This window comes from Nuphar pumila, chromosome 4 (genome assembly GCF_984573655.1).
Source record: "Nuphar pumila chromosome 4, dmNupPumi1.hap1.1, whole genome shotgun sequence".
Taxonomy (NCBI): domain Eukaryota; kingdom Viridiplantae; phylum Streptophyta; class Magnoliopsida; order Nymphaeales; family Nymphaeaceae; genus Nuphar; species Nuphar pumila.
In genome coordinates, this window is record NC_143252.1 from 46,134,556 (window position 1) to 46,278,734 (window position 144,179).

General features: G+C 36.3%; 2 protein-coding genes and 1 long non-coding RNA gene across 4 annotated transcripts; 1 reads left to right on the top strand and 2 right to left on the bottom strand.

Annotated features, from left to right (window-relative positions):
• Window positions 1-12,381: 12,381 nt before the first annotated feature.
• NUDX14 (nudix hydrolase homolog 14) lies at window positions 12,382-56,411 on the bottom strand. The gene is made up of 7 exons (XM_090004357.1): window positions 56,012-56,411; window positions 55,633-55,738; window positions 19,061-19,138; window positions 15,132-15,224; window positions 14,907-14,999; window positions 13,409-13,507; window positions 12,382-12,847 (listed from the first exon to the last, which is right to left on the bottom strand). Exons 1-7 carry the CDS (start codon window positions 56,281-56,283, stop codon window positions 12,590-12,592), a joined length of 999 nt encoding a protein of 332 aa, XP_089860483.1. The 5' UTR covers window positions 56,284-56,411; the 3' UTR covers window positions 12,382-12,589.
• Window positions 54,302-55,013, top strand: LOC149840162 (uncharacterized). The gene is made up of 2 exons (XM_090003910.1): window positions 54,302-54,667; window positions 54,747-55,013. The coding sequence occupies exons 1-2, from the start codon at window positions 54,302-54,304 to the stop codon at window positions 55,011-55,013; spliced, it is 633 nt and encodes a 210-aa protein (XP_089860036.1).
• Window positions 56,412-63,166: 6,755 nt separating the features above from the next.
• Window positions 63,167-75,650, bottom strand: LOC149840163 (uncharacterized). Of its 2 annotated transcripts, XR_016431530.1 has the most exons (8): window positions 74,708-75,650; window positions 74,482-74,579; window positions 74,258-74,334; window positions 73,827-73,895; window positions 65,281-65,444; window positions 64,479-64,578; window positions 63,671-63,823; window positions 63,167-63,556 (listed from the first exon to the last, which is right to left on the bottom strand). It is a non-coding gene; the product is annotated as an uncharacterized LOC149840163 (long non-coding RNA). The 2 variants fall into 2 exon arrangements; XR_016431529.1 differs by having other exon boundaries at window positions 63,671-64,578.
• Window positions 75,651-144,179: the final 68,529 nt, after the last annotated feature.

The window sequence follows — 144,179 nt, forward strand, 5'->3', positions numbered from 1 at the left end:
CCTATACTATTTTTTCAAGAAGTGATGTAATAAACATGTGATTTTCGATAAAATAAAATACTTTGGTGGTCAATGAGTTGCTTGGCCACATACATGTAATATGCCTGAAGTTTTCTAAAACTGACGACTCATTATCGTTTGATTTCGCTGCTAAAAGATTTTGTAAGTTTCGCTGCAAAGAAAAAAAATCATGAAAATTTTAACTTAGCTTTGTTTTGAGAATCCTTAGCGTTATAGAATTGGTATCAGAGCATGTGTCTGAGAAACCTGGTTCAAGATTCGTCCTGTTTGCGATCTCGCATTGTAAGTATAAATTTTATACTTTTTCTTATTTGGGTGCATCTTTGTATAGATGGCAACTCATGACTCGCGCAGATACTGTTATCGTTGCGAGATCAGGCACAATGAGTGGGTATACCCGTATGAAGTCCAAGACTGCCAATATTGTGGCGAAGATGGGTATTCTGTCAACGAATGCTAAAAGAGGTATACCGCCGATATGGGTTGGCAGGGATCACTTGGTCTTAGAGATGAGACCTCGCGTGTTAGTAGATCACATCATACAAGTGTTGGGAGTAGCCACACCCCATCGACTTTAGATGAATTACTACATCTGTTAGAGTTTGACTTGAGCTTCCTTAAGGGATTCAGTCGCTTGAAAGGCTATCAATAGACATCACATACGCCTAGCTTGCACAGCTTGGATGAAAGATACAACAACTCCTTCTATAATCCCATTATGATTTTGGATTCCTCGAGTCATAGTGCTATTGTATAAGAAAATGGAATGGCATCACAAATGTCGAGCCTGAATGGCCAAGGAGAATGATACAACCCTTACTATCCCATTATGATCTCGGACTCCCCGAGTCATGATGCCACTATATGGGAAAGTGGATCGGCATCACTGATCTATCCACAGGATTCACTTGAGAGTGCGGAAGTGCCGCCCAAGCCAGCTCTAGTTGTGCTTAAGCCAAGGCAATGTGGCAGTCGATGCTATTTTGGGTTGTTTACGTCGAAAAAGAAGTTCAGTTCTTAGGAAGTTGGTTGTGTTTTGGAGTCAATAGACTCATGTATATAGTTTCTCACTGCCAATGTCTGCCAGTGTGGCATGACGCTTGTACATAATGGCTATGTTTGTGTAATGAAATGTATATAAGTAAATAAAGTTTTACTTTAATATATACATCGAGAAACTAAAAATATGCTTGTGTGTGAATAGATAAATGACCCCTACGATAAGGAGTCTCATACACAAGGATTCCTGCTAGAGACGCTCAACAACCTTGTCACAGTCATCCATGAAATGAGGTCAGAACCAGTCACACCTCGAAACGAGAAACTGAGAGGAATAACTTATGAGAAGTTTCTCAAGCTTGACCCACCGATTTTCGTTGGCAGAGCTGATCCAGAGCTTGCAGAAAGCTGGATCGAGGAGACAGAACGTGACTTCTTGGTATTAGGAGTACCAGAAGAGAAAAAGGCAATTTTTGGCACGTATAGACTAAAGAACAATGCACGAAAGTGGTGGGATACCACTAAGTTGATCCAGTTCTCACAACTCGGAGTCGTTCCTTGGGAGGACTTTTGAAAAACTTTTATGGATAACTACTTTCCATTGCATTCCAGAAACAAGAAAAAGATAGAGTTTTTGGAGTTAGAGTAGAATGGTATGAATTTTACCGACTATACCACCAAATTTTAAAATCTTGAGCGATATTGTTCTCGGTTGTTCGAGACAGACCAGGAAAGAGCCGACAAGTATATAAATGGTCTACGAGAAGGGTTGCGATCTCGCGTAATAACAAACATACCCTCAACTTTTCAAGTTACAGTGGCGGCAACTTCGAGAATTCAAGAGGATTGGGTGCGATTTAAAGTGATCATAGCAAAGAAGCCCGTAGTTAATGGTGGGAACCGTAAGAGAATGTTTCCAAGTGGACAGGGTTCACGACAACCCTTTTAAAAGAAGTTTCAAGGTGAAAACAATACTCAACAAGTCATAAGGCCAAGGCAGAACACGACTCCAAATAGTCAGCAGTCCAACTCCAACTACCCGAAGTGTCGTGTGAACCACTCTGGGAGACCATGTTCTCATGACATTGGTGGTTGCCTTTATTGTGGAAAAATAAGCCACTTTATAAGGGACTGCACCAAGAAGACTGCAGATGAATAGAGAAGTAATGGTAGATCTGTCGGACCCTCTCGACAAGCACTGCAACGTCCACAGTTTTAACGACCACCACCTAGAGTAGAACAAAAGTCTGCTGCAGGTCGTGTATATGTTGTAACGACTGAACAAGTTAAAAATGGTGGCCTGATTGAAGGCACCATACCTGTTAATGGACATGTTGCTTATATCTTGTTTGATTGTGGTGCTACTCATACCTTTATCTCTGACGACTTCACCAAACAACTCCACATTTCGGTGCAGCCGGTTAATAAAATGATTGAAATGTACAACCTGTTGGGTTCACGCACCAAATATATCTAGTGTGTAAAGAACCTGGATATAGAAATAGTATGGCAACACTTGCCTACTGATGCCATCCTAATCGATATGGTATAGTACAATGTCATTCTGGTAATGAATTGGTTGGCCCAGAACAATGTCAGGATCTTATGCCGCGAAGGCATGGTGATTCTATCTCGACCGGGATTGCCTAAAATGGAGTACCAGTTATCCAAACTTGTCCCACAAAAAAGACTCATATAAGCACTTAAGGTACAAAAATACCTTAGGAAGGGTTGTGTGGCCTTCCTGTTGAGTCTCTCAGTGGAAAATTTCACTGACCATCCCGATGTGTTTCCTGAGGAATTGCCAGGACTTTCGCCACTTCGTGAGGTTGATTTTGGAATTCAATCCTTACCTGGAACAATACCGATATCCAAAGCCCTCTATCGAATGGCGCCAGCTGAACTCAGTGAGTTGAAATGTCAGTTGGAAGAACTGATGAAACAAGGGTTCATACGTCCGAGTGTATCACCGTGAGGAGCCCCAGTGCTATTTGTAAAGAAGAATGATGGATCCATTCGGTTATGCATTGATTATCAGATGCTTAACCATACAACTATTAAGAATAAATAGTCATTGCCTCGGATTGAAGATTTATTAGATCAACTCAGAATGACAAGAGTGTTCTCCAAGATCAACCTCAGGTTTGGGTATCATCAACTCAGAGTTAAAGAGGAGGATATACCTAAGACTGCCTTCAAAACGAGATATGACTATTATGATTTTGTAGTAATGCCCTTCAGACTCACTAATGCGCCTGCTGCCTTTATGGACCTAATGAACTAGATATTTAGACCATATTTAGACAACCTTGTCATCGTCTTTATCAATAACATTCTCATATATTCAGAGAACAAGGAACAACACATCGAACACTTGAGAATTATCTTGAAAACCCTTCAGGATAATCGACTCTATGCCAAGTTTTCAAAATGTGAATTCTGGCTAGACAAAGTGATGTTCCTTGGCCATGTAATATCAAAAGATAGGATCACAGTGGATCCTACGAAGGTGGAAGCTGTGATAGACTGGAAACAGCCAGAAAATATCACTGAGGTCTGTAGCTTCCTTGGACTTGTCGGATACTACTAGAAGTTCATACAAAACTTCTCTCGAATCGTTGTACCCATGACAAAATTGTTGAAAAAGGGAGTCAAGTTTGAATGAAACGACCAGTGTAAGGAGTGCTTTGAGGTTCTCAAACAGAAACTTACTACTGCTTATGTCCTTACCTTACCTTCTGGTCATGAAGGCTTCATGGCTTATACCGATGCCTCAAAAATGGGTCTGGGTTGCGTGTTAATGCAACACGGCAAAATGATCGCTTATGTACCACGACAATTAAGGATCCATGAGAAAAATTATCCAACCCATGATCTGGAGCTTGCCGCGGTGGTGTTCACACTTAAAATCTGGCGACACTACCTGTATGGAGAGAAATTTGAGATTATGTCGGACCATAAAAACTTAAAATACTTCTTTTCTAAAAAAGAACTCAATATGCGACGACGATGACTGTAATTCCTCAAAGATTATGAATTCACGCTTTCCTATCACCCTAGAAAGGCGAATGTTGTAGCGGATGCCCTTAGTCGAAAAACTGTTGGCACTCTTGCCAGGCTCGCTGGACAATGGAAGCTGATGGAGGATTTTGTCAACTGGAGGCCATTCTTGGTTGATCCAGGAAGGATACGATTGTCATGTTTGACAATCCATATCGAGATCCTTGATCAAATTGTAGTCGAACAGTTCAAGGACCCTCAGTACTTGGAATTAAAAGCTTGCGCTGAAAAGGATAATACTTTCTTTCATTTGAAAGAAGATGGAGCAATATGGATGAAAGAAAGGATATGGGTTTCAAATAACCCTGAGCTAAGAGATGAAGTACTCCAGAAAGCTCATAGTAGTAAGTACATTATCCACTCTGGAGGTACAAAAATATTTTGTGATTTGCAGAAAAAGTATTGGTGGAGGGGTATGAAAAGAGACGTGGCTACGTTTGTCTTAAAGTGTTTGATCTGCCAGGAAGTTAAGATCGAGTATCAACGACCTGACGAAAAAATACAATAGATCGAAATTCCAGAATGAAAATGGGAGGGCATTACGATGGATTTCATTGTAGGATTGCCTCGATTCAAGAGACAACACAACTCAATATGAGTGATTGTGGACAGACTCACAAAGTCTGCTCACTTCCTATCAATCAACACTCAATACTCAACTGAAAGATTGACAGAAATCTACATTCGGGAAATTGTTAGACTTCATGGAGTGCCGATATCGATCATATCTGATCGTGACCCAAAGTTTACCTCTCACTTTTGGGAGCAGCTACAAAGATCCCTGAGGACAAAACTAAAGTTCATTACAGCTTTTCACCCCCAAACTGATGGGCAATTTGAGCGGACCATACAGACTCTTGAGGATATACTGAGAGCCTGTATATTGGAATGGAAAGGTGATTGGGATTCCCATTTAGCGTTGGCTGAATTTGCTTACAATAATAGCCAACATGCTAGTATTGGGATAGCACAATATGAGGCCTTATACAGACGACCCTATCGATCACCAATCCATTGGGGAGAAGTGGGTGAGTGAACCTTGAACTTGCCCATTGTGTTGCAGCACTACACTGAGCAGATTCATATGATCAGAAAGAAGCTACTGATTGCTTAGAGTCGACAAAAGAACTACGCAGATCAACAGTGTAGGGAGCTCACTTTTTTGGTTGGAGATAAGGTTTTCATCAAGGTCTCCCCAGCCAAGAGTGTTCCATTTTGGAAAGAAGGGGAATCTCAACCCCAGATTCGTTGGTCCCTTCGAAGTTTTGAACCGGATCGGAGAGACCGCCTACCGAGTAGCATTGTCACCGCAATGTGCGTAAATACATGACGTATTTCACATATCAATGCTTAGGAAATACGTTCATGATCCTTTTCACATCATTCAACATGAAGATATTGATATTCGTGAAGATATGACGATGGGGAAAAGGCCAATAGAGATCATGGACTGACGGGAACAAGTGCTAAGAACGAAGGTCATTCCACTTGTTAAAGTGAGATGGCAACATCATGGAATCGATGATTGCACTTGGGAGCCCAAAATCTGATATGCAAGATAAGTATCCTAAACTCTTTGCCTTGTACTCTTAACTAAATTTCGAGGACAAAATTCCTTTAAGGGGGTAATGATGTAAGACCCGTAATTTTTCAGTAAAATCTTTCAATAAAATTCATGAGGCATTTACCGGTAAAAATAACATTTCCAGTCATAATGCGAAACAAATCAATTTCCATGAACCAGTTATACTTAGGATATTCGTCGTTTTGTGAATATATGCTCAAACACTCTGGAAGTCATAACTTCCTACCTGAACGAAATCAAGAGATTTCGATGAGACAACTTTCTTAGTTACGTCGATACGAAGAGAATGGCGTACTTAATTTTTTTTGAAAAAAATCATCAAAAACCCAAGATTTTTGCGGGACCCTCAGAAATGTTGGCGGGACCCACATAAATATTCCTCAAAAAATATCTTGTGGGACCCATAAAATATCCCATAGAAATATCTAGTGGGACCTATAGGATATTCCATAAAATATTCCAATTGGATAAGCTCAAATATGTCATTTGGATAAGCTCAAATATGTCATCTAGATAAGCTCAACATTGAATTTTAGGAAAAGGCAAGGACATTGAGGTAAAGGAGGTTGCTTAGGAGCTAAGCAACCTTACCTATAAAAGAAGGTGACCCCCCTTTAGAAAAATCATCCCCCCCGCCCTTTCTAGCTTTCTCTCTCTCTCCTCTCCTTCCTAAACCTCCCCTACCTAGCCTAGCCCACCTGACCTGGTCTGAGCATGCCTGATCTGGTCCTAGCCTGCCTGATTTGGTCCTATCTCACCTGACCTGGTCCAAACCCAGTTGACTTGACTTGAGCCTAGTTGGGTTTGAAGTCAAAGTCAAGGTCATTTTTGGTCCATAAACCTGGTTCGATTTTCTGAACCCAAACCTAGCCTACTTGGGCTAAGTTCAAACCTGCTGAACTCAGTTGTCTTGGACCAAACCCAGTTTGTTTCAAACCACTTAGGTTGAGCAGCTTGACCTGTTTTATCTCTTTCTCAACTAGGTCGACCTCATCTGACCTAATTCGACCGTTCGAAAGGATGATCAAAGCCTTCGAAGCAGACAAAGCATCTTGGAGTCGTTTCTTCCATAATTTGAAGTAAGTTCGTTTCGTTGATTTATCTCTCTCAAGTATTTGCTTGTTTGTATATAACATATACTTTCTTAAGTAGTATCTTACCTTAGTTCTTGGTTGAGCCCTCTAGGACACTTCGGTGTTCACACGCTCGCTTCGTAACTATCGTCAGATATATATGTTTGAATGCGCAGTATATGCGTTCTTAAAAATGGTATCTCGCCCTAGTTTCTGGTTGAGCCCTCTAGGACACTTCGGTGTTCACTCGCTCGCCTCATAACTATCGTTGGATATATCGTCTGAAAATGGGTCATCACGTCTTATATCGCCAAGGCTATATAATTTACCATTCGTCGTCGTGTCGTATGATGTCAAGGCTCTCTACTTTCTGCAATTTCTAATTATGCACTTCCAATTATGCTATCGCGTTAAATGACACTAAGGCTACTGCTTTCTATAAATATATATGTAGAATATTTCATTCGGTTACACACCCCGAACAATAAGTATATGCATTTCCTTTACGTCACTGCCATATAAAGCACATGCTTCTGCTTATATTACATATATGGTGCGTAAATGAGCATTCAAATGAAGATCAACTCTAAATTGCCGATGTGATTCTCTTACCGCTCCTCGATCAATATTTTGCTTGACGAATGAAGCCCCTAATGGAAAACTTTGTTTTTTTGTAAAACTGTTTTTTCATAAAGACTAAATCAATTGCGTACGGCCTGGCTATGGCCCATAGTTTCAATCAACCTTGATGGATGCGGGGTAAGCACGACAGTGTGCATCCATCCCCGAGTTAAGCATAGCAATTTTCTCGTTAAAGAAGGAAGATTTCGCTGAAATGGTTAAAAGAAATGCACGCTTTCTCCATCAAAGAGAGAAAGTGCTGCTGGAATTTTTGAAGAAGCTAGAAATAGCTCAGAAAGAACGTAGCAGGTTACTCTATCATACAAAGGAGTTGCTATCCAGTTTGTTGAATACTTTCTACAAAATAGAAAGGATCGTCACACCCCTGGCGTTGGAGCAGGGGAGGTGCTGATGAAATGGTTGGCAGAAGAGCTGCCAGAACCGGTTAAACGGCATAATGATGTTCGTTGTTAAAACAATGCCAGAATGACTCATCTCCCAAATATCTATAAGGGCACCTTACTCGTAAGGGCCGCAGAGCTAGAGTACAGGTTGCGCCTTGACAAGACTATGTGCTCATTACGTAATAATACGTCGAGCGACTGATCCGTTGAGATCGAGTCATATGCATGCTCATTGAGAACTGTTACACAACCGGACTCGTAAGGGCCGCAGAGCCAGAGTGTGTTATTTCCACTCAGAAGAGGTGAGATGTTCATGATGGCCACAGTGCCGAGAGCAGAGTTAAGCATGCATATGAATAAGACTTAAGGTCATATATACCCCACGGTTGATGATCGTGTTAGAGGTATTCCCCTCGGTTGATGACCGTGATTGGGGCATACTGAATGGGGTCGAGTATATATATCCTCAGTGTGGGTTACACTGACTTATCCTAATGACAAGAGCATGTCCGACAAGTAACAGTTAGACCGATGAATCCCTTCAGGAATTATGCTCACTATGCAATGACAGTGATGGTACAACCTTGAGTGACACGTATTGACTTTGGACCTGATAGAGTCCACAATAGCCTTAGTCACTCATGGGTTTTGAGGTCGTGGTTATCCTTAAGATCTAAGGATTGAACCCAACTTCTGCAAGTAGAGGATGTATCCGAATATGGGTCTAGTAGGGTTCTCTCGGTTGAAATACACTGCCCTACTATGGATAGGGTTGAGAGGCCTCTGAGGTGTCTACAATACATGAAATAATCAACCCCCAGAACGTTGAGTTAATGCTCAGACAATGCTTCACCCATGTACCAAGGGTGAAAGAGGTTAAATATCGAAACAATGCATTAGCTCTAGGTTCAGCGATGCTTGAATGTTTGAGTAGATGGACGTTGTGGAGTCAGTCTTGCATAACCTTTGTGAAGATGTCATGATCGGTATACGACTAGACCGAATGAGCAAAGACCTGTGTTGTATCTGTATGACTAAGCGAAGCTCTAGGAGCTGTCCTTAGATGCGTGAGATACGAATGTGCCAAGTATAAAGACTTGAGCACAACATTCGACCGGAAGAGGCTTGCACTAAGTTGTGCAGACTTGAGCAAGAGATCTAAATCAAAACCCTGAAGAGGCTTGCGATAAGTAATGAAGACTTGAACAAATGTTTAACTCATAGCCCAGAGGAGGCTCTTGCGATATACACTAAGTCATGAAGACTTGAGCGTCGCTATTGCGAACTGCGACCTTGAGTGGTCAACGCATTTACTTGATTTAAATGGATGCATGATTGCTTGCTTACCAGACCATCAGTAGTTCTGACCCCATTTTATGAGGATTTCAGGTGTTGAACCTGTGTTGTGATATGCGAAGCAAGACGACATGGAGTTCCAGGGGTTCTCTAGACAGAGTTATACTGCTTCTTTTTATTGAACCTATATTGCTTTTCCAAGCAGTGATGTAATAAACATGTGGTTTTCGATAAAATGAAAAACCTTGGTGGTCAATAAGTTACTTAGCCACATACCTGTAATGTGCCTGGAGTTTTATAAAACTGACAACTCATTATCGTCTGATTCTGCTGCTAAAAGATTTTTTAAGTTCTGCTGCAAAAAAAAAAAAGAAATTCATAAAAATTTTAACTTAACTTTGTTTTGGGAATCCGGGTTGTTATAGTTATAGAACATGTGATCATACACGTCATATGAAATTAGGGTTGATGGTCCTATGCAATATCGGTGGATGTACCCATTTGAAAGGTAATTTTTTTTTAGATTTTTCTCTCTAATGCTATTGAAAATTTATTGTATTACGAGATGTATATTGTTGACAGATGCATGTTTGACCTAAAAAAAAAAGGTTCAGAATAAAGCAAGAGTGGAGGGTTCAATTTGTGAGGTGTACACTTTAGAAGAGATTTCAAATTTCTCATCTATGTACTTTGAGCCTCACATTCTAACACGTTACACTTGCCCACCTCGTAATGATAATAGAGAACAAGTTATTGTGGTCGACAAACTATCAATATTTAAACCACTTGAGAATGCCTTTGGCAATTGTCAGTCAAGACTTTTGAAAGATCAAGAGAAAGACGCAACACAAATCTATATCCTTTTTAATTGCTCAGAGATCGACCCCTACATCGAGTAAGTGTATATAATATGTTACACTAAGTTCTCTACGTATATGGTTCGGTAATATAATTATTTGTTAAGTGCAGACGATTTGATCTGGAGTTGCAAAGAAAACTTTTTCATCTCACTGATTTAAAATTACAAAAAGAATGTGAAAATAAGTTTGTGGCATGGTTGAAAGAGTTGGTAAAGACGATGACATGCATTCTTTCTGTGTAAACAACAATATTTACTTAATTGGTCGTATTTACAGTCATTGTTTATGCTTGTAAATCCGCTATGGTGATGTTAATGACAAAGAAATTTGTGATTTACAAAATGGTCCAACCAAAGTTGTACAATGTTACAACGAATACATCGTAAATGGTTATCAATTTCATACAAAAGACTGCGGTGTAAACAAGTCAATGATGAATAGTAGTGTGTATGTCAAGAGTAGCAGTTACGGTAAAAATGAACTTGACTACTACGGTGTTATTGAAGAAATAATAAAGTTAACTTACTTAAGCTTAAATAATAGGATAACTTTATTAAAAGTGTCATTGGTTTGATCCCACAGCAACAAGAGTCGACAAAGCCTTAGGCATTGTAGAAGTGAATCATAAATCAAGGTTTGAAACATATGAACCATTCATATTAGCATCACAAGCTCAACAAGTTTACTATGCTTCATATCTGAATACAAGAAAGTCAAATAGAAATGAATAGTAGATGGTTTGCAAGGTGAAGTCTAAACTATACCCCGAGTATGATCAGTTACAGGAAGATGATTGTTGAAGATAGTGATTACTATCAATCAGATAATATGAATGACTCCTCTTATGGTCACGATGTCACACATGGTCTGCATGTCATATCTCCATTGTCCGATGATACACGTATGAAAGAATGTGATCCAAATGATATACCAAGTGGATGGACACCCAATGAAGAAGAAGACGAAAAGGAGGAGGAAAAAGAAGAAGAATATGAAAGTCAAACAAGTAATGAGTAATCATACTCGAGATAGTGAAATATATATTGTAATATATACACCACTTTCTCATATGCTCTTATTTTTGTAGTTCGGAGACCATGCTAGTCATGGTAGTAGTTAGCAGGATATTTGAATGTGTTTGTTGCAGGTACTTGTTTAACATTGATGTGCTATGAATGATTTGAATGTATTGTCATATTTGATGTGACTGTATCCATACTTGCATGAAGTTATTTTTTATTTGATTATGTATCCATGGAATTGCATATCATGTAACTGATCCAAATAACATTTTTATTTGTTAGAATATGGTTCGTGGAGGTAACAGTGGTCGAGCACCCAGTGAAAGCCGTGGAGCATCATTAGGTAGATGTCTTTGTGTTATATTTAAATATATGCATTCATTATGTTTTTGCTTATATATTGATATAAAAATTGTTACTTGTTAATCGTCTTTATAGAATCTCAGCTCAGTGATAGTCAGTCTCAGCCTTCGTCTTCACGTAATGCTTCGATAAGTATATCATTTAAATAATTATATACTTGATTAGTTTAAATGTGCATTATGTGAATTTTTAACTCATTGTTTTGTAAGTGATGTTTCGCCTACACATAACCTACCTACACCAGCTACTCATACACATCATAAGACAACGCTAGATGCAAGATCTTCTCAGTCTGACACACAATGACTCATTCAAATAGTATATATCGATAGTCGAGCATAAGTATTTTATTATCACTTGTCCAATACTTATCTTATAAATAGTATATATTGACAGTCGATTATTAATGTGTATCAATTCATGTACAGCGCGAGGTTCAAGCCACAAGAAGTAGTAGTAAATTGGTTCAAGTCCAAAATCTATTCTAACAATATTGCCCTAAAGTGAAGTCTCCATTGTATCATGCAGTCAAGTGTACAAACCAGGGCTTTTCTGGGGTTAATTTTGACAGCTTAACAGGTTGCACCATATAGCACAATTACATGCTTTCCACACATACCTCGTCGTCCTTTACAACATCCAGCCTAATGCTCATTTATGGCTTCCCATTCGATGGTAGTTTGTTTCATGAGAAAATAGCAAAATTTTAAGTGAGAACTGTGATTTTCTCATGCATGAAACAAACATGAAAAAGTAGTACTACAGGTCAATGAGAGCAATGAGAAGTCATTTCATTGACCACTGTTTCGGTGTGAAAAGCTTTCAGGCTATGATCATTAAAGTAGAACATCTTGGCCGCAAATCTGATCCAATACTGTATATAGATCCAACCCAAACTTGGATCCATTACCATGTGCTTTGGCTTGACCAATTCAGTATGTTTTAATGAAGGGCATATTTCTAGCCTCCAACTAGATCCGATCCAAATGCCAACAAAAATTAATTTCTTATATCATTTCTCATGAAACAAAAAAAAAAAAAGAATTTCCCATCACCTAAAACAAGCATGAAAAAGAATGACGTACGAATTTTTTTTCATATGAAGCTACTTTGCATGAGCATGAAACAAACATGCTCTTGCAGAGCAGATTGGACAGATAGGTATTTCACGCCATCCAATATAGCTTGCACAAGCATCATTCATGCATACGTGCACCATGCAGAGGCAGACATGAAGGTGCGGTTACGGGCGTGCACACACACACACACAAATTAAAAAAGGAAATTATAATGCAGATAGTTCAGGTGCAGTTTTAGGAGGGGGAAGGAGTCCCTCTCTCTTAGCCATCTCATACAGAGCAATGGAAGCTAGCACTTTCGCATCGGCAGTCATACGCCAGAGTTTATTATATGGCACAACATGCACCTTAATCAGTTCACCATGTTCACGAAGACCCATTTCTTTCCCTTGCAGTGCTTGAATAACCTCATTTTTCACATGACTTCTATACAGGAATAGACTGAGTTCCTCATCACAACCACCCTGTGAGTGAAAAAAGAGAATTGTTTAGGTCAACAGAAGAATTTAACCAACAAAAAAAACATTGCAAGTAGGAAAGTAAATCACTGCCCATAGAAAGTAGCTGTGATTTGTTTTCTCAGGATGAAGGATCCAAAAAACTCACACCAATTTTCTCACATGTGCAAATTACATGCCTTTTTGGGTCATTTTGCCTCAAAATGAATCATATATTTATAAAGCTCTGAACAGCTTTCTCACCTATGAAAAAAATGGCCTACTTTCTCAAGTGAAGTGATTTACAGGGTTTCAAATATGCCCATGGAATTCACGCCACTGGCACACATGCATGTAGGCGTGGGCATTGGGTCCGGTCAGGCCAGGGCTGCAAAAGGAGCCCAAGCCCAGACCATCTCGGGCCAGATGCCTGAAAGCCCATTAGGTACTCAGCCTGACGTCCACCCCTACACGCATGAACAATCATACGCCAAAACAGTTCAATATCTTAACAAGTTTCAAATGAAAATGATAAGATTCACCAACTTCACATGAACAACCCTCAATAAACAAAAACATGCAGCATACCGGTGAAGGAAACATTCTGCATCCTGTTGATGGGTCAAGAAAGGCAGTGAGATTAACCATGTCGTCCAGATTCAAATGTATACCTGTCTCCTCTTCAACCTACCAAACAGTAAAACAATCTGATAAATGTCACAAGCATAAGCAGTATAAGTGTTTGGTGCAGTTGCTGGCCAACAAAGAAAGATTTCTGCACCGCAAAACAGTTCACCTGCCTATACAAAAAGGTGTATACACGCTTAACAAATTGATTCCACAATTTGGATTACAAGGGAGTAACCTCACACCTTACATTATTTGAGCTGAAATTGAAGACAATCAAATACTCTGATTGAACTCCAGGACCAAGGCAAGTCCAATCCGATCAAATAAGGGAGGCTGATGGGATCAAAACACTCTTGAGAGGACCAAACTCCTAGACTTCTGTTTTTGTAACAATTTGATTCCACAGTTTGGCAAAGTTAACAGTGACCTTGCTGGATTGGTATTCCAGATAGACTTTTTTCAAATGTCAGAACAAATACTTTGGCAAGATCAGCATGAAGGTGTGATAAGCATGGTAAGTCTGATATTAGATGCAAACATGAAATTATTGCTTGGTGGCACTCCTTCATAAAGCAGAATATCATGGTAGCACATATTAAGGTAGCCTGACTTGGATCCTTAGCTATACCAGGAGGGACAGCTATGTGATTCATGGTACTACAAGTATCTAAGGAGAAACCAGCACCACCCTGCACATAATATCTTGCACAATCCCTAGAGATCATTGATGAGCATAATAAACAGGTGATGATGTTAGCAAAATCATGTTAGGTCCTCGTCAAAGTAATTTACCTATGCCAGAACATCTACATCTTCCAGTAGAAAGAAAAAAAGGCCGAACAGACTATACAACGTTGAATGTCCTTGATGTCATCATTTGGTTTGAATTTATTTATGCTATGAAAAAGCTTGAACAAATAGCAAACTATACTACATGGATGTGAGCACAGTAAGCAGCATGGCAAGGACTCTCTCTCATGCAAAACAGAAGAAAAAAGAAAAGTGACACCTGGATGTAGACAAATGATATTCTAAAGCAATTGCATATGTAATTAACAATTATTAAGTTTTATTCATGTGAAGCTATGGCATATTTAGTAAGTGCCGGACATAAAATGCATCCAACACAGGTATGAAATATAAAATAAAATGCCTTTGGCAAGCTGAAAAACATAGTCAGGTTTCTCGTTAATGATAATGAAATTAGGAAAGTGAAAAACCACTTGAGCAAGGATAAGATGAACGAATAAAAGATTGAGTATAAGCATACATTTCCAAAACAAAAGCTTCAACTAGCATGGGTATATGATTATGTGAATAGAATAGTCCAAATAAGTACACGGCAAACAGGCAAACAAGCAAACCAAACTTATTTATGCAAGAGACTGATGGTAGATTGACCGAGCAATTGTATGACAATTCATAAACTAGTGTCCCAAAAAAAAGAGAAAATCACCTCACGAACTGCTGTGCCAATAACATCACCTTTGTCATCATCCAGCATTCCAGCTGGCAGTTCTAGGATGAACCTCCCAACAGGAACTCTAACCTAACAAAACAAGAGAAACTGAGTACAATAAAAATGGCTAGATTCTCACTAACAGCTAAATAATGCCTGGGGTCAAGCATGAGAACAAAGCTGGAAAGATAACATTTCAACATCAAACAACAAACACATTACCTGCTCAGTGAGAACAACAAAAATCTCACCCTCAGTCTCCAAAAGGATCAATACTGCCACAGCTTGTCCTCGGGCAAAAACAATACCAGGAACCTATTCATAATTAAGAGCACATGATAACTTTTTCTTTTAAATTCTGTACAAATAAGCATATTACAAACTTGCTTCCGACACTATGAGATAGATGAGAGAATAACATGGAATACCAAGCACTCAAAAAAGAATGAAAAAGGATTCCTCCAAATCATAAACTAGATATGTGAGTTAGAATGAGAAGCATTACAAATAACAGATATACATGTCTAACTGGAGACATTTCTTTCAAAACAAATGGATTTTCTACGTAGACATGTCAGTAAATGTGGACCCTAGAAGCACACACCAAAAAAAAATACCAAGGGAGATGAACAAAATCACTAGTAACAACAACAAACAACAACAACTACGCCTTCATCCCGAAACAATTGGGGTCGGCGATATGAACCAAAAAAGAAAATCATTCTGGGTCTTCCACATGAATCCTTCCCCTCCAATCATTTTTATCCAATGCCATGTCCTCGGTGAGGTTCAAAGCATTCATATCCTTTCCTATCATCTCCATCCAAGTCTTCTTAGGCCTACCCCGACCTCTTTTAACTAATATATTTTTTCATTTCTCCATCCTTCTAACTGGAGCATCATTAGGCCTTCGCCGAATATGTCCAAACCACCGTAAACAATTCTCTCTCATCTTATTTTCAATGGGTGCAACGCCTACCTTCTTACGTATCTCCTCGTTCTGAATCTTATCTTTTATTGTATTTTCACACATCCATCTAAGCATACGCATCTCAGCTACACTCATTTTTTGAATATGATGTCTCTTGGCAGCCCAACATTCCGTACCATATAGTAAAGCGGGCCTAATAGTCGTCCTATAAAACTTTCCCTTCAACCGCAATGGCATTCTACGATCGCACAACACTCCAGTTGCACTTTTCCATTTCATCTACCCAACCTTTGTCCTATGATTTACATCTCCATCAATTTCTCCATACTTTTGAATGATAGATCCCAAATAATTGAAACAATCATCCACCGGTATTTCTTGCTCACCAAGCTTCACTACACTCCCATCACTACTTCGTTGCTTACTAAATCGACATTCCATATATTCTGTCTTACTCTTACTCAAATTAAAAGCTCTTGCTTCCAATGTCTGTCTCCATAATTCTAACTTAACATTAACCCCAGCTCTAGACTCATCAATCAAAACAATATCATCAGCAAACAACATATACCACGACACATTTTCTTGATTTGATCTTGTAAGCTCATCCATCACTATAGCAAATAGGAAAGGGCTCAATGCAGATCCTTGATGTAACCCAACCGTTATAGGAAAATTGGTTGTCACCCCTCCACGAGTGCGGACATTGGTTACTACTCCTTCATACATATCTTTAATTATACTAATGTACTTGAGAGAAACACCTTTCTTCATCATTGTCCACCAGAGAACGTCCCTAGGTACTATATCATATGCCTTCTCAAAATCAATAAAAACCATATGCAAATCTTTGTTCCTCTCTTTATAACTCTCAATAAGTTGTCTAAGAAGATGTATAGCTTTCATAGTTGATCTTCCAGGCATAAAACCAAATTGATTCTCCGATATCATGACAATCTTCCTCAACCTATATTCAATCACCCTCTCCCAAAGTTTCATAGTATGACTCATGAGTTTTATACCACGATAGTTTGTGCAATCTTGTATATCACCCTTATTCTTATATAGAGGCACCAAAGTACTCTTCCTCCACTCATTAGGCATCTTATTTGTCCGTCAATCTTGTTAAAAATATTTGTCAACCATTCTAAACCTTTCTCTCCCAAGCATTTCCAAGCCTCGATAGGTATACCATCTGGGCCAACTGCCCTTCTTGATTTCATTTTCTTCAAAGCCTCTGCAATTTCTTTCTTTTGAATCTTGCGCATGAAGTCACGATTTATCTCATGAAAAGGAATGGAGAAGTCTCCAAGATCTTGAGCATGACTATCATTAAATAGCTTATCAAAATAATCTTTCCATCTCTCCTTAATCTCCTCATCTTTGACTAAAACCCTTTGCGTTTCATCTTTGATACATCTAACCATACCCAAATCCTTCGATTTCCTATCTCTCATCTTTGCAAGCCTATAAATATCCTTCTCACTAGTGACGTAGCTAGGATTCATGTGAGGGGAGGGCAAACAGGTGTGTAGCAAAAAAAAAAAATTTGGTGTGATAGTTGGGGGTTCGGGGGCGCTGCCCCCTAAAATTTTTTTTTTGAGATAAAATAAAAAATGATTGTAATTATTAATAAAAATCTATTTCATATGGACAAATCAAACTATTTGCTGGAGTCAGGGCTGGGCTACAAAAATGGATAAAAATCTATTTCATATGGAAACAGGGCTGGGATTTAAAAAAAAAATTAACTGTTTCGGGAGGCTACAGCCCAGTCCTGCCCCCCCCCCCCCTAGCTACGCCTCTGCTTCTCGCCCTCTTTGGTATCCAACTTGTCATAAACCTCCTTATATACCTTATCCCTCACGTTTCAAACTACTTTTTTAGCTTCCTTCTTTGTTATCATATACTTCTCCAAATTCTCATTATCACGACTCTTACTTAGATTTCTATAACACTCTCTTTTAACCTTAATAGCTAATTTGACATCCTCGTTCCACCATGATGTATCCTTACCTAGCGGTGCACCGCCTTTAGACTCATCCAATATCTCCTTAGCCACCTTTTTCATGTCACCTGCTATCTTATTTCACATTGAGTCTGAATCCTCCTCTAGACACCAATCAGCTTCCTTAACTACCTGCTCTACAAACATTCTTTGTTTAGCTCCTTTCAGTGCCCACCACTTAATTCAAGGATCTATCCTATGTCTATCCCTTTTGCGGCATTGTCTAATTCTAAGATCTAAAATTAAGACTTTATATTGTGTAGCTACACTTTCTCTCGGTATAACCTTACAATCAATGCAACAACTCCTATCTCTCTTTCTAAGTAGGAAAAAATCTATCTGACTCGTATTAATCCCACTTTTAAATGTTATTAGGTGAGACTCCCTCTTCCTAAACCAAGTGTTTGATAAGATCATATCATAGGACAAACCAAAATCTAAAATCCTTTCTCTACTTTCGTTTCTTTCTCCTATACCATAGCCCTCATGGATACTCTCAAATCCATCCCTACTAATGCCTACATGTCCATTAAGGTCACCGTCGATGAAAAGCTTTTCACTATAAGATATCCCTTGTACTACTACATCTAAATCTTCCCAAAATTGATGCTTAATGGAATCATCTAAACCTACTTGAGGTGCATAAACACTAATAATATTAATAATATCCGTACCTAATACTAATTTAATAAACCTATCAGTAACAAGAATTAAAAAAAAAAATCTCTATAACTTTTCTCACATCCCGGTTCAATACTACTAACCTCGTCAAGCAATTTAGCATTTTGCATGTCTGAAACAAATGATGATGCAATTTTGTTTCACATGTAACATGGGTAAAAGAAAATGCCATATAGGTCCATGTTTAAGTAGACTAAATCATCTAGCTAGGAAGCTTGCACTGCACCTACATAATTCTACACCATTTCTGGGTTACTCCTGTTCAAGGAGTCTTAGATTCCAGCAATACATTCACCAACCATCATATGACACAAGGCCATCACATAGACTTGGAAGGTTCTAAACAAAATCAAATATGCAACTATATTGCAGGGAGCAAAGATGCTTCCATGCATTAAAATCAGTCAACTTGTCACTTTTAAAGACAAACTACTTATGATTCATCTGCAATGCTTCCGTTCCAATGAAACAGAAAAAAGCCAGAAAAGTGGGAAAGAGAAACAACTAATTGGATAATTGAAAGATCAATACCTTCTTTCCTGACTGTTTATCCAGTATTTCAGATTTGAACTTCAGAAAACCAACACCTCTTCCAAACATATCTACTCCCTGCCCAAGTAAGCAAACAGAGAAGTAAAACAACCACAAAAGAATAAAAAATGACCACCTATATGTGCTCCATTTCCCTTGTAATTTCAAGTATTTGTGCACTAGATTCATGTGAAAATGATTAAGATCAAGCAAATCAGTGCAAAACTGGAGCTTTTATCACTTTACAAATATTTAGGTAGAACTACTGTTCTCTATCCTGTGTGACAGCTCAAGATCTTCATTTCTTAGGCCAATATTCATTTCTGGACTATAAGCTAACCAACTATATCACCAAGATGTTCAAGTGCAGAACCGCATCATGGTACCTTGTTTATAAATCCTTCAACCAAAATAACACATTTGCAGTAAGGAACAAAGGATGACAGATCAGTTTGAGCAGCACATGCAAAGGTAACAAGTTACAGGCAATACGGTGTAGCAACAGTAAAATTGCCCTAGAAACTCCCTTATTCCTGGTTATTAATTAATTGTAAGGAAATGAGGATTTTCCACAAAAGCATAAATGCCTGTAACAGGTGTCTATTGAAGACACTTCAATCATAACCCACAAAAGGGCATAAATGAGAGAACTCAAAAGAAAAAATAATAAACTTTATTTCATTCACATGAAATGCTTAAAAAGCATATTACAAAGGAGAGGAGAGTCACCCATATTTATACACAAAGAGAGAGGGAGAGAGAGCAGCTTTAGAGAGCTCATAGAGAGTCGTTGGAGCTAGTCCAACGGCTCTAATTGTAGCCGTTGGACTAGCTCCAACGGCTATAACAACTAGTCAAGATCTAGTTGGATCTTGACTAGTTTTGAGTCTAGTTCAACTAGTCCAATGGCTATAACAACTAGTCAAGATCTAGTGGGATCTGTTAAATTGTAGTTCATAAGACAATGTATTTTCTATATATATTTTATATATATAAAAGAAGATACATATACATATAATGTACATGTATCCATCTACTTATATATATAAAATATATATTTCTTTCTTGTATTAGCTGTAGGGGTATTTTAATCATGTCTAAATTTTACGCATATTCATGTTTTTGAATATGATTGTAATTCCTCCTTTTTATTTTTTCTTATTTTTGTAATTTTTTCATTTCTTATTTTTGTTCTTTTATGTAATATTTATGTACTGACTGTGTACAGACTGTTACACAGATTAAAAAGATAGACGTTGGGTTGATTCCCAACGTCTCTAATAAGAGCTGTTGGGAATAGCCCAACGACTCTTTAAGTGTGCTTATAAATAAGGGCTATGTGAGCCCATTGAATGTAAGTATTACAGTAAGGAGTTATCTCCTTAAGCTTATAAACACTGTGCATTTATTGCACTTCTTTTGTGGTGTAAAGCTTATAAACATTGTGCATTTATTTTGTGTCTTGAGTATTTGAAGTATCAAGTTATTTGAAAACTTGATTGTTTGCAAGGATTCTTCACATGGTAGAGCAAGGTTGGAGAAAGAAAGATCGGGTGGATTCTCACTTTTTCGGGTGCTTCGAAAAGTGTGCCTTCAATTTTTTGGTGATTAGAGTGGATCCTCTTGTTCATCCAATATTTTAGAAGACCCTTCTATCAAGAAGGTCTAAAAAACCTTTATGGTATGTATTCTTTTTCATCATCTCTCATCTCTAATGGGTGAAAAAGACTCATTTTTCTCTCGCCTTCAAATTCAATGGGTCCAACTATCACGTTTGGGTCGGAAACATGGATACTCATATTAAAGGGAAAGGGCTTTGGGGCTATGTCCAAGGCTCGATTCCCGAACCGGAGCCAAAGATAACCTTGATGGAGAAAGGAGAAATAAAAAACCTTGAGGGCGAAGAAAGAGCCAAGGCTCTTGAAGACTACACCAAAAAAGCATGAAGAATGAGATATGAGGAATTTTAAAATCCTCTCATGGATTTTCTCATCCGTAGAAACAAGAATTAACGCCAATATTATCAAGTTTAAAAATGCTTCTCAAGTGTGGGAGTACCTTGAGATGATGTACATCTCTAGGGACTTGTCCCATAAATATTATCTCCAAAAGAGGGCACTACCTTTTCGTCAAGGAGAGATGACTATAAGGAAGTATTTTGCCGAACTCTCTTCTATTTGGGATAAGCTTGCTATGCTCGAACCCAAGTAGAGTGGAGAAACCATAGAGCTTCATCATAAACAATTGGAAGAAGATAGATTTTTTAATTTTTTGAATGGGCTTAGGCCTGAATTCGAACAAATCCGGTCTTCTCTTTTATTCGCCTTCACTTTCCCCTCTCTTGAAGATGTAATTATTAAACTAAGTGGGGAAGAGACTCGTATGGGTATAAGCAAGAACAACCCAAGTGTTCTAGCTACACCTTCCAATAACGAAGAAAATGAAGGAGTTAATGTCGTCTCAAGACCGGTGAACAACTTAAGGACCTACAAGCTTCCTCACTTCAAGAATCAAAACTCAAGTAGTCAAAGAGGGGAAAAGGATTATAGCAAGCTTTTATGCCATTTTTATAAGAAACCGGGGCATATCAAGATTATTTGTCCAAAGTGAAAAAAGTTACTTGCCATGGCTACTACATCCTAACCTCAAAAGGAAGAGTACTCGTCATCTTCAAATGAAGCTCTCTCATTGCAACAAATCGTGAATGCATTTCAACCTTTTCTAAAAGGGGCTATTTCCGGAGCCGCCATGTCAACCTCTTGGCTTTTAGATTCGGGTGCTTCTTTTCACATGACCCCAAGTTTTAGTTCTTTTTCCTAATACTCAAAAAATCCCTCTCCATCTTTTGTTTCAACCGCAGATGAAACATCTCTTGAAGTAAAAGGAATAAGAAATTTTGAAAAACAAGGGTTCTTTATTCCAAAAATTAGATTTATACCCAAATTAAACTTAAATTTGTTTTCCGTTTCTCAACTCTCGGATCATGGGTGTGATATAAAGTTTCCATCTAACAAATGTTGGATACAGGATTGGCGATCCGAAAGATTGATTGGGGAAGGCTCTAGGAAGGGCGATCTATATTATGTCGATTCCCTTCAAATTCCAAAGAACCCGTTTTGTAATGTTGTTCGACAAAAGGATATTAATGTGTGGCACAAGAGACTTGGACATCCAAATATTGCAAAAATTTCTCATTTACCTTTTGTTAAAAGTCTATGTAAAAGTGATTTCACTTGTAATGACTGTATTCTTGGGAAAATAAAAAAATTGCCTTTATCAAAACATCCCAAAAGATTTTTGGGCTGAAGCGGCTTTAGCATCTGTCTATCTGATAAATCGGCTACCTTCTAAAAACTTGAATAATATCTCGTCTTTTGAAAAATTGTATACAAAAGAACCCGACTATAGTCGGTTGAGAATTTTTGGTTGTAAATGCTTCGTTCTTACTGACAAGAACGACAAACTTTCACCAAAAGCCATTGTCTGCGCTTTTCTTGGATATTCCGAAACCCAAAAAGGGTTTCGTTGTTATGATATTAAAAATGACAAGCAATATGTTTCCATAAATGTGAGTTTTCTGGAAAATGTTAACGGTTTTGAAAGTGAACCCTTTGAAGAAAACATGGATTACTCTTTTTTATTTGAAATGTTAGCACATGATGATGATAATGATGACGATTTCATTCATAATGACGTCAATGATAAAGAAGATGGCTCTTCCCATCCACCTATCTCCCAACATAGAAATGAAGGAGCATTGAGAGATCCTATAACATATACCCATAGAGATAGAAACAGTTTTAGGAGTGCAATTGAAAAATTCAATGAACCTAGTGGGTCCAATTCAACAAATGATGAAAACCTACGAAGAACTGAGAGAAGTAGAAAGATGTCTTATAGGTTTATTTCATATGATTCGTTTACTCCTAAACATAGAGCCTGCCTTAGCGTCATTCATTCCTATATAGAACCCAGAAACTTCGAAGAAGCCAAAAAGAATGATGAATGACTGAAAGCAATGGAATGTGAGCTTTCAGCTCTCAACATGGCAAAGACTTAGGAGTTTCAAGATCTTCCTAAGGGTAAGAAAGCAATAGGGTGTAGATGGGTATTTAAGGTAAAAACTAAGAGCGATGGATCTCTTGAGAGATATAAGGCTCGATAGCAAAGGGATATAGTCAAGAATATAGGATTGACTATGAAGAAACTTTTGCCCCTGTGGCCCGAACGATCATTGTCCGATGTCTCATTATTGTTGCTTCAATCAACAAATGGAACATCTATCAAATGGATGTTAAAAACGCCTTCCTTGATGATGATCTGAATAAAGAGGTATATATGGATGCTCCACTAGGAATGGAGACTCCCAAAGGGAAAGTGCTTTACCTTCGAAAAACAGTTTATGGTTTAAAACAAGCCCCCAAGGCTTGGTACGATAGATTTAACTCCGTAATGTTATAAAATGATTTTTCTTCTTGTTTCACTGGCACTGCCTTATTTGTTAGAAAAATCAATGCAGGGATTGTCGTTCTGCTCTTATATATAGATGATATGCTTATAACCGAAAGTGATTCTAAAGGGGTTAAAAGCATAAAATCAATTTTGATGATAGGTTTGAAATGTCTGATTTGGGATTTCTAACTTATTTTTTGGGTATTGAAGTAGCATACTCTCATAGAGGGTATTTTTTATCTCAAACTAAGCTTGCCTCTGAGATTATTGACATGTCAGGTATTACGGATGATAAGGTTTGTGAAACTCCTGCTATAGTAGGAGCCAAAATGAAGATTGATGATGGTATTCCTCTCTCCGATCCCACCCCCTATAGACAACTTGTGGGATCTTCGATGTATCTGAGTATTACTAGACCAGATATCTCTCATGCAGTTCATACTACAAGTCAGTTCCAACATGCACCAACATCAGTTCACATAAGTGTCATCTTGCGGATTGTGAGATACATAAAGGGCACACTAAACAAGAGCGTATTCTTATCCTCTTCTTCTAAATTAAAATTAATTGCTTATACCGACTCTGACTGGGGAGGTGACCCAAATAATCGTTACTACACCACTGGTTTTTGTGTGTTTTTAGGAGACTCGCTGATTTCATGGAGTTATAACAAGCAACAAAAAGTGTCTCTATCCTCAACATAAGCTGAATATCGTGTCATGACGACTACTACCATGAAAATTGTATAGATTCATCAGCTATTAGAAGACATGGGGATCTCAATAGAAGAGCCCACCAAGCTATGTTGTGATAACAAGAGTGCAATATACGTTGTCAAAAATCATACTTTTCATGAGCGAACTAAACACATTGAGATAGATTGTTACTATGTTCGGGAAACGTATCTGAAAGGAGTTATAGATCTTCTATATGTAACTTCAGAATATCAGTTGGCAGATTTCTTCACCAAAGCTTTGTGTGCTCCGCGGTTCAATTTCCTCCTTGGCAAACTTTCGGTCATCTTGCCTTAAGTTTGAGGGGGGTGTTAAATTGTAATTCATAAGACAATGTATTTTCTATATATATTTTATATACATATATATATTTCATATATATGTACATGTATCCATCTACTTATGTATATAAAATATATATTTCTTTTTTGTATTAGTTGTAGGGGTATTTTAGTCATTTCTACATTTTACGCATATTCATGTTTTTTAATATGATTGTAATTCCTCCTTTTTATTTTTTCTTATTTTTGTAATTTTTTCATTTCTTATTTTTGTTCTTTTATGTAATATTTATGTACAGTGTTGTACACAGTTTAAAAAGATAGACGTTGGGTCCCAACGTCTCTAATAAGAGACGTTGGGAATAGCCCAACGACTCTTTAAGTGTGCTTATAAATAAGGGCTATGTAAGCCCATTGAATGTAAGTATTACACTAAGGAGTTGTCTCCTAAAGCTTGTAAACACTGCATTTATTGCACTTCTTTTATGGTGTAAAGCTTATAAACACTGTGCATTTATTTTGTGTCTTGAGTATTTGAAGTATCAAGTTGTTTGAAAACTTGATTGTTTGCAAGGATTCTTCACAGGATCTTGACTAGTTTTGAGTCTAGTTCAAATTGAACTAGACAAAAATAAAAATACAAAAAAGAAGAAAAAGAAAAAGGGAAAAAATAAATAACTAAATATAAAATATTATATATTAAAATAATATATTATTATATTATATATAATTACATTTATGTGTACACTTTTTAACACTCCCCTCAAACTTATGGTACAATGAGCAAAATTTTGTCTAACAAGAAATGATATCTAGGAGCAACGAAAGGTTTGGTGAAAAAATCCGCTAATTGGTATTCTAATGTAACATAAGGCAGATCAATGATTTCATGTAGATACTCCACTCTGACATAGTGACAATCCATTTCAATATGTTTGGTGCGTTCATAAAATGTTCGGTTGCTGGCAACATAGATCACACTCTTGTTTTCACAGCATATACGTGAAGCTTTTGTCACTTCAACTCCCATGTCAGTCAGTAGTCATCTGAGCCAAAATACTTCATTTGTTGTGGTGGTCATGGCTCGGTATTCAGCTTCGGTGGACGAAAGAAAAAACCTTCTGCTGCTTTTTGCACCGCCACGAAATCAAGGATTCACCTAAGAAAACACAAAAAATAGTGGTTGAGTGCTTGTTATTGGGATCACCTACCTAGTCAGCATCATTATAAACAATTAAATCTAATAAAGATGAAGCATACAAGAAGATGCCTCATGAAAGGGAAGACCTAATGTATCTAACAATACACAAAATTGCTTTCATGTGAACAGAAGTGAGAGCCTACTAAAACTGACTAACAGTGTTTATAACGTGTGCTATATTAGGTCTAGTAATGGAAATATAAGAAAGTCTTTAATAAGTTGTCTGTAAGGAGTGAAATCATCAAGAGGTTCTCCATCATAGATTCTATTTTGGTGTTGATAACTTCTGTAGTATCTACTCTCTTATCATCTGTAATTCCAGACCTGAAAACAATATTAAAAGCAAACTTAGATTGAGATGATAAATGACCTCGAAGAGAATAAAGCAACTTCAATTCCTAAAAAATATCTCAATAAACCTAAACCAATCATTTCAAAATGATTTTTAAGAAGCTTTTCAATGTTTTCAACTCTCTATTTGTCTCCTCCGACGATGATCATGCCATCCATATAAAGAAGAAGAAGAATCTTTGCATCAAAAATCTTAATAAACAAAGCACTGTCAATCAAACAAGTTTTGAATCCAATATCAAACATAACACGACTAAACCAGTCATAACAGGCTTTTGGCACCTGTTTAAGATCATAAAGAGTTTTTTCTAAACGAAGAGCCTTACCCTTAGGAATACTTATACTGGGTAGTGCTTCCATATAAACTTCATCAACTAGGTTTTCATTGAGAAAAGCATTTTTGACATCCATTTGAAATATGAGTCATTTTTTAATAGAGGCTAAGGCTATCAGTGTCCTGATTGTGGTCATTCGGACAACTTAAGTAAAAGTTTCTTCACATTCGATGACATACTCTTGGGAATACCCTTTGGCCACTAATCTGACTTTATATCTTTCAAGAGTTTCATAAATCTTGGTTTTAATCTTATAAACTCACCTACAACCTATAGGTTTCTTTTCTTGTGGGATATCTTGAATGGTCTAAGTGTTAACTCTTTTTAATGCTTTTAATTTTGCCTTCATGGCTTTTACCCATTCTATATAGTTTTTGGCTTGAGTATATGATGAAGATTCTATATACGAGTGTAGTAATGCAATAAATTCCTTATATATGGGTGAAAAGATTCGTAGGACACAAATTTATAGGGAGGTTTAGAGACTCTGGATGACCTTCTGGTTTGTGTTTCTGAATATTTTTTCAATGCACATGGAAGATTGGATTCTCTACGTCTTGAGTATTGTAAATTGATGTCCCTATGGGTTTGCTCTTCATTAATAACATTATGTTCAGAATCAACAATACCTTGACTATCGTCTAGGTCGTATTCATAATCACATCCATCAAATTTCAAAGTCAAATCTATCAAAAAAGAATATTCGGTTACTTTCTTAGTCTTTTCAAAATAATAAAAAAAACTTTCTTTTTTTTAAGAAGGATACATTTCTTGATATATATAATTTTTCATTTTTAAAATCAACACTTATAGTCTTTTTTATTATCTGTATAACCTAAGAAGGCACAAGGAATGACACGGGGGAAGAGTTTATCATTTTTGTTGGTGAAGCCAAAACATTTTCATCCAAAAACTGAAATTCCACTAGAGGGGGGGTGAATAGTGAAATAGTATATAGATCGATAAATTAAAAATATAATACAGTAAAGGCACAACACATAAACACAGAATTTATACTGGTTCGGTCAAAACCCTGACCTACATCCAGTACCCAAGCAAACCACTTGAGCTTTCCACTATAACATTCGAGTCACCGGATAAATAGTACAACACCCTCTTCCTCAGAGGTCTTCTTCTCTCAACAGAGAAGGGGCACACCCTCTTCCACAGAGGTCTTCTTCTCTCAACAGAGAAGGACAACACCCTCTTTCACAGAGGTCTACTTCTTTCAACAAAGAAGGAATACAGTGAATAACAGAAAGTTACAATACTTCCTATAGAACCTTCAGAATAATATGAATGCACGAATGAAGGATTCTCAGAATGTTTTGTTCTTTTCACTCAGAAGATACTCTTTGTCAAAGAGTTATTCTTGACTTTTTCTCTTTCTTTTTTCTTTCTTTTTCTAGGCTCTCTTTCAAATATCGAATAGGAATTTTTCTCGTTGTAAGCTCACATGTCCATTCCCTTGTCTGAATAGTTTATTTGAGTGTGTTTATATAGCTTTAAAAAAGTAGTCGTTACTTTTTGAAATCGTAGCCTTTTTGAGATGTGAAATGTTATGTCATTTCAAAAAACATCTTTAGAGAAATTCGAGAAAGTCTTTTTTCCATAAAAGTAAAATATAGGGTACAATAGTCGTTGTAATATTTTAGGTACTATATATTTTATGTAAAAAGTCTATTTCTTACAATAGTACATTGAACGTTGGATTGTAGGCTGTCATGTAGTTTTGTCTTTATCCTAATTAATGATTTATGGTACATAAGTACTTCTTTACTTTAAATGAGTGTAAGTACAATAAATGCTTTGAGATATTTATTTGTACATAGTCATATCAAGAGTTTTCTTTATGATGTGTTTTTCAATGTCTACAGAGAGAATGAAGACTTTAAACAAGTCGACATTCTTGAGAAGGATATTAACAAGGATTTCTTACAGGAGGTATTTAATGCTACTCAAAGAGAATGATGACTTCAAGTAAGTCGACATTCTATGGGTTTGTAAAAAGGTAACTAGAGTCTTTTCAACAAGTATTATATTTGTTTTTCTTTGTGTAGCCAATTTCATGTTTTGTCTTTTTCCTATATTTGAAATCATTTCTTTAAAGAAGGTAACTAGAGTCTTTTCAACAAGTATTATATTTGTTTTTCTTTGTGTAGCCGATTTCATGTTTTGTCTTTTTCCTATATTTGAAATCATTTCTTTAAAGAAGGTAACTAGAGTCTTTTCAACAAGTATTATATTTGTTTTTCTTTGTGTAGCCGATTTCATGTTTTGTCTTTTTCCTACTTTTAAAATCATTACTTTTCAAGTTGTCTTGTATATAATATAAGGTACAATTATTACATTTTGAAATCATGTCAAAATACCTTTTTCATAAAGGGTTGTAAGAAGGTACAATTATTTGTTTTCAAAAAGGAGCTTTTTGAAACTATCGTATACTTTTATGAAATAGCTTTTATGAATGAGTATGTAATATGCAATATGCATGCTTCTGAAGGTTTTGTTACATATGACTCTAAAGAAGAAAAAATCTTCAACTTGAGGTAGCCGATCTCTTTAGATGGTCTTTAGGAATGCATGGCTCATCAAGATTTTTCTTCAAGGAGTATGATTGCACCATAGTTGTACTTGAACAGGAGGTCTCCATCATTTTTGAGTGAGATATCCTTGCATCAAATACTCGTTAGATATATGGCAAAACATATCCAGTCATAATATAACATTTTTCAAGAAGACATATTATCATATTATATGAAATCAAATAAGTCAGTGTATCATATTATGTGACATCAAAACAGAGTTTCTCAATATTCACCCCCTTTTTTATGATGACAAAATATGCTCCCCCTGTCAAAAAGACATTATGTATAGAAATAATACTTATCATAAAAATATTGAAAAATGTTAAATACGAGTATTTTTCTCTAATAATGGAGACAGGTTTTCTCCCCCTTTGTCATGGACAAAAAGGAAGGGATCAGAGTAAGTAGAGTTATTATAGACCAAAAAAAATTATTACATTCCAAAAGAAATAAGTTATTACAGTCCAAAAACAAATGAGTTTACTCCGATGGTGGAGAGGATTGAAGTGAACGGGCGGCTTGATCCTACTGGAGGGTCTGTAGAGTCTGCTGCAACGAGGTTTGATTTCGAAGTATGCGATCCTGAGAACGCTGGACATCCATGATTGCAGAGAAGTAATCAAAGTTGGATGTTGGATCTTCTTCATCAGAGCCGGGAGGGTGCAGGGACCTTAGATTGAAGGAAGTAGCATTGAGGATCTGAGAGGGATAGAGGATAACTTCATTTTGAAGGGGTACTTTGAAGTATTTTAAAATGGGAGTTATAAAACACCCGAAAAGAAGAGGCTGGAATTTTTGATAGCGAATAAAAAGGGCGAAAAGAATGTTGGACCAGTTTATCTGAGTAGAACAAAAAATTGCGTAGAGGAGGAGAGAGATTTTTCTTGGCACTAATCCCGTGTGTGGAGGCTTGGGATAGATATTGTGGAGAAGAATCTGGGCAAGCAGTTGAGCATGAGGTTGGAGATTCCTCATGTGCCAGGGAAGGCGTGTGCAGTTGGTACAGAGAAGAATTTTTCGAAGTACCGAGCGGTCGAGTAGTACTATGTTGTCTAGGTTTATGCCGATGGAAGGAAGGTTTAGAATTCTGCCTAATGAGGAAGCATCAAAGAACATCATGCGTCCTTGGACCTTGGTGGTGATGGTAGTTTGCTCATGATCAGAGGAAAAATTTGTGTAGAAGAGTCAGACGAGTTCGGGATAGTAGGCAGCTTGGGATGAAGATCCTAGTAAGTGTTTAAGTTCGGGGAGAGATATTTTTAGGTCAAACAATACGAAGTCTTCGTAGTGAACCAATTTACCTTCATGAATTGGACGAGAGCAAAGTGAGTTGTAGTGGTGAAATAGATCTGGATACCTTAGATCGGCGGCAGTGATTACATTGTTTGAGGAGGAAGCCATGGCAAGAGCTTAGGAAGAACGAGCAAGAGAAAAAAACTTGGAAGGAGTAAGAGTTTGTAAGAGAATAGAGATATTCGTGGGGAATGAGATATGAATCAATCTAATAAATAGAAGGAGAAAAATAATGGTGATAAGAAATGAATGACATTGGAAGTGAAGGATTTTTAGATTTTAGCTGAAAGAGGAAATGCGTGAGTTGTAAAATAAGAAGCTTGTGAATGACAAATCAAATCAATTTTGGAATATAGTGTATTATATTAGTATATATGTTAAGAAGGACATAGTTTCGAAATAATTTTTCTATATATATAACAAATTTACTATGGGCGAGTTTATAGAATAGTCAGAAGTGTCATGAATTGAGTATAGAGTGTCATATTAAACTCAAGAGAGAGAATGATTCAAGAGTTTTAAAGATTTTCGTGAAGATCATGAAGAATAGATATAAAGTGAGGGAAATAATGGCCTAATAAAACAAACAACTTTTTCTACAAAAATTTACTTAATGTGAAAGCATTTCAAATGCGTGAAGGATGAGTTTGGAATAAGACAAACAGGAAAGTATGAGGAAATGCAATAATTTCTCATTTAAGAAGTGTATATTTTGGTATACGTGAAAGGAGTGTGAATAGATATAAAGAATGGTGATACGGATATATAGAGAAATGAGAGTGGTCATAAAGGACAACAATCACTTGATGTTAGATAGGAGATGTATGACATAAAGTGGAGTTATGATAGACAAGAAATTAAGTTTTGCTTAAGGACAAGGTTTTAATGAATCTCGATTGGAGAGAGATATAAAATATATGAGGGAGTCATGGTCACGGATGGAAAGTCACTTCGTATAATGTAAAGAGAGAGAGAGAGAAAAAAGAGAAAGGTTGTACAAATCGTACTTATGAGAATAACAATAAAAAAAGGGTGGAGTACAAGTTTTAGAAAAGAGGATTTTATAATACTTTTTCGTAAAAGGTGTAAAGCATGAAAAGATGATAATAGATTGTTCTTAAGCTATGATATAATAGATGATATAGTAAAAATTTACGTGAAATATAACAACTTAAAAGGTGGTAAGAAAGGATAATCATTTGAATTTTTCATAAAAGGCATTAAGATTTTAGTGAAGTGTCTCGATAGGAGGAAAGGAAGACATGAAAGGATATATCACTTGAATATAAGAAATGAAGAACAATGATTAAAGATATGAGGAATACAATATCATGTTGTAGTTCGGTTAGCTTATCGTAAGAGAAATTTTCACAAGAGGACAAAAATAATAAAGGTGTTATGAGATGAGTGATGTGAACAATGTCATGATAGCTTTTACTTTAATATAATTAGTTCTTATGGATATGAGTGAAAGGAAATAAGACAAGGAGTCATTATAGATGTGTACTTGAAAGATGACAAGTTGAAAGACATAAAGAATGTGTCATGATGAATGTGTTTTTATAAGAGTTTAGAGTATACGTGAACATAGTTTGACTAACACAAAAAAATCGATAAGAAGAAAACCTTTTAAAATAAGATTTTAACATAACTTATAAGAAGTATTAATCTTAATAAGTGTGATTAATTTATAAGTCACTTAGTTTGCATATTCCTAGTTCTCTTCTAATTCGTGTAAAGTCTTCATGTTTCAATGGTTTAGTGAATATGTCTGCTAACTGTTGATTAGTGGGTATGAATTCGAGTTTAATTATGTTATTTAAGATTTGTTCTCTTAAGAAGTGGTGTCTTATTTGAATGTTCTTAGTTCGTGAGTGTAAAATAGGATTCTTAGATAAGTTTATAGCACTAGTATTATCACAGAAAATAGTTGTATTTTCAAAATTTAGACCAAAATTTTTTAAGGTTTGTTTCATCTAGATGACTTGAGTACAGGCTAGGCTAGCAGCTATGTATTCAGCTTCAGTAGTTGATAAGGATACACAGTTTTGTTTCTTACTGAACCATGATACTAGTGAGTGCCCTAGCATATGACATGTTCCACTTGTGCTTTTTCTGTCAGATTTACTTTCAGTAAAGTCAGCATCGCTGTATGAGATTAGATCAAATGTAGAGGATTTTGAATAGAATAATCCAAAATCAACTGTGTCTTTTAAATATCTCATTATTCTTTTTACAGCTTTAAGATGTGATTCTTTTGAATTTGACTGAAATCTAGCACACAAGCAAACACTGAACATAATATATGGACGGCTAGTAGTTAAATACAGAAGTGATCTTATCATACCTCGGTATACCTTTGTATCAACAGACTTACCATCTTCATCTTTGTCCAAAACAGTGGTTGTGCTCATAGGAGTGGTTTTTGAAGCAGTTGAGTTCATGTTGAACCTCTTTAGAAGTTCATGAGCATACTTGGATTGATTGATGAAAACTCCATCCTTTGTTTGCTTAATATGCAGTCCAAGAAAGTAGTTGAGTTCTCCCATCATACTCATTTCGAATTCCTTCTGCATAGACTTAGAAAATTCTTCACAGAGAGTGTTGTTAGTAGATCCAAAGATGATATCGTCTACATATATTTGAACAATTAGGGTATGATTATTCACTATTTTCACAAATAATGTCGAGTCTGCTTTGCCTACAGAAAAACCAGTTTTTAATAAAAAGGTTTTGAGTCTGTCATACCAAGCACGAGGTGTTTGTTTTAATCCATATAAAGCACATTTTAGTTTGAAAACATGATCTGGATATTGTTCATTTTCAAATCCTGGAGGTTGTTTTACATAAACTTCTTCATTTATAAAACCATTTAAAAAGTCACTTTTAACATCCATTTGATAAAGTTTAAAATCCATATAACTTGCATATGCTAAAAACATCCTAATAGATTCAAGTCTAGCAACAGGAGCAAATGTTTCATCAAAATCAATACCTTCCTCCTGGTTGTATCCTTGAGCTACTAGTTTTGCCTTGTTTCTTATAACATTACCTGTTTCATCTAGCTTGTTTCTGAAGATCCATCTTGTCCCAATGATCTGATGATCCTTTGGTCTTGGTACAAGATCCCAAACTTCATTCCTTTGGAATTGATTCAGTTCTTCAGTCATGGCTAGCATTCAGAACTCATCGATGATGGCTTCATCAATCTTCTTTGGTTCAAGTTGAGAAATGAATGTCATATTTGCAATCCGTTCTAGCTGAGCTCTAGTCTGAACCCCCTTTGTCAGGTCTCCCAAAATCTGCTTTTGAGGATGATCTTTGATATCGACAAATATTCTTTGATGATCATCTTCATTAGACTTAGCTGTGTTATCTAAAAATAAATCTGTACTTTCAACATCATCATCGTTAGTTTGCTTATGAACAGATTGATCAATAGATTCACAGAAACTAACATGCATAGATTCTTCAATAGAATTAGAACTCTTATTGAAAACTCTGTATGCTTTACTATGACTTGAATATCCTAAAAATATGCTTTCAATAGATTTAGCATCAAATTTATCTAGGCTATCTTTTGTGTTTAGGATAAAGCATTTACATCCAAAGACTTTAAAATAGTCTATTCTTGGAGTCCTGTCATAGAATAATTCATAGGGAGTTTTATTTAATAAGGGTCTAATGAGAACTCTATTTGTTATATAGCATGCAGTATTAACAGCTTCTGCCCAAAAAGATTTAGCAAGATTATTGTGTTGGAGCATAGTTCTAGCAGATTCCTGAAGGGTTCTATTCTTTCTTTCTACTACACCATTTTGAGGTGCAGCTCTAGGAAATGCAAAGTTATGGGAAATACCATGCAAGTTACAAAATTTTACAAAAAGTTCATTTTCAAATTCTCCTCCATGGTCACTACGGATTTTAACAATAGAACAAGATTTTTCATTTTGTAATTTTTTACATAAAATTTCAAATTGACAAAACGTATCACTTTTGTTTTTCAAAAATATTACCCAAGTAAATCTTGAGTAGTCATCTACAATGACAAAAACGTATTTATTGTGATTAAGACTAGCTACTCTAGAAGGACCAAAGAGATCCAGGTGGAGAAGCTCTAAAGGTCTTTTGCTTGAAATGATATTTTTTTATTTGAAAGATGATTTAGACAGTTTTCCTAATTGACATGCATCACAAAAATAATCCTTTTTAAAAGATATTTTGGGTAACCCACGTACTAACTTATCTTTAGCTAATTTAAACATGTACTTGGAGTTGACATGACCCATTCTCATGTGCCATAAATGTTGAGTGTCATTATTAGCTATGAGGCAATGTTCAGTGATGTTTTCTAGGTATAGTTCATATATATTATTTCTTCTTATACCTTTTAAGATGATATTTTCGTTGGTGTCTGCTATAAGACAAGCATTATGATTAAAGCTAACATTATAACCTGTGTCACACATTTAACTAATACTTAGAAGGTTATGTTTTAAGCCTTTAACCAGGAGAACGTCTTTGATAAGAGGTTTATATATATTGCCAATATTACCAATACCAATTATCAAACCTTTGTTGTTATCTCCAAAGGTGACGGTTCCTCCTTTTTTATGAAGAACAACAAAGAGGTCTGAATGTCCAGTCATGTGTTTTGAACATCCACTGTTTAGTATCCATCTGTTCTTCTTGTTTGGAGCCTGCAAAACATTAAGTAAAACTTCTTTTTGGTACCCAATCGGGTCCCTTTTTGTTAGACTTTGGAACCCATATCCATTTAGATTTGGGTTTGTCTACAGCCTTAGAGGAGTTCAAGAAATTGAAATTATAATACTCCTTTTTGGGTTCAGAAGAACTTTTCACAAAAGTGGTCTTTTGATTCATACAAGAAGGCTTGTTGAAATGAGAGTAGCCAATACCATTCTTGTAAAAAGACACTTTTTGAGAGGATAGGAGTTTATCCAAGTTCTATTTTCCTTTAGTAAACTTGAAAACCGTTTTCATAAGGTTCTCAGTTTTACTTTTTAATTCTGAAATTTCTACTTGCAGATTTTTAGTCTTGGAACTAGTAGAAGAGATTTCAGAAGTAATAAGAAGATTTTTCTTTTGTAACTCAGAATTTTCAATACTGAGTTTTTCATTTTTCAGAGTGAGCTCTAGATTCTCAGATTTCAAATGTCTATTTTTGAGAATCGTTTTCCTTGATTCTTCAAAAAGTTCTTGAAAAGCATTTTGAAGTTCTTCAAAGGAGAAATCAAGGGATTCACTTACAGAGCTTTCTGCCATGAAGCACATGTTGGCGGTTTCTGCTTCATCATCATTTGACTCTTCACTTGTGGATGGTTCTGAATCATCCCATTGAGCATGCAGAGTCTTTTTCTTGAAGAACCTTTTCTTTGATTCCTCAATCTTAGATTTTCTTTTGAGAAGAGGACAGTCACGTCTCAAGTGACCTGACTTATTAAACTGGTAGCACATAGAATCTTCCTTTGGGTCTTTTCTTTCTTTGTGCTTATTTGGAAGTCGGTTCCTTCTCATAAAACGCTGGAATTTTCTGGTGAGTAGCGCAATCTCAGTTTCTTTTTCTAAGTCCTCATCCTCAGATAGGGCTGGGAAGGCTAGAGTTTTCTTTAAAGGTTGTTCCTCTTCCCTTCTTTCCTTCATGTGGATTTCATAGGCCATCAGATTGCCTATTAAATCGTCCAGGGTAAGTTTGGACAAATCTTGAGCTTCTTCAATAGCAATAGTCTTTTTCTCCCAATCAGTTATGAGAGATCTCAAGATTTTCTTCACCTTTTCTGTCTGAGAGTGGGTTACACCCAGAGATTTCAGATCGTTGGTGATGTTGGTGAATCTGGTGAACATCTCTGTGATGGGTTCATATTTGTTCATTTTGAACAACTCATATTTCCTGACAAGAGATGAGATTTTGGCTTCTTTTACTTTGTTGGTTCCTTCATGAATAACCTCCAAAGAATGCCAAATATCATATGCAGATTCACATATAGATATTCTATTGAATTCATTCTGATCAATGGCACAATATAAGGCATTCATAGCCTTTGCATTTAGGTTTGCCATTTTCTTTTCTTCATCAGACCATAAGTTATAGTCTGCGGAAGGAGATGTGTATGGATGCTCAACAATTTTCCATACAGCAAAATCTATGGATTTGAGAAATATAGTCATTCTGCACTTCCAGTATCCATAGTTGGAGCCGTTGAAGAAAGGAGGAAGAGATGCGTGTTGACCTTCAATATCACGAGCATTAGAGGTAGATGTCATATGTGCTGGAAGACTTGTTATGTCGAAACCAGCAAACCTGCTCTGATACCAAATGAAATTCCACTAGAGGGGGGGTGAATAGTGAAATAGTATATAGATCGATAAATTAAAAATATAATGCAGTAAAGGCACAACACATAAACACAGAATTTATACTGGTTCGGTCAAAACCCTGACCTACATCCAGTCCCCAAGCAAACCACTTGAGCTTTCCACTATAACATCCGAGTCACCGGATAAATAGTACAACACCATTTTCCTCAGAGGTCTTCTTCTCTCAACAGAGAAGGGGCACACCCTCTTCCACAGAGGTCTTCTCTCAACAGAGAAGGACAACACCCTCTTTCACAGAGGTCTACTTCTTTCAACAAAGAAGGAATACAGTGAATAACAGAAAGTTACAATACTTCCTATAGAACCTTCAGAATAATATGAATGCACGAATGAAGGATTCTCAGAATGTTCTGTTCTTTTCACTCAGAAGATACTCTTTGTCAAAGAGTTATTCTTGACTTTTTCTCTTTCTTTTCTCTTTCTTTTTCTAGGCTCTCTTTCAAATATCGAATAGGAATTTTTCTCGTTGTAAGCTCACATGTCCATTCCCTTGTCTGAATAGTTTATTTGAGTGTGTTTATATAGCTTTAAAAAAGTAGTTGTTACTTTTTGAAATCGTAGCCTTTTTGAGATGTGAAATGTTATGTCATTTCAAAAAACATCTTTAGAGAAATTCGAGAAAGTCTTCTTTCCATAAAAAGTAAAATATAGGGTACAATAGTCGTTGTAATATTTTAGGTACTATATATTTTATGTAAAAAGTCTATTTCTTACAATAGTACATTGAACGTTGGATTGTAGGCTGTCATGTAGTTGTCTTTATCCTAATTAATGATTTATGGTACATAAGTACTTCTTTACTTTAAATGAGTGTAAGTACAATAAATGCTTTGAGATATTTATTTGTACATAGTCATATCAAGAGTTTTCTTTATGATGTGTTTTTCAATGTCTACAGAGAGAATGAAGACTTTAAACAAGTCGACATTCTTGAGAAGGATATTAACAAGGATTTCTTACAGGAGGTATTTAATGCTACTCAAAGAGAATGATGACTTAAAGTAAGTCGACATTCTATGGGTTTGTAAAAAGGTAACTAGAGTCTTTTCAACAAGTATTATATTTGTTTTTCTTTGTGTAGCCGATTTCATGTTTTGTCTTTTTCCTATATTTGAAATCATTTCTTTAAAGAAGGTAACTAGAGTCTTTTCAACAAGTATTATATTTGTTTTTCTTTGTGTAGCCGATTTCATGTTTTGTCTTTTTCCTATATTTGAAATCATTTCTTTAAAGAAGGTAACTAGAGTCTTTTCAACAAGTATTATATTTGTTTTTCTTTGTGTAGCCGATTTCATGTTTTGTCTTTTTCCTACTTTTAAAATCATTACTTTTCAAGTTGTATATCATATAAGGTACAATTATTACATTTTGAAATCATGTCAAAATACCTTTTTCATAAAGGGTTGTAAGAAGGTACAATTATTTGTTTTCAAAAAGGAGCTTTTTGAAACTATCGTATACTTTTATGAAATAGCTTTTATGAATGAGTATGTAATATGCAATATGCATGCTTCTGAAGGTTCTGTTACATATGACTCTAAAGAAGAAAAAATCTTCAACTTGAGGTAGCTGATCTCTTTAGATGGCCTTTAGGAATGCATGGCTCATCAAGCTTTTTCTTCAAGGAGTATGATTGCACCATAGTTGTACTTGAACAGGAGGTCTCCATCCTTTTTGAGTGAGATATCCTTGCATCAAATACTCGTTAGATATATGGCAAAACATATCCAGTCATAATATAACATTTTTCAAGAAGACATATTATCATATTATATGAAATCAAATAAGTCAGTGTATCATATTATGTGACATCAAAACAGAGTTTCTCAACAAAAACTCTCAATCTGGAGTAATCAGGAGATAATTTGACAAGTTTTTCAATTAGAATTATATTTTTCAATGAAGAAGATGACATTCAGTTAATGAGATAGGTAGCAGTTATGGCTGCTTCAGCCCAAAACTCTTTTGGAATGTGCTTTGCTATCAATAAAGTCCTAGTGGTTTCCATAATGTGTCAGTATTTTTGTTCGGCCAAACCATTTTGTTGTGGTGTGTGTGGACAGATCTTCGATGTGTGATGCAATGTAAATTGAGATAATCTTTAAATTCTTTTAACAAAAATTTTCCCTATGAATCAGTGTGAAAAATGAAAATATTATTTTAAAATTTATTTTTAAACATTTTGTGAAATGTTTGAAAATGTAAAAAGACCTCTGATTTATGTTTAAGGAAGTAGATCCAAGTATGCCTACAGAAGTCATTAACAAAAATTACATAATATGTGTATCCGCCTTTTGATATGACTGGTGCGGGACCCCAAACGTCTGAATGTATTAACTCAAGTGGTCTAGATGAAACAAAAGTTCTATCATGAAATGGTAATCTCTTCATTTTACTAAGAATACAATCTTTACAAGCAAAATTTTCAGAATTACAAAATTTTTCTAAACTTGGAAAGTGTTGGATTTTGGATATATGAGGATGGTCTTTTGTGCCATAGATCCAAATCCAATTTTTTAACATTATAACAAAAGGCATTATTGGGTAATTCCAAAAAAACTATATAGTAGAGTCTTTCTTCTCTATTGCCTTCCTCAATCAGCTTCTTTGATTGGCGATCTTGTACCCAACAACCATGAGAAGAGAAGGAGATGTTACACACATAATCAAATATTTGAAAGACAGATAAAAGGTTTAGATTTAATTTGGGAATATATCTAACTTTTAGAATAAATTTTTTTTTGGAGTTTCGAAGATTTTTAAATTTTTTTATTCCTTTTATTTCAAGAGATATACCATCAGTTGCGAAAACATTTGACACACTTGAGTTATTGTTAAGACATTCAGACAAACTATTGATATTTGGGGTCATATGAAAAGAAGCACCAGAGTAAAGGAGCCAAGGAAAGTTACCGGGATCGAAGAAGGATGAGACAATTGCTCTGGTTGAGGAAGATGCTCCTTCAAGAAGAGGTTGAAGGTGTAATGAAATAGCAAAAAATACAAAAACAATGCCACTAAGGGCTTTACAAGATTACAATCACAAGAGTGCACAAGCACAAACCAATGTCATTAAAGGCTTACAAGATCACAACACAATGTGAACAAGCACAAGTCCACTAAAGCACAAAACAATAGCCATCAAGAGGCAACAACACAAGCACTAAGTGCATATAAAACATCACGAAACTAAATTTAAAAACATAAAATGTAAAAATTATTAATCTTTATTGAGTATAAATGCTTAAGAGAAGCATTGGTTACATGGATTGGTTCAACCCCTATATATACACAAAGAGAGAGCATGAGGCTCTATTGGGGAGCTCCCAACGGCCACAGCGCCTATGCTCTTCATAAAAAAGACAAAAAATGAAAAGATAAAAATAAAAAAATAAGAGAATTTTTTCCCTAATAAACAATACTATTACATGAGTAAAATGATGAAAATACCTCTAGAGGATATTTACCTATTATATATATATATATATATATATATACAACTTAACACTCCCCCTCAAACTTACGGTAAAATATACCGAAAGTTTGAAAATACAACAAAGATTTAATAGGAAGGATTCAAGTGGCTTCAATGAGAATCTCCATCTTTATGACATATTAGAGAGTTTTGCAAATACAAGTCTTTAAATGTCTTTTATTGGTGATCATCCTCAATCGCCTTCATTGGCTATCTCCATCTTCATAATGCATCAAAGATAATTTTTTCTATGTCCATCACATCTTTAAGAACCTGTAGAGAAAACAAAACACATGTCTCAACTACAAAAAGAAGGTATATATATTTAAGGAAAAAGAAGTTTCAAAACAAATATATATATATATATATATATATATATATATTTTGAAAAAATAACATTTAAGGAAAAAGTTTTTAAGCAAAGTGGTGATAATTTTCAAAAATATTAGACAACCATTAAGAAAGACAGGAGGAGCATACCTCAAAAGAGAAATCTTTATGAAATCAAATTTAGACATATATAAACTCAAAATCAACATATTTTTCAAGAAAAAATAAATATTGATGATAAGGGAATTTAATCACTAAAAAACATATCAATTCTCAAGAAGAAATAAACAATTTATGCATAAATAATACCCCTAAGTATTTCAATCATGCATATAATAAAAAAGAGGAGCTAATTAAATTCATGAATACAATTATGTGAACCACACTAATTAATATGAAATACACACATATATGCATCAATCATCATACAATTAAAGCATATTTAATGCACATGAAACGACAATAAAAAGATAACTATTTTTATCAATAAATTGCACATAACATGCATGAATTTAATATAAAGAGTCAAGTACATTCAATTATGAATCAGAGTGCCCATTAATATCAAGTGAACAATATACAAGTGTTTATTTAAGGAATACACACAAAACCCACAAAGGGGGACACAAAAAGACTCAAAATATAAAGAATAAGATTGTCATAAGTATGCAAAAATGCTTGGAGTTTTTATCTATAAACATCTTCCATAAAAACAAGTGGTAAAAGTTTAGAAATTTCAAAGAGAGATTTTAAAAATCTCACATAACAAAAAGAATGATATTTGTAAATCAACACCAATTTGCGAAAAATATGAAGAAATTTAAATTCTCACAAATATCAAAAAGTGATATTTTGCAAACTTCAAGAATAGTTTTACCACCACAAGCAATCACCTCAAAGCCTCCAAACCTCAAAAATCAAGTGTATCAGCGACTAAAACAAGAGCATAAACATAATGTCACTAAAGGGCCAAAGACACACGAAAGTGTGTATAAACATCTCTTGTCTACATATGACACTTAAAAACAAGTGTATCAGCGACTACAACAAGAGCATAATGCTAACAATGCGCTAAAATCACACACAAAGGTGTGAATAAACAACTCTTATTTACATGTAATGACACTAAAAAATCAAGTGTATCAGCAACTAGATCAAGAGTATAATGTCAATGATGCTTTAAAATCACACACGAATGTGTGAATAAACATCTCTTGTCTATATATAATGATACTCAAAAAACAAGTGCACCAGTGACTAGATCAAGAGTATAACGCCAACACTAGGCTAAAAACACACACGAAGGTGTGAATAAACATCTCTTGTCTACATATAATGACAAAAAAATCAAGTGTATCAGCGACTAAATCAAGAGTATAATCACAATGCAAACAATGAGCTAAAAACACACATGAAGGTGTGAACAAACATCTCTTGTCTACATATAATGATACTTAGATAAGAGGCATAATAGGAGAAAACACAAAAGGTAAGAGAGCTTGTAATGAAAACAAACAAATGTCATCAATTTGTACAATCTTTCAAAACACCATGGTTTCAAAAAATAGATTGCCATCATAGATAAACATAATTATGAGCATCCAACATAATAATCGCCATACAATAGAGTGATACAACACATTCAAATCCAGAGATCAAACAACTATCAGTTAGAGTCAAACCATAAGTTGACAATCTAAACTGACATAGAATGAGGTGCACACAACTCACATCAGCACCATTCCTGGATAAAAAAACAACAAGACTAAGAGAAATGATGCATCATATAAAATTTTGTGATGGACACAACAAATGCCATAATAAGGCAATAAATATTCATGGAAATCATTTTCCTGATTTCAAATATAAGAATTGATTTGAAAAAACAAAGTTTCAATTCAAATCCAATAATAGTAGATGTAAAACTTGGATTGAATATAGTGCAATCATATGCATATTAAATCATAAGCATCGTTAATATAAACAAGCTATATAGAGAGACAACTCAATCTAGATTACAAGTCTATCATGAAACAATCAATGCCTTTAAAGAGGACCAAAATACATATATAGAGATTTTCAAATAACCATATAAAAAGCCAAGTGCATACACAAGTACAATTAATCATGGATTCTCACAAAGAGATAAAAAGAACTCATGTATATTCAATAATCTAAATAACTTTAAGCCACATATCTCATACAAAAGACATGCATAGAAACAAATTTAAGCATATATCCAAGTGATAGATTTAAAGCACTAAGGGCACAATATAAAAATTTATATTTTATAAATAACAAGTATACAATGAATCAAGAGTCTTTAATCAAGAACACGCATGTCCACCAATGATCTAAGTGGACAAACAAGTGCATCAATAATAGACAAGTACTAAAGTGAACTATGAGAGAAACACATATAACTCCCATAAAAACACAATTTTCTTATGAGTCTCAACTTAGTATTTTATTAAAAACCAAGTATGCAACACAATATTTAAATCATATGCATAGCATGTAAAATAATGCCATGAGACTAATAACATAATCATAAGTTCCACAAAAAGGATCAACAATATAAGCACCTAATATCTTAGCTATTGCCCACAAAAACCCATAAAGAAATTTTATTAGTGAATGACTTCTCATAAGAAATTATGCTCAACACCTTATACATGAAAAAACAATCTTATTCATCATGTAAGGCAATTATAAGTGCATAAGGATCAAATATCAATAAAAATTATTTTATAAGCTAGATCATAATTTTTAACACTTCATATGCTACCTTTAATATACCAAGAGTAAAGAGAAATATTAAACACAAGTTCAACCAAAATTTCATAAAATTATACTTGTGAAATACACACAACATCATTATTTTGAAATATCTCAAATTATTTTAAAATATATAACAATTTATCAAAAAGAACAAAACAAAGTTTAACAATGCAAACATGATTTGACATTTATAATCATGACTTGTTCAAATAAAACATCTCAATGCCAAAAATACATGCTCATACATACATGATTATATACATATATATATATATATATATATATATATATATATCAAAGCAAGTTTTAAAAAATTTAAGATTTAAACATGATTTCAAAACATACATATATCTAATTTGCACAAAAAATAAACAAATAAGTCTTCTAAGATCTATGTAACAGGGATTCGGCTAGCAGGGTGCCGCACCCGCGTCGACGCGACTCGACGCAGATGCGGGTGTAGGTGCGGCACCGGGTGCGGTCAACCCGACCCTGGGTGCGTTGACCGCACCCAGGGTCATTTCGGTCCATTTTTTTGGATTTTAAAAAAAAAAAAATTTGCCCTATGAAATACTGTTGAAAAATACTGTTGGTCTTTTTCTCTCTTTCTATTTTTCTAGGGAAAGAAAATACTGTTGGAATAAAAAACATCACAATTTACAAGACTCTACTTCTTTGGGTAAAAATTCATATCGGCCAGGCGTTCAAACTAAAATCTACCACCCTTGTCTTACTCAACAAAGTTGGACTACAAAAGCCTCATTGCTCATGCATCTTAGATGAGACCACCATCTCGGCCACCCATCTTCAAAACCAACGGTTAAGATTGAATTGGACTCGACCTTTCATGGACAAAGACCACACCAAGCAGTCATCATTGATTTGATTCTTTACTTATTCGTAGAGGCACCGTGGCATTCTCTTGTTGGTGTTAGATATAAAAAGACTGACAACCCAGATTTATTTTCAAGTGTAATTGATGATGGCTATCTTTTAGCAGCCCAACCAACGCGCAAAATCTCTTGGAACGACCTGAAGTTCTACACCTCAACATCTTTTTGTGAAGAGCTAATAATAATGGCACGAAGAATTATTGGAGATTCTCTTGCAACTCTGAGTGAAAGTATTCATTGTCATCTGTCTCAAAGGTTTGCATGGGTCCGGATCGGTTGCAATCACATGGCACAAAATTTGTGCATTAAGCATTGATTGCCTTGGGCCCCACAACTGACAGGCCCTGTCCCTAAGATAGAGGATGATCAACTACTTCGTGCACAAATATTTGTGTCCAAACCAAGTCCGACGGATTGACACCCCTAACCACCAATGATGGTTCTGATATGCAAACTTGGGATTGAACTAGCTTAATGGACATGGGCCTAGCAAATTGTCCAACAACGTTTAAGTTGGGTACGGTGCAATGACGTAGAGGGCACATGTTTTTTTTTATCCTTTGCAGTTGGGCGTGGCTCGAAGACAGAGTGCATATATTGATTTGATGAATTTGAGGCTCAAGCTTGACTGGTACCAGACCTAGGACTGAACACTACTGAGCCTAGCCAACCTAGCGTAGAGATGGTTTTTTCCCTAGTCCTGAAAAATCCTTGGAGGCGTCCACACAAACGATGGATGCGCGGAAGCCCTTTCAGTGCGTCCTGGGGACGCAAAATGGGTGTCCACACCCCTTATATATATATATATATATATATATATATATATATATATATATATATATATATATATATTTTTACATTTTTGCCCCTGCCTCACCCCCGCACCCGCACCCATGTGACATAGTCTAAGATATTTAATAAAAAAACAAGTCCAACGATGATTAAAAAATAATAATTTAAGGATATTTTTTTAATAATAATAATCATATATATATATATAACGATAAAGAAAATAAGTGTTTTCTCATGCATAATGCATGAAATAGGTAACATAAGAAATACTTAAAAATATAAGATACATACCGGGTCTATATTTTCTTTGAATCCAAGCCACACAACGATCATGAAACACGAACTCGAACTAAAGAATCCCAAGACTCAAAAGAAGCAAAATGTCTGATACCATATAATGAAATAATGTAAAATAAAAAAACAATGTCACTAAGGGTTTTACAAGATTACAATCACAAGAGTGCACAAGCACAAACCAATGCCATTAAAGGCTTACAAGATTGCAACACAATGTGCACAAGCACAAGTCCACTATAGGACAAAGCAATAGCCATCAAGGGGAAACAACAGAAGCACCAAGTGCATATAAAACATCATGAAAGTAAATAGAAAAACACAAAATGTAAAAAATATTAATCTTTATTGAGCATAAATGCTTAAGAGAACCATTGGTTACAAGAGAGGGGTTCAACCCCTATATATACACAAAGAGAGAGCATGAGGCTCTATTGAGGAGCTCTCAATAGAGTCGTTGGGAGCTCCCAACAGTCACAAATGTGACTGTCGGGGAGCCCCCAACGACTCTATGGTCTTTTGACCATAGAGCTCATGCTCTTCACAAAAAAGACAAAAAATAAAAAGATAAAATAAATAAGACAAAAAAAAATTGTTCCTAATAAACAGTACTATTACATGAGTGAAATGACAAAAATACCCCTAAAGGATATTTACCTATTATATATATATATAACTTAACAAAAGGATTTTCATTAATTGTGCATTAGATACGGGTGCATCTTGATTGGCTTGATCTTTTGATTCTTGTGATGGACCAACGGATACAACTTTTTTTCTTCTCCTCTTCAATTTAGGACATTGAGCCCTATAGTGTCCCGGTTCATGACAATGGTGACAAATGTTTTTCCTTTTGTCATAATCATTGCCTTGTCTACCAAAATGAGGCGGCCTATAAGTGCACATATAATTTTCTGGTCTAGATACGGCTAGAAAAAAATCTTCTTCATTCTTTAAAGATTCTTTTTTAGCCTATTTTTCTCCATAGTTAGTTCTTCAATAGTGTCAACAATAGAGGAAACTTTTTCTCTTTGTAAAAGAGTCGATTTGGTTGTTTCATATTCCGGCCTCAAACCATTTATAAATTGGTAAAAATGTTTCATATCGAGTTGTGTTTGGTGAAGCTCAATATCTTCAAGATAATGCCACTTTGGCTCAAGAAGAGCCAACTCTTCAAAAAGTTCGAACAACTCATTATAATATTCTCAAATACTTTTGTCTTTTTGGGGTCAAAGTCTGAACCTTATCTTGCAAATTGTACACATATGCAATACTGCAATGTCTTTAAGGGAATACATATTTTTAAGATACTCCCAAACCTTATTGGCATGTTCGAATTTGGCAAGACTCAAGTATTTTTTGATGTTTACGCTATTAATTAGCCAAGATATGATTTTGGCATGCCCCATCCTCCATTCTTTTCACTTTTTCTCATAAGTGACTAATACCTTATTTTTCTCTCCTTCTATGAGAAGTATCTCTTTCTCATTTTCAATTTTTGTGAGAATTAGTTTTGGTTCCGAATCGAAACCATCTACTATTACCCACAACCCTTTTCCCTAAATGTGATGCTTCAAGATTGAAGCCCACATCACATAATTGGTATCATTTAATTTTACGGGCATGATGGTCACTTTATCATTGTCATCCATGCTTAAAGGGTGAAGAAGAAAGAGAGATGATGAGAGAGAAAAAAGAAAAAAGAAAAAAGAAAAAAAAATATGAGAAAAGAGGATATAACGAGTACAATCACGATCTTTGTGTAGTCAATGATCCTCCAAACGTTTCCTTTCTTCAACTATGATGACACAAAAGCACTTGAATCACGAACAAGGAGATAAATCAACTTTTGCTAGAGAGGCACGAAAAACAAGGTGGAAACTCTCCAAAATCTAGAAGCTTCCAAGCTCTAATATCATGTAAGGAAAGGAGGATCTTCTACAAAAACACAAATGCTTCTAATAGGTGTCTATTGAAGTCACTTCAATCATAACCCACAAAAGGGCATAAATGAGAGAACTCAAAAGAGAAAATAATAAACTTTATTTCATTTCACATAAAATGCTTAAAAAACATATTACAAAGGAAAGGAGAGTCACCCCTATTTATACACAAAGAGATAGGGAGAGAGAGAAAAGCTTTAGAGAGCTCATACAGAGTCGTTGAAGCTAGTCCAACGGCTCTAACAACTAGTCAAGATCTAGTTGGATCTTGACTAGTTTTGAGTCTAGTTCAAATTAAACTAGACAAAAATAAAAATACAAAAAAGAAGAAAAAGAAAAAACTAAATAAATAAATATTATATATTAAAATAATATATTATTATATTACATATAATTACATTTATGTGTACACTTTTTAACATTAACTTCCTCGTGTGGAATGCCTATTGGGAGCAAATTTTGACCAAATCTAACTCTTCAAGGTTAAAATAGTACGAATTGAACCCCTGGATCGCTTTTTTTATGTAAAAATACATTTTTTTAAGGGTTAAAAATTGGGTATATTGTAGCCCGTTGATTTTTCAATCTCCAGAAAATGCAACACACACGTGTAAAAAACATGATATAAGTGTCGATTTGTACTAAACCAAACATGTAGATCACATCCCAAAGGATCAAGCATGCCTTAAAAAAAGAGGGCATCTTTTTTTAGGCATTTTTTATGCAATGATGTTGCATGATGCAGCACCGCTGCTGCTGCTGACAGCAGCCCATCTCAACATTTTTCAAGATGAAGACCATGCCCATCTCGAGGAATGCCAAGATGATTGCTTGCAGCGCCGCTGCATATAATGTGAACACTAAAAAAATGAGGTCAGTTTTTACGCAGGGGCACTGCATGCTCAGCATGCAGCTCCGCTGCTGATGACCATCCATCTCAACATTTCTGGAAATGCACACCACACCCCCATCTGAAGAACTGCCAAGATGGGTGGCTGTCAAGCAGGTCACTGCATGCCCACCATGCAGCCACACAACATATAATGTGAAGTAAAAAAAAAGTATTGTTTTTCACTGCGAGGTTTGGAACCCATGATGACAGGGGCTTTGTTTTGTATTGAGTGGTTGGTAAAGACGCATGAACCGGTAAGCTATGTAACAGGGATTCGGCTAGCAGGGTGCCGCACCCGCGTCGACGCGACTCGACGCGGGTGCGGCACCAGGTGCAGTCAACCCGACCCTGGGTGCGTTGACCGCACCCAGGGTCATTTCGGTCCATTTTTTTTTGGATTTTTTTTTTTTTAAAATTGCCCTATGAAATGTGCTGCGGAATTTAAAAAAAAAACTTGGGGGGGTGGGGGGGGGGGGGCACTGCCCCCCGCCAGGGGCGGGCCCCCTGGACCCCCCGCCTGCAAGTGGGCGCCATTTGACATTCTACTGAAAAGGATTCACATTCATGCAAATCAAGGATCCACATACACATAGGCAAACACGTTTTACGTGGTTCAGTCTAGCACGACGTACATCCATGGGGAAATCCTCCGTCTCCACTTGACGTAGAGAGGGAAGGGGTGCTCTTTATTTATAGAAGCAAGAGAGAAGTTCATTATGGGATTAGACCTCTCATGAGTATAATCAAGACTAGGAAGAACTCTACAACTATTGATCTTCTTGGAGTCCTCACTGGGTTGACTTTCATGGTAGAGAAGAGTCCTCTTAGGCGTCCCTCCTGGGAGAGGCATCTTTTGATCAGGAGTCTCAGTGAGAGTTCTTTGACTTACTTTAAGTCCTTGTCTCACTTGGATTCTTTACATGGTACTCTGGAGTAGACGTTGGACCTGGATCAACTGGTGGTGGACCAGGATCAGTTGAACGTACGCCAAGGTCCACTGCCTTAACAAGCCCCCTCAAGCCAATCACCTTGAGATTGAGCTTGTCTCTGAACTGGTTGAACTTAGGTCCTGATAGTGGTTTGGTGAGGATATCAACCACCTGATCTTGAGAGGAGATAAACTTCACAATAATGTCATTATTAGAGACCTCACGGATGAAGTGATAGTCAATCTCAATATGCTTGATTCGAGCATGGAACACTGGATTAACAACAAGGTACGTGGCTGCCCAGATTATCACACCATAGGTTAAGGGCAGCTTCTGAAACTACGTTAAACTCTATCAGCAGTTGTTTGAGCCAAACAAGCTCTGAGACAACACATGTTACTGCCTTGTACCTGGCTTTTGTACTGGACCTGGCAACAGTACATTGTTTAGTGGAGCATAATGACAACAAATTTGGTCCCATAAACATTAAATAGACACTGTAGAATTGTGATCATCTGGGCAACCTGCCCAGTCAGCATCAGAGTACAGATAGACGAAGATACTCAGATTTCTTGGTTTGTAGACCCAAATTTAAGATTCCCGTGAGATATCTCAGAATTCGCTTTACATGGGCCCAACGACCTTCAGTAGGTTCATGCATAAACTGAGAGATCTTGTTGACAGAGTAAGCTATATTTGGCCTAATGAAAATGACATACTGCAAGACCCCGACGAGACTTTTGTACTGAGTGGCATCTTCCAACAAAGTCCCCTCGTGCCTGGAGAGATCCACATTAGGCATGATTAGAGTAACCACATGTTTACACTCTATCATGCTTGTTCTGAGCAAAAGAACCAAAATATATTTTCTCTGATATAACACTATTCCTGAGGACTCGTGAACCACTTCAATTCCAAGGAAATAATGTAGAGGACCCAAGTCCTTGATAGATAATTCACTGCCAAAATCGTGAATGCCGTGCGTGACATTCTCAGAAAAAATTTCGATGATAATGATATCATCAACGTATATGAGAACAAACATATAAAATTCTTATTATGGCAGATAAACAATGACGGATCGACCTTAGACTCAACGAACCCCAACTTTTCCAGGTATACACATAGTCTCTCGAACCACGTTTGAGGAACCTGTTTCAAGCCACAAATGGCATGATTCAACTTGCATACAAAATTAAGGTGATTCTTGTCTTCAAACCCAGGGGGTTGGCTCATATAAACTTCTTCTTTTAAAATACTATGAAAAAAGGTATTGTTAACATCTAACTGATAAATAGGCCAACCCAAACTAACAGCAACAAACAACACCATCCTGACATAAGTGGGTTTGTTACCAGGGCTGAAGGTTTCAAAGTAGTCGACCCCTTCATGCTAAGTGTATCCATTTGCCACTAAATGTGCCTTATACCGAGCTATGGTCCCATCTGAATGCTTCTTAATCTTGTAGATCCACTTACACCTAACAAGATTAGAAGCTTTATCATTAAGGACAAGGGTCCAAGTCTTATTTTGATAAAGAGCCTTAATTTTTTCTTCCATAGCACTACACTACTTAGGTTTAGTCACAACTTGACGAAAGGACGGTTCTTGTTCTTGACTTATTTCACTTAAGAGTGCAATGGGGTATTTGGAGCCAAAGAATAGTTTGAGTTTTAATGTACCATCCTGGGACTGAGTAACCATGTGATGGGTCCTGGGAGGCGTTAGGCTTGAGGAATCATGATGAACAACAAGTTCCATCCCTGAGGATGAGGGACCGAACACATCATGTCTACTTGAATGGCTGGGTTGGGAAGGCGAAGGGATTGCAATGACAGCTTCATATTCAAGACAAGGTTAATCTGATGGTTCAGGGAAGGATGCATGGGACGGTTCAGTAAGTAACACGGTTTCAACAGGACTAGGTAGGAGTATTGAGGTTATGGAGTGACTCTCTTGAGGAGTTTTAATTGAGGTAGAACTCCTAATAGGACTGAGTTTCTGACTTTAGATCTACTTGGACACTTCTTGCAGTGTAAGAAGCTTTCTTTCACGCATAGGGAAATTTGTCCTCATCGAAGACATGTCTTGAAATAAACATTTTCCTAGAAACATGATCATAACATAAGTATCCTTTGTAATTAGAACCATATCCTATAAAAACGCAGGGTTTGGACTTTGGATCAAGTTGGGACTTGGAATATGGAACCAAATATGGATAATATGTGCATCCAAATATTTTTAGATGTTTATACCCAAGCACACATTTTAAGAGAAGTTCATATGGTGACTTTTGGCCTAGATTTGGTGTAGGAAGCCGGTTAATGAGATATACAACAGTTCTAAAGGCATTTACCCAAAATTTATGATCCAAAGAGACATGATATAATAAAGTCAACCATGTTTCAACATGTCTGTGTTTTTTTTCTACCACATCATTTTGTTCAGGAGTGTGAGGACAAGACAACCAGCGTTGAATGCCACAGTCATTTAAAAAACACGTAAAGCTCTCATTGACAAATTCTTCTCCACCATCACTGTGGAATATCTTAATTTGACTATCAATTTGTTTTTTCACAATATTTTTGAAATTTATTAAGTAGGAAAGAGCATCAGACATCTTAACTAATGGAAATAGCCATGAAAATTTAGAGAAGTCGTCAACAAGCAACAAATAAAATCGACAACCTTCATGGGATCGCGTCGACATGGGCCCCCAGAGGTCCGCATGAACCAGCTCCAAAAGAGCTTGAACAGAAAAATCTACGCTAGCAAAAGACAGTTTATGAATTGTACTAATCGCGGAAGAGAAACAGAACTCAAGGTCATTCTTGTGCGAAGAAAAAATAGATTTATTGTTCACTAAAGTGTCCAAAACTTTAAACCCAGGGTGACCCAACCTGCATTGCCACACTTCATCAGAACATTTAAATTTATTTGAGCTAACTTTAGCAAAACTAACTTCAAGAGACCGATTTTCCTGTCCATGTTGTCTTCTTGGCCATAGGTAAAGTTCTCCCTTACTTTGTCCTCTTAGGAGAGTAGTCCTGTTTCGTAATTCCTTAACACAAAAACCATTAGCATTAAACTAAAATAAACAATGATTATCTCGAGAAAACTTAGCTATAGACATTAGGTTTTGCTTAATAGAAGGCACGTGAAAGAAATTTGTTAGGTTAAAAAACTTATTTTCATATTGTAGAGATATATTACATGAATTAGAAATAGGCAATTGTGAGTCACTTCCTACCATGGAGCCATCAGCCCCATGATATTCACTCTTACTTGTCATGTTCTGGTGCTCTGATGTATATGTGGTGCCCGTATCGGAGTACCATGCAAAGTCCTGTATATTATTAAGTGTCATGGTAGCAAACACTTTTGGGATGTCATAACAAGTACGACCCGTGTGGTTTTTGCGACAGCAAAATTGACAAATTACTTGGCCAACTTTATGATCATGTTGAAATGTCCTTGGCTGCCCTTGATTATCTCTGTTTTCAATGTTTTAAAAATTTTGGAAGAAGGGATTAAAATGTCCCACCCCTCTTCCTCTACCATGGCCTTGACCATGCCCTCTTTGAGAAAAGAAGACGGTTGTTGATGATTCAGCTAGCTGGGGAGACTTTAGATTCAACATTTGAAGTCACTTTTCTTGATTTAGCAATAGATCAAAAATCTCAGAGAATTTAGGCAGTTTACTGAGAGCGGAAGTAGTAACGATTGTTACAAAGCTTTCATAGACTCGAAAGAGACCATTTAGAGTTAATTGAACCAAGTCTCCATCAGAGACGGATTCGTTAACTGCGCACAAGGAATACACAAGAAACTTAACATGGTTTAAATATTCTAACATGGTCTTTTCCTCCTTTCACATTCTGGAGATCACACTTCAATTGAAGAATACAGATGCTGGAATGAGAAACATAGGATTGTTCTAACACAATTGTTCTAACACAATCCAAACTTCCCTGGCAAACAGGACACAAATAATTTGTCTCAGCACGACTTCTGTTACAGTGGTCTTGATCCAACTCAATGCGAGTTGATCAGCATCTTTTCATGAAATAAATTATGGATTGGGTTTTAACTACTCACCTTCTCTGATGAACGAACTTGGGGCAGAAGGGGAGCCATCTATATATTTGATAAGGTCCTGACCATGGTTGCCAGTTGAGGAAGCGGGAGCGGGAAGCGATACGGGAAGCGGGAGCGGGAAGCAAGGCACTTTCAAAATTTTAGGAAGCGGGGAAGCGGGGGACCACTTAGGACCGATTCGGGAAGTGTCTCGGAAGCGACCTAGGAAGCGTCTCGAAAGCGAGGGGGAAGCGAAAAAAATAAAAATAAAAAACACAAAAAAATTGAAAAAAAACAGGGGAAGTGAGGGGGAAGCGTGATGGGAAGCGTGCTTCCCATTAAAGGGAAGTGTGTCCCCCATTAAAGGGAAACACGTCCCCCATTAAAGGGAAACGCGCTTCCCAAAAAAGGGGGACGCTTCCCCCCACGCTTCGGAAGCGCGACGTTTCGCGCTTCCCCTTTTAGCTAGGCGCTTCCGGTAACCTTGGTCCTGACTATACGTCACAAACTCAATTTGAGAGCACCTCAACAAGTAATTATCTTTGTTCAACTTGATAGATGCTAGTGAGGAAAACATATTTCATTGCACTGCTGGATTGGAAATCAGGGAGGACGAGCTTGACGCCATTCCAGCCGACTAATGAGAGAGCACACTATGAACACAAACTCGTAAGAACTAACAAGGCTCTGATACCATGAAAAGGATTCACACTCACGCTAACCAAGGATTCAGACACGTATAGGCAAACACGTTTTACGTGGTTTGGTCTGTTCGGTCTAGCACGACCTACGTCCATGGGAAAATCCTCTCTCTCTCTCTATACTTGATACAGAGAGGGACAAGGTGCTCTTTATTTATAGAAGCAAGAGAGAAGTTCCTTAAGGGATTGGACCACTCATGAGCATAATCAAGACCAGGAAGGACTTTACAACTATTGATCTTCTTGGAGTCCTTACTGGGTTGGCTCCCATGGTAGATTGGAGTCATGTTAGGCATCCCACCTGAAAGAGGCATCTTCTTATCAGAAGTCTCAGTGAGAGTCCTTGACTTACTTGGAGTTAGGGGTGGCAATCGGGTCGGGTCGGGTCGGCGGGTTGGTGGGTCAGCATACCTCAACACGAACACGACTCGTTTATTAAACGGGTCGGATGTGGCAAACACGAATACGAGCCATTTATTAAACGGGTAACCCGACACGACATGGTTAACCTGTTTAATAAACGGGTCTCGACTGGAGATTTTGAAACCGAGCTCTGCATGAGCCTCGCAACCGCCCTCGACGTCGGTCCCTCCGTCCGCCTCTCGTACCGCCCCAACGACCCCTCCAACGCGTTCTGCCTCGTCGTCAAGACTGGCATCGGCCCCTTCGGCTCCCCCGCTACCTCCCCGCTCTCCATTAGCGCCGAGTTCGACCTTCTCAGCGACGGCCGCGATCCCAAGTTCTTCGTCCGGTTCAGCCCCCAGGCCGGCGATTTCTCCATCAAGAAGATGACCAGATCGCCGCCGATCGGATTCTCCGATGATCCCGGCGGCTTCTTTGACCGGAAGATGGGCGAGGGTTTGGAGGTAAACGGCATCTTGGAGGAGAACGGCGGTGGAGGATCGGCCGATCGTCTCTGGCTAGGGTTCTGCGAGAACGGAAGAGTGGTCGCGGCCGAGCAGCGCGACGGTGGCATCGGGATCGTTTGACGGCGTGATCAACGGCCTATTCTCTCGTGTCGAGATCCGCGCGAGGAGCGCCTTTCCGGTGAGGAAGCACGCCGTTGTCAACTTCAGGTGGGGGATTAGGGTTCTGGCGGGGCTGTCATCGACTGGCATCTCGCTCAGGAAGCTGTCGGTCTTGGTGATGGGACCCAATTACCATAATAGGATTCGTGTTTGTGTATTTGGCGGGACTCGGGTTGCGGGATGACAGGTTGACCCACCTGCCTAACTCGTTTATTAAATGGGTCAAACGGGTTGGTGGGTTGGCATACCCCTAACACGAACACGACCCGTTTAATAAACGGGTTAGGTGGGTCGACCCGTTTACGACACGAACCCGTTTAAGCCAACCCCCAACCCGGCTAAGAAGCGGGTTGGCGGGTCAGGTCAGATTTTGCCACACCTACTTAGAGTCCTCATCTCCCTGGGACTCCGGAGTAAACGTTGGACCTGGATCAACTGGTGGTGGACCTGGATCAGCTCGATGCAGGTCAGGGTCCACTGCCTTAACATCTACATCTGAAAACCCATCTGCGAAGTCAGAGCGCTCATGAATCCAACCAATCCCTCCCTGGAAGCACCTAACCCTAAAAGGAACTTATCACCCTCCCCAAACTCTGCATCAGTGCATTTGTCTATTCTCATAATGCCCCCCCCCCCCCTAGAATCCAAATGAGCACCAAAAACGCAACACAAACACCGCATTTAAGTTTGACACATACACCTTAGATAGGAGGATAAAAAACAGGTGGACCTAATAGCATATGTGCTCTACCATCACCAAGTTAGTGCCACAAAAAGAAAAGGAAAACAAGAGAGAGAGAGACCTGAATCAGTACTTCCCTCAAGCTGAAGCCACCACTCGCTAAGATGCCCTTCTCTCCCTGAAGATTTCTCAACCACTGCTTGAACACAAAAGAATCAACAGCTTTCCTGCAAAAACACACGCACATATAGAGACACCAAAAAAAAACCTCCGGTCTTCAAGATATAACCCAACTTCCTAATTCCACAAAATTCTCCGGATGCAATAACTTATCCAGAAAACCGAAGACAAGTCGGGAACTTGCGTTTCCTGGATCACAACGAAAATTTCCCAACGCAACCCACTTTTGCAGATAAGCGTCTTGCATCCAAACACACCCCCAAAACGGAGCACGCAAGAAAAGATTTGCCCAAATAAGCGCACCAAAAACGACCATTTACTCGAATTCAGAGAGGGAGAGCGCAGGCGCTGCTACGACGCGTACGGCTTCCCCCAACACGTCTATGGTGAGAGCTCGGGGCCCTCCCCTTCTCACTTCTTCTTCTTCGGCCATCGTAGCGTCGCTTCTCGGCGGGAGGCAGAAGGCTCGTCGCCTCGTGATCGTTGGCAACGCGAGGGATCGGCTCCCGCGCCGTGAGCCGCGAAGCCAAGCGGACGAGCGCAGCTGCGCCGGCGCCGATGGAAGCAAGGAAAGAGACCGCGCCCAACTCATTTCGCCGTCGTCGGCCCGTTTTGCATTGCTTCCCACGCCCACTGCCCTAACCGAAGGAAAATACGGGTCGAGTCTGGTTTCAGATCCGATTGACTCAATAATGGGATCTGGACTTAGGGATGTCAATGGATCGGATTTTTATCTCATATCCGACCGAATTCGACCCCGTTTAGTCTGATTGGGCAAGCTGAGACTATATCCGATTACAATCGGACGCAGACTATATCCGTCTACAAATATATATGTGATACATTTTGCATCAAATAATGCAATCTATAATGATGATGTCGCAATGTTTATATTGCAAGAAATAGTTCTAGAGAACTCTATTTGCTTCTATCTTTGAAACAATGTATCAATTCGGTAAATGTGTGTAAAGACCCCAAATGTTGGCCAATCATAATCTTGTAGTTTTATCCAAAGGATTTTTTCCCTAAACATCGATCTTTCAGGTCTAAAATAGTTAGATCTATTTCAAGTGCATATTTGACATAAAAAAATGATATTATGAAGCTAAGAAAGAATTAAAGTAGATATCATAAGCTTTAGAACGAGCAAAAAATAACCTCAAATGGACACCCATATCAAAAGTTATGCTTAAAACAAATTTCTTTAGTCCAAATGGATCTGCCTTAGATCTGGATCCAGAATCGTTCCCCTGGACAAAGTGTCCTCCCTATAATTGGATCTGGATCCGATTCCCTCAATTATCATCCCAATATTGGATCTGAATATATCCGGATCTAATTCCCTCAAGTGCCACCCTAATATTAGATCCAGTTTGGATCTGGATGTAGTTTTTTTATACTGTTTTATACCAACAATGGATTCAGGTTTGGATCCCAGATCTATATTTTCTCAATTGTTGTTTAGGATGGAAAAGATTCAGATCTAGTTGGAATCTTTGATTGAGTCTGAACTAGACTGTCGTCCACAGGGGTGGATTCAGATCAAAATGTCTGAATGACATTTTAAATTGTCGTCCAGATAAAAAGATCTGATCCAAAGCTCCGAAGAACAGTTTAGACTGTGGTCTGGACCCAAACTTGCTATTTTGGACTCGTTTAGTGCAAGAAAAAAGTGTTTTGGCCAAACTAAGCTTTCTAGGACCCAGAATTTCAAGGTTGAAGCTTTCTAAAACTTACACTTAGCCTCCAGAACTTTTCAAAATGCCTTTTCTTAACCCTTAAGTAATTATATTAGCCAAATAGAGTGTGCCACCTCAGAATTCTAGACAATCAGATTCAAGTTGTTGCACGACAATTGGATCCGGATACTTTGGCCTAGAAACACCTAAAACTAGGTCTAAAATTCTAGTAGAAACCTATAAATAGGAGTCCAATTTCCTAGATCTAGCATCAACAGTCCAGAAGTCCTATCACCCAAACCCTGTTTGTGTGAGCCAACCTAGTGCACCCATATTGAGATCTTGCTAAAGTCCATACCCTAACTAAATCTGTAGGTTAGTGAAACTCTCTTGAACTATTGTCATGCTCGTCATCATCCTAAAAGGAGATATCTAAGCCTGAGGTAAGATTTGATTTCTTTGCACTTTTCTTGTTATCATTTTTCTATTTGATTTAAAAAGTACAGATTTTTCCAACTTTTTGGTTATTTGCTTGTTTTTTATGTGTTTTCTGTCTTTACACCATTAAACTCATTTTTTTAGGATTGCATTTAATGTACTTATCATTGCATGCCAAAATAAGAATTTGAGGAGTCAGAGTTCTTGACAGGGTTAATCTTTGATCAGCAAAGGAGGAAAGATGATCAACCTGTAACTAAGAGTTCCACAATTTCTCAAATTGGATTCAGTTTAAGATCCAAGTCTGCACCAAAATTCAGATCCATAAGGAGAAAGTTCAAACTTAGCTCAATAGGTTTCCAAAAATATACTTATCTGGCCATTTTAGGCCAGTCACCTACCAAAAAATGGTCGGCCATGGTTTGTTTTTTTGTATTTTTTTTTGTTTTGGACATGGCCGACCATTTTCAGACCAGCCACCAGCTGGGAAATGGCTTGGTCAGTGTCGTCAGGGAAGGGCAACACCAGCCAGGTCATTTTATGACTGGTGGCTGGCTGGAAAATGGCTGTCTTCTGTTTTTTTTTTTTTTTGTTGGGGGGGGGGGGGGGGGGGGGGTTGGTGACCTAAAACTAGGTTTTTGGTTACCCAAACAACCCATTATGTTCGGGAACATCAGTAACTCAAGAGATCATATAAAAAGTAACTCAAGAGATCATCCCAGCAATTTCTGGAAAAAGATCAGTGTTTATCTTAAAATTTTAAAAACCGAGACAGTTAATATAAATTTTTCATACTTTAGATGCTTATATGTAAGTTGTAATAATCGTCATTAGGCTCCTAGGTACAAGTTACCTTATGATTATGAGGCCATTCTTGTTTTTTTAATGATGAAAAAATGGATCATTGCGAATGTTAAGCATGCAACTCGATCATCTTACAGAGCTTTCAACTGGAGATGTGATCTGCAGCCCTCGTCAAGTTTGTAACTTTTTCGATGCACATATATAATTTCTTATAATTCATGAAGGAAAGATGCTAAGGTGCTTCGGGAGTACCTACTCCCACGTACTAGAAATCATGGTTGTAGGTTGTATCTTCTCAACTAAACCTTATAGATGTACTCAACATAGTTTATTTGATAGGAATCATGTTTTGGATCATGTTTTTTGACATAAAATTTGAATTTTCTAAGTCATAAAATTTTGATACATTGTGAGCAGTTGATTTTTAAAGGTCTTAAAAAACATACATATATGCTATAATCACAAGATCCAAAACTTGTTTTCTACTAAATAATGCTTATAAATTATAGGTTCTGATCAACTAAAAAGCTTAAGAAATGTGACAATTTAAAGCTTCTATTAGGTGGGAGTAGGTACTCCGGGAGCACCGTATCATTATTATTCATTAAGATGGCATTTTATATAATCTGTTTAATTAGACAGATGATGTACACAGCTTTTAGAAGGCAAATAAACATGAACTTAATGCAATTAAATGGGACTAGATAATCGGCCCACCCATATGGCTGGTACCTATAAGATAACCTAAATAGTAAAAAAAGGTTTATATCATATACATTATCAAGATTGAAAGTAAAAATAATAGAATAATAAACATAACGATAAATGTAAAACATTATAAAAAAATGGGTTTTGTTCCTTCATTCTTGTAGGTGAGTGGTTTTTAAAACAATATTTTTTTTCTGGTTTTAAGCCCCCTCCTTGGTATTGCTGAATTTAAGAAATTATGCAGGGGCATCTTGTATTGCTAAATAGAGCACCTACTTTGCATAGATCTATTTTAGTGGAGGGGCGACCTATTTGTTTAGGTCCATTGGTTTGTAAGGGAATCAATGCTTTATGTTATAAGATTAGACCACAAATTACAAATGTCTGAAAAATCTCTATTGCTATTTCTCAAGGTAATCCACATCAATGCAATGAAAGCCAAGGGCCCACCACAATGACAGAACGACCCAAATAATCGACCCGTTACCAAATAGAGTTCTCACAAAATCTTTCCTCTTTGCCTTCAATTACATCTGAAAACGACTTGTAATTTTGTGCAATCTAATTAAGGGGCTTATCTTATACGTACCTGGTTGTTATTCATGAAAGTAGACAATAAGCAAATAGAAGAGCAAGACCATGTAAACTTAACCTTACTACACCTGTCCTATATCATCATTTTGGTTAACTGTGGTGCAAATTAAAGTGTAAGATATTCATTGGATAGTCAAACATTTGCTTAAGTTTATTTATTTACAGGTTTTCAATTTAACATATAGTAAGTTGTATAAAAAGAGCATTTACTTCAGCTTTTTTTAGTTGTATATTTTAATTAAAATATGATATAATGTGTTTCAAACACAAACATTTTAATATTTTATTCATCTTATTTGTCATATAAATGCTAATAAAAGTATGATTTATTTAGGCCCAGGAATTACATGTAATCCCTTGTAAGAGACCATTCAGGTGATGTCTTTCCAGATGAAACCTGCAAACCACAGCCAAGATGCAGTCGTGTGAACACTCCACAGCCATGTTGGCTAGACTTCTTGCAATGTAATTGCATTGCTTAGGCGTTTTCATGCTTCTGAATTGACTAAATCCATAGAATCCCCCATCCAATGTCAAAACATTCATCAATGCCAAATCGTAAATATTCACTGATTACCTGCTGGTCTATTAGAATATTTTCATGCTTGAAGAGGTATTGTTTGAGGTTGGAAAGGAATTTCCCATACTCTCGTGGCAAATCGGTAATAGTGCGCACTATCAGATTCTGGACTGGACCCTGGCTCAATGGACTAATCATTTCGGACTTAAATAGAGGTGGGCAATGGCCCGGGCCAGTCAATGGTCTGGCCCATCAGCCAAAAGCCCAGTTCGAGCTGGCCCATTGAGAAAACCCCGGCCTACCCTAATCAAGCCTCGCCTATTATCTTATATTATATAAAATATATATTTCATGTTATATATATATATATATATATATATATATATATATATATATATATATATATGGGCCTAGCTGAGGCTATTATGGTAACTTTAGTTGAAAAAATTACAATGTGTCATGTAACACATTTTTGTTTTACCAAAACTTTACAAAAATGCCAAACAAAATTTCAATGACATCGTCAATTTCATATGACAAGAATGCCAATTAAGAAAAAGTTATAAAGCATCGATTGTTTTATAATATTTAGAATATGAACATTTTAGTCATCTTGTTTGACTAAATAATTGTGAAATCCTTTTGGTTGAAAAAGTTTTATTTTTATTTTTTTAAAGGCAAGCTGGGTTAGACCCTACCCGTTATACAAGTATACCATTAGGTTTTTAACCTGCACCCTCCCGACACAAGGTGACGTGCACTAGCTACTCCAACCAGTTGGTGGTTTTTTTGCAGAAGAGATACACCCTCAACCACACAAATGAATTGGCAATAGCTAAATTACTTCACGAAAGAGGACAGGATTTCACTCAGTTGCTTACAGCAAGGTTTTAAAACCCAGTGACTCGTCACTCGGCTTGTCCTTGAGTGACTCATGATTTGGCTAAGTCAACTTGGTGACTCGGCCGGTCATGTTAACTTTATATTTTATATAAAATATATAAATATATGTATATACTATCTATATTTTATAGTATTTTACCAATATATTATATATAATAAATATTATATGATATTTTTTATAATATATTTAATGTATATTTTTATTAATGCATGTATAATCATATTTTTATATATAATATACATAATATTTATATTATATTTCATATAATATATATATATATATATATATATATATATATATATATATATATATATTTCATAATACTTGAAGAGGTACTGTTTGAGGTAGGAAAGGAATTTCTCATGCAATCTCATGGCAAATCGCTGATAGAGCGCTCTTTCATATTCTGGACTGGACCCTGGCTCAATGGACCACTCATTTTGCACTTAAATAGAGGTGGGCAACCACCCAGACCGCTAATAGACCGGGCCAGTCAACGGGCCGTCCCATCAGCCAAAAGCCCAGTTTGGGTTGGCCCATTGGGAAAACCCCGGCCTATGGCTTGCCCATTAAGCCCGTGAGCCTAATCAAGATTGACCTATTTTCTAATATTATATAAAATATACATTTTATATTATATATATACATGTGTGTGTGTGTGTCAAGCTGAAGGACTATGGTAACACTAAAAAAATTTTGTGGATTAGACGGACGTTATCCGTCGTTAATCCGCCGCTAAAATTATTAGCGATGGATAGCGTTCGTCGTAATTTTCTAGCCGCTAATTAGCAACATAAAAAATCCATCGCTAAATTGCAAGGGATTAGCGAATGCCATAATTCATGGCTAAATAACGATTGATTTTGTTTTTGCGACAGATATAAATCCGTCGCTAATCCATCACCAAAATTTACCATTATTTTGTGCTTGAATTTTAGCAACGGATACATATCGGTCGCTAATCCCTCACAAAATTTTAAAACATGAACTCTAGGCTTGAATTTCAGTTGCGATGAAATTCTGAATTTTTCAGAATCAACCCTCTCAAACTCACAACACAATGTATATTACACTTCTGAAAGTTGTTTCCCGTAAAATTGTTATTTCAATAGCTACTCCCCGAAAATTCAAGTTAGCATAACAATAAACAAGCTAGTTACAAAACTGAACTTGAATTAGCATATCAGAGTGAACTACAATAGCATAATCAAACTAGATCTGCTGAAGAGTGGCAGCAATAGGCAGGTCTCCTGCCAATACCATAAGTCAGGAAGTTGAACACCCAATGCATCTCAACACCAGAAAGCATTACAGAACTTGTGGGTGTCCACTGTCTATATAGCCAAAGAATGAGAAATATACATACATATATATAAAACCAGAAAGAGAATTCGTATACTGCTCAGCTAATCTGTGGCATGACTATATACATTCTGAGGGCTCGCTAATCTTCTGTCATGGAAATGGCCACAAAAACCAGTGCAATATCCACAAACTTTTACATACTTGATTGCTTCACCATGTAGGTTACTATGTTTAGTAAACCTTCTTTGATTCCTAGGTACAGAATTTGATGCTGTGACAAGGCTACCATTCACGCTTGTTTTTTACCTCTTTCGACTCTTCCCCTTTGGCTGGCGAGTGTCCATGTTTTTCCCAAAATCTTCATCATAATTCAATGGAATATCCATCTCTATGCTAGGAAAACCGCAAGCAAAAAACAACAGAAGAAAACAATAAACAAGAACGATCGAACTAAACACAGCAAAGACAGAGATTTACGTGGAAAAACCTCTCCTCAAATCTGAGAGAGTAAAAAATCACGACGGCCCAAAGAAAAACTTTATTGCTCTTCTTCGACAGTTACAAGAGAGAAAGAAAAGAAAGAATTTATACAAGGCAAGGGTGACAACCCTAAACCTAAACGAATCAGGTCTGATCCATAAGAAACTGGGTCTCAAACATAAGCCCAAAAAAAAATTCTTCTGGGGGGCCGCTGCCCCCAGAGACCTCGCCAAGGGCGGCCCCCCTGGACCCCCAGCCACTGACCACGTCCACGCCAGGAGAAGCCCCTGAACCCCCCGAACACCCCTTTCTGCAAGAGAAAAAACTCTAAATCAGGCTCCACAACTCATCACTCTGAGGCTTGGACATTCCTGGAAACTTTCTGAGAATTGTGCTGCCTTGAAGGTGTTCGCTTGTCAGAATTTGTTTTCCTCTGCAAAGTTTATCGCAGAGATAGAAAGGATCGAAAAATTAAGAGTTCTTACATACAAAAAAAATCAAAGATCCAGAAACAAGTATAAGAACATAGCAGATAGATTCACTACACCTTATTGCTAGGTGTCTTTCCATTCTCCAGGTCCGGTGCTTGGTCATCACCTGCATCACCACTGAGGTTTATGAAATCTTCTAACGAGGCATCTCCTTCAGCATCGAGACAAATGTCCTTTGTTACCCATTTTTTCTTCTGCCTTTCCCTTGCCTGCAAAGAGAAGATAAAATACATTGAGACACCACCCTTCCCACATAGGATTTCCCCTTTCCATCCTTGCTCGCGTAAGGAAACCATGGTGTTCTTAGATTCAAATAATGGGATTGCAGCACTTCCATATCTGGTTACTGGCCCAAATCAAGAATTAGTCATTGTGTCATGGGACATAAATTTACATTAACCTGGTTTGGTATTGACCGATGTTCTGTGGGCCACTCAGCATGACCAACTTAACTCACAAGACAATGATAAGCATAGTTACCAAAGTAGAGTGCGGAACCAGCAACTATCAACCCTTTCTCAAAAATAGCGAAAGCTAAAGCAACAAGCTTACTGACAGATTTGTCAATTAGATGGCTCAAACATGGTTACTCTCCTTTCTATATAATTTTTTCTTCAAGCCAAATCATTGGAGGCAACTCTTTTCTATATACTTGACAACATTCATGTGCATCTTATAAAACCAAGTTTAAAAGATGTATGCTCCTAGCTCCACTCAGACTTGGAAACCTTTTTTAACTTTACTAAAGAAAACCTTAAGAAGTAACTTGTTGAGGTATCTCTTTTAATTTTTGCTCTAACGGGGCATCATCAATAAGTAAGGAGACAACGTCCTCAGGTGCCAAAAGTTCTCCCTGAACATGACCTCCAGTCATAACAAGCTGTTGTACAGTATTTTTCTGACTTGCTCTTTGCAAAATTTTCTCTTCAACTGTCTCTTTGCAGATCAATCGGTAGACAGTTACCTACATGCCACACATACAGGTAGCGTTTAGCAAAAAAACTATCTTTTATCCTTCCTTCAACACACATAATTAAAAAGTGCATCCAAAGAGATAAACTTCAGCCAGTGTAGATTCATGTAGAGTACATAATTACCGAAAAAAATACAGAAGTAAGCACATATAATTCAAATAAACATTAATCACTGACAACTAGCCAAACCTAAGCATCCGTATTGTGAATCATGCCTAATAATACAAGCAGCCAAATCTTCAGCCACTTTGATCAATATCAGCCAAAAAACAGTAGCCTCAAATGCATGAGATAATAAAACACATAAGGAAGCAATCATCTATAACCCAAGATCTATACATAATGAAAGTAAAAGATGGCCATCTTTGACTCAAAATGAGATCAAACTTCTGTATAAAGATCGTGGTTTTTGAACTGTGTACTGATACTAAATGATATTAAATTTGTTCCATAGTAATAGAAGAAAAAGTAAGAAACTGAGGAGATGAATCATTAACTGATGAAAATGGAGAGGACGGGGGAACAAGCCCACAATTCAGTTTCTACCCATGCCTCTTTTAAGACCAAGGTGGTTTTATGTGTCAGTGGAGCATAAGAAAAGATAAAAGATAAGCACCATATGAAAGCAGAATCAATTTATTCCCAGCAATACAAAAAAATTAGTTAAAAAGCTATATATTAGGTAAACTGACCTCCTTTGTCTGATCTAGCCGATGTGCTCTATCCATTGCCTGTAGATCCAAGGTTGGGTTCCAATCATTTTCATAAACTATGATTGTATCTTCAGCAGTCAAATTAATTCCAAGACCTCCAGCTCTAGTACTCAATAGAAACACAAATATATCGCTCCTACACACTGAGAAAAAGATACTTTCATGTTCAATAGATCAAGAAAAACACGAGAAAGAAAATTCAATAGGTATAAATGAAATAACTCCACAATAAACAAGGACATATTTTTTCTACAAGCATTTTGGGCATCCCAAACATTTAAATACCAATGGGAAGATGGGTTCCAAATCTGAATCGTATCATGGTCATTTTCAACCATCAAAAGTCATCGTCATATCTTAGCATCAAAATAGCTAGGAAGTTGCAGCAAAAGATGTTAGATTGAAAATTTTACAGCTACAATAAACAGAAACAACCCCATCACCTCGTGCTTCCGCCCCTCTGAATCGATTGCAAAGATCTTCACGATCCGATCGGCCACCTTCCGCGATGGCGACGGTGAAGGCAACAACGAGGAGGATTTGGAGAGGAGAAAGGAGGGGGGAGGAGGGAAGAGAGAGAGAGAGATCGTGCCCTAAATGGCCCTTTTTATATCGCAAATTAGCGACGGATTCACGATGGGAATTTTTTGTTGCACAATCTGTCGCTACTTAGAGACGGAAAATTTCTGTCGCGATATCCATCGCTAATTTGCGATAGATTAGTGAAAGATTTTTTTTGTCACTAATTTGTGCCTAATTTGCGACAGATTTTGAGACTGAAAATTTCAGTCGCTAAGTAGCGACGGAATTTTTCTGTCGCTAATTCCGTAACTAATTTCAATTTTACGGGCGACTAGTTTTCTCTAGCTAATCCGTCACAAATTTGTGATGGATTATTTTTGTCACAAATTTCTGTCGCTAATTAGTGTTTTCTTGTCGTGTAACTTTCGTTGAAAAAATTACAATGTGTCATGTAATATATTTTTGTTTTACAAAAATGCCCAAACAAAATTTTAAGGGCATCGTCAATTTCACGTGACAAGAATGTTAATTAAGAAAAAATTATAAAAGCATTGGTGCTTTTTTGCACTGATTGCCCTTGTTTCTGCTTTTATAATATTTAGGACATGAACATTTTAGTCATCTTGTTGGATTAAATAATTGTGAACTCTCTCATTCAAATGATAACGTGAAATCCTTCTGGTTGGAAAAGTTTTTTTTTTTTAAGGCCAACTGGGGTTAGACCCTACCAGTTATACAACTATACCCGAAGCAGGTTATATGTCCCCCCCCCCCCCTTAAGAGGGTCGTTAGCTACATCTTGTGTTTGGGGGTCTCAATAAGCACCACATATGTAAGCATGTGTGGCTCGTATCTCCATGTTTGCCAGCATCACTTAGTATTGAAGTTTGATGCGATTGCAAAGACTTAAGTACCTTTTCCTCCATTGGTGCAAAAAAAATGACGATTCTAGAAAAGGAATGGTTGCAAAGACTTAAGTACCCCAAAGATGATTATTTAAGACCCAGTCCCTGCGCTGCAGGATTATCCGAGAAAGAAATCCCCCCTGGAGAAGGTCATGAACATCAACCCTCTCACTCTCTCTCTCTTTTCTCTTTCTGCTTTTGTGCACATCTAGCAGACGATCTTACATTGCTCCATCAAGCACCGACTGACCTGCACACTGACTGTAACATCATTCAACTTGATGAGTTGTGGAGCTTGATTCAGAGTTTTTGCCCTTACAGGAGGGGGGTCTGGGGGCTCCCCCCGACGTGGGTAGCATTGTTCAACTTGATAAGTTGTGGAGCCTGATTCAGAGTTTTTGCCCTTACAGGAGAGGGTCCGGGGGCTCCTCCCGGCGCGGGTCCTGCTGCGCGGTCAGCGCCACATGGACCATTTTTTTTTTGGCCTTGTATAAATTTTTTCTTTTATTTCCCTCTTGTAACTATCGAAAAAGAGCAATAAAGTGTTTTGTTTAATCGTGGTGCTCATGTTTCCTTCGGTTGTTTCTTGCTCGAGGTTTTCGTAACACCCTTTCCCACGATTTTCTGTTTTTTTATGCAATTTTCATAAATCGCTACTCAGTTTGCCATTTTTTCGCTGTGCGATTTTCATAAATCGCTACTCGGTTTAGCGATTTGCCATTTTTTTCGCTACGTGATTTTCATAAATCACTACTCGATTTAGCGATTTGCCATTTTTTTCGCTACGTGATTTTTATAAATCGCTACTCGATATAGCGATTTGCCATTTATTTATTTTTCTACGCGATTTTCATAAATCGCTACTCGATTTTGCGATTTGCCATTTTTTTGCGCAATGCGATTTTCATAAATCGTGATGCCGAACATCGTCCCCTTGAGCACGATCTTCATCGTGATCGGGCTGTAGTCGCCAGTCATCCTGATGGCAGTCTTGAGGTTCATGATGGGGAAGTCGGAGTTGTACTCCGTTGTAGGTGTACTGGAGGAAGATTTCATTGTAGGTGTCCCTCGAAGGCAGAGGAGGAGCCGCCGCAGTTGGTTGCCCGCTGGACGAGAGTAGCATTCCGGCCACTGCTAGTAGAAAAAGGATGACGATCACCATCGGATTGCCGGCTCTTTGCCTCCCTTGATTTCTTCTCTAGAGAGAGAGAGAGAGCTTTACAGTGTTTTACGGAGAAGGAAGAAGAAGAAGATGAAAATGAAAAGTTCAAACAGACATTTTTGATGGCTCAGGTTCATTTCGCCGAATCATCATCGGATCGTCGACTCAGATTCGTTTCGCTGTTTAGACTTTAAAGAGTCAACATCATCCTCGACTTTCTGGATGGACATGTTTGTCCTTTTATTGAACCATTTGTTTTTTTTTTAATAAAGGACATTTTTGTCATTTTCTCAAACCATCATCCTCGACTTTCTGGATGGACATGTTTGTCCTTTTATTGAACCATTTGTTTTTTTTTTAATAAAGGACATTTTTGTCATTAACTCCGCCTGTGTAGTTATACACTGCCGGTCCCAAGCCCGGATAAAGGAGGAGGGTTGCGGTAGGCCTGTGACAGCCAGCATAAAAACTTTGTCATATCCTATGAAAATGAACCAATATGAGAATTTCGTTGGGGCGTTCCCTACTGAGCGACGCGCTGTACTCTCTAGGCCCGGAGGCAGTGATAAATGTGCAAGGGTTGCTAGGTCGTCGCCCAGAAGCGACGCGTCACACCGGCGCCCGGGTGTGGTGTCAAATAGGCAAGGGTTCCCTCACTTTGTTGGACGGGTGGGGGTAAAGAAGTTAGTCCAAGACCATAAAATTAGGTTAGCCACTTGGAACATAGGGTCTTTAACTGGTAAGTTGGTAGAGTTAGTAGATGTTATGTGTAGGAGAAAGATTGATATTTTATGTCTTCAAGAGACCAAATGGGTAGGTGAGAAAGCTAAAGTGATAGAACCTTGGGGATATAAGATTTGGTATACAGGAATAAATAGGAATAGGAATGGAGTAGGGATTGTTATGAGTCGTCAGTTTATAGATAATGTAGTTGAGGTCCGTAGGAAGGGTGATAGAATTTTACTTATTAAATTAGTATTAGGTACGGATATTATTAATATTATTAGTGTTTATGCACCTCAAGTAGGTTTAGATGATTCCATTAAGCATCAATTTTGGGAAGATTTAGATGGAGTAGTACAAGAGACATCTTATGGAGAAAAGCTTTTCATCGGCGGTGACCTTAATGGACATGTAGGCATTAGTAGGGATGGATTTGAGAATATTCATGGAGGCTATGGTATAGGAGAAAGAAATGAAAGTGGAGAAAGGATTTTAGATTTTTGTTTGTCCTATGATATGATCTTATCAAACACCTGGTTTAGGAAGAGGGAGTCTCACCTAGTAACATTTAAAAGTGGGGTTAATACGAGTCAGATAGATTTTTTCCTACTTAGAAAGAGAGATAGGGGTTGTTGCATCGATTGTAAGGTTATACCAGGAGAAAGTGTAGCTACACAACATAGAGTCTTAATTTTAGATCTTAGAATTAGACAATGCCGCAAAAGGGATAGACATAGGATAGATCCTAGAATTAAGTGGTGGGCACTGAAAGGAGCTAAACAAGGAATGTTTGTAGAGCAGGTAGTTAAGGAAGTTGATTGGTGTCTCGAGGAGGATTCAGAATCAATGTGGAATAAGATAGCGGGTGGTATGAGAAAGGTAGCTAAGGAGGTATTGGGTGAGTCTAAAGGCGGTGCACCACTAGGTAAGGATACATCATGGTGGAATGAGGATGTCAAATTAGCTATTAAGGTTAAAAGAGAGTGTTATAGAAATCTAAGTAAGAGTCGTGATAATGAGAATTTGGAGAAGTATATGATAGCAAAGAAGGAAGCTAAAAAAGTTGTTCGAAACGCGAGGGCTAAGGTATATAAGGAGGTTTATGACAAGTTGGATACCAAAGAAGGCGAGAAGGATATTTATAGGCTTGCAAAGATGAGAGATAGGAAATCGAAGGATTTGGGTATGGTTAGATGTATCAAAGATGAAACGCAAAGGGTTTTAGTCAAAGATGAGGAGATTAAGGAGAGATGGAAAGATTATTTTGATAAGCTATTTAATGATAGTCATGCTCAAGATCTTGGAGACTTCTCCATTCCTTTTCATGAGATAAATCGTGACTTCATGCGCAAGATTCAAAAGAAAGAAATTGCAGAGGCTTTGAAGAAAATGAAATCAAGAAGGGCAGTTGGCCCAGATGGTATACCTATCGAGGCTTGGAAATGCTTGGGAGAGAAAGGTTTAGAATGGTTGACAAATCTTTTTAACTTGATTTGGCGAACAAATAAGATGCCTAATGAGTGGAGGAAGAGTACTTTGGTGCCTTTATATAAGAATAAGGGTGATATACAAGATTGCACAAACTATCGTGGTATAAAACTCATGAGTCATACTATGAAACTTTGGGAGAGGGTGATTGAGTCTAGGTTGAGGAAGGTTGTCATGATATCGGAGAATCAATTTGGTTTTATGCCTGGAAGATCAACTATGGAAGCTATACATCTTCTTAGACAACTTATTGAAAGATATAGAGAGAGGAACAAAGATTTGCATATGGTTTTTATTGATTTAGAGAAGGCATATGATAGAGTACCTAGGGACGTTCTCTGGTGGACAATGATGAAGAAAGGTGTTTCTCTCAAGTACATTAGTATAATTAAAGATATGTATGAAGGAGTAGTAACCAATGTCCGCACTTGTGGAGGGGTGTCAACCAATTTTCCGATAACGGTTGGGTTACATCAAGGATCTGCTTTAAGCCCTTTCCTATTTGCGATAGTGATGGATGAGCTTACGAGATCAATTCAAGAAAATGTACCGTGGTGTATGTTGTTTGCTGATGATATTGTTTTGATTGATGAGTCTAGAGCTGGGGTTAATGCTAAGTTAGAATTATGGAGACAGACATTGGAAGCTAGAGGTTTTAAGTTGAGTAAGAGTAAGACTGAATATATGGAATGTCGGTTTAGTAAGCAACGAAGTAGTGATGGGAGTGTAGTGAAGCTTGGTGAACAAGATATACCGGTGAATGATTATTTCAAATATTTGGGATCCATCATTCAAAAGTATGGAGAAATTGATGGAGATGTAAATCATAGGATAAAGGTTGGGTGGATGAAATGGAAAAGTGCAACTGGAGTGCTGTGCGATCGTAGAATGCCATTGCGGTTGAAGGGAAAGTTTTATAGGACAACTATTAGGCCCGCTTTACTATATAGTACGGAATGTTGGGCTGCCAAGAGACATCATATTCAAAAAATGAGTGTAGCTGAGATGCGTATGCTGAGATGGATGTGTGGAAATACAATAAAAGATAAGATTCAGAACGAGGAGATACGTAAGAAGGTAGGCGTTGCACCCATTGAAAATAAGATGAGAGAGAATCGTTTACGGTGGTTTGGACATATTCGACGAAGGCCTAATGATGCTCCAGTTAGAAGGATGGAGAAATGGGAAAATATATTAGTTAAAAGAGGTCGGGGTAGGCCTAGGAAGACATGGATGGAGGTGATAAGAAAGGACATGAATGCTTTGAACCTCACCGAGGACATGGCGTTGGATAGAAATGATTGGAGGAAAAGGATTCATGTGGAAGACCCAAAATGAATTTCTTTTTTGGTTCATATCGCTGACCCCAATTGTTTTGGGATGAAGGCGTAGTTGTTGTTGTTGTTGATCGTTTTATGGCAAGAATAGCAAGAAAGGGTACTTAAGTCTTTGCAACCGCACCAGACTCCGATGCTAAGTGATGTCAACATACACAGGAATATGAGCCCCATGTCACTACAAGAAAAACGTGGATTAACGATGGACGATATCCCTCACTAATCCCTCGCTAATCCGTCGCTAAATAATTTAGCGACGAAATGGCGACGGGTTAGCGACAGATATTGTCTGTCGCATAATCCTGGTCGCCAATTAGCGACATAACTTATCCGTCGCTACTTTCGTCGCTAATTTACGACAAGTTAGCGACAAATCATGTTCGTCGCGAGTTCGTCGCGAAATAAGCACCGATTTGGGTTTACGACGAATTATATTTCGTCGCTATTTTAGCGACGGAATATAATTCGTCACAAACCACAAAAAATCGTTTAGCGACGGATAATATCCGTCGCTCGTCCATCACAATTTTTTTTTAAAAAGAAAAACCCCGAGGCGTATGCCTCATACGCCTTAAGGCGCATGCCTCGAGGCGAGGCGCGCCTCAAGCCGAGGCATACATGCCTTGAATTTTTTAATCAAATGAGGGTCAAAGTCCTCATTTGACCAAAAATTAGAGGTTTTTTTATGCAGTTTTAACTAAGCTGTTAGTAAAAAATCGGGTATGATTCATAAAAAAACGGGTCTCAAACATAAGCCCAAGAAAAAATTTGGTTCGGGGGGTGGGGGGGGGGGCTTCCCCCCAAGCCCCGTCAGGGGCGGCCACCCCTGGACCCCCGCCCACTGACCACGCTGGGGGAATCCCCGGACCCTCCTCTTGTAAGGAGAAAAACTCTGAATAAAGCTCCATAACTCATCACGTGTCCCCTAATGGGCACAACTTTGATAGAGTCTTATTATTGTTATATATATATATATATATATATATATATATATATATATATATTCAGTTGGTTAACTGGTGTGACACGTCAGTTTTGTGGTGTCTAAGTAAGGTGCTTCTCCATGAGCATAGGGTCTAATATACTAAGTTTAGTGTTTTATTTTTCACTATTTTTTTCACCTATAGATGTTCAATGAAAAATTCTATTTGAATTCTGAATGGAGAAAACTAACTACTATTTCATTGTTGTAAATTTCAATGAAAATTTCTGAATTGTGTTTACAGATCACATACCCACGGAAAGGTGAGTTAATGCCATACAGACCAAACAAATTTAGTTAATGGAAATTAATAAATTCATAAAATATTTTGGGTCATTTTTTGAAAGGTTTTTATATATTCAAGAGGTAGAAGCTAAGGATTTTTTTTTCACCATAAATATAGTTCAATACAGTTGGCAGAGTTTCCCCAGAAGATTGATAGCAATGATGTCATTAAAGATCCTCCACAATAATGTACATTTTCATCTTCAAACAGAACTCATTATAAAAAAACTGTTATTCCAAAGATTTTGGTTCATGCCTTAAATTGATTGGACCCATTACAGATATTTTTAATTTCCTAAAGATTCATCAATTATCTTAAAGAACTCAGTGTAGTTGACCATTGCAGAATTAGGAGCACTCTCTTTGACAAGATCAACACCTCTTTGACAAGAAAAACTCTTTTCTTATATAGGACCCACCCAGACAGATCGTCTGATATAAGCCTCAGCAAGTGTTAGATTAGAATGAACAATAGAAACCATGCAAAATACAGAATGTTATAATATTCAGCATAAAATGAACATAATATCAAGAAAAAATAGCATCATCATACTTAACTCTAAGCAAAAAAAATTGCACCCACTTCAAAGCTCCACACATGCATGTGCTAGCAATATCATATACATCAGTTCACAATACTAGTTCTAGACTGACTCAGATCTAGCTATTACTCGTCAAATATTTAAGATGAATTCAGAGAAAAAAAAGATAAAAATGTTAGAACATATAACACACAAAAACACAACCAAAGAAATTTTTTTAGGAAGAAGAGAGCCACCAATTTGTATATTGCCCCTTCAAGTTAAAAGAAAAGGTGAATAGCAATGAGTGCCTGCCTTGAGAAAAGAGAAGTCCTTCCTTCATAAGCAAGCATATAGAGCAGTTGTATTTTCCTCCTGACTTTCCAAAAGACATCTACAAGCTAGTGGCAGAACATGCAAAGAAACAGAGAGTCCGCATAAAACAATTTTGTGATTTTAAGTACAGACATCAATTGTAAAGAACATCAAAAGGTAACCAAATTCCACAGCCTTAAAACCAAATTCATCAAGTGATAATACAACCAATAAAGGAGAATTTTCCCAGAGTAACATAACGCATAAACTGTTTTGATTACTCACCTCAATAGGGGTCATCAACTCTAAAGGTTTCTCCCAACTAGACTGCTTCATCTTTTTATGTAACAATACCTACGCGCCATGAGACAAATATGAGATCCCAAAGAATGAATAGTAAACAACCTTCTAAAACTCATACAGGAAGCAAACCGTTGGATATGGGTCCAGTAATGCTTGAACCACACTAACAGATTTTTTCTTTAAATCAAATTTTTATGGTAATTCAAAACTCATATTGGAATCAAGGATCTGGATTTGATTCTAGTTTTGATGACAATGGATAAATTTGTTCACATATATGTGCTTCTCGGATGCAAATCCAACAACATTGGCCATTTATGTCCCAACATATGACCCAGATTTTATATCCACCAGCAGCTGATGGCTGAACCAGAAACAAGCAACTGCAAGTAGCATAATGTAAGCAAAAATACCTCTTTCCATCAGCATAAGTGTGCTCCTGCCAATCTGAGGAAGACTGAATATTAGAATTAGCTTGAGTAGTTGTTGCCTGAATTCCAAATGAGAGAATTAGAATCACATAGGTCAGCAAAACAAAAGCAGCAATTAGAGAAGTTTGCAATTGAAAAAAACCGAGAGAAATTTTCTAAAGAACAAAGGCATTAACTAAAGAGAAAATGTTGCATCCATATGTTACCGTAATAATGGAAGATGCTACAGCCTGCTGGCTAGCTTGCAGTGATGGTGAAACAAGCGGCCCACTCTGGACCCCTGATGGCAATCATGGTTGTCCTCCTGATATAGGTGGTGTATATATTTAAAAAGGAGCATTTTGAAGACTAAAAAAGAAAACAACAAAAGGCAAACCAAATTGATTCCAAAGCCAAGCAATAGGAAAGAAGGAAAAAAGAGAAGGAATGCACCTGAAAAGGTCCAAAAGCATGTTGTAGCCCTCAGCTGCCCTCGATTCCTGCTGGAAGGAAGCATGTGAATTTGAACTCCTTCAATCGTAAAAAATCTCAATCGAGATCCTAGACACCAATTTTTACCGCATGCGTAGACCTTCCAAGAATCCAATCAACCTCACCAAGACACAATCAGATCAAATTCACTAAGAGGGAAAAGTCATCGCCAGTAAAAACTCAAAAACAGAGAAAGAACACCAGGCATGCAGCATTTACAAAAGACGGATCTTACTTCTGAGACGACAGCAAAAGAAAAAAATGGAAAAAGAGGAGGTAAATTAAAAAAACATAAAATCCCGAAATGAGATGATCTGTTTTTTTTCCTCTCTTGCTTGGTCATGTAAATTAAAAAAAAAATGAAGAAATTTCAATCAACTTAGGAAATCCTCGACTAAAAAGAGTTTTTCCATAATTCAAGAAACTTCGACCTCCATAACAAAATCCACGATCAAATTCAACAATCAACAAACTTAAGCATTAATGATGTTAAAGACGCAAGGGATTTCTATCAAAAATCCAGAGTGAGACTAAATGAAACGGCGCCTAAATAGGGAAGAGCAGGAGAAATAGGAAGAGGAGGAGGAGGTCACGGCGGTGACAGTCGCGCTGGTCTTCGGCAGGTGCCCAAATGGACACTTCACGGTAGTGGCTCACCCGGCTTCCGGCATCGGCAGTGGAGGGTTTCAAAAGAGAGGGGGGGCAGACGAAAGGGGAAACACAGGAGAAAGAAAGGAAGAGGGGAAAAGAAGAAGGGAAGGGAAAGGAGAGAGGAAGGAAGGGAAGACAACAGTCGGCCGGCGGGGGTCGGCGACGACGTGGCTCCGACCGGTCTGCGGACGAGGAAGAGAAAGGAGAAGAAGAGAAGGCTCAGAGGGCGGCTGCGTACAGTGAAAGGGGGAAAAGTGCTAAGGGGTGAAAAAAATTTAGCTGTAGCCACGAATTAGCGACGAAAAACTTTTATCTTATAGCTAATTAGCGACGGAATTTGCGATGGACAAATTCTTTCATAAATATGTGGCTAAGTTGCGATGGAGTTTTAAACATAATTTTTTTGTTGCGAATTCGTCGTTAATTAGTGATAGATTTATGACAAAATTATTTCAGTCGTTAATTCTATAAATATTTTGCATTTTAACGACAAATTGTTTTCTCTTGCTAATCTATCGCAAATTTACAACGAAAAAAATTCATCACAAATTTTCGTCGCTAATTAGCATTTTTCTTGTAGTGTGTGCTTACATACGTGGCACTCGTTCGAACCCCCGAACACAGGCGTTCACTGAATCATAGGAAGAGAAGATAGTTGGAAAAGTCTTGTTGCAGAAGAGATACATCCTCAACGACACAAATGAATTGGCAATAGTGGAATTACTTCATGAAAGAGGACAAAGTTTTCTTGTGGAAGAGATACATCCTCAACCACACAAATGAATTGGCAATAGCTGAATTACTTCATGAAAAAATGACACTATTCAACTCCGTTGTTTACAGCATGCCCGGTGACTCATCACCGGGCTTGTCCTTAAGTGACTCGTGATTCAGCCAGATTAAGTAAAAGCATTAAAAGCTTTCAATTTTCCAAAACTAGATTTGTAAAATTTATATATTTATATATATATATATATATATATATATAGAGAGAGAGAGAGAGAGAGCTCGGTGGATGAGGATTAAAAGCTACATTAATTTGAAAATTCAAAACATTTAACAAAGCATTAAAAGCTTACAATTTTCCAAAGCATTGAACATGGTTTTGGTAAGTTGCATTTGGTGTTGGTACTCGGTTGATGAGAATTTATTAGCATTCAAAAGAGAGAGAGAAAATTAAATTATAATATTTAATATTGAAATAATGATAATGAATAGACATTTTACGAAAATAACACTATTTTAATGCATCTAATTAACTCTCATGCAATTATCTATATTTTGTGAAAAATTTATGTTTAGAATATAAAATATCATGATTACAATGTGATATTTATGTTTTATTAAGTACACTATAATAGTTTGCAAATAAGACACTAAATTTCAATTTCAAATAGTGAAAATGCCATGTTTTAATATTTTAAAAATATTATAGATATATATTGAAGTTATGTTTATTACTATATACATATATTAAACCACACCTAATATGTTATTTTTTATTTTTATATCATAAATTATATACTTATTATTTATTTTTAATAAATTAAAAAAAAATTTATTGACTCAACCGATACCGAGTCTATAGAATGCCAGCCATGGTCATAACACTCTCTTCTCCCTTCTTCCTAATGGAAAAATCAAGTGAGAGGGGTACAACCACCTATGCAAGGTTTTACACGCATTCAGATCACCTATCTTTCATAAATTTGAAGATTACAAGATCTGATCGGTCCAATCACTTTAAGAAAAGTCATTTGACATCTTCACCTTCCATTGCTTCATTCTACAATGACCTTTTAATCTTGTGTATATTGTGGAAATCACTTTTCTAAAAGACTTTAATTTTACCATGCTTTCTCATAAGCTAAAAAATGAAAAAAAAAGAAAGAAAAAGGAACAAAGAAGTCGGTCTAATGCACCTTGAGTCTTACACCCAAATGCATGCTTGATCGCATCTAATATATGCAGTGTTTTCCAATGCTCAGATGGTAGGAATTACTTTTAGAGGCACAACTTTCTGTCGCCTAAGAACAAACATGTCCTTCGTATCAAGTTCCTCTAGTGCTATCCCATCTGGAAGCTTCAAAGAAAAAAAGTGGATGAGAGAAGATGAACCATGCACTGGCCATAGAAAGGCCAATGCAGATCCTCCTGCCCACTCCAAAAGTAATGAACTTTAAATCCTGGCCCTTGAAATTTATTTCTGACCCAACGAACCTCCTCTTCGACGAAAATGACATCGGGTCTTCTCAGACTTTCTCATCCCTCCCAATAGCCCAATGGTATTTTCAAAATACTGCTATTTGAAAAATATAGCTTTCGTTATCATGATATTATCGTGTTAGTGATATTTATATGTTTTAATATATGTAATATTTTTCTTATATATATTTTTATATATTAGAATCACTAGAATATGAGAACTAGAAATATGATAACTAATATGTAAATCGTGATTTTCATGATTTTTTTTAACTATTTTCTCTTGAATCTAAGAGTGTGGATGTGATCTAAATACTTGGTTTTATAAGAACCCACTATTGAATCATCCCATTTTGATGCATAAAAAAAGATTTTTTAGGGCTTTAAAATCAACAGTTCATAAACTTCAAAAATATTTAAGCATTCAAAAATCACATTTTTCATCAAAAACACACAATCCAATGGTTCCTAGCAAATTCACCATGCCCAGTACATCCACATGGTTGGATTTGCAAAAAAAGTGTTGGAAATCCCTGTATTTTTAGTTCTCATATTCTAGTGACTCTTTACTTATATATCCTTAAAATTTAGTCATCCTGATAGTTTCCTAAGAAAACAAAATTAATTTATTGTGAGCTATTTTTTTGCCTGAAAAAACGGTATCGTAAAAGCAGAGGCACAAAGTCAGGGATGTTAAAAATTTTGTGTGGTCCTACCTATGTAATTAATCACCCGTTATAAATTGTCTAAGGTGAAGACCCATATAAAGTGATCTTATATGATTGCACCATATAACATCTTATAAAATATGATTATAATAATGTGTAGATACATCATTTGCCCTCATATGTCAATTTTTTATTTTATGATGAGCTGAATTGGAAAGAAAACTATAGGATGGTTACAATTAGGTTATGATCCTCAAAACTATATATAGTAGTTGTTCTCTTTTGCCTCTCCATCAAGAAAGAAAATTGTTCCTCTCTCATTAGGTTTATAGAAGAAGAAAATGCCACCTATAGAGGTTTTGAAAGATTGTTTATTTATGATCTTTTCGATGATTAAACATGGACAAATTTAAGGATTAAGAAATATGAATCCAACAAGGGATTCATACCATCATCAAGGCTTTGATAATGTCCCTTGTTAACCCTCAACCAGGCTCTGCACTGTGTTGCAGCAGAACATCCAAGAAATCGTTGTTGGTCTGAGCAGACCCACTTGCAGAGTAAGACTCCAGTCGCTTCAGGATCATCTCATCCAAGAGGTCATGCAGCTGCTGGCCTTGAGTAGTGATCATGGCTCATCGTATGCCGTGAGGATCGACCCACCTCAGCACTGAGAAGTAGTCGGTGAGGTTCGACTTTCCAGCCATTTCCATGATCTTCCACACCATATCTTTGAACTCTTGCATGGATTCCAACTTGAGATCGGCCACGTCTTGCGAGAAAATCATGTTCGATACAAGATTCAGCAAAGTAACAAAGGTGCATCGTCCAATATAGATCGTGCACCCGTCCGTCCGCAAAGGCTGCTCGAACATGTCAAATTAGGTCTCCCACCTTCTCTCATAGGCCTTTCATCGCATCGAGTCACTTGGAAGAGAAGATATCTGTGTTGGAGATGCGCCTTAGCTCTCGCCATCTCGAGCTGAGTCGGTTCCACACCATCAAGTGCTCGTTGTGCCAGAACGCAGTCACTGAATCTGACACGGTTCGGCCGGCAAACACTTGGTCGTGCTTCTGCAGGACCTTTTCGGCCATTTTGGCCGAGGAGACCACCACGGTGGTTCGCATGCTCAGCCATAGTGTCATCATGGGCCTGTATGTTTTAGAGAGCTCGTACAACAATTCATTGGGCTTATTCCCAAGCTTGAAGAGGGAGACCCACAAGACCTGGTGGGAGTTTGCTACTCTTTCTCCATAATAGGAGAAACCTGTATACACACAACAACAAAGTACAAGCCCATAGCATGAGATCAATAGGTTCCTCCATGGACTCTCTATCTCTCTTAATTTGGCTCTTGGGCGTTTTTTGATGAAGCAAACTAGGTTTATACTCTTTAGTGGAAAGCAGATCAGGTCATGCTGAACATGAGCGTTTTTTTTTTGTTTCATGCCGACAATCGTCGCCCGTCTGTTTGCATTTTGAATGAATGCCACATGGTTTTGTTGACTTTTGAGCTTTTTAAAATGCAAATAGGATGTCAGCATGAGCAAAAACGCTCATGTTCAGCATGACCTGATCTGCTTCCTCTTTAGTGGTGGACGCAAGAAGGTAGATCTGGTGATTCGTCAAAGCACACAAAAATTTGTGTTTTAAAATTATCCACGTTCACAGCCTTTAATCTTTGGTGTAATGATGACATCAGCTTTTCTTGTGGGCCCCACTGGCGAGGTATCTACTTGCTGATTGATACAGAAATATTCGGTTAAGCGTCATGAAGTGCTTCAGATGAGGTCATTTCGAAAATGAGGATGCATGTCATCTGAGCATCTTTGCCGTTGGTTTTGCCCCTATCATCCAAATGGGGCCTAAATGATAAACAACTTAGTTGAATCACTTTAAATCGCCCCTCTCTTTCTCTCTTACTGTTTCATGCTTTGAAATGATTACACATAAAATAATGTGCATTTAAAAGCATCTGTACATTTTTTTGATGTTGACGACTCAACTTTCGTTGACATCTTCCATAGTAATTAGGACACGTGTCCCATAGTTGGAACTGAAGTATCCGTTGAGATCGATACTGGAGACACAAAATCCATTGAATCTTTCATTAGTTCCTTAAATGAGAAGGACCTTCAGCTGTTTTTTCTTTTTTCTTTTTAAGGGAAAATATAACGGGGGATGTTAAGGCCATTCTTAGTTCACGTCTTTGAAAATCTGAAATGAAAATAAAATTTTATACAAAGTAAAGATAGCAGTAACATGGTCGCTAACTGTCTTTGGGATGAGTCATCCTCCTAATCAAGATGCCTGTAGAGCTTTTCAAAGAACGTGAAACAAGTTCACACTTACAATCCCCAAAACTGTTACTCATATCTCAATTAAAACGAGGGATGACTACAGGTACATCAAATAAGTTGATGAAGGAAGTGGAGTTCCACTTGTCTGGTAGGAGCAGTTAGTGCACGATCACTTTGTGATGGGACATTGTGGTATATATAGTTGTATAATTGGTAGGGGTCGGACTAACCCCAGCTGGCCTTTAAAAAAAATTAATAATAATAAGTTTATGAAAAAAGACTCCTCCACTGGTGAGAGGCTTTCAAGTGAGGCCCGTGCGATTCTAAGTGAGATGCATGTTGGAGACGGACTATGTAGTACTCTCAATTTTTTGATGATTTATAAATGAATTAAATATGAATTTTGTTGCAATTATGACTTGAAATTGATGCTTGATTTATCTTGATTTAAGACAAATTTTAACTGAGTAATTTTGATTAATTTTAAGGTGCAAATTGAAGTTGAATTAGTTCTTAAGTCACTACAAGAATTATGTGGATTAGCGACGGATGCTATCTGATGCTAATCCATCGCAATTTCGTCGCTGAACTGATTAGCGATGACGTAGCGATGGATAGCGTTCATCGCAATTTTTTGGTCGCTAATTAGCGACATAACTGATCTATCACTACTTTAGTCACTAATTTGTGATGGATTAGCGAATGTCATGATCCATTATTAATCCATCGCTAAATAAAGACTGATTTGGTTTTGCAACAGATACATATCTGTCGCTAATCCATCGCTAAAATTTAATGACGAATATGTATCCGTCTCTAATATCCATCACCAATTTAATGCCGAATTAACGATGGATTACATTCCGTCGTAAAACATCGGCTGATTCAGTTTTTGAGACATAAATATTCTTCCCTAATCCGTCGCTAAATTAACGACGGATATTAGCGACAGATAATATCCATTGCAAAATTTTAAAGTAACATGGCTGAATGACACATAAACTAGTAATAAAGTGAATGACATTAACAAAATTCAGAGATTGTCAAAAAACTTTCATAGTGATTCAATCATGAATATATGGGTTCTAAGGCAGTCAAAAAAATTTCATAGTGATTCAATCATGCATATATGTGTTTTAAAGTTGTAAAAAAAAATTATAGTGATTCAATCATGCATATATGTGTTCTAAGGCCGTCAAAAAAAGTTTATACTGATTCAATCATTTATATATTTGTTTTAATGGTGACAACAAAAATTCATAGTGATTCAATCATGCACATATGTGTTCTAAGGCTGTCAATAAAAGTAAAGTTCATAGTGATTTGATCATGCATATATGTGTTTTAAGGTTGTCAAAAAAATTACATAGTGATTAAATCATGCATATATGTGTTCCAAGGTTATAAAAAAAATCATAGTGATTCAATCATGCATATATGTGTTCTAAGGGTATCATAACAATTTTATAGTGATTCAATATTGCATATATGTTTTTAAAAGGTGTCAAAAAAATTTATAGTGATTCAATCATGTATATATGTGTTCTAAGGTTGTCATAAAAATTTTATAGTGATTTAATCATACATATATGTGTTCTAAGGTTGTCAAATAAAATCCATAGTGATTCAATTATGCATATATGTGTTCTAAGGCTGTCATAAAAATTGTATAGTGATTCAATCATGCATATATATGTTCTAAAGGTGTCAAAAAACTTTCATAGTGATGAAATCATGCTTATATGTGTTCTAAGGTTGTAAAAAAACTTTCATAGTGATTCAATCATGCATATATGTGTTATAAGGCAGTCAAAAAATTTTATAGTGATAAAATCATGCTTATATGTGTTCTAAACTTGTAAAAAAACTTTCATAGTGATTCAATCATGCATATATGTGTTATAAGGCAGTCAAAAAAATTCATAGTGATTCAATCATGCATATATGTGTTATAAGGCAGTAAAAAAATTTCATAGTGATGAAATCATGCTTATATGTGTTCTAAGGTTGTCAAAAAACTTTCATAGTGATTCAATCATGCATATATATGTTATAATGCAATCAAAAATTTTTATAGTGATGAAATCATGCTTATATGTGTTCTAAGGCTGTCAAAAAAATTTTATAGTGATGAAATCATGCATATATGTGTTCTAAGATTGTCAAAAAACTTTCATAGTGATTCAATATTGCATATATGTGTTCTAAGGTTGTCAAAAAACTTTCATAGTGATTCAATCATGCATATATATGTTATAAGGCAGTCAAAATTTTTTATAGTGATGAAATCACGCTTATATGTGTTCTAAGGTTGTCAAAAAAAATCATAATGATGAAATCATACATATATTTGTTCTGAGGGTGTCATAAATTTTTTATAGTGATTCAATCATGATATATGTGTTGTAAGGTTGTCAAAAAAATTTATAGTGATTCAATCATGTATATATGTGTTCTAAGGCTGTCATAAAAATTGTATAGTGATTCAATCATACATATATGTGTTTTAAAGGTGTCAAAAAAATTCATAGTGATTCAATCATGCGTATATGTATTCAATCATGCATATACTAGCTTGAAATCTAACGACATGAAACAAATGACATGAAACTTTATATCTAATGGGCACCGAAGCTTATGTTGAATGTAGACAAAGTTTTTCTGTCTCGAAAAAAGTTGCACAACTCATTATGGACAAGGTTGGGAATGACTTTATGTAAAAAGTCATGCATTATGTCCTGAAGAAGCTGACGAATACCATCCCAAGAAATAGCAGGGTCAATTGGATGGTGGGAGTTGATGCTGGCGGGAGAATTTTGAGAGCCCTGGTTGCAGGAGGCAACAACTGGTGTGATGTTCATGTTACTCTCAAACCCGAACACACAACCCTTTTTGGGTTCACCGGTTGCAGTCACCCATGTTGCAGGATCAAGAGGCGGATGCTGAGTAGAGTCATCTCTATATCGCTCTACCATCTGTTGCTCGTATAACTCCTACAAAGTAACAATATGAATTAATAATTAAGAATTACAATATTTATAATAATGTAATTCATGCTAACTTGTATATTACAATGTTTATTAATACAATAAATGCATACTGTTGTCGCTCTCGCCTTCTCTGATACGAACTCTCTCGTGCTCTTACATTTATGTGTTTCAACAAACACATCCTTGTAAGGCACAATGCATCATTTTCGGCTTCCTACAAGGTTAAATGATAAAAAAATCAATTAAAAAGTATGCAAAAATACTTATAAATTTGATAATATATATTAATGAGTTACCATTTTCTTTTGGTGGCTCCCAAAAGTCCTAGATCCACCTGTGTGTAGATGGCCATCAGGCATCTTCGCTCGGTTTTATGCAGCCTTTGCTGAGCGATTTTAAAATTCATGGCTCGCCCACTTGTCGCACATTGCATCCCAATAATTTATCCTGATAGTAGAAGGGGCATGACCCTTCAACTGCAGTGAATCATCTATCCCACCAGCTGCTTTTATTGCTGTAGTCTACATATTGTGCAGCATGTCGACAAATCGACTGACAACCACCTTCTGCCACACTAGCCTCACGTCCTGCTCCTCCTTCGCAGTCGTGAAGCGATTCGAAGCCTATAAATAATTTTAGAAAGTTAGTATACATGACTATAAAAAAAATTAAATATGAAACATATTAGCTATGATAAACGATTGTATACCATGAATGAGGACCATAATCTGTCTAACACCTCATTGGGGTACTCTTTCTATTGAGTGATTGATCCTAAAAGATGCTGAACTAGTGACTTCCTAATTTCTCATAATACTTGTTATGGCTCGAACCTCGCACTACACAAGAATTGATACACATTAACAATTGATTATTGATATATAATATTTATAAGATAAGTATTGGATAAGTGACAATGAAATACTTACGGTCGACTATCGATATACACTATTTGAATGAGTCGTAATGTGTCAAACTGAGAAGACCCTACATCTAGCGTTGTCTCGTGATGTATATGAGTAGCTGGTGTAGGTGAGTCACGTGCAGACAAAATATCATTTACAGAACAGTGAGTTAGAAATTCACACAATGCACATTTAAACTAATCAAGTATACAATTATTTAAATGATATACCTATCGAAGCATTACGTGAAGATGAATGCCACCACAACAAAGCAGTGAATTAGCGACGACCACATTTTGTCGCTAAACCGTCGCTAACCGGCTTAGCGACGGATTAGTGACGACGAGGCGACGGAAAGCTTGCGTCACGAATTTTTCGACGCTAACTGGCGACAGAATACATCCGTCGCCAGTTTCGTCGCTAATTGCGACGGAATAATGAACGATGTATTCCGTCTCCAATCCATTGGTACTAAACAACGACCTCGGTTGGTGACGGATTTACATCCGTCGCTAGATTTATATGCATAGCAACGGAAAAATTTGTCGCAAACACGAAAAAAAATAAAAAAAATTATTTGAAAATTAAATATCGAGAATGGTACAATTTATATTTCCTGTACAATTTATATTTTCTGTAAATAAAAAACAAAGTACACATAAAATTTCATATAAAAGGAATCTACAATAATTAATCGTTCCACCTTAAAATTAACAAGTTTAATTATTTACAATTCAACAATTACAATTTCGAAACAAAAAAAAAATAGAACTTCTTCAACACAGTTCTCTAATCATCGCCAAGATTTTGTGCGTCTTCTTGTTCATTACCTTGATCTGTCCCTTCAGCTCCACTGCGTTGATTATCGCTAGCAGCCTACACAAGAAAAGAAGAGTCAGTATTGATAAAAAAAATATTATGAAATAAATTATACACTATATGTGATTCTATCATGTGCTCATATGTGTTCTAAGGCAGTAAAAAAACTTTATATGTGATTCTATTATGCTCATATGTGCTCTAAGGCAGGCAAAAAACTCTATATGTGATTCTATCATGAATGATATGTGTTTTAAGGCAGTAAAAAAACTTTATATGTGATTATATTATGCTCATATGTGTTCTAAGGCAGCTAGAAAAACTCTATATGTGATTCTATAATGCTCATATGTGCTCCAAGGCAGGCAAAAAACTATATATGTGATTCGATCATGCTCATATGTGTGCTAAGACAGTCAAAAAATTGAATATGTGATTATAGCATGCTCATATGTGTTCTAAGGCAGTCAAAAAAACTCTATATGTGATTCTATTATGCTCATATGTGCTCTAAGGCAGGCAAAGCAAAAAACTTTATATGTGATTCTATAATGAATGATATATGTTCTAAGGCAGTAAAAAAACTTTATATGTGATTTTGGCATGCTCATATGTGTTTTAAAGTAGTCAAAAAACTGAATATGTGATTATAACATGCTCATATGTGTTCTAAGGCAGTCAAAAAACTGAATATGTGATTATAGCATGCTCATATGTGTTCTAAGGCAGTCAAAAAAACTTTATATGTGATTCTATCATGCTCATATGTGCTCTAAGGCAGACAAAAAACTTTATATGTGATTATAGCATGCTCATATGTGCTCTAAGGCAGGCAAAAAACTCTATATATGATTCTATCATGCTCATATGTGCTCTAAGACAGGCAAAAAGTTATATATGTGATTCGATTATGCTCATATGTGTTCTAAGGCAGTCAAAAAACTGAATATGTGATTATACCTAAGAGGGACCTGCAATCGAAGATCCTCTGTTCAGCAAAAAACTGTTGAACTCATCTCGAAGAACATCAGCGACAGTTTCATGGAAGTAGTCACGCAGTATGTTCTTAACGATCTGGCGTACATCTTCACCGGAAAGAATAGCCTGCTGCTTGGAGCTTATGTCGGCGGAAGAAGTCTGTGAGCCGTAACTGGAAGAAGCAATAACAGGTGAAGTGTTCATATTACTCCTAAACCCGAACACGCGACCTTTTTTGGGTTCACCTGCTGCAGTCACCCATGCTGCAGGATCAAATAATGGATGTTGAGTAGTGTCATCACCATATCGCTCTACCATCTGTTGCTCATATGCCTCCTACAAAATAATGTTTAAAGTATGCATTAATAATTAATGATAACATTATGATAACTTGCATATTGCAATGATTATTAATAGAATAAATACATATCATTGTCGTTCTCGCCTTCTCTGATACAAAGTCTCCCGTGGTCTTCCATTTATGTGTTTCAACAAACACATTCTTATATGGTACAATGTCTCCTTTTTCTGCTTCCTGTGAAGTTAAATGATAAAAGATTTAGTTAACAAGTTTGCAACAATACTTATAAAATTAATATTATATATTAATGAGTTACCATTTTCTTCAGGTGACTCCCAAATGTCTTAGATCCACCTGTGTGTAGATGGGCTTCGGGCATTTTCGCTCGATTTTGTGCAGCCTTCGCAGATCGATTTCAAAATGCATCTCCCGCCCACTTATCGCACATTCCATCCCAATAATCTCTCCTGATAGTAATAGGGCCATGGCCCTTCCACTGTAGTGGATCATTTATTCTGCCAGATGTTTCTTTTGCTACAGTCTTAATATTGTGCAGCATGTCTGCAAATCGATTGTCAGCCACCTTCTGCTACACCTTCCATGCATCATTTTCTTTCACCGTAGTTGCGAAGCGATTCAAAGCCTACAAATATTTTCAGAAAGTTAGTAGACATGACTAAAAAAAATTAAATATGAAACACAATAACTATGAGAAACAACTGTATACCGTGAATGAGGACCACAATCTGTCTAACACCTCATTTGGATACTCTTTTCATTGGGCAACCGGTCCTGGTAGATGTTGAAGAAGTGAATTCCTAATCTCGCGTACTACTTCTTGTGGCTCAAACCTTGTGTTGCACATGAATTGGTACACAATAAATATCAATATAAAATATTTATAAGACATGCAATAATTGAAAACAAAATACTTACTGTCGATTATCGATATACACTATTCGAATGAGTCTTCTTGTGCCAGAGTAAGAAGACCCTGCTTCCTGTGTTGGCTCCTGACTTGTGTGATCTACTGGTGTAGGTGGGTCGTGTACAGGCGAAACATTATATGTAAAAAAATACGTTAGAAATTCTCATAATGCACATTTGAACTAATCAAATATTCAATTAGTTAAATGATATACCTATCACAGGAGCCCGTGAAGATGAAGGCTGGGCCTGACTACTACTGGATGAGCGACCACTGTAACCTCCACGAACCATATTCTAACAAATAACATATGTCATACAATACATTCAAATAATTCGCATCAAGTATTACAATACATTCAAGTCATTTGCATCAAGTATTACAATAATTCAAATCATTCGTATCAAGTATTGCAATACATTCAAATGATTCGCAACAAGTATTACAATACATTCAAATCATTCATATCAGGTACTGCAATGCATTCAAATCATTCACATCAAGCATTGCAATGCATTCAAATCATTCACATCAAGTATTACAATGCATTTAAATAATTCAAATCATTCACATCAAGTATTGCAATGTATTAAAATAATTCAAATCATTCACATTAAGTATTGCAATGCATTCAAATCATTCGTATCAAGTATTACAATACATTCAAATAATTCAAATCATTCATATCAAGTATTGCAATACAACTCATTCATTCGCATCAAGTATTATAATGCATTCAAATAATTCAAATCATTCACATCAAGTATTGCAATGCATTCAAATCATTCGTATCAAGTATTATAATACATTTAAATAATTCAAATCATTTACATCAAGTATTGCAATGCATTCGAATCATTCGTATCAAGTATTACAATACATTCAAATAATTCAAATCATTCACATCAAGTATTGTAATAGAACTCATTCATTCGCATCAAGTATTACAATACATTCAAATAATTCAAATCATTCACATCAAGTATTACAATGCATTCAAATCATTTGTATCAAGTATTACAATACAATCAAATAATTCAAAGCATTCACATCAAGTATTGTAATGCATTAAAATAAATTTGCATCAAGTATTACAAAGTATTACAATAATTCAAATCATTCACATCATTCATTGCAATGCATTTAAATCATTCGTATCAAGTATTATAATATATTTAAATAATTCAAATAATTCAAATCATTCACATCAAGTATTGTAATACAACTCATTCATTCGCATCAAGTATTACAATACATTCAAATAATTCAAATCATTCACATCAAGTATTGCAATGCATTTAAATAGAGGTTTGTATTACAAGATTTTGCTCACTAGCTTAAGAATTTTTCCTCGTCACTTGTTTGACTTTCTTCTTCTTCTTCTTCTTCATTGTTTACCCATCCACTTGGTATATCATTTGGATCACATTCTTCTATAAATGTTTCATCGGCCAATGGAGATATGACATGCATATCATGTGCAACATCGTGACCATAAGCGAAGTCATAGATATCATCTGATTGATAGTAATCGTTGTCTTTAGCTAACTTATCTTCCTGTAACTGATCATACTCAGAGTATAGTTTGGACTTCACCTTGCAAACTACCCACCATTTATTTCTATTTGACTTTTTTATACTCGGATATGAAGTATAATAAACTTGTTGAGCTTGCGAGGCTAATATGAAAAAACTTTTTGTCACTTACTTACCACAGGTGGCTGAGCACAAGCTGGTTCCGTTGAAAAATCTGCACAAAAAAACACTGTTTTAAAATGAAGTCATCACAAAAAAAATAAGGTTGTTCCGGCAGGGGGTCGACTCTCCTGCTGTTCCAGCAGGGGAGTCGAACCCTTACAGAACATAGGGGGTTAACCGCCCCCTGTTCCGGCAGGGGGTCGACCCCCTGCCAGAAAGGCAGTGGGTTAACCCCATGTCGGAACAGGCAGGGGGTCAACCCCCTGTCGAAACAGCAGAGGGTCGACCCCCTGCCAAAAACGCTGGGGGTCGACCCCCTGCCGGAACAGCAGGGGGTCAACCCCCTGTCGAAAAAAGCAGGGAGTCGACCCCCTGCCAGAAAACGCGTGGGGGCCGAGCCCCTCGTTTACCTGTCTCCGGGCGGTGACGAATGGCAGGGCCTGCGGACGGTGGGACCGACGAACGATGGGAGCGGGCGAACGGCGGGAGCGGGAGCAGTGAAAGAAGAAAAGGAAAAGCTGTCTGGGATTAGGGTTATTCGAAAATTCGCGACGGCTTAGCGACGGATTAATTCTGTCGCTAAGTCAATGTAAATCAAATTTACGAAACTAGTGACAAAATATATTTCGTCGCCCATTCCGTCGCTAAGTAGCGATGGAAAATCTTTTGTCGCAAAGGCCGTCGCCAAATGTTGCGTCCGTTACGAAAAAATACTATGTCACAAAATTCGTCGTTAAGTAGCGACGGATTGTGCGACGGGATATCTTCCGTCGCTATTTTCATAAATTTCATTCATTATAGTGACAGATGGTTTTCGCTTGTTAATTCGTCGCTAACTAGCGACGTAATACTTCCGTCGCTAAAGTCTGTCGCTAACAACGTATTTTCTTGTAGTGGGCCACTGTCACTGAGCTGGGATCCTATAAAGATGATTAACAAGTAATAATTTGTATATCAACATATAAGCAAAAACATAATGAATGTGTAACACCCCAATAATTTGGATGGAAAATTTTGGATTTTTTTTTTGAAATGGTGAAAGTGATAAGTCCAAGTTTCGGGCGAATTACAGGGTAAAACAGAGAAGTACTAAAAAACATTTCATTAATTAACTAAAACATTAATGCCATTAATTACATCTCATAATTAAAACATAAATCTAACTAATCAGAGTCTAAACATGAATACTGAAAACTGAGATCTCATGGCTACTTCCGTTGCGACACCCACGATTGTTCCATTCATTCGCTTTCTGAAAATTTTTAATGCAGAAGGGTCAAACTCTCCTGTCTGCGTAAGAAGCATTATATTTATATGTTGTGCTCGGTGCCCTATGTACAAATATGTGCAACATTTGCCGTTATTAAACTCATAAAATTTTATGCAACATAACTTGCTAAGAAAAAATTTTCTATTAAGACAGACATGCTTTCTACTTTACTATGAAACAAAGAAAAAGTACCAGATACATGTTCATTCTTATAGGCATTACTTGTTTCTACCATTTCTAAGATCCAATACAAGAATTACAATATTTACTCAAAGACTATTACGAGAACAAAGTAAAACTTTTATGTTTATCTTTCACTTACCCTGTGGGTACGCGCAGGCATTCGACATCGTTTCAGACCGAGACCATACGGAGGTTTATTATTTAATAACCCATATGACTAGCCGTACGGATATCCAAAGGGGACGGTTCATGACTAAAAAAGTACTTCCCAATGGCTAGAACTAGAATTAGGATGCACCCTGAAAACTTCTGCAGAGGACTTGGATATACCACCTAGGACGCATTGGTAGTCCTGGCCTCCTAACTCCATGGATTGGGGACCGGGTGAGACGCCTATCTCTCACAAAATACAACTGTCCCACAGAGCTTATACCATCTACCCTCTCCAAGGTAGACCATGGGTTCGATAACATACACTGTCTTTCAGATGTACCCAGAGCCCAGAGAATTTGGTAACATGTACCATCTTTCAAGTATACCTAGAGTTTCACAAATTTTGATATATGCGCATACATTAATCTTTCATTTATTGATTTCTTCATGCGAGACATCGCATTATAAGGGATTTCCAAAATCCCAAACCCACACTCGAGTTAAATCACAGTGTATGAATCTTACCATCAGGGTGCCTAATATGTATAATCAAGACTTTTCCAGAATTTGGCTCAATCCTGAGCCGAGCACTTTCAGCATTTTAAAATTTCATTTCTGAGCTAGGGCGTACCCTTCCATACCCCACTGTTTATGCACCCACATGGCATTTCTCACGTGTGATTTTTCATAAGTGCTCTTACAACATTTTACCGTGTTTCAACCAGAATGATCACCCCTAAAGGGTGTGCAACCATATTTTGAGAAATATTCAAATTTAGAAGAACTTGATTGTCATCTATCTATCTCTCTCTCTCTCTCTCTCTATATATATATATATATAATTTTCCATATATACCTATGTATTTGTAGATGGGGCAGTGGCTGACTGTTATTGGTCCTATTGGGCATCTATCACTAAGTGAACACCCTTCGCCGTGACACCTGTTAATATATATCACCAGATTCACAAAGGTATGCCTGATTAGGAAAAACCGGTTGTCTGCCATAACCCATTGCCTACAGCTCACCCGCGTCACTTGTAGTGTTAGTAGCACCAACAACACCTGCAGTGTCGTCAGTACCTGCAGGGCTAACAACATTTGAAGGGGGCGATGCACCATACCATGCAAACCGAGTCTTGGGCGTGATCCATCTATGTTAGATAACACCGGGTCAACCTAGGTCCGACTGGGGCAGATCAACGAAATGGTCGAGTTTGTCCCAGGTTACAAATGTACCAGAAAATGTGGTTGGGGTCAAGCCGACCTCCACCTGTTATCCATTTCCGTCAAACATATCAATGGGTGCTCACAATTTTTGCAGACCCGTGACATGCCTATTCATATCTAATAAACTGAAATGCATCTACTGATCTAATAACTGACATGCACAAGTGAATCATTGGCATACACTTATGCTCTTTAAGAAAAGGATGAACTTTGCTTAACATAACAACATTTAATCAAAACATTAGGTAAACATAAAGGCGCAACTACAACATGAAAACTTCAACAAAGAAATAAGTTAGACTTTTTTTTTTTCTTTTTGACATATGTTGTGATATGTGTGCTGGTCATGAAACCAGATTTACCGTGAAGCTACATTCTACAAAAAGAAAATATTAGGAATGCTAGCATATGCAGTCTTAACATTCGATAATCATAAAAATTTTGTTAAGGAGACTCACAAATGCAGAATCATCATCAAAACACCTGGCTAATAAAATTATTATTCAAAATACCAACATATGTAAAATCTATTACACGTGTCTGTCATTAATCAGGCCTTTACAAAAGAAAATGGCAGATTTATATATATTCCCTTTTTTTTCAAGTCATTACTTGATTCAGAAATTTGATATACATGAACACACCGATTCATGTTTGGACTAAATAAATATGCAGATCCAGAATACCTTGATCTGCATATTTTATATTCTCCATTATCCACCGCTAGACAAATTTTTTTTTACAACTTTTTTATATGATTCTTCTTTGGAGTAAGTGTGGTTAGGCAGTACTATATCATCTGATATAAGATTTGATTGCAAGTACCAACCCGTTGTTCTGGGTGTTGCAAAACAACCAATCTCGCCTCCACCATAAACATTTTTAATGGTGGTACGCAGCCTGACACTGGACCACGTGCTCACTTACAGAAGTACCATGGGATCTCTGCGTCAACCATGGTGAAGGTTATTGGCTGAACCTCTATGTATCGTCATATAGGCGAATAGATGGTTCATCCCTTACATGAGTGTGTTTTATGACACTAAGCACCAACAATATAGATGGTGCCGTTAATGAGAAAAAATTGAAGGTGCTGCAGTGTATTTGTGCTACAAGGCACCTAGCACACGCACATGAACATAATACCCCTTACCTTATTCAGAGAATCGAGCTCGTGAAATGGCGTTACTTCCTTCCTGGTTGGAGCTCCACATAAGGTGAGGAAGAGAACTCCCACATCAACAATGGTGGGCTTAGAGAGAGAGAGAGAGAGAGAGAGAGAGAGCAAAATTGTGGATTCACAATTTGCTAAGAGAGCTCCTCCCTATTTTAGCTCCCTCAAATTAGGTTAGTTTCAATTTTTTTTTGAAACACATGAAACAGTCCCCATCACCCATAATTTTTTTCTCTCACTTCCCATGTTGCCCCTCCCCCATTTTAAAAATTTGTTCTTCTAACTATTTTTTTCTCATTTTTATGGTACTTTTCCTCCACTTGTGGTGGGATTCCCCTCAAAATGTGGAAAAGTGAGAGGAGTAGCAAGTCTCCTCTCACGTTTCTTTCTTGGAGAAGGGCTAAAATGTAGGGGTTCTTTGGCCCCATATTTTTATTTAAAAAAAAGGTAAAAACGCTAATAATTCATGCAAAAAGCCAAGTGCACAGGTTTTTTTGAAATGAGGTCCATTCCCACAAGGGCAACAAACCCCCACCACTGTGCTATGATACATTTCGTTGTAAATAATGCAAAATTTATTATACTTAAACCTATCTGGGCCTATTTCTGCTTTTTATGTAAAAAGGAAAAACGTTTTCCTTTATACTACACATGTGCACATGATGTGTTTTGAACCTGTATCAAACCCTAGGAGGTAACGAGCCTCCCCACTACACCACACTCTCTTTCGTTGTTTGTTTTGGCAGGATTAATTTATATAAATTTACGCTTGATGTTTCCCTATTTGGCGGATTTTCTCATTTCCACGTGGGCTTTCCCGATTCTTATTATTTTTGCATTAACTTCTATTTAATATACTTCGAATCTCACACTAGAGTCTTGGAGTGCTAGAATTTCTTGAGATACCTTTGCGAATCGGGTCGGATCTCCCTAGAGTCCGGATCAAAGTCCAAATCCGAGCTTTCTTTATTAGATTCGTGCGAATCACCCTGGATTTAGTGGAATTGCATTGAATTTGACAGTCATATTATTTTATAATATTTTATATTTTTATTTCACTAAAAATTCATTAAAAATTCCTGGGTTTTACATCATTCCCTCCTAAAAATAGATTTTTTCCCTCAAAATTCATGATACATATCACTCAAATAACTGAGGGTACTTGTTTTTCATCGCTGCCTCTGGTTCCCATGTGCATTCTTCTAAGCCATGATGTCTCCATCTCACCTTGACTAACAGGACGATCTTGTTCCACATTACCCACTCCCAACGATCCATGATCTTGATCAGTCTCTCTTCTATTGTCAGGCCCACTTGCACACTTATGTCCTCGAACTAAATCACATGCGAAGGATCCTGTATATATTTACTCAACATCGATACATGGAATACATTATGAATCCTGGCAAGTTGAGAGGGTAGCTCTACTCGGTATGTTGTCTCACCGATCTACTCTAATATTAGGAAAGGTTCAACGTATCTAGGACTTAGATTTCCCTTTTTGCCAAACCTAAAGACACTCTTGGTCAGCGATACCTTGACAAACACTGCATCTCCCACTTCGAAACTGAGTTCTCTGCATCGCTGGTCCGTATAACTTTTATGTTGGCTCTGTGCAGCTCAAAGCCGATCTCTAATCCTCTATATTTGCTCCGTGTAATGTTGAAGTACTATTGGCGACTCGATCGCTCTTTCGCCAACTTCATCCCAGTGTATCGATGATCTGCAAGGCCGCCCATACAATGCTTTGAAAGGCGCCATACTGATGCTTGCATGGTAGCTATTATTGTAGACGAATTCTGCTAGTACCATGTGAGCATCTCATTCTTCTTTTCAATCCAACATACAGGCACGTAACATGTCTACTAGTGTTTGTATGATTCTTTCTGATTGACCGTCGGTCTGAGGGTGAATATATTTAAATATAACACAAAGACATCTACCTAATGATGTCCCACAACCTCTATTTGGTCCTCAACCACTAGGTGCTCGACCACTGTGACCTCCACAAACCATATTCTAACAAATAAAAATGTTATTTGGATCAGTTACACAACTCTTGATCTTAGAATGGACATGACACATGCATGAAATGTAAAAATTTAAAGGTCCTACATGAATCAGTTTTATAACTATGCATGAACTATGCATGTACATGCTAAGTATACACGGAATGTAATATGATATGCAATTCCATGAACATGGATACATAATTAAATAGAAAATAACTTTATGCAAGCATGAATACAGTCACATCAAACATAGTAATACATTCAAATCATTCATATCACAATAATGTCAAATATATACCTGTAACAAAGACACTCTAATATCTCGCTAACTACAACCATAACTAGCATGGTATCTGAACTATAAAAATAAGAGCATATGAGAAAGTGATGTAGTATGTATTATAAGATGTATTTCACTAGCTCGAGTATGCTTCCTCATCACTTGTTTGACTTTCATATTCTTCTTCTTCATCCTCCTCCTCTTCGTCTTCTTCTTCATTGGGCGCCCATATACTTGGTATATCATTTGGATCATATTCTTCCATACGTGTGCCATCGGACAATGAAGATATGACATGCAGACCATGTATGACATTGTGACCATAAGAGAAGTCATACATATCATCTGATTGATAGTAATCACCCTCTTCAACAATTTTGTCTTCCTGTAACTAATCATACTCAGGGTATAGTTTAGACTTCACCATGAAAATCGCCCACCATTTATTTCTATCTGACTTCCTTGTATTCAGATATGAAGTATAGTAAACTTGTTGAGCTTGCGATGCTAATATGAATGGTTCATATGTTCCAAACCTTGATTTATGATTCACCTCCATAATGCCTGAGTCTTTGTCGACTCTTGTTGCTATGGGATCAAACCAATGACACTTGAATAAAGTTACCCTATTATTTATGCCTAAGTAAGTCAACTCCATTATTTTTTCTATAACACCGTGGTAGTCAAATTTATTTTTACCGTAACTGCTACCCTTGACACACATGCCACTATTCATCATTGAATTGTTTACACCGTAGTCTTTTGTATGGAATCAATAACCATTTACGATGTACCCGTTGTAACATTGCACAACTTTGGTAAGACCATTTTGTAAATCACATATTCATTAGTCATTAACATCACAATGACGTACCTACAAGCAGAAATAATGACTGTAAACACGATTAATTAAGTAACATATTGTTGTTTACACGAAAATAATGCATGTCATCGTCCTTACCAACTCTTTCAACCATGCCCCAAACTTATTTTAATGTTCTTTTTGTACTTCTGAATCAGTGAGATATGGAAGTTCTCTTCACAACTCCAGATCAAATCGTCTACACTTAACAAATAATTATATTACCGAACCATGTACGCAGAGAACTTATTGGAACATATTATGTATACTTACTCGATGTAGGGGTCGATCTCTGAGCAATTAAAAAAGATATAGATTTGTGTTGTGTCTTGCTCTCGATCTTCCAAGAGTCATGACCGGCTACTGCCAAAGGCATTCCCAAATTGTTTAAATATCGATAGTTTGTCAAGCACAATAACTTGTTCCCCATCATCATTACGAGATGGGCAAGTGTAACATGTTGGAATATGAGGCTCAAAGTACATAAATGAGAAATTTGAAATATCTTCTAAAGTATATGCCTCACAAATTGAACCCTCCACTCTTGCTTTATTCTGAACTTTTTTTTAGGTCAAACATGCATCTGTCAACAATATATATCTCGCAATACAATAAATTCCCAATAGCATCAGTGAGAAAAATATAAATAAAAATATAACTTTCAAATGGGTACATCCACCGATATTGCACAGGACCACCAACTCTAAGTTCGCATGGCAAGTATATTATCAAATGTTCCATAACATCAAAAAATGTTGGCAAAAATATCTTCTCTCACTGACAAATAATAGTGACAACAGAATCCTTAAATTTTTTTACCTCAGTTACTACAACTTTCGATACACATAATGTTCTAAAAAATCTACTCAACTTGAATAATACCACCCATATAGGTTTGTCTAACATATCATGAAATGCTAGGAGAATCAACTGTTGCAAGATGACATGACAATCATGGATCTTCAACCCATATAATTATCCCTCGTCTATCTTCATAGCCCAATCAATGTTAGAGACGTATCCATCTGAAAATCTCAACTGTCTCAACCACTAACATACCTACTTTACTTGATCTGGTCTAAATACGTACTTTGCCTTTGGTTTCAGTACTTTGCCATTGTACTCTTGAAGTTCCAATTCTGGTCTTTTATATATTACTTTTAAATCCATACGAGCCTTTGAATTATTCTTCATTTTACCTTTGACATTCATTACTGTATTGAATATATTATCAAACACATTTTTCTCTACATGCATCACATCTAAATTATATTGTATCAATAAGGTCGGCCAATATGGTAGCTTCCAAAATATATATTTCATTGTTCAATTATGATCCTTCTCAAATCTAAGGAAGGACGTCGTACTACAGACATCTGTCAGTCCATATGGAAAGAATCACAATCGTCTTAAGATATCTGTGCCAGACAACCATGTAGGTGGACCTTCTATTTCAGTTGTGCTTGCTTGAAACACATTCTTTTGTCGCCGAAATGGATGGTTGTTGGGTAGAAATCGACGGTGACAATTAAACCAATACAACTTCATTCCATGTGTCAATCTAAAAGATTTTGTATCCTCCATGTAGTACAGATATGCCAACCTCCCATGTGTGCTCCAACCAGATAACATATCATATAGAGGGAAGTCACTAATTGTTCATAGAACAACAACCTTCATATTGAAGTTTTGTTTTTTGTGGGCATCGTACGTAAGAGCACCATTATCTCACCGTATTTTTAGTTCATCAATCAATGACCTTAAATATACATCAAGATTTTGGCCCAGAGACATTCGGACCAGGGATCAATAGAGACAAGAAAAGATTTTGACACTTCATACATAAGCTAGGAGGAAGGTTGTATGGGGTGACAAATACAGGCCAACACGAGTATGGGGTTGATCGACCTCCAAATGGATTACATCCATCTGTACATAAACCGAGCCTAACATTTCTTATTTCTATTGCAAAGATCTGTTGATTATGATCAAAGTGCTTCCAAGCTTCTGCGTCAACATGATGCGTGATTCTGTCTTCATCATGTCGAACTTTATTTGCATGTCATCTCATGTGTTTAGTTGTCCTCGAAGACATATACAATCGTTACAATCTAGGGGTGAGAGAAAAGTAGCAGAGTGACTTGTATGACACTTCTTATGACCTCGTACTAGCATTGCCCCTTGTCTTTAGCTTAAACCGAGGATGTCGACATGACAGACATGATTTACTATTTTCTTGATCTTTGAAATACATGTAGTAATTTGAACAATCATCTATCTTTTGATACCCCATACCTAGAGCGTTGACCATATCCTTCGCACGATAGAAATTTTGTAGCAATTTCTCATCTTTGGACAACATACTCTTCACAATAGAGCACATATATTCAAAACATGATTGACTCAAATTATATTCTGACTTCAAATTCAGTAGCTGAAAAACTGCAGACAAGATAGTGTGACTGTAAACACCCCAAATTTTCACCCTCATTTGCAAACACCTACCTCCTGCCGCTAAGACCCACTCTCTGTAGACTTCAGGAAACCAACTGGTCGATATTTGAGCCAGGGCTATTCATAGCCCAGATTTTATAAAAATTTCAAGTACTCCATCTTATAATCAAGATTCAATCCTCATTTTGGCTCAATTTCAATTATCAGTTCTCATCCTCAGATAAGAATCTCCAAATTCTTTATCTCTGCCAGGGGTCCAGGATTCCAAGTCCCTCATCTAGGGTTTACATTTCATGTGTCATTGCATGTCACCGCATGCATTTGGCATATCATTTCATGGCATTGCATGTCATTGTATCTCATTATCGAGATCCAACACTCCTGTGTTTCAAAATCTTTCAATCCAGATTTGATTTTAAAATATTTATTTCAAAACCAGTTTAAAAAACCTGCATTTTAAATCAACATTTGCTATTTGGCCAAACCCTTAGGGCTTTGCATTTCTTATTTCAAAAACATTTTCTTCAGAAAAATAATCTGGATTTGTTTTAAAACCATTTTTTAACTGATTTTAATCCTCAGATGAGACCCATCTAGGTGGTGCCGATTCTGGATTCCTTCATTTATCAAATTTCTCAAAAATTTCAGTCTTAGTTAGATCAGGACTCTATCTTTTCAAAAATCCATTTTGATTTTAAACCAAATGTAGTCATATCTCTTGCCCATTCTCTTCATTTTGGCCAAAATCTTAGAGTCCAAGTCGAATTAGGACTCCTTCTCAGAGTCCTAATCGAATAAGGACTCTATCTCAATTTCATCCTTTATTCTTGTTCTTTACCTGTTTTTGAAAACTTTCTCATCTGACTTTCAAAATAGCCAAAATCTTAGAGTTCCAGTCAGATCAGGACTTTATATTTTACTGCTATTTCTACCTATTTTTGAGAAAATCTTTCAAAATCCTTCATTTGACCCAAAATTTTAGAGTTTTAGTCAGATTAGGACTCTATCACGGAGTTTCAGTCAAACTAGGACTCTGCTTTTTATCTGTATTTTCACTTGTTTTTAACAAAATTTTGTTAAAAACCTTTATTCTGATCAAAATTTAGAGTTTCAGTCGGATTAGGACTCTTCTTCAGAGTTTTGGTCGGATTAGGACACTATATTTCGTTGATGTTTTATTCATTTTTAACCAAATCTTTCAAAATTTCTCTAAAAAAAAGCCAAAAACTCAGAGTTTTAGTTGAACCAGGACTTTGTTCAAGGAGTCCTAGTTGAATCAAGACTCTGACCTTGACTTCAATTTTGAGAGAATCTTTCAAAAATCTCTCCGCTTATCTCTTCAGAAACCAAAATGGTTATAATTTTATCACAAAGTTTCAAAATTTTGGGACTCTATCCCAGAGTTCTGATCGAATCAGGACTCTATTCTGATTTTACTTTCTTACTTCATTTTCACTTGTTTTTAAAAGTTCTTTTTAAAATCTCATCATTTGCTTTCTAGAAAACAAAAAATTCTCAGAGTTCTAGTCAAATTTTGACTCTTATTTAAAGTCTTAGTCATATCAGGACTCTGAATCTGACTTCAATTTCTACCTTATTTTCACATGTTTTCTAAAATCCTCTCATTTGTTTTCTCAGAAAATCCGAAACTTTAAAAGTTTTAGTCGAACCAAGACTCTAAACCTGATTTCAGTTTTCACCTTGTTTTCATTTGTCTTTATAAAAAGCTTCTAAAACCTTCTTGTTTATCCAAACTTCTGAGAGTCCTAGTCAAATTAGGACTCTGTCCTTAGAGTTCTAGTTGGATTAGGACTCTAATTTTGATTTCAGTTTTCGTCTTGTTTTCACTTATTTTCACGAAAAGCTCTCAAAATCTTCTTGTTTGTTTTCAGAAAAACCTAAATTTTAAGAGTTTTAGTCGAATTAGGACTCTGTCTTAGAGTCATGATCAAATCAGGACTCTATTCTAATTTCTGTTTTAACTCCCATTTTTACTTATTTTCAAAACCTTTTCGCTTATTTTTTTGAAAAAACTCCCAATTTTGTAGAGTTTTAGTCAACTTAGAACTCTATTTCAAGAGTTTCAGTTGAACTAGGACTCTAACTCTAACTCCGTTTTTAACTCATTTCATCAAATTCTAAGAAAACCTTTTAAAATTCCTTTATTTATCTTTCAAAAATGCCAGATTTTCAGAGTTTTGGTTGAGTTAGGACTCTAACCCTGATTGCATTTTCCAACTTATTTTCACCAATTTTGAGAAAATCCTTCAAAAACATCGTCGTTTGGCTTTCAAAACCCTAAATCTCAGAGTCCTAGTTGGTTCAGGACTCTAGTCCAGAATTTCAATTTGCTTAGGACTCTATTTTCAAAACCTTTGAATTTTATTCGTTGATTTTAACTCCATTTTAAAACCATTCAACTTTTTCAAAATTCTGATGTGGGGCCCACTCAGTTGGCACCATATCTGGAGGAGTTCTGATCCAGTCAAGACTTTGTGTTGTTTCAAAAACTTTCAATTCTCACCCTAATTTCAAACCTTTTTTGAAATCTCTCATTTTCAAGTTTTAAAATCATTTTTTGAAAAATCAAATGGGGCCCACTCTGGGTGGTGCCACATTTGAGAGTCAGGGTCAGTCCATGTCCTAGTTAGATTAGGTGTCACAAGAGTCAAAATAGATTTTAAAATTTCCCTTTTCACTTTGGTTTTAATCTTGATTTTTAAAGGTTTTAAATTCAAGTTTTAAAAACCAAATGTGGGCGCACTCTGGGTGGCGCCACATTTGGATTCCTTAGGGTTTAATTGGGGGTTATATTAGAGTCCATTTAGGTTAGGAGTCTCCCAAAAAATCATCCTCCCATGTGTCTATCCAAGCCATTTTAGATAAGTTTTAAAACTAACCTAAAAATCTTTCCAAATTAGTCTTCCTAAAAATCTATCAATAGGGGCCAAAAGGGGGCTCTCTCTCTCTTTTTTCTCTCAATTTTCGTGGCCTCTCTCTCCTCCTAGCATCCTCTCCTTCCTCCATTGAAGCTGCAGCAAACCAAGGTGAGATTTTATATTTTTCATATTTTTTTTATTTATTTTTTATGTTTTTCACCATGAGATCCACCATTATCGCCCCTTGTTTATGGATTTCAAGTATAGTTTACCTTCAAGAACCCTAAAATGAAATCAAGAACATGATCTAATACTATTCCATGGTTTATTTCATATTTTTGATCCATTAAAATAGTTTAGAATATTATTTTTTATGTCTTTGCAAAATAAAAGATGAGATTCGCCCGTTAAATGGGTCTAATCCCTCTTTTGAAGTCTAAACCAAGTTCTAACCATGCTTTCCCTAATTTTTTTAATTTATTTCACTGTATTAATATTTATTTTAATCATTCAAGCATCAAACTCAATTTCATTATGTTATTTGCATATTTGTTTTATTAATTTTCATGTTTAAATTAGAGTTTTTAGTGTTTTATTGAATGTCTATGTGTTTCAATCCCAAAGCCGTAAAAACTGTGTTATTTCATGCTCAAATATTTGTTAAAAAAATTAATTTTTTTAGGGTTGGTTCATGGATTCGTCAGTGACTCTTTGTAAAAAAATCAGATGGTTTTAGTTCGGGAACTCTATCAAAAAAATAAAAAGTCAAACCGTGATTTCTACCCCAGGAAATCGCCATTGAGATTCATGCACAACTTGCAGGTGCGATATTTCTGTCATCTAAGATCCGATTCGTGATCTGTAAATTGCAGTAGTTTTATATTAATGTTTAATATTTACTGTATTTTTTCCATATATTTATGCATCTGTTTATTATTTTTCCTCTGTCATAAGGTAGAATTGGTTTCTCAGAACTTGTTATATCTCGTTTAAACGCAAAGTCGACTTGTGTCCATCGTATCTCCCTAACCGGAGATCCGATTGATGATCTGTAAAATGAGAAAATCTTTATCTATATGTCTACTATTCACTGCTAAAATTTCAGAATTGTTGAATGTGGTTAGCTATTTCTCCCTGTACCCAAAACTAGAAGTACTTGTTTTAACATGTTTTATATTTGTTCAATTCAAGCGTATATTGTCGGAATGATATCTCCCTAACCAAAGATGATTTTGACGATCTGAGATAAAATCTCTATTTTTCTGTCTAGTATCTCTCTGTAAATTTTATGGATTTCTATGGTGATTTGATTCCTGATTCCTGATTCGGGTTTGACACTGTGACAGGTATGTGCCCGGGGGCAAAATCATAAATTTTAGAGTTTTTATGCAATTTTTATTTTGAGATAATGTCAAAAATAAATTTTTTGATTTCAGTTTAATTTTGAAGTTATCATAAGTGCATGTATCAATTTTTATTAATTTTGGAATTCGTTTGATGCTTGGATTGATCAAATTGCAAAACAAGATGCCTGCAGAGTCCCGTTTCAAGCGAAACACTGACATCATCAGAATTTTTTTGTGATATTTCTAATTTTTTTCTTAGAAGTTCATGTTTTTAATCATATAAGAGTGCTTCACACTCAATTTTGTGGTTATTTGATTTTATTTAAGCCTTAAATCCAAGATTTTACTAAAATATTTTCTAAAAACCCTGATTTCAAGACCATAGTCTTGTTTTTAGGTGTATTTTTGTCAATTTCTCCCAAATTCTAAATTTCAAAGTTATTTATTTTTATTATTTCTTCAATTTTATATTATGCTTTATTATGTTTATATTAGAGAAAACATGGAAAAAGGCTTATATCTAGATAAATCTAGTAATTTTCAGATATTATTGGATAAATCCAGAAAAGCCAACATATCTTCACTAACAAGTTTTCTAGTTTTAAAGGGATATTCAAGGTTGTATTTTCTTTTATTTAAATTCAATTAGTGATGTAAATTATAAATAAATTTGGAATAAGAATTTAAATTCCTGCTTAGATTAGGGTTTGCATTGCATATAGTTTAATTTTTTAATAATGTTAATTGTGTGATGAATGATGATTCATGCATGTTCAAACTCATCATGGTCTACACGAATGACATGTGCACTAGCTTGTAGGGAGTTGGTAAACTCGATTGAGTTCATATTTATGGCCATAGTCAGAATACAAAGAAAATCCAAATTTATCTTCTCTTAAGCCACAATCAGCCTGCACTCATAGGCTATTTTCAAAAACCATTGCATATTTCAATCTTTTATAAATATTTTTATCATTTTAGAATCAAGTGGGTTATATTCGATCCATATCTGTAGCCATAGTCAAGGATATGTAGAGAATTTGATTCATGGAAATTCTATAAGGCACAAAAATTCCTTTTCAAGTAAATTTCTCAAGATTTTTCAAAAAAGTACTTTCTCAAAATCATATTCATGCATCATCTAGGTTTATAAAGCACCATGAACATATTCCATAGGGACACATGCCCTTTCTTTAGATTTATTTCTCAACTCTAATCCAGAAAAATTGACTTTCTCGAAGTCATTCTAGTTTTCCCTCAAAATTGATTTTCTAAAAAACCCTTTGGTTTTTCAAGGATTTCTCAAGTATTTTCCAAGCTCAATTCATGATTTTCTAAGTTATATTCTCAATCTCAAAGTTCTAATTCAGAGAAATCAAATTTTTCCAAAAGTTATTTGAAATTCCTCAGAAATCGATTTTCCTAAAACACTTGGATTTCTTCAGAAATCAGTCTTCTTTTTCTTTAGAAATATTCTCTCAACAAGGCTCACAATTTTCAAAGTGTTGTCTTTTCCAAGTATTTCAAATCTCTGAAGCATATATCATGTTTTCAAATATGTATTTTTTGAAATTCATAGCACATGCCTGATTCTTTGTGCATTTAGGAATAGAACATTGGTTTAGATAGTTGAGCAAAGCAAAGCACTAGATTGATCCTTGGTTCAATTATCCCTAGTAAAGGTGCCAAGAATGGTTGAACATCGTACCGACATGCGAGTCCCATTCTTTGGAATAATCCTTCATTTTAAAACGGAGGTGAGTTATTTTCAAAATCTTTTTCAAAGGCCAGTTTGACTTGTAAAACTAAAATTTTGCAATGATAACAAGTTTGACGACCGTGATGGGACCTGTCTTCGCCTGATCAATCTAATGCTCTGCTTTGTTCAAATTATCAAAATCGTGTTCTACTAATGTCAGCTTTTATTTCATGATATCATGTGAACCTAGGAGCCTAGAATCAAACCCAGTTGACATGAAAGCATGTAGACTTAGGCATGGTTTGGTAGGACTGATTGATGAGACATTATTCATGCTCACTTAGACTTAGGTCAAATACAATCCTCCTCAATCAAAGGTTTGATTGAAAACAATGTTTGCTTCTTATAAAATTTTCAAAATTCTACTTCTTTAGGTCATTAGAGCGTTTTGTTTTCTAGCATGTTGATCATATTTCAAAAACAACCCCACCTACTTTTACTTGGCCACCACGTTACTGGGCTTTCTTTCAGAACCATAGTTCGGGACAAAGCCTCACAACTGAGCCACCTACTTGGGTTAAACCCCCTGCAATGTACCGAGGGCCACAGTCCAAAGTATATCGACAGACGCTCAAGGATGTTGGAAAACATGAGTCTAGAACCAGAGAAATTGATTTTATGCCACGTACATTGGGCTTCGGCTCAAGTATATCGATATAGCATGATTGGACACATCTGATCTAAGCCTAGAGTTAGGATTAGGGTCCTACAACCATTTTTAAACTAATGCATTTAGAGTCAGCTTCTTAGGTAATGCTGTATGTGCATAATTGTTTATGCAGGATGTGATTGAATGCCTTCTATTTTATTTCTCATTTTCCTTTTATTTGTCTTTTACATCATTTTCCAAATCTCATCTATTTTTTCAACAGTTCTATCAAAACCCTGGACGATTTAAAAAAAACTCCTATTTTTCCTCAAAAAGTCTAAGCGATTTCCCTTTTCCTACCTTTCCTCTGGATCTTGAATTTTCAGCCTTATTTTGATCCTGCCTGCAATTTTTTAAAATCATATATTTTTCTCCCATTTTCCATGGATTTCCAATCTTTTTGTCTATTTGCAAAGTTCTTCACCTTATTTTCCTCGTATATTCCTTGACTATTGCGGTGAAAATTGTATATCCATCTTCCTTTTTGCCTTCATTCCATTCTAAATCCTTTTATAAATTATTTTCGTCAGAAGACATCTTTTTCCTTCAAAAATGTCTTTTTCTTCATGGTGAACGACCTTGCCTAGGTAACAAGGCATATCTCGGTTGTTTATTTTCTCTCATGGAATAACAACGCAATTATCACGATCCCAGTGATGACCCAATTTCTGGTAAAGGGATATCCTTCAAATTGTCAACCTAACTTTAATCTTCATCCATTATTTTCCTTCTCTTCTCAAAGTCATTGCCTTCAAGAAATTTTCTGTCACTCTGATCATCCCTGTGTCATATAGAGAATTTTAAATGTACTCATTATTTCAAAAAATGATGAGTAAGATGATGGCAGAGCAAACATGGGCCAATTCCGAAAAGATTTCTAGCAAGAAGAAGACTATGGGCCGTGCTCTGAAAAAGCATGCAAAAATTTCAAAGAAACGAGTTCAACATGAGGATACTTCAGAAGAAACCGAGTCAGGAGGTGACACCGATGAAGAATGTGAGGCTCAACAAGCTTTTCAGAAGTTGACTCAGGGGCAGAGGTCAGTCAATAAGCTACAAGGCCAGTTTGTGGATGATCTTGTTAAGTCACAACTGAAGGAAATGGTGAAAATAGTCAAAGATCTGGAGGCTCGTGATAAAGGTAAGAAGGTTTTCACGAGTGAAGATTTCTACGATGGTTTGGAAGGAGATGACAGCCTAGAGGATCTCCCCCATAAATTTGTCAAATTTGATGGGATTGGCGATCCCAAGGCTCACTTGGCTATGTTCTTTGCGGAATGCAATTGATTCAAGAGAGATAATCGTGCTCTGTTTAGATGTTTTCCTTGCAGCCTGGAGGAAACAACAACCAAGTGGTATTCGGAACATATCAATCTCATAGAGTTGAAGGAATTTGATAAGGTGGTCAATCTATTCATCAAGCAGTTTCTATTCAACACAGAAGCAATTCCAACTCTGAATCACCTTTGCAACTTGAAGCAGAAGGACAATGAAAAAGCCAGAGACTTTATCCACAGATGGAGATCCACTTGCAATCAAATGAAGGATCCGATATCAGAAGGTCATGCATTGTCGGTCATCTTGAATAATTTCTCCCAACCATTGAGAGGCCTGATCTCTACTTTCCCAACACGATCTTTCATCGAATTGATAGAACGAGCTGAATGACTCAAAATGAGAATAGAGAATGGAGTATATAAGAGCCTCACACTCTCAAAGAGAAGCTCAGATACCAAGAAGAAATCATGCTTCACCTTCTCCGTGAATACCACTGGCAACAATAATAGTAAAAGCAAAAGGGGTGGTAGAAAAAACCACATCGGCGGATCAGGGGACCTAAATCCCGACAGAGATGACCACATAGGTCAAAATGACAGAATCAGTAAGCAGAATGACAATTCTCCCTCGAATGTCTAACTAGAATTAAAGTCTCAAGGAATACCAAAGCATAACGATTGGGGATATGACCGCGAATTTACTCCCTTTGAACAACCGCTTGAGCAAGTTCTTGAATATATGATAACCAAGGGGATGGTTAAACTACCCATGATGGCAGATCCTTCTGTGACCATGGAAAGATTTAAAGACCAGTTCTGAAAATTTCATCGAACAATGGGTCATGACACCGAACACTGCTTTGTCTTCAAAAACATTGTTCAAGATTGCATTGACAAGAATCTCCTTGTTCAAGATGAAGAATATACCAGTCAGTCGTCCTGACCTAGCTTTTCCTTAATCATTCAAGAAGCTGACAACACCAGTGCTTTCCCATTTCTCATCTTGCTTTTGTTATTTTAAAGGGATGATGTAATCCCGTTTATCTTTCCTTGATTTGTCATTTTTCCTTCAATGCATCAATAAAATTGTTAATTTTCCTCACAAGTTTGATGCCACCTTTTGTTCTCCTTCTCTGCAAAATATCCTTTCATGAGGAATGACCCTCTTCAGAGTCTCTCCTAAATCAATCAAAAGTCAGTTGCTTTGTCATCTTCAGAGAGCGTTCTTCAAATGTCAATCATTTATCCTTTTGTTCAAAATCATCTTCCCCCATTACACTGAGCATCTTTTTTTAAATAAAAAATTTTTGTTTTCAAAACATCCTATATGCAGGCAGGATCAAACAAATCTCTCATTTTGCACACATGTGCACCCATTTGCATTAATTGGCATCAATTTGCACTCATTCATATTCATTTGCATTCATCTGCATTGATCTGCATCAGTTTGCAACAATTTGCATCAATTCACTCCCCATTCAGAACAAGGGGATAATCCTGAAACCAGGCCACATACAGTTAACTATAATGGTCTATTGAAATTCAAAATTTTCATCAAATTTTTATCAATCTTTCATCAATTTTTATTCATTTTATCAATTCTTCTCAATTTTTATTCACTCCCCATTCAGGATAAGGGATAATCCGTAGACCATTCATAGAAATAACACAGTTCTCTATAATGGTTCAATCTTATGCTTAATGCCAAATTTCTACAAACAGACCTCCGGGTCGACCAATCTTATCAAACACTTTGGGTTATAATCTTACCGATATCAGTTATTTTTCAGCCTTCAGGTCACAACTTTATCAATATCAATCATTTTTCAAACCATCAAATTAACCTTTTAATCAAAATCCTGCTTTCGAGCTGGTCGGTCAATCAAATCCTGCTTTCGAGCTGGTCGGTCAAATCAAATCCTGCTTTCGAGCTGGTCGTTCAATCAAATCCTGCTTTCGAGCTGGTCGGTCAATCAAATCCTACTTTTGAGCTGGTCAGTCAATAAAATCCTGCTTTTGAGCTGGTCATTCAAATCAAATTCTGCTTTTGAGCTAGTCAGTCATTAAAATCTTGCTTTCGAGCTGGTCGGTCAATCAAATCTTGCTTTTGAGCTAGTCGATCAAACAAATCCTACTTTCAAGCTGGTTGATCAGTAAAATCCTGCTTTCGAGCTGGTCGGTCAAACAAATTCTGCTTTCGAGCTGGTCGGTCAATCAAATCCTTCTTTCGAGCTGGTCGATCAATCAAATCCTGCTTTTGAGCTGATCGGTCAATCAAATCCTGCTTTTGAGTTAGTTAATCAATAAAGTCCTATTTTTGAGTTGGTCGATCAATCAAAATCTAGCGTTCATACTGGTAATGTTTCAAAATTCAGTGTTCGTACTGCTAAGTTTTCAAAATCCAGTGTTTGTGCTGGTAATTTTTCAAAATCCAATGTTCATGCTGGTACTTTTTTAAAATCCAGTGCTTGTGGTGGTACTTTTCCAAAATCCAGTGCTCGTGCTGGTACTTTTCTAAAATTCAGTTTTACTGGTTAAAACTCTTAAACCTGATTTTTTTTTCTTCCTAATCAATGTTTCCAAGCCCAATTTACATTGATCTAATTTACTTTTATTCGGATTCTAGAATTGGTCTAGAAGATCCGAGTTTCGACTCAAATTTTCTTTCAAATCCAATTCAAATGCCAGAATTGGTCTAGAAGATCCAAATTCTGATTTGAATTTTCTTCCAAATCCAATTCATCTAATTTGTTTTTCTTTAGATTCTAGAATTTGTCTAGAAGATCTGAGTTTCAATTCGATTTTTTTTTCAAATCCAATTCATCTAGCTTTCCTTCAAAGATTCAAACTTCTACCCAAACTTTCCTGCAAATTTAGTAATTGGTCTAGAAGATCCGAGTTCTGATTCAAATTTTCTTTCAAAATCCAATTCATCTAGTTTTCCCTTAAAGATTTGAATTTCGATTTGAATCTTTTTGCCGAACTCAGTTTTACACCGGCCCGGTTAAATCCAATTTTCAAACTGGTCCTTTTATAAAATCTAACTTCACCTTGGTTTTTTTACCAAATCTCGTATTTGTATTGACCATTCTTTCAAAATCAATCTTTATGCTAATTTCACATCAAGATCAATGCCAATTTTGTCAATCAGACCTTTGGGTCAATCAATTTTTGTCAATCTGACCTTTGGGTCAATCAATTATTGTCTAATCGACCTTTGGGTCAACAATTTTGTTAATCAGACCTTTGGGTCACTCGAGTCTATCAATCATACTTTCGGGTCACCTATTTTGTTAGTCAGACCTTTGGTCATAAATATTATCAAGCAAACTTTTGGGTTATCAAATTCTATCAAAGTCAATCATATTTTTCCAACCTTCGGGTCACATCCGACAATTATGGTCTTTCAAGATTCGACCTTGGTGTTGAATTCATCCGCCAATTAGCTCAAAATCAATTATCGATCATCTCTCTTGCAAGGAACCCTTTTTTCAGGGAGAGTTTGAGGGAGCTCATTCTTTTTGCATTTCTTTATTGTTCGTTCGTTGAACCTCTTTTAGGAAAAGTTTGAAGGAATTCGTGCTTCATGAACAGTTTGCAAAACAATCTTTATTGTTACACAAGGAACCCTTTTTTCAGGAAAAGTTTCGATGGAAGCTCGTCCTCCTTGTAACCCTAAATGTCTTTTGTTAGGTCATCCCGTCATCGAGGACCCTTTTTCCAGGGAGAGTATGATGGACTCGCTCCTTTATGATATCCTTCCCGATCTTTGTTTTCGGCCACCTTTCCATAAGAGAAGCCTAGAGATAGGAAGTTTTGACGAAAACTTTATTTCTCTTCGAAAGTTTATTTTGCAAACACCTCATCTTCAGGGAAGAGAGAAGTATATTTTTATTACCATTCAGGTAAGGGTCAATCCCGAGTCTCTCTTTTGGGGAAAGGAGAGAAAAATCTAGCCTCGAATGTGTCATTTAGACCTCAAGCGATTTCTTTCACCAAGGATTTTAAGAATATTTTGTCAATTTGTTATCAAAATAGTTGTTGATCTCAAAATTTTTATTGCATGAAATTTTACCTCATATTACCTTCAGTATTCCCTCCAAAAGGACAAAGCTTTTGCAAAGAAAGATTCAAAATTCAAAGTTTTTCTGTGGGTCAACCAAAAAGACGAAGAAAAATTCTTGATATGACCGACAAAAGAAAAATTCAATGATGTTGAAAAGCCGTAAGTGAATCGATATTGATCATAGCTATGACACATTTTTAAAGATCATTCTTCTGATAATAAGACAGTGAAAATATCCTGGGCGATATAAAAAAATTCACTCAATCTCAATTTCAATATCTCTCCAATCAATCAAACTATAATCAACTATCCGCAAAAAGGATCTCTCAATCATCGTCAAGTTGAAGACTGATGGATGAGTTAGATCTCCGGGGCCAAAGAAGAATCAAATTATCTCCAAGTTGAAGAAGTGTGTGACATGTCTTTCCAGGAAAAGTTCAAAACATCCCCAAGTTGAAGGCTGAAGTGATGAACCTCCCGACAATCCCTGAAAGATATTTGATCACTGTTATCATAAAGAGATTTTCAATCCAATGAGACAATTCTATCAATATAATTATTGGGACTAAAGAAGATGCCGATCATCTCCAAGTTGAAGGAGTTTGTGACGTGTCCTCCCAGGGAAAATCAGAACATAGCCGAGTTGAAGGCAGATGTGATGAAATTCTTGCCAAATCCCAAGAAAACTCATTTTCTAGATCTCAAAAGAGTGCAAAAGATCATCATGGATAAACCCTAGATATCAAACAGCCAAAATTGCCAAGAATCTTCTTTATTTTATGTAAAATTCTTTTAGCAATATCCTTCCATTAATTGCTTTCATGATAGTGAGAACAAATTTCTTTCTTTTTATATCGAGGAAATGGATAACTTTCTTGAAGAAACTCAACAACAATAAATTTGATTTTGATTCTGGTTTCTACGGGGTTAGCTCAGTTGGAGGTAATACTCTAGGTAGAAGAGGGAATATCTTTCAAACAAATGCGCTTACATTTCAATTATTTTGAATCAACTACAATTTTTATCCCATAGATAATATTTTAAGTTATCTCGACAAGAAGTGAGAGCTTGATGTCAATTCTGATATATCCTAGCATTGTTTTTATCCCCTTTAGGACTTGATAATAGGAGTTTTAAAGATCCTTCCCTTCTTACTTTGATCTGAGCGTCTGAGCTCTCAGATTTGCATACTTCCTTGTGTTCTCCACTGTCCCACCATAGACAGTTCCCGTTCAGGGTAAGGGTTAAACCTAAATTGTTTCTGCAAAAGGTCATCTGTTTTAAAAGTCATCCAGTCTCAACAATGAGACCTCCAAGATCAATCCCTTTTCAAGCTTTAGGGAACCCCCTTTCTTCCTTTTGCAAACCCCTCTTAGATTTATTGTACAAAATTTGAAGGTCCCATCATGGTTTCTTCTTTCGAGAATTCCGTCATCCCTTTTAGGTTAAGGGTTAAGCCTGAACCTCATTTTTCCATGAAGTATTGTCCCTTTCAGGATAAGGGTTAAGCCTGAACCTCATTTTTTCATGAGGTGTCGTCTCTTTCAGGTTAAGGGTTAAGCCTGAACCTCATTTTTTCATGAGGTATCGTCCCACTCAGGTTAAGGGTCAAGCCTGAACCTCATTCTTCCATGAGACATTTTTTGTCCCCTTCAAAATAAGGGTCAAGCCTGAATCTCATTCTTTCATGAGGTGTCTTTCGTCCCATCCAGGTTAAGGGCTAAGCCTGAGCCTCATCTCGATGAGGTGAATTTTCTTCTTCAATTCTCTGTGTCATATCTACCATCATTACCAGAGTCGATTCTTTCATACCCAGTCAGATTCTTCTAACTGGGGCATTTTTATAGTCGAAATTTGGTGTGTTTTTCTTTGCCACTAAGCTCAACTTTCAACCGACTTAGTAGCAAAGAGGGGCATCTATAAACACCCCAAAATTTCACCCTCATTTACAAACACCCACCTCCTGTTGCTGGGACCCACTCTCTATAGACTTCACGGAACCAACTGATCGATATTTGAGCCAGGGCTATTCATAGGCCAAATTTTATAAAAATTTCAAGTACTCCATCTTACAATCAAGATTCAATCCTCATTTTGGCTCAATTTCAATTATCAGTTCTCATCCTCAGATAAGAATCTCCAAATTCTTTATCTCTGCCAGGGGTGTGAGATTCCAAGTCCCTCATCTAGGGTTTACATTTCATGTGTCATTGCATGTCACTACATGCATTTGGCATATAATTTCATGACATTGCATCTTATTATCGAGATCCAGCACTCCTGTGTTTCAAAATCTTTCAATCCAGATTTGATTTTAAAATATTTATTTCAAAATCAGTTTCAAAAACCTGGGTTTTAAATCAACATTTGCTATTTGGCCAAACCCCTAGGGCTTTGCATTTCTTATTTCAAAAATATTTTCTTTAGAAAATAATTTGGATTTATTTTAAAACCAATTTTTAACTGATTTCAATCCTCAGATGAGATCCATCTAGGTGGTGTCGATTCTGGATTCTTTCATTTATCAAATTTCTCAAAAATTTTAGAGCCCTAGTTGGATCAAGATTCTATCTTTTCATCTTTTTAAAAACCTTTTCAAAACTCTATTCTGATTTTAAACCAGATATAGTCATATCTCTTGCCCATTCTCTTCATTTTGGCAAAAATCTTAGAGTCCAAGTCGAATTAGGACTCTTTCTCAGAGTCCTAATCGAATCAGAACTTTATCCTGATTTCATCCTTTACTCATGTTCTTTACCTGTTTTTGAAAACCTTCTCATTTGACTTTCAAAATAGCCAAAATTTCAGAGTCTCAATTGGATTTGGACTCTTTTTCAGAGTCCCAGTCGGATCAAGACTCTATATTTTACTGCTATTTCTACCTGTTTTTGAGAAAATCTTTCAAAATCCTTTATTTTGACCCAAAATTTTAGAGTTTTAGTCAGATTAGGACTCTATCACGGAGTTTCAATCAGACTAGGACTCTTTTTTTTATTTCTATTTTTACTTGTTTTTAACAAAATTTTGTCAAAAACCTTCATTCTGATCAAAATTCAGAGTTTCAATCGGATTAGGACTCTTCTTCAGAGTTTCGGTCGGATTAGGACTCTATCTTTCGTTGATGTTTTACTTGTTTTTAAACAAATCTTTCAAAATCTCTCTAAAAAAAATCCAAAAACTAAGAGTTTTAGTTGAACCAGGACTCTGTTCAAGGAGTCCCAGTTGGATCACGACTCTGACCCTGACTTCAATTTCGAGAGAATCTTTCAAAAATCTCTCCGTTTATCTCTTCAGAAACCAAAATGGTTACAATTTTATCATAGAGTTTCAAAATTCTGGGACTCTATTCTAGAGTTCTGATCGAATCAGGACTCTATCCTGAGTTCATTTTCATGTTTCATTTTCACTTGTTTTCAAAAGTTCTTTTTAAAATCTCATCATTTGCTTTTTAGAAAACCAGAAATTCCCAGAGTTCTAGTCAAATTAGGACTCTTCTTCAGAATCCTAGTCATATCGAGTCTCTGAATCAGACTTTAATTTCTACCTTGTTTTAACCTATTTTCCAAAATCCTCTCATTTATTTTCTCAGAAAACTCAAAACTTTAAGAGTTTTAGTCGAACTAGAACTCTGTCCCAGAGTCCTAGTTGGATCAGGACTCTAAATCCGATTTCAGTTTTCATCTATCTTTGTAAAAAGCTTCTAAAACCTTCTTGTTTATCCAAACTTCTAAGAGATTTAGTCAAATTAGGACTCTGTCCCCAGAGTTTCAGTTGGACCAGGACTCTAATTTTGATTTCAATTTTCGCCTTGTTTTCACTTGTTTTCGCGAAAAGCTCTCAAAATATTTTTGTTTGTTTTCAGAAAAACCTAATTTTTAAGAGTTTTGGTCGAATTAAGTCTCTGTCTCAGAGTCCTGATTAGACCAGGACTCTTTTAATTTCTGTTTTAACTCCTATTTTTACTTGTTTTCAAAACATTTTCGCTTGTTTTTTGACCCCCCCCCCCCCCCAATTTTGTAGAGTTTTAGTCAACTGAGTGTTGAGAAATTCGGTTTTGATGTCACATAATATGATACACTGTCTCATTTGATATGATATGATAATATGTTCTCTTGAAATAATGTTATATTATGACTGAATATGTTTTGCCATAAATCTAACGAGTATTTGATGCAAGGATATCTCACCCAATAAGGATGGAGACTTCCTGTTCAAGTACAACTATGGTGCAATCATACTCCTTGAAGAAAAAGCTTAATGAGCCATGCTTTCCTAAAGTTCAAATGAAGAGATCGGCTACCTCAAGATGAAGACTTTTTTCTTCTTTAGAGTCATATGTAACAGAACCTTCAGGAACTTGCATATTGCATATTACATACTCATTCATAATCACTATATCATAAAAGTATACGATAGTTTCAAAAAGCTCCTTTTTGAAAACTAATAATTGTACCTTCTTACAACCTTTCATGAAAAAGATATTTTGTCATATAATAATTGTACCTTATACTATATACAAGACAACATGAAAAAAAGGAATGTAGGAAAAAGACAAAAACATAACATCGACTACATGGAGAAAACTAATATAATATGTTTTTAAAAAAGACTTTAGTTATCTTCTTTAATGAAATGTTTCTTAATACAAGAAGAAGACAAAAACATAAAATCGACTACATAAGAAAAACAAATAAAATATTTTTTTTTGAAAAGACTATTAGTTACCTTCTTTAATGAAATGTTTCTTAATACAAGAAGAAGACAAAAACATAAATCGGCTACACATAAGAAAAACAAATTAAATATGTTTTTGAAAGAACTCTAGTTACCTTTTTCCTAACCATAGAATGTCGACTTACTTGAAGTCATCATTCTCTCTACAAAGCATTAAATGCCTTCTGTAAAAAATCCTTGTTAATATCCTTCTCAAAGAATGTCGACCTTCTTTTGGTCCTTATTCTCTCTGGAGACTTTGAAAAACACAACATAAAGAAAACACTTGACATGACTATGTACAAATAAATATCTCAAAGCACTCATAGTACTTACACTCATTTAAAGTAAAGAAGTACTAATGTACCTCAAATCATTAATTAGAATAAAGACAAAACTACAACCCAACGTTCAATGTACTATTGTAAGAAATAGACTTTTTACATAAAATATGTATTACCTAAAATATTACAACGACTAGTGTACCCTCTATTTCACCTTTATGGAAAAAGGCATTCTCGATCTTCTCTAAAAGATATTTTTGAAATGACATAACATTTCACATTTCAAAAAGTTACAATTCCAAAATGTAACGACTACTTTTTAAAGGCTATATAAACACACTCAAATAAACTACTCAAGAAAAACAGAATGAAATAGACGTGTGAGCTTACAAAGAGAAAGATTTCTATTCGTGATTTGAAAAGAGAGCCTTGAAAAAGAAAGAGAAAAAGAAAAAGAAAGAAAAGAGAAAAAGTCAAGTCCAGCTCTTTGACAAAGAGTATCCTCTGAGTGACAAACAGATCATTCTGAGAATCCTTCATTTGTGCATTCATATCATTCTGAAGGTTCTATAGGAAGTATTGTAACTCTGTTATTCACTATATTCCTTCTTTGTTTAAAGAAGTAGACCTCTGTGAAAGAGGGTGTTGCCCTTCTCTGTTGAGAGAAGAAGACCTCTTGGGAAGAGGGTGTGCCCCTTCTCTGTTGAGAGAAGAAGACCTCTTGGGAAGAGGGTGTTGTACTATTTATCCGGTGACTCGGATGTTATAGTGGAAATCTCAAGTGGTTTGCTTGGGGACTGGATGTAGGTCTGGATACTGACCGAACCAGTATAACTTCTGTGTTTTATGTGTTGTGCCTTATTGCTTAATTATTTTTATTTTATCGATCATTATCATATTTCACTATTCACCCCCCCTCTAGTGGAATTTCACTTAGGACTCTATTTCAAGAGTTTTAGTTGAACTAGGACTCTAAACCTAACCCTGTTTTCAACTCATTTCATAAAATTCTGAGAAAACTTTTTAAAATTTCTTTATTTATCTTTAAAAAATGCCAGATTTTCAGAGTTTCAGTTGAGTTAGGACTCTACCCCTGACTGCATTTTCCAACTTATTTTCACCAGTTCTGAGAAAATCCTTCAAAAACTTCCTCTTTTGGCTTTCAAAACCCTAAATCTCAGAGTCCTAGTTGGTTCAGGACTGTAGTCCAGAATTTTAGTTCGCTTAGAACTCTGTTTTCAAAACCTCTGAATTTCATCCATTGCTTTTAACTCCATTTTAAAACCATTCAACTTTTTCAAAATTCTGATGTGGGGCCCACTCAGTTGGCACCATATCTGAAGGAGTTCTGATCCAGTCAAGACTCTGTGTTGTTTCAAAAACTTTCAATTCTCACCCTAATTTCAAACCTCTTTTGAAATCTCTCATTTTCAAGTTTTAAAATCGTTTTTTTGAAAAATCAAATGGGGCCCACTCTGGATAGCGCCACATTTGAGAGAGTCAAGGTTAGTCCATGTCCGAGTTAGATTAGGAGTCACAAGAGTCAAAATAGATTTTAAAATTTCCCTTTTCACTTTGGTTTTAATCTTGATTTTTAAAGGTTTTAAATTCAAGTTTTAAAAATCAAATGTGGGCCCACTCTAGGTGGCGCCACATTTGGACTCTCTAGGGTTTAATTAGGGGTTAGATTAGAGTCCATTTAGGTTAGAAGTCTCCTAAAAAAATGTCCTCCCATGTGTCTATCCAAGCCATTTTAGGTAAGTTTTAAAACTAACCTAAAAATCTTTCCAAATTAGTCTTCCTAAAAATCTATAAATAGGGGCCAAAAGAGGGCTTTCTCTCTCTCTTTTCTCTCTCAATTTTCGTGGCCTCTCTCTCCTTCCAGCATCCTCTCCATCCTTCATTGAAGCTGCAGCAAACCAAGGCGAGATTTTATATTTTTCATGTTTTCTTTATTTATTTTTTATGCTTTTTACCATGAAATCCACCATTAGTGCTCCTTATTTATGGATTTTAAGTATGGTTTGAAAGTGTTAAAGAATAGACGCAACGACCACTAGAGGGGGGGTGAATAGTGCTTTTAAATAGCGTCTTTGGAATTTTGATGGATTTTGAGATTCACAAAGAGCACACGAATTTATCCTGGTTCGGTCTTTCCCGACCTACATCCAGTCCCCATGCAAAACCCGCTTGAGATTTCCACTATCAACCTTATGTAACTACAAGATCATACACAGACCAAATCCGGTCCCACTTTCAGTAACACACCTACTGAAAGCAAACAACTCTTTTAAACCAAGGAGTCATTTTCTTTTACAAAAAAATGAAATGAGTAACAACTTATAAACAACCTACGAGCCCTTCTTATAAATGCAAATGAAATGCAATTGGATTTTGAGGTTGTTAAAATACACAACTCACAAATTCACTGTCTCTCAAAGGAATTTGAGTAAAAAACTGAAGTGAAAAATATCAAGTGAGTGAGAAAATGAATATGAGTGAAAAGCAAAGTGTAATTTAATGTAATTTGATTGGATTGTATATTGCTTTTGAGAGTGGAATGCACTCATATTTATAGTTGAAAGATTCCATACGTGAGGGTATGAAAGGGTGTCAAAATAGTCTATTTTGAACGATGAAAATGTTTGAAAAATGAAAAGACACGCCTTTTAAAAGTTTCAGAAAAAATGACAAAATTAGTTGACTGAAACAGTAGTTAGTCGACTGATAATTAACTATTAGTAGACTGACAGTTATCATTGGTCGACTAATGTGTTTATCAAGCCGTTTGAAAATCTGAAGTTTTGAAACTTAGTCGACTAGAGAAAAAATTAGTCGATTGATAATATCATCAGTAGACTGAAAAATCTTTAAGTCAACTGCTGCTAAATTTTTCTTAAAATACATGTTCTGTCCGGTCGACTTATAATATCATTAGTCGACTGCTGCTAAATTTTCCAGAAAACAGGTATTCTGTCCGGTCGACTAATTGGACAAAAATGACATTTTGCTTAAAAAATTTGGCGCGAAAGGATTAGTCGGTTGGTGAGTCTATTGGTCGACTAATAAACATAAAAAATTAAATAAAGAGTTTTCTAAAAAAGATTTTCATGAAGGGTTCTTTTAGAAAAGTCTTTCTAAAGACTTTTTAGGTGAAATACAACTGAAATATGCACTCTAAGTAAGGCTCTTACAAGAATCTAAGACTTTTCATGAATTTTACATTTGCACACTAGTCTTCAAAGATTCTTCATCGAATTCTTCAAATTTTGCCATCTTTCTTCATTGCCTTAGCTGAAATGCAGTTGATTCACTTGTTCATCATCAAAACCTTGTACTTGAAGTATCATGTACGACTTCATTGTCGTAACAATCTCCCCCTTTTTGATGATGACAAACTAGTCAAAGATGGAACATTTAGATGCATAGATGGAGATTTTACTCCCCCTATCGATATGCTGCAAAACATTAGAAGTTAGTACAATCAAATCACATTTATCACATATTGATTGTTTTGCATTTCCATCATTACTTCATGCATTTCTAAAACTTTTTCATGAATGCAATTTTCAATGCTTTCACATGTTGCAATTTTCAATTCTTTCATATGATGCAATTTTCAATGCTTTCACATGATGCAATTTTCATGTCATGATACAATATGCAATTTCCATGTGGCATGTTATTTTTCTCCAATAATTTCCATCCATGTGTTTTTTTCTCATAATTAATTTCTCATGCAAGTTCTATCTTTTTCTCCCCCTTTGTCATAATAAAAAAGAGTAAGTGCAGATATAGCAAAAAAAATGCAAATTCAAGTTCAAAATATTACAACCCAAAAAGTTTCAAAGTTCATTAATGATAGTAAACAAAGTTCAAGAGAAGTGTTGTTTGATCATATCCTTAAGTTTAGCAATATCTTTCTGAATTGAAGAAAGTTGTCGAGTCACATCTTCACGAAAAGTGTGTTGGTGCAGCTCCAAAGCTTTCATTCTCTGCAAAATTTCATCATTGTCTTTATTAGTAGAGAATTTCTTTTGTTTTGCTTGAGATGAAGGTGTCACAGAAGATGGTGAAGGTTCAGAGGGTGATGGTTCAGATGGTTCAGTTTGATCAAAGTTTAAAGGAGGCAAATATTTGATTTTCATTCGTTTAAAAATAGTTTGATCAAAGAACTCCCTTTGTTCAATATATTTTTCATTGGTTAGAGGTACTTTGAAATATCTGAAAATACGAGTAAGAAGACATCCATACGGAAGAAAAGGTTTTTGTTTCCACAAAGTAGTAAAATACACATTGGCCCAATTTACCGAAATATTTTCAAATAAGACGTAAAGAGCCATAGAGAGATATGTGGAATAGTAATCAAAAGATCCAGTTTTAGGTAGAACATTGTGGGCAAGAATTCGTCCAGCAATGCGAGCGCGAGTTTGAAGATTGGTATTTTTGAAAGGAGGACAATGAGGTGCACCGGGAAGAAGAATTTGTTCAAAAATTCTTTCATCATTAAGTTCAATAGTATTGAAAAGAGTTTCTGAAGGTGGAATATCTAGGATTTGTCCAAGCAGTTTAGAATCAAACTCAATTTCGACATCACGAACAAAAGAGGAAAAAAATCTAGTTTCATGATCAATTTGTAAATTTGTGTAAAACAAATGGATCAAAAAAGGATAATGAAGAGAGTCTGAACCAACATAAAAAAGGTGTGAAATGCCTCTAAATATTTCTCTAATTTTGTAACGAGAAAATAAGTGAAACATGACATTTTGGCCTGGTAAAATAGGAAGTGCAGAAACCGATCCAAAAGTATCATATAAAAGAGGATTTCTGAGTAGTCTGAGAGAAAATCCATGATGTGCTTGTGGTGTAGATGGAGGGGTACCTTGTGCGGAGGCTATTTTCTGATGAGGCATGGTTGATAAGAATGAAACAAATTTACCTGTCAAAGAGAATCACTGTTGTAGGGAGTGGTTGATCAATAAAGTCGTTGAGAGGAACAAATAGAAACGTTGTTGATGTTGGCTTTCAAATTCTTTAAAAATGATGTCCGAAGGGAGGAAAATATCATCCAACGTCGTGGAGGATAACCAATGCAACTGAAACACTTTGGCGAAGCAGACAATGTGACTTCTACAATCAAGGTCTCTGTTAGTGGCCAAAACAATCGACAGTAACAACCCACCAAAAAGGGATGTCGAGTTTTCATGGATTTTAGACAAAAAAGAAGAGGCGATAAAGGGTTCGGCGAACAGAAGGTGATGGGATGGATGACGACAACTGAGAAGAGGCTGTCGCAAGCGTCATTGGCTGAAGAGGCACCCTGTCATGGCAAGAGGATTCTGGCGAGGAGGAGTTCGTCCAGCACTCCGAGGGGTTTTCGGAAGAGAGAGAGAGAGAGAGAGAGAGAGAGAGAGAGAGAGAGAGAGTTTCATTTATGAAAAGGGGAAAACATACAAGCATAAAAATGAAACAGTGTGTTAAAAAAAAAACACGGGTAAAAAAACGATTGTCAAAAAAAAAATCCAAGGGGTATCAGGTCCCTTCAGTTGAAATTTAAAAATATCAGTCGACTAGAATTTTATCGGTCGACTAATAAGGTGCATTTTTGAGATTTTTTCAAAAACAGTATTTTAAAAACAAATTTTATAAATCTAAAAATGAGCAAATGCCTAGTTCTCTCCTAATTCTCATAAAATCTTCATTTTTAAGTGGTTTAGTGAAGATATTGGCATGTTGTTCATTAGAGGATATAAAATTTAACGAAATGTCTCCTTTTAACACATGATTTCATAAGAAATGATGTCTAACTTCAATATGCTTAGTTCTTGAGTGCTGAACAAGATTTTTTGAAAGATTTATAGCACTAGTGTTATCATAATAAATAGTTGTTGTGAAGTAATTCAAACCAAAATCTTTTAAGGTCTGTTTCATCCATTGTACTTGTGAACACGCTAAACTAGCCGCTATATATTCTGCTTCAGTTGCTGAGAGTGACACTGAATTTTGCTTTTTACTAAACCAAGAGACTAAGGATTTTTCTAGGAAATGACAAGTTCCGCTAGTACTCTTGCGATCAGATTTACTTCCTGCAAAATCTGCATCACTATATGAAACTAAATCAAAAGAAAATGATTTTGGGTCAATCAAACCAAAATCTGAAGTATCTTTTAAGTAACAAAGAATTTGTTTTACTGCAGTTAAATGAGATTCCTTTGGATTAGCTTAAAATCTAGCACACGTACAAACACTAAACATTATATCAGGTCGACTAGCAACTAAGTATAATAGAGATCCGATCATACCTCTGTAGAGCTTAGTATCTACATTTTTACCATTTTCATCTTTATCAAGAGAAGTAGTTGTGCTCATAGAATTTCTTCTTGATTTCGACGAGTCCATCCCAAATCTCTTGAGAAGTTCTTTTGTATACTTAGCCTGGTTGATGGAGATTCCTTCTTCGGTTTGCTTTATTTGAAGTTCAAGGAAGTAGTTTAATTCACACATCAAGCTCATTTCAAAGAAAATTCTTTACAAAGAAAATCATTAGTAGAACCAAATATTATGTCATCAACATAAATTTACACAATAAGAATATCTGAATTAAGATTTTTAATAAATAAAGTGGAGTCTACCCGACCAATGAAATAACCAGATTGTTCTAGAAAATTTCGTAGTCTTTCATACTACGCTCTTGGTGCTTGTTTAAGTCCGTACAAAACTCTTTTTAATTTATAGACTTTTTCTAGATATTTCTCATTTTCAAAGCCTGGAGGTTGCTCTACATAAACTTCTTCATTGATGTGTCAATTGAAGAATGCACTCTTAACATTAATTTGATATAACTTAAAATTCATGTAACTAGCAAAAGCAAGCATCATCGAATTGACTCCAATCGAGCCACTGGTGCATAGGTTTCATCAAAATCTATGCCTTCTTCTTGATTATAGCCTTGTGCTACTAGTCTTGCTTTGTTTTGAATGACTTCGCCATTTTCGTCCAGCTTATTTCGAAAGACCCATCTTGTTCCAATTACTAGATGATCCTTTGGTCTATCAACTAGATCCCATACATCATTCCTAGTAAATTGGTTAAGTTCTTCAGACATGGCCAAAAGCCAAAATTCATCATCACAAGCCTCATTGATATTCTTTGGTTCTATTTTAGATATGAAAGCAACATTTGCAATATATTGCAATTGCCTTCTAGTTTGGACACCACTCTTTATTTCTCCAATAACTTGTTCATGTGGATGATTGGGAACTTCTTTCCAAACCGATTGAAGAGGAACATTTTCTTGAAAAGTACTCTCTATCAAAGGTTCTTCTTGAAGTATGACTTCTTCTTCTTTGCTTAGAGGTATAACCTGCTCACAATTCTCATCAAATGCAACATGTAAAGATTCTTCAATGCAAGATGTTCTTTTATTAAAAACACGATAAGCTTTACTTCTAGAAGAATATCCAAGAAATATTGATTCATCTGATTTTGAATCAAACTTATCAAGATTATCTTTGGTATTTAACAAGAAGCATTTACTACCAAAAATTTTGAAATATGAGATCTTTGGTATACAATCATAATACAATTCAAAACATGTTTTATGTAAGATTGGTCGAATAAGAACACGGTTTAAAACATGCTATATTTATTGCTTCAGCCCAAAAGTATTTTGGTAAATTTTTATCTTGAAGCATGGTTTTAGCACATTCTTGCAAAGTTCTATTCTTTCTTTCAACAACTCCATTTTGTGGAGCCGCTCTAGAAAAAGCAAAGTTGTGAGATATACCATGTAAATCACAATACTTTATAAAAGATTCATTTTCAAATTCACCACCATGATCACTACGAATTTTAATAATAGATATAGATTTTTCATTTGTAATTCTTCTACAAAGTTTAAAAAATTCAGAAAAAGCATCATTTTTGCTTTTTAGAAAAATCACCCAGGTAAATCAAGAATAATCATCTACTATAACAAAAGCATACTTGCTACCATTCAAACTTTGAATTCTAGATGGTCCAAATAGATCTAAATGTAAAAGTTCAAGAGAACGTTTTCTTGAAACTATATCTTTTCCTTTAAAAAAACTCTTGATTTGTTTACCCATTTGACAAGCATCACATAAGTGATCCTTATTATATGATATTCTAGGTAGGCCTCTAACAAGATCATTCTTAGATAACTTGAAAATAATTTTAAAGTTAATATGTCCAAGTCTCTTGTGCCATAACCATTGAATTTCATTTGAAACAATAAGACATTTTTCATTAAAAGTGGGTAACTCATCTAGATAAAGTTCATACACATTGTTCCTTTTTTTACCTTTAAAAATGATCTTTTTAGATTGAAAATAAAAAATTAAGCATAAATCATGTTCAAAAGAAACATGAAAACTTTTATTACATAATTGACTAATGGATAATAAATTATGTATTAAACCATCTAGTAAAAGAACATTTTCTATCAAGAAAATTTTTGAATTACCAATGTTACTAATACCAATTATTTTTCCCTTGTTATTGTCACCAAAGGTGACGGTTCCTCCATCCTTACTTTGGAGAGTGGAAAATAACTTTGGCCTTCCAGTCATATGTTTGGAACAACCGCTGTCCAATATGCATTTGCTCCTTATTTTGTGTACCTACAACAAAATTAGAAGACAACACATTTGACCCCTTTCTATTTTTGGGTATATGAGAGTTAGTTTTAGGAACCCATATCCATTTAGATTTTGGTTTCCTTAGATAATAAATATTCTTTCTATAAAAAGATTTAGCATTTCTAGAGTAATCATGTCTAGGCTTATAAGCATTATAAGTTTCATGATTAGATGCATTTATATTATAACTAGAAAATTTAGTCCTTTGAATAAATGGTTGAGACTATTGTCTTTGATTCTTCACCACATAGTTTGGTCTATTTTGAGTATCAAAGAAGCTATATCTTAATCTGGTTTTATTAACCGAGCATCTTTGAGAACCAAGAAGTCTTTCTAGATTCTCTTGTCAATTTGTGAATTTGGTCACTATAGAAAGAAGATCATTTGATTTTTCTTTTAGACTAGTTATTTCTTTTTGTAAGAGATTGGTTCTAATTCCAATTTCTTTTATCTCAAATGCTTGAGAAAAGTTTTCCTTCTTGAGACCTTCTATCTCTTGAAGTAACACTTTGTTGTGAGAGTCAAGAGTTGAATTTACAAATTTTAACTATTTGTTTTTAGAACTTAGACTCTTAAATTTAGCATATAAATCATTAAATGCTTCTAATAAATCAACATACTCAAATTGACTTACTGAGTCTTCTTGTGCTACAAAGCACATATTGGCGACTTCTTTATTTGATTCTTTATCAGAAGAGGAGTCACTATCATCCCAACATGCTTGGATTGCATTTTTCTTCTTCAATTGGTCCTTGGTGTTGATTTTGAGAAGAGGACAATCTTTCTTGATGTGTCCTGCCTTTTTGCAGATAAAGCACTTGACTTCATTAGGATTGGAAGAATCCGCTTTCTTTACCTTTCTTTGAAATCTTCCCTTTTTGATGAATCTTTTGAATTGCCTTGTAATGAGGGCAATATCTTCATCTTCTTTTGAATTTTCAGAATCAGAAGTAGCCTTAAAAGCAAGATATTTCTTCTTGGGTTCTTCTTCTTGTCTGTCTTGAAGTTGGACTTTATATGCCATTAAGTTACCAACCAAATCTTCAAGAGTTGGAGTGTTTAAATCATTTGCTTCCTCTATAGCTGTGGTTTTTCTCTCACATTCAGGAGTTAAACACCTTAGGATTTTTCTGACTAAATCCACTTGTGAATATTCTTTTCCAAGGGATTTTAGAGTGTTAGTAATATCAGTTATTCTAGTTACCATGTTCGATATAGATTCATTTTGTTTCATTTTAAACAATTCAAATTTATGAACTAAAGAATCAATTTTAGAATCATTTACCTTTGACGTACCTTCGTGAGTCATGAGAAGAGTATGCCAGATTTCATTTGCTATAGAGCATTGAGAGATGCGATTGAACTCTACCTTGTCAACGGCACAATACAATGCATTCATAGCTTTGGCATTAAGTGAAGCAGTCTTCTTTTCTTCATCGGTCTATTGACTGAAATCAATTGATGGCATTTGGTACTTTTCTGAAATAACTCTCCAAATTTCGAGATTCATAGATTATAAGAATATTGTCATTCTCACTTTCCAGTATCCATAGCTTGTTTCGTCGAAAAGAGAAGAACGAACAGAGGAGCATCCTTCTTTGTGCTGAGATGATGTTGTTGCCATGCTAGATGATGGTAAGATCAAAATATAGCTAACCTACTCTGATACCAAATGAAAGTGTTATAGGATCGAGGCAACGAGCACTAGAGGGGGGGTGAATAGTGCTTTTAAATAGCGTCTTTGGAATTTTGACAGATTTTGAGATTCACAAAGTAATCACACAAAGAACACAAGAATTTATCCTGGTTCGGTCTTTCCCGACCTACATCCAGTCCCCAAGCAAAACCCGCTTGAGATTTCTACTATCAACCTTGTGTAACTACAAGATCATACACAGACCAAATCCGGTCCCACTTTCAGTAACACACCTACTGAAAGCAAACAACTCCTTTAAACCATGGAGTCCTTTCCTTTTACAGAAAAATGAAATAAGTAACAACTTATAAACAACCTACGAGCCCTTCTTATAAATGCAAATGAAATGCAATTGGCTTTTGAGGTTGTTGAAATACTCAACTCACGAATTCACTGTCTCTCAAAGGAATTTGAGTGAAAAACTGAAGTGAAAAATATCAAGTGATTGAGAAAATGAATATGAGTGAAAAGAAAAGAGTAATTCAATGTAATTCGATTGGATTGTATATTGCTTTTGAGTGTGGAATGCACTCATATTTATAGTTGAAAGATTCCATACGTTGAGGGTATGAAAGGGTGTCAAAACAGTCTATTTTGAACGATTAAAATGTTTGAAAAATGAAAAGACACGCCTTTTAATAGTTTCAGGAAAAACGACAAAATTAGTTGACTGGAACAACAGTTAGTCCACTGATAATTAACTATTAGTAGACTAACAGTTATCGTCGGTCGACTAATGTGTTTATCAAGCTGTTTGAAAATCTGAAGTTTTGAAACTTAGTCGACTAGAGAAAAAATTAGTCGACTGATAATATCATCAACAGACTGAAAAATCTTTAAGTCGACTGCTGCTAAATTTTTTTGAAAATGCATGTTCTGTTCGGTCGACTTATAATATCATTAGTCGACTGCTGCTAAATTTTCCAGAAAACCGACATTCTATCTGGTCGACTGAAAAAACCTTCGATCGAATAATTTGACAAAAATGACATTTTGCTTAAAAATTTTGGCGCGAAAGGATTAGTCGGCTAGTGAGTCTATTGGTCGACTAATAAACATGAAAAATTAAATAAAGAGTTTTCTAAAAAAAATTTTCATGAAGGGTTCTTTTAGAAAAGTTTTTCTAAAGGTTTTTTAGGTGAAATGCAACCAAAATATGCACTCTAAGTTAGGCTCTTACAAGAATCTAAGACTTTTAATGAATTTTACATTTGCACACTAGTCTTCAAAGATTCTTCATCGAATTCTTCAGTTCTTGTCATCTTTCTTTATTGCCTTAGCTGAAATGCAGTTGATTCACTTGTTCATCATCAAAACCTTATACTTGAAGTATCATGTACAACTTCATTGTCGTAACATGGTTTACCTTCAAGAACCCTAAAACGAAATAAAAAACATGATCTAATACTGTTCCATAGTTTATTTCACATTTTTGATCCAATAGAATAGTTTAGAATATTATTTTTTATGTTTTTGCCAAATAAAAGATGAGATTCACCCGTTAAATGGGTCGAATCCCTCTTTTGAAAGCTAAATCAAGTTCTAACCATGCTTTCCCTATTTTTTTATTTTATTTCACTGTATTAATGTTTATTTTAATCATTCAAGCATCAAACTCAAATTTGTTATAATATTTGCACATTTGTTTTATTAATTTTCTTGTTTAAATTAGAGTTTTTAGTGTTTTATTGAATGCCTATGTGTTTCGATCCCAGAGCCGTAAAAACCGTATTATTTCATGCTCAAATCTTCATTAACAAAAATTAATTTTTTTAGGCTGGTTCACGGATTCGTCAGTGACTCTCTGTAAAAAAATCAGATGGTTTTGGGTTCAGGAACCCTGTCAAAAAAATAAAAAGTCAAACTGTGATTTCTACCCCAGGAAATTGCCATTGAGATTCATGCACAACTTGTAGGTGTGATATTTATGTCATCCGAGATCTGATTCATGATCTGTAAATTGCAGTAGTTTTATATTGATGTTTTGTATTTACTGTATTTTTTCCATATTTTTATATATCTGTTTATTATTTTTCCTCTGTCATAAGGTAGAATCGGTTTCTCAGAACTCATTATATCTCATTTAAATCCTAAGTCGACTTGTGTCCATCGTATCTCCCTAACCAGAGATCCGATTGACAATCTGTAAAAAGGGAAAATCTTTATCTGTATGTCTTCTATTCACTGCTAAAATTTTAAAATTGTTGAATGCGGTTTACTATTTCTCCCTATACCTGAATCTTTTTTAAAGGTCAGTTTGACTTGCAAAACTAAAATTTTGTAATGATAACAGTGACTCATCAACATCTCTGAGTAAGTCATAAAATCTACTAGCTGCATCGTTTGCTGCTTCTTCCTCTACCTCAGTTGGTACATCACTAGGACACATAGCAGAACCCAGTTCTAGTCCTACAACATCAAATATCAAATCCACATATGGATTATTGTGCACCACATTTACCCGTGCATTAAAATTGTTCCAAAATTCTTTACCATAAAGCGTCCAATTCTGATAATCACCCACAAAACCCTTCTTGTATAGGTGATGTCTAACGTCATGAGGTTCTACAAATTGATTGTTCTTACATATCATGTAGGGTCACCTGATTCGACCGGTGGGATCCACTGTACTGACACTTGCCGTATCAAATTCAATAAAACTGTCAATACCATCCATATATTCAAGCGACACCTCATTATCAACTATCCCATGGTACATCCATTCACGATTTGCAGCCATTTTGTCCTATAATGTTACTGATAGTATCTTCACCAGTTAAAAGAGAATCATAATAATGCTATGATAAAGAAAATATCTAATTTATCATGCATTAATGGTGGATGTAATGATTTGATATATCTATATATATATATAATGACTGATTTCTCCTTATTGGTTTACTATAATTTGCATATTGTTGGTCATAAAATCTTTATTTTGCTTGTTGCTTGTGTTGAGTTGGTTAACACCTTGTTGTGGTTTACAAATCTGTTAAAAAATCTTATTTGGTGATTGTTGGTGAGCAATTTTTTTGTTTCAGTTAATGCGTAAAATTTTTTTCCCTCTCTACCACAAACATGCTTAACATAAAATGCAATTTTATGAACTATTATGCATGCATTGATAATTCAATATTTTTGCTTGTAACACCATCACATCATATTTACATATATCACAAGGATATTTATAAAGATGAAATCACATTCACAAACATGATACCTTCAATTTAAGCATATTTTCATGATATAATTTTACATGGAATGCATAATCAAATAGAAAATAACTTCATGCAAACATTCAATCATTCATATCACAACAATGTCAAACATATACCTACAACAAACACACTCCAATATCTCGTTAACTACTACTGTGATTAACATGGAATCTAAACTACAAAAATAAGAGCACTTCTATGCTCATACATTCAAATCATGCTCAACATGATCTCCAAACTCCAGCAAAACAGTCCTAAATATCCACAACTAAGTGAGTGTGTGAGCAAGAAAGTGTTGCATCCAAGAAAGTAAATAACATATGATGCGCTTGCATCACTTACTCACCACAGGTATTTACTTGATTTACATGCTTTTGCATTTGTATTTTTCGTGTTTCTTTTTGCATGATATTTTAAGCTGTATGCAATGCTTAGCATTAAGTATCACACATTTTGCTTTGCTGCATACCTACAATGCACATTTATATAAGCAATACAATGTAATTTCTAACATTTAGAATCCTATCATACAACAAAGATTTTAAATGATAATTGAGAGGCAGGATGACTGCCTTGACTGGCATGAATAGAGAGGCAGGGATACTACTCTGCATGTCAGATGGCTAAAATGGCAGGGGCGAAGCCCCTGCCATTTGGGGTCCAAAGAGGAGGAAAGGGGCATAGACAGGAGGTGCACCCCTGTCTGCCGAGGGAAAAAGAGGGGCAAGGGAAAAGCCACTGTCGAAGGAACCCCAACGACGACAGGAGCATCGCCCCTGCCGGCCAAAACAAAAGAGGGAGACCAAGAGGGGCAGGGGCATCGCCCCTACCGACAAAACCAAAGGCGGCAGGTGCCTTGCCCCTACCTGCCGGGAAAGACACAACAGGCAGGGGCGAAGCCTTTTGCTGGGAAGGTAGAGGCGGCAAGCCCCTGCCTATCCGAAATAGAGAGTCGACATGCCCAACCTGCCAGCAGAAAAGGAAGTGTCGGTAGACCCAGTCTGTCAGCAAAGAAGAAGCTGGGGAGGGGTTTGTGTCCCTCCCGCGATGCCAGAGAGAGAGAGAGAGAGAGAGAGAGAGAGAGAGAGAGAGAGAGAGAGAGAGAGAGAGAGAGAGAGAGAGAGAGAGTCATCTGAGCAGGGCAGGTGAAGGGTTTGTCGACATTGTCACCAAAGGGCGGGACCGTGGAAGGTAAGAAGGGGGAAAGGTTGAGCGAGGGAAGAAAGAGAGAGTGGGAACAAAGGGTGTCGACCAAGGTTGGATGCTCGGCGAGGCTGCTGGAGAGGGAGGCAGTTGGGTGCCCAATGAACCAAAACTAGAGAAAGAGAGATGGCAGTGGGGACAAGAGGTCGAGAGGTGCTCTGGACAAGGTCGCCGATGGTGGTAGGTGGCCAGACGCAGTGTGGGGTTGCCGGTGAGCTGCAAGGGAAAAAGATGGAGAAGAGAGACAAGAGACAAGAAGAAAGAAGATGATGAAGAAGAAAACAGAGAGGGGGGGAAGAGATTACTTGAGAGAGCCGGACGCAGAGTGGGGGTCACCGGTGTTGGGTGCGGAAATACAATGAGCGGGAGAGAGGGCTCACCCGAGGGCAAGGGGCGACAGAGTGGGAACGACCGAGGGAGGAGAATGGGAGGTGGCCGGTGAGGTCTTCGAAGGGAGCTGTTGGTGGGTCGCCGGAGAGCGAGGGCGGAGATGGCAAGCAACGCAGAGATGGTCGACAGAAGAGGGGGGAGAGAGAGAGAGCAAGTTTGCAGAGTTAATTTTGTGCCCTAGATGGGCTATTTTACATCAAAAATTGGTGACGAATTAGAGATAGAAAAATTCTATTGCTAAATAGTGATGGATTAGCGACAAAAAAATCATGCCGGTCATCCGTTGCAAAGTTGTGATGGAGTTTGAGATGAAACATTTCCGTCGCTAATCCATCGCTAATTAGGGACGGATTTTGAGACATAAATTTTTTAGCGCTAATTCAGCAACTAATTCCAATTTTAGGGACGACTAATTTTCTCTCGCTAATTCGTCGCAAAATTACGATGGATTATTTCCGTTACAAATTTTCGTCGCCAATTAACGTTTTTCTTATAGTGAGTCAAATGTAAAGTAAAAGTGAAATTCAAGTTAAATTCAAGCAAAATTCAAAAGGTTAAAATGAATTTGAGCCTTAGTTAGATTCAAAATGGGTAAGAGAAAATTTTGGATTTGGGTTGGATTAGAAAATATATTTTTTAAAAATAGATTGGCCTCTGTTCTGTTTTTTCCAATTGGATTGGATCCAAAAACATATATGTCAAAATGGACTAGACTATATTAAGGACCCAACCTTTGGTGAGATACCATGACTAGCAAGTGGGGCCCAGAGGGTCACGAGCAACCCATTGGGGCACCACGTGTTCATAGAAGAGCCCACAAGGGTTGTGAAGATGGCCAAGGGTAGTCTTGTACACCCTCTCTACACCAAGTGATGAGTTCTTAATGCATAGAGAATTTTCAGGAACCCATAACTTTTGAAATTAAAAATAATTATCTAAATAAAGATAATTAGGAGGCTAAGTAAAATAGACAAGTTACCAGAGTTTGGTAACTCTCTCTTCCACCAAGTAGGTAAATGAAAATAAAATAAATAAATAATAATAATAATTAACAGAGTAAAACACCATCTACTCTCTCTCTCTCTCTCTCGCTCTTCCACTAAGTTACTAAATAGTTAATAGTGTTTTACTTGGTAAGTTGAACACTTGGTAAAAATGAAACCAAGTAACTACCATAGTAAATATAGGCTAGAGTAACTTTTGGAGGTGTTTGGATGTGATTTATCCCTCCTAGACGATTTTAGGGAGTTAAAAGAATCCAGTTGCTAGACTCTAACCCCCTCCACAATTTTAGGAGAAAGGTAGAGCCCCACTTTCCAACCATGGAACTCGTAGGAGGATGCCAAGTGGCATTTTTCTCTCCTAAAATTTAGTAAAAACCTAATAAATACCAAGTACACTAGGTAAGTGGGAGAAAAGTAAATCATACAAGGGGATTTGATACACACATTTTGGTGGTTTAGTATTGGAGAGTAGGGTTCAGTGTGGGGGCAACACGTGGTACCTCTCTCATATTAAATCATTTTATTATTTTAATTAATTAAACAGTTAGGAGGGATTATAACACATGTCAACAAAAGAAGAGATCAAGTTTTAAACATAGGGTCAAGATTGAGTAGGGTTTGAGGAGGATACTTTAAAAAAGAAAGTTATACAGTGAGCCCCACCTCTCTTTACACGATTTGCTCTCTCTTTATCTTTCTCTCTCTCTCTTTTCATCTCTATTCTTTTTCCTCTTTTACGCCACCTCCTAGGTAGACCTCCATTAATGTTCTCCAAGACTTCAGTGGACCATGTTCATGTTGGTTGCATTGCGAGAAAGATCTGGACATAGAAGAAGGGTTCCTAGTCCTTATATGCACTGAGATAGGTTTTTCTAACACTGAACCCACGTATAGCCAAGCCTACATGATTCATGTGGGAAATCTATTCCCTACGCATTTTACGAATGCTAAATGGTTCAGATCTAAATTAGATCTTAGATTGAATGATTTTCAATATATTTTCAAGGTTTTAAAATCCGAAAATAGTTTTGAAAATTTGATTTTTGAAAGATTCATGTTTTGTATGATTTTTGATGTATGTTATAGTTGATTCTATGAAATGGTGCTTGGATTTGTGTTAAAATCATGTTAGGATGTTATTAAGCATGATCTAATATTGATTTGATGATTCAAAATCATTTTTAGCATGTTTGAATGCTGAATCTTGTTAAATGATGGATTGTTGATTTATATAATAATGAATGTACTGTTTTCCTATATTCTTGAATCCAACCCGCGATTTTGTAAAATAGATCTAGCTGAATCTAGCCATAAGATAAATCTGAAATTTGAGCAGAATCTTATACTTTCTGACATGGAGATTTTGTCTCAACCCGTCATTATTGCTTAACCAATAGAACTGCAGTAGGTTATCGAAGGCCACTTGAGAAAGTGACTCTAATGCACAAGTATTAGCTGCCACTAAAAGTATGTCCATTATTGCTTACCTTAGTAGATTATCAAAAGCTACTTGAGAAAGTGATTGTTAATACACAAGTATTAGCAGCCATTAAAAGTGTGATCATTATTACTTATCCAATAGAGCTGCAATAAATTATTGAAGGCTACTTGAGAAAGTGACTGTTGCTAATACACAAGTATTAGTATTAGCAGCCACTAAAAGTGTGGCCGTTGCCATGGTTGCAGTAGATTATCGAAGGCTACTTGAGAAAGTGGCTATTAATACCTGTATATGAGCAACCACCTTAATTTAATGTCACCGCTATTACCTATCCAACAATAACTACTTTTTTGAGTCGCTTCTAAAATGTCATATTGCTGCCTATTCTTAGTGTAAGATGAGTGAGGATAAGGTGCAATAAAAATAACCTCTTATCATGATTGGACCAGTCAAACTGATTTGGATCTCTAATTGGGTGAATTTAAGAGAGAATGCCTGGTGGTGAACAGCCCGAGTTTTCCTTGGTATGCAAAGCCATGCCACCATGTTTGCAATCTGAAAAATAATATGAAAAAAAAAGAGTAGGACAAATGTTTTTATGGGGAAATAGATCAGATGTTCTTACATTTTTTTTTTCATAAAAACAAGCCAAACCTTGGAAAAAATAAGTGAGGTAAAAAAATTTCATGTTTGTTAGAAATATACAAAAACGGTGGCTCCCACTTTTTTTCAGAGAAGTTTTTTCTTACTCCTAAACTTTTACTTGCAGCCAAATGGAGCCTTAGGTAGGGCTGAGAATGTGTCTAGAGAACTCTTCTTGCTTCTATCTTTGAAACAATGTATTTATTCAGTAAATTAGCCACTCCAATCTGTGTCCAGCGGGTCACTGAATGAACTACTTGCCTTATTTTTATTATTTTTATCGAGGGTTCACCGCGCGGGCAAACAAACCAACAAATCCCAACCACCGAGGTGGTATCACACGTGGTAAGCGGGGTCCTGTGCCAAGCTGAAGGTCCAGGTTCGAATCCTTCTGCCACATGGGTCTTAAGAGATATCTGGTAGGGGTCTGCCTAACCCCAGCTTGCCTTTAAAAAAAAACAACAACAAATCCTAAGGGCTGCATTCTGCTTTTAAATTTCTTCCCTCTAAAAAAACGGGTCTCGAATTCAAATCTTTCAGCTTTGGAAAAATATTGAGCTTAAGTTTGTCATGAGCTGTAGTTTAGCTCAGCTGGCCACAAGCATGAGTCAAGCTTAGATACCTTTAAGCTCGGGTCGTTCAGCTTGTTTACCAGCCATATACTGACTTCAGTAACGTGGTTGGGTTTGATGTATGGTATTTTGTTGGATATTCGGCGAATTTTGGGAAAAGATTGGCTACACGTGGGTTTCGGACCTGAGTCGAAAACACTAGTTTTTTCTTTTGGACCGGACCCACTAATCAAACACGACACATGCTTCGTTGAGTAGGGACCAGCCCTTATACAAGGGTTTTTGGGAATTGAATTATATATTCTTTGTATTTAGGATGAATCCTCTTCGTCCATGCTGATTCTCTGTTAATAACATTCACTTTATTTTTTCAAAATTAAAAACGTTTTTTGGGTATTGAAAAACTAACAGCATACATAATACCAAAATTTCATTCTTCAAAGAATCTTACTTTTACGTCAAAAAAACATGATCCAAGTGTTGATGAACATGACTTGCCCTTATGAGTTTCAACTAAGAGGTTGGGTGCCCCAAAGGGGCTTGGCGTTGTGGGATGTGACCTAGGCTGCTAGGCAGGCAGTCTATGTTCAAATCCCATAGTTGTCACCCCTTGCATATGCCAAAGGGTGGCGACTCCCTGAGAGCAACGGACAAGCCTACGGAGTTTTATGCTGTCAGGATATACAATGACCGGAAGTACGACAGGTGAAGCCAATGTCTGCTAGGTCTCTGATCCTGGGAGTGGTTTCTTCATGTAAATATATATAAAAAAAAGAGGTTCCGCACCAGCCAGTATGTATTATTGGGTAATTTATATGGTTGCCCCAAATTTCAAACATATAAGATAATCCCTTGCCTTTTTAGGAGATTGCATAGACGACCATTTTGCATTACTTTCAAAGTTGTCAGGAAGAGAAATGGTAACAGGAATCATCTTGGAAAAGAGAAACAAGGTTTTTTAGGTGCACGTGAAATGAAAAATGGTCTTGAAAATGAATTGACAACTATTGAGAAACATTATTTAAGGAAAAAAACCTTATAACATCTTAAATAAATAAAAACAAACATGAGAAACTTGCATTCGACAAAAGGGAAACACATTTCCCAAATACGAGAAATGCATGAGAAACGGTTTTCATAGGGTAGGAAACAGGTTTTCCATAAATTTAATTTTGGCATTCACCAGACATTTTTAAAAGTGCAGAGTTTCCCGTTTTGGAAACGGTTTCTCAAGGAATGTTTTTCCTATCCTCCTACTTTATTCTCTAAAATTATTAATTTGCCCTTAATTATAGCTACACACATGAGAACTATAAAAGTGATATTCATTAATTTAAGGCCATAAAAGTGACATTCCATAATTCAAGGTTAAAAGCATAGGTGATACAAGGGAAAATATTGGCCACCCTCGAGTGTTCCGCACTCTCTAATAAAAACAACCATTTTCTTCACATTTTCATGATTTTTTGTAGACCAAAACATATTTTAGATAATCCAATCACATTGTATAAATACATTTTTTAAAGATTTCAAATTCAAAATTTAACAATTCACAAGGTGTAAAAGTTTCATGATTGCAAAAATCATGTATTTATGTTGAAACTACTCAATCAAAAGTGCATGCTCTAGTAAATGGACCATGGTGAATACATTGGTGGGTTCAAACTCATGAAATAAAACTGACACTGAGTTTTAACTAGAGAGATCAATACTCTATATAAAAAGTTACTCAAGAGATCATCTGAGCAATTTCTTTAAAATATAAGTTTTTTTTCTTAAAAATTTAAAAACTTAGACAGTTAAATATAAATTTGCCACACTTCTTGTGCTTATATTTATGTTACAATCGTTATGAGGTGCCTACGTGCAAGTTACCTTATATTTGGGGCCATTCTTCTTTATGAAGTTAAGTAGGGAATAAAAATGGATTGTTGCAAGTTTTAAGCATGCCACTCTTCTTTAGGGGCAAGGGGTAAGCTCACACAGTTTTAAGCTGTTAGGGGATATCGTACGACAGGCAAAGCCAGTCGCGGCTAGGTCTCTAATAGTGGGGGTGGTTTCTCCGTCTAAATATAAAAAAAAAAACATACCACTCAAGTTTTTCGACTTTTTCATCAAATGTGAGTTTTCTACAACGGAGTGACCTTCTTATAAGGACATGGGTCACTTATTGTGATATTTATTTATATCAAGATTTGTTTGGCTTTTATTTCATGAAAAAAATTTCGTACCTAAACAGTTAAGGCTCATAGTCTCATGGCCACACACATCGCACATGTATAATTCTTTATAATTCATTAAGATGACATTTTTTAATATTTACACAGAGAAACTGCCTTCAAGATCAAAGACCTAGCTGTGCTGGCTGCCACTGTCCTAGCAGTCATAAAACTCTAAGGGCTTGCTTCATCTTGCACAAGGGATGACGCCCATGGGATTTGAACCTAGTCCACCAGGATAGCGGCCTAGGTCCCATCCAACTGCGCCAAACCCCTTTGGGATGACGGTTTTTTTTACATCATCTGTTTAATTAGAAACATTATGTACACAATTTTTAAAAAGTAAATAAACATGAACTTATTGCAAATAAATGGGGATATGGGCATTTTTTAATTTGTTTGACTAAATAATTGTGGAGCTCTTGTTCAGCTGATAACGTGCAATCCTTTTGGCCAGGGGGAGACACGTTTTCTTGTAAAAGAGATACTACCTCAGCCACACAATAGAACAGACAATGATGGAATTACACTACAAGAAAAATGCGGATTAGTGACGGACGCTATCCATCGCAAATCCGTCGCTGAACTGTTTAGCGACTGATAACATCCATCACAATTTCTTGGTCGCTAAATAGCGACAGAACTGATCTGTCTCTACTTCCGTCGCTAATTTGCGACGGTCAAGATACATCACGAGTCTGTTGCTAAATAAGCATAGATTTGGTTTTGCGACAGATACATATCCGTTGCTAATCCATCGCTATTTTAGCTACAATTTAGCGATGAATTACATTCCGTCGCAAAACTAAATATTAGCGATGGATAATATCCATCGCTAATCCGTCGCAAAATTAAAAAAAAAAAAAATTTGGAATAAAAAAATTAAAATAATTTGACACTTGTGTACATGTTAATTAAAAAACTAGAAAAGAGAACCGATAACCATGTTAATTACATAACCACATCCAACATGATCTGGCTGTTCACAAATGTTAAAACAAGTGCTTGAGAAAAGCAAATGATCTCACTTAAGAGGGTGAGATTGCACACTGCCAATGAGAAAACCACTTCTCAAAGGTGAGTTTTGTTCAAATCATCAAAGTGAGTGTGCTCCATTGCCTTCTTTGCAGAGATTCTTTTTGAGGGATCATATTGCAACATGTTCTGTAGATGTTAGAGCACATATGTAAGTCAAGGAGTTAACATGGACTTATTGATCTAAAAGAAAAAAATGGAATGGGGCATATAATACCCAGAGAAGATCCAGACCAACAGGGTCAAGATAAAAATCTGTTGTTAATAAACTCTTTGGCTTCCATTGTGGGTACTCATGCCACTTTTTTAGTGCACTTACACCAGGCTACACCTCTTCATTTAGAGTTTCCAGCAACCTACAACCAAAAAAAATAATTTCTAGCTGACCATTTGAAGCAATGCAGTAGTTCATATAGAAGGAAAAACTAATAAAGTTAAGGGTGAGCTAGTAGAACCTGAATATGTGCAATAACTGTTGAAGTTCAGAGTCTTCTGGAAAGGGTGCTTGATTTGTAACAAGCACAATTGCAACATAATTTCAATCTTTATGTTGTTGAAATAATAATAATAAACATGTAATTGGAAGAATTCATGTTAATGAAAATTTGGAATAACAATGTCGCTTGTAAGTTCTAATTGTTCTTCAACAATTACCAAAGATGCAACCGACGTGAGTAGCACCCAGAAGGACCTCAGAAGCTCCATACTAGAGTGTCAGAATCTGTATCAGTGTCTGCAACAAGAATTCTATTAGCACACTAATCTAAGAACAATACAAGCAACCTCCAAGCAATCAAATCCCATAAAAACATGTCCGGTAAGGTAACACCATCCAAGCTAGCTGTTACATTTCCTACCAAGCAATGTAAAACATTTACATCCATGATATTACCTGATTTTTTCACTCTCATATGTAGCAATTACTATAGGAGAGAAGGGTTGCAACAACATCACTTTTATGCCACTCTCGGACCTGATATCCTAACTGGCTATTTGATTGCAAAGCTTGCTAACAACTGCAAGTCAACAATCACACAAAATAAGATTCCAAAGGAAATTTTAATAAGTGAGGTAAGGATGAAAGGTGCCAATGTAAACACAAACTCTGAAACATGAAACAATAGAATAAATCAAAAGGCTCACGAGAATGTTGGCATTTTGGTATACAATCCAATGCAATTCTCTCTCTCTCTCTTCTTTTTTCACCAATGCTTCATCATTCTCATCTGCTGAGGTCAACAGAGGCATTGAGAAGTGACCAGAACTCCAGTTATAAATAGCTGATTATGGAAGCAAGCAACATTCTAAAACTCCAAAAGTCCAAGTAGACCCTAAAAATGAATCAACTAATCCAGAGTCTGAAGAATTTAGTTGGTTTGGCCTGAACTCTAAAAAACACACTCTTCACATTCTAGTCAGGTAGTTTTGCCGAGGAGGTTTAACAGAAGGAGTCCTAAAAGTCATTGGCAAACGACCTGATGAAAAATAAACAAGCTTGAACTTGTATCTACAATGTAAATTAAGCATGCCAAAGGAAAATTTAGGGATGTCTCTGATGAAGAAAATCCACAAAATTAGATGAAAATCAACAGAAGACATTCATATGAGAAAGGCAAGCAGTTAATAGACCAATGTTGCTTGCTCAAGTCCATGCTCAGGTAGCCAGATCCAACTTGTGATGCATTTCGTTGCTAATCCGCATAAGTAAACCACTAGAGATGCATTCAACAATCAACAAGTGCAGCTTGTCCAACATAGGTAATTGAATGAATGGTTATTAAAGTGGTTATTCAAGAATCAACAATTCCTCTCACCAAATGTTCTAAGAGCACCATACCTCTTGTCATTTATAATTACTCGCATGGCCTGAAGCTTGTTCTTTTTAGTTTTAAACAATCATCACGAATGAAATAAACAACCAAAAAGATGTTGAATAAGATATAATTACCTTCTCCCAGGTCCAATCTGATTCAACATGTGTAGATTCCAGGAGCTCCTTAAATGCATTTTTTGCCTCCTATTTTAAGGGAAAAGAGGGGGACAACTAAATGTAAGCTCTAACATTAAATGGTTAGAAATCCAAGCAACAAGAAGAAAATAAGAAAAATACCTGCTTAGTGGCATAAACCAATGGTTCTTCATCAACAACCTTCTCCTCTAGCACATGTGTCACATTGACCTTTCCAGTAACATGCATTCCCCTTTTAGCTCACTGGGCAAGCAAAGTGAACATCATAATCACAATGAATCATCTAAAGCCAAAATCCTTCAAACAAAAAGCAGCCAAATTATGTTTTTGGCAGATTTGAGGATGCTTGATTTCTATTTGGAAGTTTCAGTTGTCTCTCACATGCCAAAAAAATTAAATACACAAGCACAAGATTTGCATGTCACACAGTTTAAGAGAGAAAGGGGTTAGGGCTCAGCTCAAAGGGGCTTTGATGGATTGGCCAGAATTTGTCACGCCAGAAATCCTTCATACACAGTGAGAGGATATTATGCTAGAGGTCTGTTGCTCATCGAGGGGTATCGATCACTGTGAATAGACAGTCGTAATAGGGGAACTTCGAGGTTGGGGTGAGAGAGGCAGCGAGAAATGGTGGTGAGGCAGCGAGAGAGGGGTGTCGCTAATCGGAGGCTGGAGGATGGAAAGGGAAGCACCGGGATCAGTTGTGAGAGAGGTAGCGAGAGAGAGTGGGGGTGCTCGGGGGTAAGGCAGCAAGACAAGGGGAGCATCAGAATTGAGGTAGCAAGAGATGATGGTCACTCACCAGATGGACACCAGAGGAACGACGCTAGTCACTTGCCAGTGTCAGGAGGGAGGCAACGAGAGCAAGAGGGTTCGGGGGAGAAAGACACAAAGGGAGGGGGAGAGGGATGCTTGAGTGCATCGACGCCGGAGGTGGGTGGTTCCGTAGTCCTTGGGTGCATCATCGCCTGAGGGTGGTGGTGTCGTAGTCCTTGGGTGCGTCGTTGCTAGAGGGAGAGAAGGGAGACGGGATAGGAGAAGAGAGAGAGAGAGAGAGAGAGAGAGAGAGAGAGAGAGAGAGAGAGAGAGAGAGAGAGAGGATTTCACGCGCGGTTTCATATCGAAAAGTAACGATGAAAAAAATCTTGTCTCAAAATCCATCTCTAAAATTTTTTGTCGCTCATCCATCATGAAGTTGCAATGGAGTTTGAGATAGAATATTTTCATCGTTAATCTGTCGCTAATTAGCAATGAATTTTGAGACAATTTTTCCGTCGCTAATTCCACAACTAATTTCAATTTTAGAGATAACTAGTTTTCTTTAGCTAATCTGTTGCAAATTTGTGACGAAAATAATCCGTTATAAATTTTATCGTTAATTAACGTTTTTTGTGTAGTGTTACTTGATGGACGAGGACACGATTCGAGTCCCTCATTTACGATTCATTGTGTGGAAAACTCTATTGCTTTATTTAGACACCAAGGGTAAAATCAGATTTTTAAGGAGCTTGGTTTTGCCTTGAAATCAAGATTTGAGTTTTAAAGACCAACGGGGGGCTCCGCTCTTATGGCAGGAGTAACTAGAACACGTCACCTTGTGTTGGGATGTTGAAGGTTCTAAATCCAATGGTATTGTTGCATAACTGGTAAGGGTCTGCCTAACCCCAGCTTGCCTTTAAAAAAAAAGTAAGATTTGAGTTTTAAAGTGTTTTGATTGGTTTGAAAAAAAAAAGAAACAAGCACTGAGCCATTTTGATCACTCGAGATAGCTGGAAGAAAAATAGCCATGTGGGGCAGTGCCATCCCAACAAATTTTGCAGTTGGTAGATCGCCAAAAAGTGGATGGACAACTAGAAATGTGTTGTTTCAAAGAAAAAGGAAAAAAGAGAGAAACCAACTACCATTTTTTTCATCCAAAATGTAAGATTCAAGTGTCGGTGTCCATTTTTACTGAATCGATAATGTTGAACACATCTATGGGGTTGGAATTTCAAAAAAAATACCAGATATTCAATAGCATGTTTTATTTAGCAATGTGCCCATTTTATAGATTTTCATTTTTCAATATATATAATATATAAACTGAGCCCATATGAGCTGAGCCAAGCTGAGTCAAGCTTGCCTTGTTCTTGCTCAACTCATCTACCTAAACGAGCTGGCTCATAGATTGGCTCATCGAGCTCAATTTTCGATATGAGCTAAATATCAAGCTTCTCTTCTTGTTTCCCAACCCTAAATGCCTCACGCATCCAAATACTTCTTAAGCACTCACATTTGGCTTTACATTTTGCACATTCTCTCCTGCACCTGCATCTTACTATTTGTTTTTTTGAAAGGCAAGTTGGGGATGGGCAGACCCACAACAATTATTATTCAACCTACCACTGGGGTTTGAACCTGCAACGTCCCATCACAAGGAGACATGCACTAACAACTCCTACCAACCATTTGGAGCCCCAATTGGTTTTCTTACTTTTCTTTTTTATGATGGACCCACCCTTGCTGAAGCAAAAAAACCCTGGGTGGGGTCCCACAACCACCCTGCATCTTACTATTGACTACTCTCTTATTAATCCTCTAATGCCTCGAGAATTTTAACCACTTATAAAATCACATAAAAATACAAAACTTTTTTTATTGAAATAACCATCAGCAAAAACATTTTTAACTTTGGTTTAAATTCTCAAACGGGGTAAGTTCAACACAATAACAATTATACTAAATTTAATGCACATAACATGTTTCATGTATCCACAATTCATTCCTAAAAAAAAAATGATTGGCTCTCAACACCACCTAAGCATCTCACATCCAGTCCGCAGGTATACATCACCTGCAATCTCATAAAAAAACTAGACTCATTACAGCTTAGTAGGTCTGCACAAGAACATATGGTGAGTCTACAATGCTAATACAAATTAATAGCACATTTAATGATAACATAATTCATCAAATCAGATATCCATGATGGATATCAATCATGGTACACATACAAGATATATTTTACTCCAAAAAACCATAATGTATTTATTTGTCAAATAACTAAACAGGCATGATGTGTCATTCACTAACATGTTTAACCCGTTTAATTATAATCTCATGCTAGGGTCCATAGTCAAAGATATGAAACATCAAGGATATATGCAGTATATCATACTAAACCTTCTATCATAATCAACATGAGTAATCACAAACGTACATCCTTAATATAATATATCAAAATTTACTTTCAGTAATCATTTTCAGTGATTCACCGTATCTTGAAAACAAGTTCTACTCCAGATCACTTGGTCTTGAAAATATATAACCACACAGAGAGTTTCCACCCTAGTCAGATTACCTGGTCTTAGACAATGCACTTCATCATAGAGATTTACCGTCCAAGTGAGTTTTCTGATCTTGAACAATGCATATTTTTACAGAGATTTACTGCCCTAGTCAGATCACCCAATTTTAGTTATGCACACTCTCACATAGATCCATTTGGAATAATTTTTCAATGATTCTATTGCCATACACGCATAAATACAGTTAACTGCTCACAGGGTCAATGTCTACCAATTTAGGCACAAGTGTGTATAGATTCAATTAACCAGACACAAGATTATCATCCACCATTTTAGGGCACCAACGTATATCAATTCAGATGACCATATACAAGGTCATGAACCACCTATCTAGGCTCGATCAATTAGTCGATCTCATATCAAAAGAAGCTGTCACATATCTCATTTCTATCATGATATAATTCAATCATTTTATACATGCATTACATTAAATATCACATCATCTAACCACATATCATAACATCGCATTTCATAATATTTATATGTTCGTAAATTGAACATCAAAGCATGCGTATAAAAATTTAAAACATGTGTATTAGATATGTCAAATTAATTACATTTCATAACATGGTTATTTAATTTCAAACATACATATTTTACAATACGAGATACCTAAACCTTAACACATGCAAAAATATACCTATATTTGTAAATCCATGCATGCAAACATATATACATATTTTATTCATAAAATAATACAAGCGAGCATCAAATTTACTTAATTTAAATAATGCATTAGAATTACACAAATATCAAAGAGTGTAAATTTACCCCACCTCAAAATTCATGCAGTTTTTATAGGGAGCAAAAAATCTCAAAATAAAAAATTCTTTAATACTAAGCTCCCACACTTGAGAGCTACTCCAATTTCATGAATTTAGAGAGAGCCTAATTAGAGGTTAGTACTAAAATTGTGAAAAGAAAGAACTCTTTTACTCCAAGAAAATTGACACCAAGGAGAGGAGAGAAAGTGTGTAAGAGAGAACATGAGAGTGTGAAAGAG

Excerpts from the sequence above, each read along its gene's own strand:
- LOC149840162 (XM_090003910.1), top strand. The coding sequence starts at position 54,302 with ATGGTTAACCTGTTTAATAAACGGGTCTCGACTGGAGATTTTGAAACC. Across the intron at positions 54,668-54,746 it reads AGATGGGCGAGGGTTTGGAG|TGGTCGCGGCCGAGCAGCGC; the intron begins GTAAACGGCATC and ends AGAACGGAAGAG.
- NUDX14 (XM_090004357.1), bottom strand. The coding sequence starts at position 56,283 with ATGAGTTGGGCGCGGTCTCTTTCCTTGCTTCCATCGGCGCCGGCGCAG. Across the intron at positions 15,225-19,060 it reads ATAAACAGTCAGGAAAGAAG|GTTCCTGGTATTGTTTTTGC; the intron begins GTATTGATCTTT and ends AATTATGAATAG. Across the intron at positions 15,000-15,131 it reads TTGTTGTTCTCACTGAGCAG|GTTAGAGTTCCTGTTGGGAG; the intron begins GTAATGTGTTTG and ends TTGTTTTGTTAG.